Source organism: Aulostomus chinensis, chromosome 9 (genome assembly GCF_037954235.1).
Source record: "Aulostomus chinensis isolate RoL2024-O1b breed Wild chromosome 9, RoL_Achi_v1.0, whole genome shotgun sequence".
Lineage (NCBI taxonomy): Eukaryota > Metazoa > Chordata > Actinopteri > Syngnathiformes > Aulostomidae > Aulostomus > Aulostomus chinensis.
In genome coordinates this window covers 5,833,221-5,973,180 of record NC_141328.1, presented here as the reverse complement: position 1 = coordinate 5,973,180, position 139,960 = coordinate 5,833,221, and the positions used below count along the sequence as shown (strand labels likewise).

The 139,960-nt window shown below is 42.7% G+C and overlaps 11 protein-coding genes and 1 non-coding gene across 20 annotated transcripts in view; 6 read left to right on the top strand and 6 right to left on the bottom strand.

The window, feature by feature from the left end:
• dnajc5aa (DnaJ (Hsp40) homolog, subfamily C, member 5aa) overlaps positions 1-1,589 on the top strand; it is a 4,464-nt gene extending 2,875 nt beyond the window's left edge. For both annotated transcript variants that reach the window (XM_086213349.1, XM_086213350.1), the window contains exon 5: positions 1-1,589. This exon is cut by the window's left edge. The gene's annotated coding sequence lies outside the window, so the exon portion shown is untranslated.
• Positions 1,590-2,625: 1,036 nt separating this feature from the next.
• LOC147255563 (tumor protein D54-like) lies at positions 2,626-9,090 on the top strand. Of its 3 annotated transcripts, XM_086213345.1 has the most exons (9): positions 2,628-3,230; positions 4,362-4,477; positions 4,583-4,731; positions 4,996-5,043; positions 5,826-5,927; positions 6,833-6,859; positions 7,959-7,994; positions 8,094-8,142; positions 8,220-9,006. In XM_086213345.1, exons 1-9 carry the CDS (start codon positions 3,218-3,220, stop codon positions 8,295-8,297), a joined length of 618 nt encoding a protein of 205 aa, XP_086069471.1. In that variant the 5' UTR covers positions 2,628-3,217; the 3' UTR covers positions 8,298-9,006. The 3 variants fall into 3 exon arrangements, with proteins under 3 accessions (XP_086069472.1, XP_086069473.1, XP_086069471.1); XM_086213346.1 differs by lacking the exon at positions 6,833-6,859 and having other exon boundaries at positions 2,626-3,230; positions 8,220-9,009; XM_086213347.1 differs by lacking the exon at positions 8,094-8,142 and having other exon boundaries at positions 2,627-3,230; positions 8,220-9,090.
• A 322-nt stretch (positions 9,091-9,412) lies between these two features.
• Positions 9,413-9,484, bottom strand: trnae-cuc (transfer RNA glutamic acid (anticodon CUC)). Its single transcript has one exon. It is a non-coding gene; the product is annotated as a tRNA-Glu (tRNA).
• Positions 9,485-9,905: 421 nt separating this feature from the next.
• Positions 9,906-11,944, top strand: ppdpfa (pancreatic progenitor cell differentiation and proliferation factor a). Its single transcript, XM_086213348.1, has 5 exons — positions 9,906-10,083; positions 11,008-11,113; positions 11,231-11,305; positions 11,390-11,483; positions 11,569-11,944. Exons 2-5 carry the CDS (start codon positions 11,059-11,061, stop codon positions 11,699-11,701), a joined length of 357 nt encoding a protein of 118 aa, XP_086069474.1. The 5' UTR covers positions 9,906-10,083; positions 11,008-11,058; the 3' UTR covers positions 11,702-11,944.
• A 3,990-nt stretch (positions 11,945-15,934) lies between these two features.
• nol4la (nucleolar protein 4-like a) lies at positions 15,935-40,325 on the bottom strand. Of its 2 annotated transcripts, none has more exons than XM_086213343.1 (11): positions 39,983-40,325; positions 31,926-32,081; positions 28,020-28,131; positions 27,066-27,175; positions 24,753-24,894; positions 23,755-24,050; positions 23,389-23,574; positions 22,715-22,903; positions 22,504-22,623; positions 22,189-22,378; positions 15,935-20,823 (listed from the first exon to the last, which is right to left on the bottom strand). In XM_086213343.1, exons 1-11 carry the CDS (start codon positions 40,322-40,324, stop codon positions 20,606-20,608), a joined length of 2,061 nt encoding a protein of 686 aa, XP_086069469.1. In that variant the 5' UTR covers position 40,325; the 3' UTR covers positions 15,935-20,605. The 2 variants fall into 2 exon arrangements, with proteins under 2 accessions (XP_086069469.1, XP_086069470.1); XM_086213344.1 differs by lacking the exon at positions 39,983-40,325 and adding an exon at positions 39,623-39,692.
• A 15,368-nt stretch (positions 40,326-55,693) lies between these two features.
• Positions 55,694-76,252, top strand: LOC147255559 (uncharacterized). Its single transcript, XM_086213342.1, has 26 exons — positions 55,694-56,380; positions 57,505-57,640; positions 58,085-58,230; positions 58,395-58,566; positions 58,671-60,394; positions 60,486-60,639; positions 60,769-60,828; positions 61,401-61,456; positions 62,037-62,162; positions 64,355-64,423; positions 64,614-64,763; positions 64,994-65,101; positions 67,888-68,017; positions 68,244-68,357; positions 68,474-68,518; positions 68,610-68,689; positions 68,825-68,937; positions 69,592-69,775; positions 70,198-70,282; positions 70,419-70,564; positions 70,795-70,885; positions 71,199-71,347; positions 71,429-71,514; positions 72,071-72,140; positions 72,257-72,375; positions 72,809-76,252. Exons 2-26 carry the CDS (start codon positions 57,517-57,519, stop codon positions 72,957-72,959), a joined length of 4,452 nt encoding a protein of 1,483 aa, XP_086069468.1. The 5' UTR covers positions 55,694-56,380; positions 57,505-57,516; the 3' UTR covers positions 72,960-76,252.
• A 4,129-nt stretch (positions 76,253-80,381) lies between these two features.
• On the bottom strand, positions 80,382-92,715 carry LOC147255558 (uncharacterized). Its single transcript, XM_086213341.1, has 9 exons — positions 91,855-92,715; positions 90,252-90,476; positions 89,457-89,615; positions 87,200-87,271; positions 85,742-86,884; positions 85,530-85,637; positions 83,849-83,898; positions 82,573-83,767; positions 80,382-81,532 (listed from the first exon to the last, which is right to left on the bottom strand). The coding sequence occupies exons 1-9, from the start codon at positions 92,500-92,502 to the stop codon at positions 81,377-81,379; spliced, it is 3,756 nt and encodes a 1,251-aa protein (XP_086069467.1). The 5' UTR covers positions 92,503-92,715; the 3' UTR covers positions 80,382-81,376.
• Positions 92,716-93,879: 1,164 nt separating this feature from the next.
• On the top strand, positions 93,880-104,036 carry LOC147255557 (oxysterol-binding protein-related protein 2-like). The gene is made up of 14 exons (XM_086213340.1): positions 93,880-93,961; positions 94,265-94,401; positions 94,491-94,602; positions 95,492-95,567; positions 96,035-96,169; positions 96,258-96,355; positions 97,412-97,594; positions 97,873-97,980; positions 98,068-98,157; positions 98,264-98,390; positions 99,943-100,062; positions 100,988-101,111; positions 101,550-101,640; positions 101,895-104,036. The coding sequence occupies exons 2-14, from the start codon at positions 94,365-94,367 to the stop codon at positions 101,995-101,997; spliced, it is 1,404 nt and encodes a 467-aa protein (XP_086069466.1). The 5' UTR covers positions 93,880-93,961; positions 94,265-94,364; the 3' UTR covers positions 101,998-104,036.
• A 490-nt stretch (positions 104,037-104,526) lies between these two features.
• LOC147255556 (proteasomal ubiquitin receptor ADRM1-B-like) lies at positions 104,527-110,823 on the top strand. Of its 3 annotated transcripts, none has more exons than XM_086213338.1 (10): positions 104,527-104,719; positions 105,331-105,551; positions 105,625-105,741; positions 106,485-106,608; positions 106,891-106,977; positions 107,083-107,188; positions 107,365-107,606; positions 109,222-109,379; positions 109,825-109,927; positions 110,496-110,823. In XM_086213338.1, exons 1-10 carry the CDS (start codon positions 104,572-104,574, stop codon positions 110,597-110,599), a joined length of 1,410 nt encoding a protein of 469 aa, XP_086069464.1. In that variant the 5' UTR covers positions 104,527-104,571; the 3' UTR covers positions 110,600-110,823. The 3 variants fall into 3 exon arrangements, with proteins under 3 accessions (XP_086069464.1, XP_086069463.1, XP_086069465.1); XM_086213337.1 differs by having other exon boundaries at positions 104,528-104,719; positions 105,328-105,551; XM_086213339.1 differs by lacking the exon at positions 104,527-104,719 and adding an exon at positions 104,767-105,065 and having other exon boundaries at positions 105,328-105,551.
• A 205-nt stretch (positions 110,824-111,028) lies between these two features.
• On the bottom strand, positions 111,029-118,903 carry cables2a (Cdk5 and Abl enzyme substrate 2a). Its single transcript, XM_086213336.1, has 9 exons — positions 118,362-118,903; positions 118,053-118,145; positions 116,211-116,288; positions 115,951-116,050; positions 115,680-115,848; positions 115,162-115,259; positions 114,801-114,907; positions 114,013-114,217; positions 111,029-112,674 (listed from the first exon to the last, which is right to left on the bottom strand). The coding sequence occupies exons 1-9, from the start codon at positions 118,901-118,903 to the stop codon at positions 112,534-112,536; spliced, it is 1,533 nt and encodes a 510-aa protein (XP_086069462.1). The 3' UTR covers positions 111,029-112,533.
• A 2,665-nt stretch (positions 118,904-121,568) lies between these two features.
• xkr7a (XK related 7a) lies at positions 121,569-128,154 on the bottom strand. 2 transcript variants are annotated; one of them, XM_086212569.1, is made up of 4 exons: positions 127,999-128,154; positions 126,715-127,222; positions 124,312-124,511; positions 121,569-124,117 (listed from the first exon to the last, which is right to left on the bottom strand). In XM_086212569.1, exons 2-4 carry the CDS (start codon positions 126,984-126,986, stop codon positions 123,162-123,164), a joined length of 1,428 nt encoding a protein of 475 aa, XP_086068695.1. In that variant the 5' UTR covers positions 126,987-127,222; positions 127,999-128,154; the 3' UTR covers positions 121,569-123,161. The 2 variants fall into 2 exon arrangements, with proteins under 2 accessions (XP_086068695.1, XP_086068694.1); XM_086212568.1 differs by lacking the exon at positions 127,999-128,154 and having other exon boundaries at positions 126,715-127,403.
• A 389-nt stretch (positions 128,155-128,543) lies between these two features.
• rap1aa (RAP1A, member of RAS oncogene family a) lies at positions 128,544-139,545 on the bottom strand. Of its 2 annotated transcripts, none has more exons than XM_086213334.1 (9): positions 139,422-139,545; positions 137,872-138,032; positions 135,102-135,189; positions 134,501-134,569; positions 134,354-134,410; positions 134,136-134,276; positions 131,627-131,770; positions 131,235-131,353; positions 128,544-129,268 (listed from the first exon to the last, which is right to left on the bottom strand). In XM_086213334.1, exons 3-8 carry the CDS (start codon positions 135,156-135,158, stop codon positions 131,264-131,266), a joined length of 558 nt encoding a protein of 185 aa, XP_086069460.1. In that variant the 5' UTR covers positions 135,159-135,189; positions 137,872-138,032; positions 139,422-139,545; the 3' UTR covers positions 128,544-129,268; positions 131,235-131,263. The 2 variants fall into 2 exon arrangements, with proteins under 2 accessions (XP_086069460.1, XP_086069461.1); XM_086213335.1 differs by lacking the exon at positions 139,422-139,545 and adding an exon at positions 139,264-139,413.
• Between the last annotated feature and the right edge of the window lie 415 nt (positions 139,546-139,960).

The following is a 139,960-nucleotide window of genomic DNA, read 5'->3' as shown; positions in this document are numbered from 1 at the left end:
CGCCACCCGCACTCAGCTTTAGTTCAGTCTATCCTCGCAAGATATGCTTCTGACTACCTTCCTTGAATTTCCTGCATCAGTGCACAGGTTGTCATGACAATTAATTTCAAGTTAACTTAATAGCTGCTTCATAATTTTTTGGATTACATCTCTAACATGATTTGTTGTCATCTTAGTAGTTGTTGTTTTTTTGTATTATTTTCAACCACATCTGACAAGAATCTTTGTTTCATTTTTGTTGTTTTGTTTTTTTTTGCATATCAGCTGTCACATCTGATTTATTAAACTCAGATTCATAAGTTAGAAGCATATGAGCTTTTAAGAGAATCTCAAAGTTCCAAGTTGAATATTAACATAAACAATTTAGTATTTCATTGGCGGCGGAAATGTATTTTTAATTTTTTCTAGTTTTGTAAAGCATCTCAGATAAAATGAATAATAAGATAAGTTGCTGCTTTTTATTTTGCTTTTTTTTTTTAAAAAAAAAAACACCATAAAGGTGAAAATAATTTATTTGACATCTGTTTGAGAGTGAAAGCATCTATTTTTGTTGACTTATTGATCTTGTGCTATGTGAAGCCAAGGAGCACCAGGTACTAATCTCTGATCAGAGCTGTTAGGAGTAGAGGTAAGAGGTCTGGTTCAGAGGACGACATGTTTTTAATGCTGAGTTATTAAATTAATATGAAAAACAACGTGTTCCACTCCTCTTAGCTATTTAAAACAAAGCTGACTTCAGAATATTCACTTCAGGAGCAGCGTGGAATACGATAACCATCTTGTTTTTAGTCCTTGTGTTTAGAGAACTCTTGACATTTTTGTCCGATGCTGTGATCGTTTATCATTGTTGTGTGAACCCTCGTAGAGTAAGAAGCTCGTCAGGCATATCATCCGTGAGCCAGCGCCACAGGCAGCTCTGAGAAACTACTTTTCATACTATTGAATTTGCGTATGCATTGCCACATATTTGCAGATCGCCATAAATTGCCACGATCATCTTCACCACTTTGTCAGTTTCATAAATGCTAATAATGTGTTTCAATGGTTTACAACCGGTGAGCTCCTGTCGCCCACCTTCTGCTATTAACGGTATGGATGTTGACCTCTGTGGCCCGTGTATGATGTTTCCTGTAACCCTTGATGAACCATAGATGTACCTGTCATGGCTTTTTCATTCTGATACTGAAAATGCTACTGTACATGTTCTAAGTTGAATGCACTGTGTTTAAAAAAAAAAACTAAAAAAAAACTATAATGGATCGATGATCAGGAAATGACTCCACATAAAGACAACATACTAAATAGTGTAACTATAGTGACATGGTTAAATGATGCATTTTTGGCGTTTTATTTATTTCATACTCTGTCATGTTTCAGATGATGATTAACTATAATTTTAATTGGTATGGTGTTGTAATGTAACCATTGAATCGTGCAAGGGGAAGGGTTAATGGTTAAGGTCACTTGTACATACACTTGGTCTATATAAAGTATAAACCTTAACATTTATGTTGTAGCATGGTAATTGTGTGTCTGGAAGAAAACAAGTGGATCATTGATCGGATTTGTTGTTGAATAAATGTTCCTGAACATTTTGCCTTATTAACTTATTTCATGTTTCAGCGCATGTTGCATGTAATTAAAAAGATATTAAGTTTTTAGATTAAATTAGAGTCAACTTTATCGTCATTACATAGGTATAATCAAGTGCAGTTTAAACCCTGGTGCTGGAAATACATCTGCTACTAATCATAGATGGAACTCAACCAAGTACATTTACTCAGTTACAGCAGGAATGATGTACTTCACTTGAGTATTGAATTCTCATGCCACTTAACAAGAACTGACACATTTTACTTTTAATGTTACTGCAGTTAACTGACATATTTAGCGAATTTAGCTGAAGATACAAAATGTGAACACGTGCTAATGAATGTATGTAAATGAATGTCTTAATGATTGTGAAGAGTTCAAGTTAAGCCCCTTTTGATAATCAACATCTTGTGGTTTCTCACAAATGAGGAGCCACTGCTTCTGAATTTAATTGACATGACAGCGCTCTCATTCATGAGGTCGTGTTTCACCAGCAGATGGAGACATTTTGTCTATCCAAGCAACCTCTGTCCATAACAATAACTGACAATCGCTGAACTGGAACACATGTAAACATTTTGGATCATTTTCAAGTGCGGCCATGGTTGTTTTGCTGTATTTTGACAACCAGCTGCACCGTTGGATTCTCTCACCACAGGCCCACTCAAATTTGTATGACTAGAATATCTGGTCATACTAAAAACATCCTCACATTTAGACTTAGACTTAGACCTTCTTTATTTGTCATTTGGATTTTCGTCTCAAATGAAATTTCAGTTCAATGGCTCAGGCATGGTAGACCACCACAAGTTTGAATTTGCCTTTTTTTATTTCTTTTTTATTTCTTTTTTTTTTTACAAGTACAATGTTATTTTCAGAGGTGAAAAGTACATTTACTTACTTACAAGTGCTGTAAAATTAAGACCTTTGATTTATTTGGCTTGGAATTTAAATTTTATGTCATTTCATGGGCAATCAGTGTGTGTGTGTGTGTGTGTGTGTGTGTGTGTGTGTGTGTTTGTGTGTGTATGTGTGTCCGTGTGTTTAAATCTACAAGAATTAATGTTGTGAAGGAATATGGCACTTAGCATTAACTAAAAATTCTACATTGACAAAATATCCAAGGAGTGCGCCCCCAGAGGGCAGGCAGTGTCCTCCTTGTAGAATTTATTATGAACCAGCAGGTAACACGTGGCACGGAATATATAGGTAGAAATACATTGTGGGTTTGTTTGGGTTTTTTTTGCGTGTAAATTGTGTTGTTTTTTTGTTATTTATACGTACACTTTTACACTGTTAAACCAATAAGTCACGTTTTACAAAACCTACTTAAAGAGTTTTTTTTAATTTTATTTTAAAGAAATACATGCAAATTCGTCTAATATTGTGCCACCTGTGGATTGGTTGATTTTGGTAGCTCTCCTGTGTGTGTGTGTGTGTGTGTGTGTGTGTGTGTGTGTGTGTGTGTGTGTGTGTGTGTGCGCGCGCGCGCGTGTGTGAATAACAGCCTTAGTGATCCTGCCTCCTACTAGTTTCCTAGTTTAGCTGATTGGATGGAAGCACTCGACATCAACTAGCTTCGTCTAAACATACTGAGGTGAAAGCAGCAGCAGGTGCAGCAACAATGAGTCGAGCAGGTAAGAACCAGTCGTTATTTTATTGGTAATACAAACGAACATGTGGTCGGTTTTAGTCTGCGTTTGATGTTTTTGTTTTTCTTTTCTTTTTTTATAGCGAGTTTCCTCTCCGGTTTAGCTAGCTTTAGCTCTGTGTGCAACAGGTTAGCCGTTAGCCAATTAGCCCCTGCTAGCCTGGCACGTTGCTTCTGGCGTAGTTCAGCACTGAGGACAGCTCCGGATGGGTTGTTCACTTTTCTACTACAACATTTATGATATAAGAAGCAAAGCTGCTGGACTTGTTCGGTAATTGCTTACCTTCATAAATTATGGTACAAATGTACAAACATTGCCTCAAAAGCCTTTTCCTAGTTTGCTAAATCCGTAACTGTAAAATACCCATAATGTGTCTGTACGTATAATCCTGCTGTTTATCTTAAACTATTGCTCTCTGTGAAATATGTATATTTAGGTTATGCAGGGATATTACATCGATTTTAAACTTTATTACTGTCTGTATATTAAACTATTTTTTTCTCACTTTATTTCATCTGACCAGTACAGTAAGATAGGGTGAACATTCAGGAATACTTTGTTCTTTAAATCCCCCACCCACACACCAACATAACAAATTAAAATTAAGTTAGCACAAAAAAAGAAAAAAAAAGATATGATGTATTCCTTCCATCTTAGAACGTGGTTAATAATGATAAAGGAGTAAGTAAAAGAACAATTTTCACGATATGACGAAATGTCATGACAGGACATAATTTGAAATGCAAAAATCTTAATTTATTCTGTAATATTCACAACATTTGGCAGTAGCAATATATGTGGTAATGGGAAAATGGCATAACGCAGTGTAGTGCCATCATTCCAGCTGTTTAAGCTTTCACGGATCTAAATAAAGTAAGACTAAATCCGGCTCATCGTCCAACAGTATCCAGTAAGTTTCCTAAAGAGGACAAAAACTGCATAGGAATTTGCTTCACAAATGAAAAATGCACACAAACAACAAACCCTGCATAAACATATGGAACGCTTTTTCTTACACTGGTACGATATTAAAAATCTGAAAAATTCTTATCATAGGGTTCATTTGTAATGATACATCAGCTATCTAATAGTTGTGTGACATTTTGTCTTTGAAAGGTTTTAGTGGGACGTCATCGCCCATGAGTTTCTCCTCCAGCACAGCAGGGAATGGATGCCCACCCACAGATCTAACAGAGGAGGACAAGGAGAATCTGAGGGTTGAACTTGCAAAGGTGATGCCCTTTTTGTTATTATTCTCCATGTTCTACATGGTCCACCTGTTCGTCTCTACTGAATCATCGTCACTGAGTCATTTTGCTGTTTTTCCCGCCACATAGATGGAGGATGAAATTCAGACTTTGCGGCAGGTGGTTTTGGCCAAAGAGAAATATGCAGCAGACATCCGCAGACAGCTGGGTATGAGCCCTCTCAGTAACATCAAGCAGAACCTTTCCAAAGGCTGGCATGAAGTCCAGACCTCATCTCCGTAAGTACAATTGCACCCTTATCATGTGAGTAAACTGGATTTGCAGCTTACTGTTTCACCTGACATTTGTCATGTTAATTTGTTGTTGAGTGTCTTGCATGCAGCTTCTTACCTTGTGTACCTCTCTGCTGGCAGCACATTTGCCATGCATTGTTTGACGTGGTTATATAACTTTGGGAAGCTCCCTAATAAGTGACGACTGTCACGGTCTCTCTCTTAAGAAGGACTGATGATCTCTCAACATGTTCACGTCTCTCTCTTCAGATATATCACGGCCTCGGCCACTTTGGAAGACTTAAGCAACTCCAACGTGTAAGTGTCAATGACAAACTCTACTCTATGTTTATTGATGCGGGGGTTTCCTAGGGTTGTTTTTTTTTTTTTAGCTGCTCACATGCGAACGATCCCTTCTAAGAAACAAGTGATGGGATTTTGTGGGTCAAATAGGATCGGGGCCCTGTTAATAGCCTTACAGCCTGAATTAGTACAAGGAGCAGTGGTATTAAGGAGCAGCAGTGAGAGAGAGGGGGAGATCTCCTGCTGCCAGATGGACCTCAGCCACTGACGCAAGTTTGCCTGTTGTTGCTGTCATGTTTTCTTTGTGCTCAGTCTTTGACTGAGATGTGGACTCGAGTCACTTGGACTTGTGTTTGCTCACGTTACTGTAATAAATGGCTTAAATGGCTTGGGCTTGGAAGTTAAAGAGTTGAGGCATGATGACTCAAATGACTTGTTGGAGTTGGTCAGTTGAGAACTTGACTTGACGTAACTTGTTGCTTTGCTTCAGATTCAGACCAAATAACCAGGAACTTCTGTTAGCAGACCAAATGACTAAGGACTCACCTGAGACTATACCAAAGGACTAAGAACTCACATAAGACATGGACCAAATGTCTAGAGACTTGCTTGTGACAGACCGCATGACTGCAGACTTTCTTGAGACTAGGACGAAAGAGTAGGGACTTGCTTGAGACTTAGACAAAATGACAAGAGACGTGTAAGAATTGGACCAAATGATCAGGTACTTGTTCTAGATTTGGTCCAAATGACCTGAGTAAAACATTTTGACTTCATGTAACTGCTTCTACCCGTAGGTACATAAGAACTCGGGAGGGCCTCTCCCATGCGGGCCACGTTACATCCTCAGCATTCTCCAATGTGGGCGTGGCCATCACCAGGAGACTGGCAGAGATGAGGTAAGCTCCGTCCTCTAAACATTTAACAAGAAAAAGAGTTTTTCTATTTTATTATCTCAAATTTGGCAAATTTTGATGACTCATATTTTTACCTTTTTATATGGACTAGAGTCATGAATAACAATAAAACAATTGAAATAACAATAACCGCTTGTGTGAAAACACCAGAAAAAAGATTACAGCTCACAAGATGCAAGTAAGAAAAGCTGATTTTGCCAAACTTATCCAGGTTTGAAATAAGGAAAATTTTTGGAAATGCTGCCATGAAAATTTGCCCAGAGATGAAAGGTCCACAGGGAGTTATTTCTACACCACATAGTCGATGGATTGGATGGACAGTTGGACATTGATGACAATTGTTATTTTGACATTTTAAGAGGTCCTTCATTTATATGGTGGACGCCCCCTCCGATTAAGCTATAACTTATTTTATTATAGTTTTCTCGTAGTGAGTCCTCAAATCAAAATTGTAATTAGTCCAACATGTTAATCTTAGACGGTGAACATTGTGAGTGCGTGTATATACATTGTCACTTTGCATGTTAGCATGCTGGCATCAGGGGTTTACCTCCTAACGCTGGCAACATGGCTACAGTGTTTTTAACTTGACAAGTGATACTCAACAAAAATGGTTTTTTTTAATAATCATATGAATACAGTGACCACATCCCTTTGATGGAAAAATGGCTGTAACAAGTTTGCACCGAGAGAATATTTTGTGTCCATCACCTTGAGTGTCATGGCCCCCTGTCTCATGTTGAGCCAGTAAGCAACCATAATCCAATCACTCTGGTACATCTGGACTTCAGCAGCAGTAGCCGATAAGTCTGTTGTTGTCATCCATGTGGAGACACAGTGTGACTTTATTTGTGTCTGTTTTTACCTCCACGCTGCAATCCCAACAGAGCTCTGCCTCTTCCAAGCCCACCACGGTAAGACTTGGTTAGAAATGATCTCTGGGACGCTGAAGTGTGTCTGTGCTCTGTTGTATGAACATAGTAACATGTGCAGCCCATACAGGTCACATGAATGTAATCTCTACTGATGCAGGATATCTTACATGTTTTGACTGAAGTTTAAACAACAATATGAATATTAAACTGTTCTAAACTATGGCCAGGATACTAACAGTCACTGTTTCTGGTATCAAGTCTTTGTTTTTTGCTAAGCTAAATGTCAAATACCTGTGGCAGACATGCTGCATGGTGGTGCAGTGGTCAGCACTGTCGCCTCACAGCAAGAAGGTCCCGGGTTCGAGTCCCGGCTCGGTCACGGGATCTTTCTGTATGGAGTCTGCATGTTCTCTCCAGGTACTCCGGCTTCCTCCCACAGTCCAAAGACATGCAACTTCGGGACGAGGCTAATTGGATTCTCTAAATTGACCGTAGGTGTGAATGTGAGTGTGAATGGTTGTTCGTCTCTATATGTTGGACTGGCGACCTGTCCAGGGTGAACCCCGCCTCTCACCCGTAGCCGCTGGGATAGGCTCCAGCCCCCTGCGACCCTTAATAGGAATAAGCGTAAGACAATGGATGGATGGATGGATGTTGCAGACATATAAATCAACAAACTCCCCTCCAGAAAGCAAGTCAAATGAACTTTTGCCTTAAAGTGTTAGTGTTGCCAAAAAATGTAACTTGCCTTTCAAATACTCACAGTTTGTTGTCCTAATCCCACAAACAGTTTTTTTCTCCCTCCTGCTTTACTTTTTATTGACTCAAGAAGTGAGGAAACATAAACCATGCAGTATATTATTAGCCTGAATCAAATGGAGACAACAGCAAGAGTCCAAAACCTCAGCCGCATCATCTGGAATAATCCACATCCTCTTTATCCAGCCATATGCTAAGTAATCCATCAACACTTTGACTTGAGTTAAAAAAAAAAAAAAAAAGTAGAGCACTTCCTGTTGGAGTGAGTCATTGTGAGCACTTGACAGGCAAATGACACTTTTTGGGTGAGGAAATGCTGGAGGTTTTGTCACATTTAATGCTTAAATATCCTTTCTCTTTTCCATGTTTAATTTTGAAGCACCCTGAGTCACACCATTAGTGTACCAACTATGAGGTAAAACATCTCCTTTATTTAGTGCTCAATGCTGTATTAATTATTGCACTTAGTCACCATGGCTACAAAAAAAAATTAAACATCATTGAACCTCCCCAGACACTCCTCTACATTCAAGTCTTTTGAAGACATGGTTGACAATGTGAAGGTGAGTTTGCGAAAAGAGGAAGCTCACAGAAGCGCTCTCATGTGAATGTTGATCTCTTGTGTGTGTGAATCTCACAGGAGAAGGTGACTGGCAGCTTGGCGAATAATGGCAACACGTCCGGGTTTGAGAAAAGATCCTCACGCCACAGGACATGAGATGGACCCTCTCAGCTTCACCCAGTTATTTATATTTCAAACCTTGTAAAGTGCAGAATGTCTTTTGTTCCCTTGTCTGTGTGAATTTGTCCACTGTTCTTTCTAACTTGTGTATTAATACCGTATGGATAATAGTGTGTATGTATTTATGATGTCAAAACACTCTTAATACATGATGCCACTGCATGATGCATACATGTAATTTAAGAGTTTGACATGTGAGTGCATAAAACCATCTTGACAATTCATTGGCATTAATTGTGACATTTGAAAAACAAGATGACAAAGTATTTTTGTACTTTAAGTTTTTTCAATTAAAGTCAATTGAATGCTTTGTGGTCATTTGCGTGTATAATTTTGAAAGTAACCTGAAGTTATGTAGGTTTTTGGTTTTTCAAGTTTCATTCTGTGTGAGCCAGGCTACCACTGGTGACCTTTGGGTGGCGCTATAGGGGCTAAAATGAGTGAACCTGTCCCTGCACTGCTGGTGTTTTGGAGGGAATAAACACTGTGATGTTGAAGCTCCTGTTAAATTTGCAGAGACCTCAGTGTTGGATGGGAAGGAACAAAGAAAAGATACATCCAAATCTGTGCTCTTGCTGTACAAAGCCAAGCATGCAGGTTTATAATGCACACACAGATTTTTAAACTGCACAGTTTTTCTTCTGTGCCTCCATGTATATCCAAACGCACTGTATATTTTACATACACATGAATTTGTAAACCAAAATTTTAAATTCAGATTAGATTAACAATTTTGTTGTCACTATGTGGCGGAAGAACAACAAAATGCAGTTTTGTATCCAACCCAAGTAAAAAACAAAACAAAACTGGAGTCCTGAGTGTAATTTATGTGTGACTGAAAGTATTTGACAGAAATACGTATGTTCTATGGGAGTATGTAGAGATGAAGTTATGTATACAGAAGTTATTTGTTTTGTTTTGGGGTTTTTTTTAACATGGGAAATACTTAAAATGTGGTTGTAATAACAATACAGATTACATAGTTTCTTACAGGATATTTTATTAAACGTTCAATTTACAGAAGGGGCTCATTACAAAACGATATCCCTCCTCGTCATGGACCTTTCTGTTACAACAAAATCAAAAACAAGTTCCCTGACCGGGAATCGAACCCGGGCCGCGGCGGTGAGAGCGCCGAATCCTAACCACTAGACCACCAGGGAAAGACACTTACACATGTGCTAATTAACATCATAAAGCTATTATTTGATAATTGGCGTCAAACCCAATAATGTCTTACACTCATGACACCCCACCTGAACTTCAATACTGATCCATTTTCTTCACAAGAGCAAATATGTTCTTTTCTCTAGAGTGTCATTAAAAGTTACCATCGACCGTCTTAAACTCAATCGTCCTGCTGCCTGATGGGAGTCTTTCTAAAACTTCAAACTGTTTCCGAGATCGCTGGCTCGGAGCGATTATCATAAGTCTTCTGCGTGTTGAATTAAGTCCCCCCTCCAAAGCCTCTTGGTATCTGGTGTCACTGAGTTCCTGTCGACCTGCTGGAATGAACAGCACGTTGTGAGTCACAGTCTCCGCCCAGTATCTCTCCAGCACACGCCGGGCCCTGTGTCCGAAGCTTTAAAAGCTGACCTCCACCGACCCTCAGTCAGTGACAGCCGCCGTGCGATGACCGAGAGGGGCAACAACATCGTTTAGCCACAAATGGGCCATCGGAACAACTAGCACTTCTTCTACATTCAGCCATCCGCACCTTCCAGCCGCAACCGGTGCTAACAGCAGCATCCTCCTTTGAAAGGTATGCAAAAAAGAAATAATAAATATTATCAAATTGTCTTTTTCAAAATGTGATTCAAAACAATATTTTTGGAAACCTGTTACATGCACAAGTTTATGCAACTTCTTCAAGGTCACCCATGGAAACAGGCTGACATATATTTTAAATTACACGAGTTTTATTACCTTTCCGTACTGGTCTTGTTAATTGGTTCGTGTCTATTTGGGTGCTCCATGAAATCCTCAAAGCCATCTGCTCCGAGCCTGCCTGGTGTTACGCTTTACAGCCTTCAGCTGCTTCTCAGGCTTCAGGCTGTTAACTTTTATCACTGCAATGCATTTTTAGTATTTATCATTTCACGAGTATCAATAAATATATATCTGTATGGTCAAGTGTTGTAATGTATATGTTAACCTGTTAAAACATTCAAAAGTGCTTATAATTTTATTATTTTTGGCAGCAAATGTGGATATCGCTACCTATAATTTCCTATTTGAACACGGTTGTGCTTTGATGTCTACAAACATGTCAAACTCAGCACACGGAGAAAATATGAGAACATTATAACAAGTGGTTGCATGGGGGCCAAAATCTCTAGTTGCACCCCGGCTTGCGTGGTCACGCAAACAGCTCGTGAGCCATGTGCCTCAAGTGAGCTCTGCTGGACATGTGGACTCCTGCACACGATGGGGTTTTGAGAGTTGGGAAACCCGATTCTCAGAAGGAGCTGCCATTTTTATCACTCTGCTGAAAAAGCTCGAAGACCGGAATGAAGTACAGAGGGCATGAATGTTTCCTTCAAATAAGTCCTGTGGCTTCTTAGAGTAGTGGTAGCCTGGATGCTGGGAGAGTGTGATTCTGTAACAGGAATTTAAATAACAGACAGGAAATGGAGTGACGATGATCATTTTATTTCCAGACTAATAGTGTGTGTTTCTCCCTCAGGTTACCATTTCTCATCTTTTGAGCGGTGTTACACCGAAGGTCGGGAAAAAAATGGCAGCAATTCCATCAAGTGGCTCCCTCATCGCCACCCATGATTACTATAGAAGTGAGTCCAAGGCCACTGCGCGTTTATGTTGCATCGCTCAGCCTCTGATCTTGGTAACGTGACCTCTGTGGAAGCCTGTTTTGTCTTTCAATGAAAGGGAATCTATCTCCTCTGCAGGGCGCCTCGGGTCCACTTCCAGCAACAGCTCCTGTGGCAGCGCTGAGTATGGAGAGGTCATTCCACACCACCCAGGTAAAATAAATGCCAAGGTTATGTTTTGAGAACTCGACACACCAAGCAGATCTCCTGTGTAAAATATAATATTGGCTTCCTCAGGACTCCCAAGACAAGATTCTGGTCACTGGTGGACTTCTTTTTTCTTTGCAAAACAGAACCATCCCGGCATGCAGAACGGTTCTGAATACCAAAAGTGAGCTTCCTGCACAACGAACAAGTGTTAATCAGTTGTTTACGTTTGTTCCACAAGTAAAAATCCCACAATTCCATGTTTTCAGGAACGGAACCTACACAGTGACCAATGGTCAGGTGACCTGCATCGCCAGGGAAATGGTTCTGAACAGACAACTCAGCGAAAACAGCGACAGCGGAAAGTCCGAAACCTCAACCCCTCCACCAACTGCCTCCTAGACGCCCTCCCCTCACCTTCCTGCCTCCCCTCGCTCCTCCTCACCCTCAACTTGCCATCCAGAGCAGTGATGGAGATGTTGATGGTGTTTTTTGTCCTTTAGTAAATAGTTTGCTTTTCCTTTTTGCCTGTGTAAAGTTTATTTGTTCTTTGACCAAAAATACTTGAGTATATAAAAAGTTTTTACATTTATTTCTTGTTGTGACTTTCAGCTACTAATAAAAAAAAACCGCTGAATGCAGTCAGCTCTTCCTGTGAGTGGCTTTTTATTGAATGTCTCCTCTCCGTGAGCTGTTTTACAACTTGAAGGAACACATGTAGGTTACTGATTAAACTGGCGTAAGCTGTTCAGCTCTGGTATGATTAGCAACGATTTATTCCCTTGTTAATTCAGCTTGCATAAGACCTCACCTGAGTTTGAATGTAGGTCAACAACGTCTGGAAAACACAAAGTAATGATGGGGAATCAAGGAACTTTTCGCCTTTCTCCGTAATAACAACATGGCGTAAAGATGATGCGGCCCGCTTGCTACGATCACTGTACTTGTACTGGAAATGCATTCATTAATACTGAAGCAGGTTCCAGTTTTCACAGCAAAGAGAGTAAGACAGGGTCCATTCATGAAATGGGATGTCAGGGAAAAACCTGGAAAAGCCATTAAATCCCAAGGCTTGGTTTGGAAAGATAAATTACACCGTACACTGTTTGAAAGTCGTTGAATTTTGCTGCACAAACATCTGCATATTAGAACTGAAGGTGTTCAGACTGAGGAAAATTTGTATGTCACTTCTGTACTTTAGCTATGTTGAACCAAACCGTGCTGGCTTGTCTTTAACTGTCGTTAATACACAATTTAGTACGTTTTGCCACTGGATTTCAGTTTCTTTCCTGTCCAAACAGATGTTCCAGTAAACATTTTTCCCAAACGCGTGGAAAAGTTATGGAAACGTTTTGGTCAAAACACTTGAAAACAACATGTTTTGTTTGTTTTTAATTATTATCAGGATTCCTTGATAGGACAACGTGTTGTGTTTGAGTGTTTTGGAGTTTCCACTCAGTTTAAAGACATAAAGTTCACTCCACTATTTTTTTTTTTAATCAAATATTACACCCAAGGACAGAGACTTGTACCTCTGGCTGAACTGCGTGTAGAACTCAGGATCATTTTGGACCTTGAATGTGACGCCTGAGATGACGTGTTTGGGAACTGTAACTGGGGGTTCAATAGCTGCGCTGATTCCTTGAACATATTGGGAACATTTTGCTACGTGCGCTATGACCAGACAGAATGAAGTCTGGCTACCCTCCATCTCCTCAGTAAGTTCATCTGTTCGAACATGAAAGTCAAACAGCTCCAGTGCTGTAAGTGGTGAATTTACAGCCACATACTAGGACAAGTATTTTGGCACTGAAAGGAGCTCACGCATGTTCCTTGTATGTAGACCTTCACCCATATGCATGACCTCCCCTGCCTGCTGTCCTCAGCTGCATGGTCCCTGGCAACTCATCGAGAGTTCCTGGGGTCTAAATTTGTACGGTGATTCATTTTGGCTGAGTGTAAGCACCGTTTCACCTCTCTGACACGGGAGTCTCCTGTCGTGCGAGGGTTTATTTCTCGTGAGAGCATTAAGGCCTCCTGTAGCAACGGAAGGATGAATCAAGAACATAGAACCATATCTAAAGCAAACTGCATCACCATAAAATTCCTAGATAGACAGGAAAACAAACGCATTCTAGTGAGTGAGGCTTTTTGTAGAGACGCACAGAACACGTTAGGGTTAATGACCAAGTTCAGTTGATGTTTGTCATGCCTGTCAGAGGCTGCCAGAACAAGATATGATTCATGTTTGCAGACCTTCACCCTTTAACAACGATCCTTGCTACCTGTGTTCCAAAGCTGCTCTATTCCTGGCAACTTATCGGAGAGACCTGCTGGCTAAATCTGTCCCGTGATCCCGTCCTAGAACAAACACCCTGTCAGTCTCCCTTCATGCAGGAGGGTTTCTGTTTTCTCTCCCCCCCCCCCCCCCCCCCCCCCGCTGTGAGGCCAGTCACATTTTCTCTGAGCAAAGGTGACAGACCGCAATGAGACGCAAATATTTACATGAAAGCAACACAGCTATAACCACCATGAAATCTCTGGTTTGATGGAAAAACAGACACACGTGGACACATGAGACTTCAAAACCCTGTAGGATCGTCTTTTTTTTTGTGTCTTTTTTTTGTTTAGCAGAACGTGAGCTATTAAACAGTGTTTCAGGTCTTTTCAGGTGAAGAGTTCATGCTGTCTGTGGGGTTTTGAGTTTCATCAAGTTTGTTTGTTTGATCAGCAGCACCAGTCAAGAGCGTGAACTGGTGAGATCATTCGTCCACGTTGCTGAGAGATGTCCAGGGTCAGCACAAAAGGTTGTAACTGTTCCCACGAACCGTCGTTCCTTCAGTTGAAAAAAAAAAATAAAAAGGAAAAAAATATAAGAATGAAAATGAAACTGATAACAAAACTGCTTACATCTGATCCCTTAGCTACATTTAACCCATAACTGAAATGAACACTCTCGTATTCCTACTTTCATTAAAATATTCAAACACTTTATATATTATTGACACATTATTTTTAAAAGGAGCTTGTAGAATAAAACACATGAATCCACCCAGTAGTTTGTTAGATAAATAAAAGCGACTCTACTATCACCATCATTAAAATGCTACTGACAGATGAGCTGTTAGGATAAAATGATTAAACAAACTTGTTCTGTATTGAATACTTTTACTTTTTAAAGTTACACTTTGCTAATAATACATGCTTACATGCTAAGCTTTTTAAAAACATCGTATGTTGGTACTTTACAGAAGCATTACTACTTTTACTGCAGTAAATGTACCTCCTACATCCACTTCTAGTTCATAGAAATGACGTTTTATTTCATTTAGTTTGGCTCATTATATTTCTTTCCAATGACCACTTTGTCTGATATGTGAATGAAAGGAATTATTAAGGTCAGTGTGCATTAGTTTTCACTGAGTGCAACATTGACTATGTTGAAGTAGAACTGAATGTGACCGCGCCTGCAGAAACAGCTGTGAATCTTGTCTGACCTACATTAGCAGATCCAATAATGTCACCGCTCCTCTTCCAGCGCGAAATCAAAAACCAATGAAAAGTGGTTAGACTCAACGAGACGAGACCAGAGGCCAGACATCATCAGAACTCTGGGTTTGAGTGCTAGTGTTCGTGTTGACCCACTAAGTAAAATACGTATTAATCATGGTAAATGTTGGGATGGCTTAGGAAGAGTCTACTTGCGCATCTACGTCTCGTGAGTCTCTGGGAAAAAAACTTTTTTATGCCTCTTAACTGGCCTCAGCTGCAGATCAGACATTTTTTCCAGGTTGTAGTCCGTCCCATTCTGGTTAGTGCGATCAGGGAAGTGCCTGTAATTTGACTGAAATGTCCACTGAGACTTTAGAATGAACTGAAATGTCTTTGGGGGTCAAAGGTCACTGTCACCCCGCATGAATTTGTCACCTCTGAAATAACTTTCAAGAATTTCTCAAAATTTGCCACAAAAGTCAAGTGGGACTCAGGGATGAAGTGAAAAATATATCTCAAGAATGCCTTGCAGAAATGTCTTCAGATAAAGTAAAACCATCCATGACCTGAATAAATTTGGGGGTCAAAGGTCAAGGTCACTCTGACAAGCGCACGTTGCAGAAGTTTACAGCCGAGATGCAGTCTCTCCAGGTTTTAACTTTTAAGTGCAAATTTTTATGGGAGATTTTTTTTTGTTGTTGTTCTTGCTAACTTTGTACCATTTAAAGGAATTAAACAGACTTTAACTGATGAATTTGAATAAAAACAAGTAAAAAAAAATGAGGCGTTTGTGAAACTTTTCACCACTTTTCAGGTGTGTCCAAACATATTATCGGTTTTGCCTGTTGATTTATTGAAGGCAATTCTCACTGCAAACACCTTGCATGATGATTAATATGTAGTACATTCTGTCTACAGTTACTGTGCAGCACTGAATTGGGACACAGCATCAGCCTTACCATGAAATTGCCTTTAATATCCGTGTGTGTTCCTCTGCAACAGCGCTATCGACTCTACTTTCTGGAACACTGCTGCTCTCTTGTGGCCAAACACCTTCACTCATGTTCAGTAAAAATGTTCTTGCCTCTGCAGGCGGGAGGTGAAAAAAAAAGGCAACAGGAAGCAAGGTGTGACTTTGATAGCTCATCGCACTATTTTATTCAATTACTGACATCTCAGGAGAGGAGGAGAGCCTTTCAACTCTGCTGTTGGTAAACCACTGTTGTTGTTGTTGTTGCTGTTGTTGTTGTCATTTTTTCTTTTATTTCATAGCGTTGATGCAACACTGAAAAAGCGCTATTTCCAAACAAACACAGGTCCCTCATTAGTGATATGTAAGAGGCAGAAAGAATCTCACCTGGACAGTTTTGCATGAAACATACAAATGAAACAGGTTCAACCTTTTCTTTTGTCTTTTTGTAGTTTCACATATAATAATAAATATCCATACCTATAAACACTCCAAAAAAATCAAAATATTAAGTCACAGGTACTGGAAAAAGCTCCACTTTTAAATCACAATGATAAATGTACAAAACAATAGACATCTCATATAAATGTTAATGGTTTTTGTAAGAGATTTCTATCTCATTTCAGAAGAAATCAGCGGCAAAAACTAAACTCGGAGATTCAGTATTTCCTGAGGTTTATGGGTTCCCCTTAAAAGGCCAGGAGAGGGGAATGGCTTTTATGTTACCAAGGAGATATAACAACATGTCAAAGTGTACCTTTCAGGGTACCTGTTGGGTTAAGGACAAGAAGTTTCCCCCGACAACACAGCCAGGGTATTAAAATAATCTGAGCACTTACTGTAGTATAATAAATGTACCTACACGCCGCCGCTCTCCTTCTAGGCCACAATAGTATTTTAAAACAGCTGATCGTATTTATCCTTAATAAATATTTATTGGTCCACTTTGAGAAGTTGTGAAGCTCCCTTTTACTAACTTGCCAAATGCAGGAAGCCACCACAACACCCAGTCGACCACAACCAGTTGTCACGGCACACTCTGACCATGTGACCGAGTAGTCAAAGCAGTCGCGTCTGCACTTGATGCAATGACACAACAAAAGAAAGAACAAAAAAACGTTTCTGGGCAGATGAGTCGAGATCAAGGTTGTAGGTGCGGGAAAACAAAAATATCTTGAATAAAATGCAAAAAGAAATGTATTCTGAAAAACTGTACATGTAAACATCACACTTTCACTGAGTCCAAAACCAGAGGGGAAAATACAAAGCTTCACACAGGAATACAGTACAACCCCCTGCACAGAGCTACAGTCTCTTATCAGTGCAGGAGAGGCAACAATCGAAATCATATAAATAACAATAGAAGTAATACAGACCACCACCAAATGATAAGTTAAAACAGGCAAGGGCTTAAACCACTTTGATTTTTTTTAAACAGTGCTGTACCCACAGAAAAAGAAAGGTTTAAAACATCTTTTATCACTCTTTGTACAGCTATACAGTACATTTATCTGACCACTTTAGCAATCCACAAGCTACCAGGGCATTTTAATCAACACCAATAGATTACATTGTCCAGTCAATACAAAGAGAAAATCCATTGGGCATTATTTAAAAAAATAAATAAATAAAAATAGCATGACAACATGGCGTGTTGATCACAGTAACTCCAGCATACACCTAAAATGTTGCTCAGCATTGACAAATCAGCAAGCAAATGTTTGGGGTGGTTATGGGGGCGCGATCATTGAGAGGCTCTGCGGGAAGGTGTTGGCGACCGTAACGAATGAGACGAGGAAGACCGGACTCCCTTGCACATCTACCATTATCTGAACCCAGATGGACGTCGCACAATGATGAGTTCTGTGTGCTCTAGCTCGTGTCTACCTTAAAGCAGGTTCAGAGCTGCTTCTATGGAGGCCTGGAGTGGCAAAACTGACGCAGAGGGAAAAAAAAACAAACATACAGGGATTCTTTTTGTTGTTGTTGTTGTTGTTGTTGATGTTTTGTGGCCACAAGATATAACTTCTTTCCTCAATTTAATTAATTTATGGCCACAAAATATAATTCCAATTTTATTAAAAAATAAAAAATTAAATGTGTGGCCACAAGAAGCTATATCTCATGGCCACGAATTAATTAAATTCAGGGACAACATTATGTCTTGTGGCCTTAAAATTAAATTGAGTGAATAAATTACACATCATGATCTCAAAATGATTAAACTACGTAAACGGGTTATATCATGTGACTTAATAATATTGAGGGAACAAAATATCTTATGACCTCAAAATAACTCAATGGGGGGGTTATGTCTAGTAGCCAAGAACTGATTCAATTGATTCAATTGGGGGAACAAGTAATATCATGGCCTCAACTAAGCTGAGGGAACAAGTAGTGGCCCCCAAATAACTAAATTAAAGGAACAAGTTATATCTCAGAACCTCAAAATAATCATATTAAGGAAGCAAGTCTTCACTTGTAGCCATGAATTAAGTAAAATAAGAGAACAAGCGATATCTTGTAGCCACAAAAAAAAAAATCTCTCTACTAACATCTTTTTCTCTCTTAGGCGGCTCCAGGGTTCCAAGTTATACTGTCGCTGTTTTGACCGCAGCTGATGTTCCAGATGAGGTAAAGACACACTCACATATCACTGTGTTATGTTACCTTAATCCTGAGCTATAAAGTGCTTCCAAACTTGCAATAGATAATAGAATTTACACTTGCAATGTGAATGTAATGCAGCCCAATCCTGGCGTGGTAACAACATGTAAATCCAGCTCTGGACCGGCCTGTTGGTGGAGATGTGTGAGAGATAAATAGCGGACGGATCTGTGATAAATACAGAACTTTCTCTGTGTAAACTTTGAGACAAATCAATAAGGTGCAAGCCGTGTTGGCTGCTTGAAGAGTCATTGTTTGGAATGTGTCGACAGACTGAATTAAATCTTCACAGATACACAACAGAAAATCTTAACACTGGCATCAACCAAAAAAAAAAGAATAAAAACACCAAACACACACACACACACACACACACACACACACACACACATACATACATACACATGACTGTGTTTGTGCTGAGTGACTCACCATCTAAAGTGTGAGACTGTGCTCCAGATCTGGTTTGAGTACTCTGTGTGCCCTCAGATCACACACACACACACACACACACACACACACACACACACACACACACACACACACACACACACACACACACACGCACACACACACACACGCGCGCGCGCACAGCAACACACACCATCGCAGAAAGCTGGGAGAGTAAACTGTGATGCGTTTACATCTTTTTCAAAGATTGTCTCTTGCTTCAAACAGTGTGTATTTGATGTTGATGAAGAATTCAGAGATGAAGAGAGTAACAGCTGAGGTCAGAGGGGAAAAAGGGGACAGGGGAGTTTGTTTTGTCCGTGGCGAGCAAGTGAGCGAGCGAGTGAGCAGCCCACGCACTCGTCCAGTAAAGCCATATGGATGTTTAGGGTCGCCTCAAATAAGTCGCATTCATTTTGTCAGTAATGGATGCGCGTGAGCTCAGTGTGACCCTAGAAAAGCCGAGAATACTCACAGAACAATTCCTTCACAAAATCACTTTCAAGTTAGAAAATAAAAAACACGTGCAACATTAAGTCTCATTTTTCTGCCAGGTCCTGCTTACTGTTGTCACTACAGATGTCTGATCCCCACACATGAAAGTGCCTCGGTTATGAGGTTCGAGATAAAGATCAGTGTCCACAACAAACAACAACATTGACATTGGCTACAACGCTGCATGGGATATCATCTCTTTTTACAGCTCCACAAGTTTGGGACAGGAGAGGATGGTGGTGAAACACTCCCTTCTTAAAACACCTCAGCAAGTCTGACACATTACAGTAAGTACACCGTTACTGATTATCGTCAATATTGCACCTTTTTCCACTTTTCCAGTAGCGCTGGTTAAAAACCAGCAGTCTAAACAATATATTAATCTCCTCTTTTTTTTTTCCCTGACAGGTGTCTGTGACCTCAATTTGCATACCCAGGCTTCTTAAAAGCCTCTTTCCTTTTAAGTAATGAGAAATTGTCTGTGATAAATATATTCATAATAAAATAACAGAAAAAGTCAGGTCGGATGATGCCTACGAATCTGGAAACCACTCCAGCTGAATCGAGGTAAAGTTTTGACCATGAGACTTGACAGATTTCGGTCACAAATTCAAGTGGAAAATGTTATTTCCCTTTTTTTTTTTTTTTTTTTTGCGTATATGTAACTCAGCACATCCTACAGTAGCTGTTGAGGTCAACAGGTCAGTGGCAGGTGATTTAGCAGCGATTTATCTTCCAGAGACTAATGCACCAAATTTCCCAGCAAAAAAAGGAAACATTAAGAAATCGAGTGTCTGTCTGGAGCCAATCAAATAACGCCACTGTAGAGGATAGGGTACATCCAGTAATGACACCAATCCGATGTAGCTAATTTAACTCCTCTTGTACTTCGCTATGTTTAAATACACTATCAGATTATTTTACTCACATAGATCATCGCTTCCTGAGACGAATGGAGGTTGACGTGGTAAAATGAACCGACTGATGAATGGCTACAGATAACAGAGCACTCAGGTCAATGTGAACCAAATGCATAAATAAACATTTTTCAGCCTGTGATATGTTCTGGCCCTTCCAAATGTGTAACTGCGTGGGATTGAGTAAAGGTAGCGTACCTACAGGACCCACTGCAGAATCACTCATTGTGTATTGGTTTCCAAGTCCGGCCGATTATGTGTGACTGAGAGTGAGAGAGACGGACAGGCTAGGAGAGGATCTTGGCACGGTTTGGCTCAGTTCTGCTGCAGGATCAGATTTTCCAGCTCGTCTGCTGAGCGGAGCAGAAAGGCTGCGGACTCCCGGTAGCCTGCAATGAGCTGCCTCACCGCTGTGACCTCCGGAGGGCTGAGCTGGGCTGAAGCTCCCCCGCCGCCACCTCCCTGGCCGTGACTGTTGGAGCTGGAGGAGGAGGAGTTTGGACAGATGGACTTCATACTCAGATCTGTTGGACCTGCAGACAGAATCATGACACATAAAGAAAATGTTGTGTCAGGATGTGACCTTAATCTCAGAATTGTCATTGCACATTATGGATAAATTTTTAAAAAAAATGCTGACAAGGAAAGATTCTTCTTTTACTAACATTACTTTTATTATTGTTGGCCTTGGTTAGCACTGCTAAGGAGGGTATGTCTTCTGTCTGTCTGCTTGTCTTTCAGCAAGAGTCCACATAGCTGCACACAATACTGCAAAAAATCTGAACTGATTGATCAGTTTAGTGTCGTATCAAGCTCTGTGTGACAGCTGACGTTTGATAAAATGATCAGAGTCCTATAATCCATTAAATACACCTTCCTCGTCCCTGACTCCAATCTTTAAGATCAGATCAGGACATCCCTAAATAGAAGAGTGGGCCCCTCTGGCTTGTTTTTGTTCTGATGCATATTCACGGATGAAGATTTGGAGCAAAATAAACCGACCAAAAAATAAAAAAGCTACTATGGGTGGTTGGGTGTGTGCAGCATGGATGTCTACTTTCTAGAAAATATAGAGAGTGTGGGACAAAAAAAAGTACTGTGACAAAAGAAGTGTGTGTGTGTGTGTGTGTGTGTGTGTGTGTGTGTGTGTGTGTGTGTGTGTGTGTTTGTGTGTGAGACAGTGAAGCAGAGGTACAATCAATCAGCAATTAAAAGGCACCATGAGAGAGAGCTTTAAGTTAGAGTCAGACTCCTGGCAATTATCAGACTGTAATCAATAAAGCATAAATAAAGACAATTAACAAAAAAAGCATCCATTCTTGGTAGGCAGGTTGGTTTTGGACTGTTAATCTGTATTTTTTGGATGAGGGGCGAGGTGGATTGGTTCTCAAAAGGGATCGGGTAAGTGTGGGTTTGTAAACCCTGAACTACATATCACAACTAAATACTTCATACAACTAAATACTAGTGAGGTAGAATTTTTCTTCCACCCCCCTTCCATGGCAACATAATTTTGACCCGATGATGATTAGGATGCCAGAGGAAAGGTCAGGAGATCAAGAAAGAAATTAAATTTTCCAAGTTAGGTTCTGAGGCAGATGTCGAGATATAGTTTGGAAAGGACATGTCAGAATATCATTGAATTTCTGAACTAAAGTTTGAGATGTTTCAATGGTCAACAACAAACCAAATACCATCTCTCCAGCTGCACATCCAGAGATGATTATAGCCCATCGGACTCACTGGGTTATTATTTCTTCACAGCTATGTGTCACATTCTATAAATGTATTTTCAGTGCTGTAGGGACCTTCTATAGGGGAAGAGAAGATTCAGAATACCCAAAATATCGGTTTCCAGACGCATAATTTGGTTGATGGGCTCCTTTAAAGCGTCTCACCATTTGTTTGTACAGCAGCAGCGTTCTGCTGGTTGCTGCTGGTGGTCCCATATCCCCGTAGGTTATAATTGAGGCCTCCGTTGGTGTAGAGCTGGTCTTGGGCGAATGCCGCACTAGAAATGGAGAAGCCTGACGGGGCCACGGCAGCAGGATCTCTAGAGTTGGGCTTGTCAGCAGAGGTGGGTTCATCCTACAAAGAGTTTAATGTTAAATCTTTACAGTGCACAGTTGGACTTAAATGACGCATAACCATCCCAGCACACTCCCAAACCCCTGCAGGCCAGATTCACAAGCACCTCCTGCCAAGACATTTACCGTCGCTTGGTAGACATCAAGTCGCATCCTCTTGGCAGCATTTCGGGTTTCGCTCTCGCAGGCAGCAGCGAGGATGTTCTCAGCCATGGCAGAAGTGAGGTGAGGAGGTGTTGGTCGTATCTGGCAGCAAGGGCATTGTTGCATGTTAGGAATGTGAAACACGTCATATATATATTTGAAAGACAACATCACAGCCGAGGGCGCTGTGTACCTCAAAACCGCTTTTTTTCATGCGGCGACAGGATTTGAGGTAGGTGCGGATGCGCTTGCGTGAGCGCTCCTGGAACTCTGGGAACTGGCGGCTACACGACTCGATGATGGCCTGGATCTTCTCCTTGGGCTGTTTGGAGATGGGCACCATGCGGTCCAGATTCTCATCCACGAACAGACGCACAAACATCTGACAGAGACGGAGAGAGGGGGAGGGGAGAGAAGGGATGTAGAGCAGAAAAAAGGAGTGGGGGGTGTAGGGCAGCAAGAGAGACAGAGGGAGGGAGAGAGAGAGAGAGAGAGAGGGGTGTGAGAGTTGAAAACAAAAGAGAGGAGAGCGAAGGCAGGCGATGGGGGAGCACAAGAGGTAGAGTGGAAGAGGAGAGGATAAAGAGGGAGGGGGAGGTTATGAAAGGCAATGAAAATGGAGTCGTTGCTTCATACGCAGGACAATATTTCTTCACTGCAGTGATTTGTTTTGAGCTGGATGGAACTTTTCACAGGCAGAGTAGTTGCAACCTTGTTGTGTTAACTTTGTATATATATGTATGTGTGTATATATATCTATATATATATATATATGTGTACACATATTATGTGTTATAGGTAAAGTATATTAAGATTACATTTAATGAGATCTATAAAGCAACATTCTGTAATTAATTTGAGACTTACATTGAAGGCTTTAAGTCTCTCAGGGTCCATTCCCTCAGCATCATTGATCTTATCACTGTCATCATGGTCATCGTGATCGTCGTCATCGTCGTCAATGATCTGTGCCCGACTAGAGGTCAAGTCCTCGGCACTCATGCTCAGTTCAGTTTTCACAGAGTCATAACTTCCTGAGCTGTACGGAGGGGACTACAAACACACACACACACACACACACACACACACACACACAAACACACACACACACACACACACGCGCGCGCGCGCACACACACACACACACACACACACATCAATCACACATACAAACTCCTTCTCCTGTCAAGTAATAGTATTGTGTTGTTGAGGTTCTGATAGACCAGGTCCTACCTTGTTGGTGTACTCTGTTTTGATGGGGTACTTTCTGTTGGGGTCTGCGGGGTAAGAGTTTGGCGGTGAGCTCCCCACAGGCAGCAGTCTGTCGCTCAGATTGACTGGCTGATGATCCTCTGAGGGGGAGGACGAGGACAAGGTGGTGCTGAAGTCCAAGGGAGCGCTCAAACCATTCTCTGCCACCTCCCCATAAGCGGCCCCGCCATCTGGGGGGTTCCCACCCACCGCCAGCACCTCTGGGGAGGTCATGGCCGGCAGCCTGTTGGCACTGCTGCTCTCTGAGGAGTCGTCGTCTGGCGGAGGGGAAGGAACGGGAGGAGACGTAGACAGTGATGAGTTGTGAGCATGTTTGTTAGTGTTCATATTTAGTTTTGTCTTGTGGGGGGGCGGGGGGGGGGGCTTCCTGTCTTCTTGTGCTTTCTTATTGTTAAGGAGGTGAGTATTGGGGTCAACTGTCAAGATAAATAATAGTTTGTGTAGAAATCTATGGATTTAACACCAGAGATGGAAATGAGGATGAGGAGGGGGTTGGGGGGCTTCATGGTGCCTGAGAATGACAGGTTACTTTACTGTGATGCTTCCTTCATGTGTCGTGTGTGTCGTGTGTGTGTGTGTGTGTGTGTGTGTGTGTGTGTGTGTGTGTCTTTGGTGGAGGATTTCTCCCTTTCAACCATTTGTCCTAAATTCAATCTTTTTCACAGTGGCGCCTTGTGTAAGGGTTAACATCGGCCTTTGTCCTACTTCTCTAAGCCCTGGACCCTGAGAGAGCGGGGTGCACGCCGGATTGGGGCTGCACTGGTGTCCCACCCACTGTAAGAGTGGATTTATTTGGATTAGTCTGCTAAGAGCGAGGCAAGCTGTTTCCTACATAAAACCAATCCTCCGTATTCATATAATGAGTTTACTTAAAAATTCCACTCATCAATAACATTAAAGGAGCAAGTACAAATCAACAGTCATGCAGACGTCCATCATAGTTAGTAGAACAGTCTCACCGTCTTCTTCTTTGATGGCGGCATTTGGGTTCCCGACTCTCTCTCCATTAGGGGGACTCGGCTCAGGCACTGGGGGCGGCTCCACTGTGACCCATGTGGGCTCGGCGCTGTTCATGTCCTCGCTGCTCACCGAACTGTCATCCTGAAGGGAGACATTGTCGGGGGGGGGGGGGGGCGACGACGACTGTGAGACAACGAAAGAAGGCTGGACGAGCAGGCGGAGTGAATGTCTGAGTGTTGGGAGGGAGAAACTTTTGACAGCAACGTCTCTTTTATCCCTCCGGGAGAAGAATAAAGAGGTGGTGCTTGTGTCTCTTTCTTTCAGCTTGGACACTTTTCTAGCTTTAACCAAGTTTGACAGCCGAATGAAAAGGAAATACAGGAGCTTCCCTGTTAAGTAATATATTTCTTGGAGCGGTACTATTTTTAGCGAGAGACCCTAAACGCTTACTGTAGCGTAACACAAACATGAGTAAAGCATGGGGGGGGGGGGGCAAGGATTAGCAGAGGAGGCCACAGAATAATCTAAGAGAGTGTCCTGAGCTTTGTCTTCCCTCCTAACAGACAGCATCACATTTCTGACCAACGCTGAGCATCATGGCGTCACCCAGGCTGATTTACTTTGTGACCTGACCTGCGTGAATGATGTCATGTGTCAGCTGGCGTCTCATTCTGCATTTACAGAAGGGGAGAACCATGTGATGGAATCAGAGCAGAATTACATCCCATGCTACCCCCCCCCCCCCCCACACACACACACACACACAAATAGGCCTAAACTCCTGGGAATATGCATACGTCTCTTTGTAAGGGCCGACCAAAATGCTTAGTGACAGCTCTATTAGACAGCAAGTGAGCCATGTAGCATTAAAGAGAGAGAGAGAGAGAAGAGCAGGAGTGGGAGAGCATCTAATTACACCATTACTGAATAGTTAGAAATGTAGCATCATTAATGGTTTTGCTTGAGGACAATATATAACTGATAGAAGCCTTTTCTTTCAAAATGGAGCCCCAGCCTCCACTCAGATATTTGAAAAATAGAATAAGTGGCATTATGAATTCTCAGAATAATAATACATGTTCAGAAGACAGTTTTCATGGTTGGTTAACAGAAAAAAATCTGTAAAATGATTTTCCTACTTGGCCTCTCAGTATGGAATGTGCCGTTGTGATTTCCATCTTGTTTGTTCACTTCCTCGTTCAATAAAGTTAGAATAAATGAATCAGTTGTTGATTTGCAGCTTTTCTTCATCATTCATGATACTAAAGTGAACTGTTGTACGGTTGTCCGTTCTGTTTGGCTGACTGATATTTTACAGTCAAACTTTATCAGGAAAACAATTGCTAGTTGCAGCGATGTTTTGTGCTTTTTGTCTGACTGGGTCTATATTCCCAAACCATATATGCATAACAGAGTGTATGATATTTGCTCAGCTATGTGCCAGAGAGAAATGCATGGTGTGTTTGCACTGGAACGATTATCAAACTTCAGCAAAACAACGTGCAAGCAGTAGAGAAGTGACAGCTGCAACCCACTAGATACACATTTATGGATTTAGTCATGATCTGCGTTTGTCAACACAACATGTCTGCTGCATTTTAAACCAACTGCTGCTTCCAGTTGTCCTATGAAACGATGCAGATACACCGAACAAATCACTACAAGTCTCTACAAACCACCTTGGTGATGGTTGGTGATTAAATTATTGGCCTGCTCATTTGGCTCACAGATGCGACCGACAGTTGAAGCATTTGTTAATTTGTACTCACCCCCGAATCACAGTCTGGGTCATTGTTCCGGATAATCCCAATTATGCGTGAGTGAGGTCTACATTATCATCATCAAGTACCGCTCCCTGCACTTTAGTGTCAGCGGTTTCTGAGTGTTTCTGTCACAGCTCTGCGTGGGAGTGGTCTCACGCATGACGTCACGGAGGCTCTACTAATCCCTGTTTCACAGTGGGCTCCTCCTCCCAGCAGGGGTACCACGCTGCCTGTTTAATATTGAATTAAAAGTTGAGATCTTACTCTCCCACACAAAGCCTTTCTCTCTCTTTCTCTCCCCTCAGCCTTGAGGAGACTTGAAGGGAAATAACCAGAGGATTTGTGTAGTCGATAGAAATTCAATTACATTGAATCTTTAGTGCCAGATTTCCTGATTAATTGCTCACAACACCGTTGCGAATCACACACACACACACACACACACACACACACACACACACACACGCACGCACACACACACACACACGCACACACACACACACACACACTCATACACAAATCACTGCACATGTGAAGAGACACACTTACCCTCTCAGTAGCTGTCATGCACTGCAGTTTCATTTGTTTCAGGTAGGTGGCAGTAAGGGGCATGTTGTAGTCAATGAGGTCAGGGACCAGGGAGGTGGGTCTGTCATTTTCTGACAAATAAAAAAAGCACAAGAGTGACTTAAGATAAAAAGAAAATATCTATCAATACCGTGATGAGATGTGTCACAGAAAAAAAGCAGGTGAATAACATTATAACTGATAAACAGTCTGTCACATATTTCGTAACGTAAGAGTAGAACCCAAGTAGGAATAAGATACAACTCAAGTAATCAATGGATGAATTGGCAATTAATAACTTGAGAAATCCTTTCACGCAAAAAACGTCAAATGTCTGCTCCCGTCTCAGAAATCTGAGATGATGAGCATTTTTAACTGTCTCCTAACTGATAAAAATACATTTTTGCACCCCTTGTTCAAATATAAACAGCACAAGTTCTTCTCCAACACCTGAAGTCAAACAATGTGGCTGAGAGCTGTCTGCAGTCTCCGTAAGCGGCCACTAGAGGGACTCTGTGATCCTTTTACCCAGAGATGTGGTCCTCTTGAGTCTTTGTTACATCATGTTGCTGATGGATATACACATATGTTTTATTAATGAGGGCTTGATTCAAAAACTCTTCAAAGTACAAACACCTAAGATTGAATAACCTCACATTTAGAGTCTGAAGGGATAATGGACGAACCACTGATTCACAAAATGAACACAGCTTTCTCGTATGATAAAACAAAACAAAAATATCATACAAATCCCATGATGAAATTATTTCTCACAGCGATACAGTCGGTGGCGGCTGACTGACAGAGCATCTCAGCATGCATCTCAACATTGTAATTAAGTCTCCTCCATGTCAGTCTATCAAAAGATCTGAAATAGCAGATCAGTTAATGATGTCCCCAGAATGAGCGAGCCATCCACAGGTTATGTGCCATTACCTTTGAACTCTGCAGTGCTGGGGTTGATGTGCATCCTCTTCTGACACTCTCCACAGCTCATTAGGAACCGAGTCACCGCCTCTCTGGGCAGGAAGGCATAGGTCTCAGCTATCTGTGCCGGGGGAGTGAGCAGAGGAGAGTGTTACGGAAAAAAAAAAAAAAAAAAGGCAGCAAATACAGCTGAACTGGAAATGTGTGCAGGTGTGTTTTGCTGTGTGTTTCTGTGCATGTGTGAAAGTTTGGGGTCAGTGATCATGTGTTATCTCAGTGCGGCATGAGGAGGAATCCTCCCTCCGGGCGATATCTCTTGTGCCTTCAGATGGCCTATTTCCAGCTCCAGCCCTCCACATATTTCTGCTTTGACACCTTAAAACACAAGAGGTGCTCCTCATCCTCTCCTTCCTCCTCCCATTCTCAGGTGCAGCTGACTCATATCTACACCTTGCTGTCATGCTCGGACTCCCTCCTCTGTTTGTATCCAGTGCTATGCCACCCTCCCTTCCTCACCCCCTCTGGCGTTTCCCTGTAAAATGCGACCTTCACGAGACCATGGAGAGGCAGCAGGGGTGCCCACCCCCACCACTGCCACAGCTCCCCATCCACTTTGCCCTCCCCACCCCACCCCTCATGGCCCCTTGAGGCAGCTGAGAGGGAAAGGCCACCCAGAGGAGCGTGCACCTCCCAGAAGGCCACAGTGACAGTTCCATATTATGCCCTGCCCCAGTGATGCTGCCTCCTCAAAAGGGTACACTCTATGAGACGTGACAGGACCTCTCTACAGGGCAGGGGCACAAGGAGAAATTGGCTGTATTATTTTTTTCAATCCTCAGGGGGGAGAGAGGGAGGGAGGGAGAGAAGACAGGCAGTGTACCAAAGTCCCGCAAACCCCCAGACATGCTCTGATCACAGATGCATCCCCAAAGCAGCACACAAAGCCCCACATTTCATCCTGAGCCTCTCGGTTCAGGCTCCACATCGGACCAGCGACCACACCTCGGTTTGCAGCTTGTGTGCTGCCTTTGTTCCAACAATCATGTGATGCATTTGAGCACCAGAAGTACTTTATGTTCCTGGTAAAGGTGGGGTTGTGTTCCCTTGGTAACTCCTGGTGATAAAAAGATATGTTGCCAGTGCAAGGATGTACAGTATGGTGTCTTTTATCAAAAAAAGAATCTTGGTGCGTGAGGTTTTCCCATGCCTTTAGTCAGGGCTATTCCAAGTTTACTGCCAACGAAAGAATATTTGGCTTCATTCATGAAACATTCTTACACAATGTGAGGCTTTTTGCACCTCACTTTAGCGTTACAGGCATGAAGCAAAGCCTGAAGGGTTTTTGTAAGTCCTTACATTTACTATGTACCTCTTGCAGCACACAAGTCTTTGCCAGCGCAGGTGACTCCGGTTATAAAAGAGGTACGCAACGAATGTCAGGAGCAAGGCGATTGCTTCCTCTCTGTAAGGAGAAATTGAAGTTGAAAAAAAAAATCATATGGTGTGTAAGAGCAATTTTTTGGATAAGAATGTAGCATGAATGAGGCCCGTTGACCTACCTTGGCCTTCTGTTTTCACATCAAATATTTCTACTAGGATTTTTTCAACAACGTCTTGGCTGTCAAGCTGTGACAATTTTCACTCAAATGAAAAGGAGACTCTACTGCACAGTGAAATTTGCAAACCCCCTTTACTTCCTTTATTGGCTGCAATGTTTCAACCTTGAATGTCTCAAGTGGGAAGAGATCCATTTGAAAAAAAAAGCAGGCTACATACACAGACCAACCAGATCTCAGAACTATCCATCCATCCATTTTGTATTCCACTTATCTGTTGAGGGTGTTGGTAGGGGGCTGGAGCCTCTACCAGCTGACATTGGGTGAGAAGCGGGGTTCACCCTGGATGGGTTGCCAGTCTGTCGCAGGGCCATCAGGAGCAATTAGGGGTTCAGTAACTTGCTCAAGGACACTTCGACACAGTCACCGGGGGAAGTTAGGAGTGAACCAGCGACCCTTTGGTTGCTTAACGGCCATGCTACCTCTGAGCCATAGTGGCCTTATCTCAGAACTACATTTAAAAAAAAATTAACACTGTATAAAATGCAACAACTGTTAAAATTACAAGGCGACACTAAGGTTAAAAACACCAGTAGAAAATAGATCCTTTTTTAGTCGCGTATGTTTCAATATAATTAAGTTCTGATTGGGTCTAGGCACACTCAACAGTTAAAGTTTGAAAAAGAATGTAGCTTGGGAGGCGGCCTGGTGGTGCAGTGGTCAGCACTGTCGCCTCACAGCAAGAAGGTTCCGGGTTTGAGGTCCAGCACAAGCACGGGATCTTTCTATGTGGAGTCTGTATGTTCTCCCTGTTCCTGTGTGGGTTCTCTCTGGTACTCCAGCTTCCTCCCACAGTCCAAAGACATCAAGAGAGGACGAGGTTAATTGGATAGTCTAAATTGCCCGTAGGCGTGACTGTGAGTGGGAATGGTTGTCTGTCTATATGTGTTGGCCCTGTGATGGACTGGTGACCTGTCCAGGGTGAACCCTGCCTCTCGCCCAAAGGGTGCTGGGATAGGCTCCAGCCCCCCACCCCCCACCCTGCAACCCTTAACAGGATAAGCAGAAGAAAATGGATGGCTGGATGGATGGATGGGAGTCAAACTGGCCTCGAACACCTGTCTGCCTGTCTGGTAATTGTCATTTTTACTCATCACATGCCACCACCACAAACTGCAATCTCTAGAGGTTGTGGTCATTGAATGTATTTTTGTGTAATCACCTTGATATCTAAATCCTACCATCAGAAGAGGCCATTATACACAAGGCCGCTATGCTAACACAAGACTAGCTGGACGTATGGATGCGCACACAAAATCGCTCACAAAATCGCTCCCATTTAAAGAACTTCCACTTTACCTGGATGACGTTTCGAGCAACATGCTCTTTCTTGAAATGTCAAGCAGGTAAATTCAAAGTCTATTAATGTGGACGTGGAGCTATTTGCTAACATATTTTCTTATCTGGCACATATCCTATGTACACCTTCCTGGATGTGCATGTCATGTTTGTAGTTGTAACCCGAGACTCAAAAGCCACACTAACACATCTCTGAACATGTTCTTCACCACTGTGGTGCCTTCTTGGGATGAATGCTAAAATGCTAATTTGCTTACAGTCATCCCAAAGCAGGATATTACAAAGGTACAGTGATACATGTCTTATGTTAGCATGATAACATTTGCCAGCTACCACCAAACAGGAAGTATAACTGATGGCGAATGTGATGATGATTATCTGTATGTAATCCTAAACCAAAGAATTGGACAAGTATATGGCCTTTCAAAGACCAACACAAAGACGAGCACATTTGAGGGAACACTTTTTAGAGTACCTTACAGCACAGCAGTATTGTTGTTTCATACCTCCATTATTGAGTGTGTGTCTTAGCCACATTTCAAAGCAATTCATCCAGCAGTTGACATGTTTCACTGAAAAGCACAAGTGCTGACCTGTTGAAGGAGCTAAAGCAAAAGTCACTCTGAGCAACGTCAATATCTGCAAAAAAACAAAACAAAAAAACAACAAAAAAACCATGATGTGATATTTTTATGGTCTGCATTTCCATGCTGCTAAACCTGTTTTGGAGCATAGTGTCAGAGATACTATTGTTCAAAGCATTCGCTAATTTCAGTGTTTAGACAATCACTCCTTTCCTCTACCAGGTTTTTTTTGTTTTTGTTTTTTAAATTCAGTACCAATGTGGGGTTGGATGAGCATTATTCCCCTTTGTTGCGTTGATGCTCTTCACACCGGTAACAAGAGAAGTGCCAGTGGTGACAGAATGAATACGAACGCTGCTCATATTGACACAAAACAAAGAGCAGCACCATTGAAATACCTGGCTGGAAAAACTCACCGCTTTATAGGTCTTCTTTTGGCCTGCATGTTTGGGTGCTCGTCCCGGGTCAGCACCCATCTCCACGTGCATGGCATAGATGATGTCAAAGAAGTCTTCGACCACAGCTACACGCTTCAGGGAGGAGTTGTCCTGGGCGGAATTCCCATCTGAACACTGAAACACAGATAGACATGGAAGTTTAATCTAGTGTCCCGTCTCTGCTTTACACAGGTGAAGATGCGTATCTCTGACACTATGGCTGCGGATGACGAGTCCTGCAGCTATGTGACGTGAGCAGGATGAATCTTTAAGGCGCTTGAGTCCATCTGGTTGTCTTGTCTTCACCAGCACTACACGAACAGACAGCTTTTAGATTTATTCCAGGTTGAGAGGCCGGCGAGCGTAACCTCTTCTCTGCAACGTTTAAAAATAACAACACTGACACTGTACAAGACCAACAGTCCCTCCTACCACCACCTCTGGCAGCTATCCTGCCTCCCGTTCCGCTGACCCTGTCGCCATAGAAACTACCACTGATTTCTCTCGGGCAGGTGTGCTGGGCAAAGGGTCATGTGACAAACCATAGAAGTGGGATCGCCAGGACAACGGCTTCCATCCACAGCACCACATGGGGCTTTCCTTCCCCAGCTTTCTACCTCCATGGTTTTCTCAAAGTAACTCCTTCATAGCCTCATTCCCTCCGTACAAACACTCCGCCTTTTCCACCAGATGTTATCGCTGCTTTTCTGATATTTTAACATGAAGTGGCCCAGCCAGCATAAAATGGAACAAATGCATTTGGCCATTTAATTTGTTTTTTTTTTGACACCTCATCCAAACAGATATGAGACAGGCACTGACATTTTCTGGAGATTGAGTTCTAGGTGTGGAGTGATCTTTTCTTGTCTGAGTGAGAGGAGGGTCCCGAGTTCAAAAAGTTGTCCCCTGGCATTGAGGAACCACACTTTCCCTCCCCTCCCTCCTTGACATTTCTGCGCTGTTCCCGGGATCTGACATTTCATTTTCTCATTTTGCTCCGACTGCATCCTCTCTCCTACCTCCGTCTCTTCATCCACTACCTCCATCCCGTCTTTCTCTCCCCCCCTCTCCCCAGCCCTCCCCCTTCTTCTTCTCTCTCCTTGCTCCTGCTCTCCCAAGTGCGAGGTAATGATCGTTGCCATGGCAACTAAAACCAGCTCACAGAGCGGGTTTGTTTTAATCCGGCCCTCTCTCTCTCTCTGTCTCTCCCTCTCTCTCTAGCTACTCTCCCCTGTCAGCATGGGCTACATGTAATGATAATAAATGAAATAATAGTGATCCTCCACCTCATCATCACAGCTGTAATCTATCGAGGTATCATCATCATTCCCCTGGTGACATCACCACCACCGCTGCTGCTGCTGCTGCTGCCGCCGCTGCCGCTGCTGCTGCTGCTGCTGCTCGGGACAATGGTGTCAGGTCCATTCACACTGGATTTAGATAATCTCATACAACTGTGGGGTGTGCATTGCACCCACACCACTGCTGCATCCTCCACTGAATTCAACCAAAATATTGATGGATGGATCCAGCACTGGATCCTGAGCTTTGAGCGCGTTCACTGCTTGTGGAACAGCAAAAAACACAAATAAACTGTAACCCAGACTAGGGGATTGTGCTATAGTCCAGCATCTAAATCCAGTATTTACAATATTCTTGTGTACAACTGTAAATCAAGTAAGAAAATTCAACCCAGACGGGGTGTTTTTTCATCAGCAACCACATCAGTCCTCCTACATGAAGGCCTTCTTGGGCCCCCTGCACGGTTGCCAAATAAGCCCTTTAGTTTCTAAACACGAGTCAATAGAGAGTTAAACATTCACCTCTCAACACAACGTGCATTGATAGTGTGTGTTTGTGTGCGCTCTGTGTGTTCAGGTACAGTACATGTCTAGCGGGCAGAGCTCGTAGCTGAAGCCTCTCAGAGGAAAACAGCTGTTGAATGGTGCTGTAGATATTTGGTCTCATCAGCAGCATGCCGTTTTAAAGAGCAAAGGAGACATGTCAGCATCCCTAATCGGCAACAACACATCATGAGCACAGCACTGCAACACTCTTCTTCCTACCCTCGCTCCTTTTCTCCTTCTCTCTTTCTTTCTAATCCCGTAGGACTTTGCTCTCCCCAGCCACTGTACAACCAGCCCCCATCCCCGGCGTGCGCTCCCTGTCCCGCAACAAACCGCTCTGTTGCTAGGAGACTGGAGGGGTTGAGTCTGCTGCCCCCACCCCCCGCTGGCAGACACACACACACACACACACACACACACACACACACACACACACACACACACACACACACTGTAGCAGAGTCGCTGATGGGGAGAGAGGAGCAGTCCTGCACACAGGCAGGTCAGGAGGAGGAGGTAGGGGGGTTCACGGGAAGCAGCTGGGTCACAAAGACAGGCCGGCAGAGATAGAGGAGATGCATCAGACGAGAAATTAGCTCCACCGGGGGAACACATAAACACTGGTGTGACAAAAAGACATCAAACATTCAGTGCTGAACTTAACTTTTAAAGTCAAACAAAGCTGAAACATGTGGAATCTGCATTTTATTTTGTAAAGCGAGGGCTCAATAAGTAGCTTACATCGTGCGGCAGTGATGTGTGCCGGGCTGAGCAACTTTCTGTGTGTGTGTGTGTGTGTGTGTGTGTGTGCATGCGCGCACGTACGTACGTGCGTGTGTGTGTGTATTAAAGCTAGCTGATATAGGATTTTTGGGGATGAAACTAATATTGAAATTGGTATCCTTTTATTTTTTTCTCCCACAAAAACTGTAGCAGGAAGCTGGTTTTTACAGTAGGTAAATAAATGTATCACTCCTCTACTGGACAAGCATTCAAAACATTTATTTCTAGACTTCAATTTGCTGATCATTTATCACCTGACATACATGGATACCAATATATCTGAGCTAATATAGGTCAGTGTGTGTGCGTGTGTGTATATGTGTGTGTGTGTGTGTGTGTGTGTGTGTGTGTGTGTGTGTGTGTGTGTGTGTGTGCGCGCAGCCAGAAAGGAGGAAGTAAAGACGGCTGTGTCAACAGTACTCATGACTCAGATTATCTCACTGCAGATGTGACAACAGGTCATCTTTTAAAGCTGCATCTCCCCTCTGTAAATCTATCAACCTGCTAATGGACATGTAAATGGGACAACCCTTGCATCTTCTGTTCTTCTTTGTGTGTGTGTGTGTGTGTGTGTGTGTGTGTGTGTGTGTGTGTGTGTGTGTGTGTGTGTGTGTGTGTGTGTGCGTGTGTGTGTGTTTGTGTGTGTGCGTGTGCACCAAGAGGTAGAAGATTAAGGTGCATAAGACAGAAAAAAGGCATAAAAGAGACATTATTGCCCCGATCCTTTTTTTTTTACAACCCCCTTCAATTTCTTGGGCCCGCCATCTTTTCACCATCATCCTCTCCTTTCTACTTCAATTCATAAAGCCCCGTCATTAAATCCACATTAGGTGGACCGAGCTCTAACCCTCTGTCCAACGTCTGTGTGTTTCTCTCTCTGCTGCCCCCATGATGAACACTATTTGATAGAGTGTGTGACATTCCCAATATCCCACCAAGCCGGAGACACAGACAGTCCCACCGGACTGGAGACCGGCACTGTTGACGTTCCAGTCTCTGAGTCAAAATGGTATGTAAATGACTCGCACATACATCAGCAATACACAGAGTCCATTTCGCCATTTTTCGAGCTATTATCACACTGTCCCAGTTCGTTAAATGTTGGCCTTGGAAAGGTATTAAAAATGACAGTAGCGCAGTGGTAGGAGGATTATTGCCATCTTAAAGACTGTGTGTGTGTGTCTGTGTATGTGCATTTGTGTGTGTGTGTGTGTGTGTGTGTGTGTGTGTGTGTGTGTGTGTGTGTGTGTGTGTGTGTGTGTGTGTGTGTGTGTGTGTGTGTGTGTAGCTGAACTCAGACTATCTCCCACACAGGGGGGAGGCCCCCAGGCCAGTTAAAAATGGTGTTAATTTCTCCTCCTATGGGAAAGCAAAGAACGGTCTCTCCATGGCAACAGAGAGGGTGCTGAAGGGAGGAAACATGGAGCATGCTATCAGCGACCCCCTCTTTGTACAAGCAAACGTACATGCACAAAGTACCACATATATCCAGCCTGTATTTCACCAGCCAATTACAGTAAGAAGAGTAACATGTGAAATGACCAAACAATGGACTCATTTCTGTTTCAATCTCAGTTTAGGTTCGATTTAACAAAGAGGTGCCTCCAACCCTCGGCCAGACACATTTACACCTTCGCACACTCCCAAACTAATGAAACCCAACCCACGGGTGAGTTCGGACATTAGAAAGCTTTCGTGACGTAAGAATAACCAGGTGATTCTGGTTGAGGCTGAGGAACATTTGCTGTTTTGAACCCATGAGAGTGAACACATGTGTCCCTCTAACAAGTGCTGCCAGAGAGGGATGAAACAAAAACACCGGACAAAAGCACTGCACATTCAAAATGAAAAAAAAAAATAGCATTAATGCAAATGTTGTTGAATAATAGGGCCAGTATTCTTTTGACTCTGTGGCCCCTCCACAAAAGAAGGGCTCTCAGGGGAAATGTGGCCTAATTAATCAGATAATAATTATGATGTTCCTCCTCCTGTCTGATGCTGAGGTGCAAACATTTAGGGTTCCTTCCTTCTTAAGATGGATTATAAGCATCTTACTTCCACCTGTGAAGGGGAGAGTGATGTCCCAACAAAGGCCTTTATTTTCTAAATTGATTAAATTTGTTATCCTGAAAACTGTTTCATTGACTCCTGTCCTGTCACTAGAATGAATGGGACCTCAGGGTATGCAGCTAACTAGTATTTTTATTATAAAATTAATCACCAATTTTTGGGATTAAAATATCAGAAATTACCAACAAATATCCGAATTCATTTCCCAAAGCTGATAAAGTTGGTGTCTTCAGTTGTAATATTTTGTCCCATTAGTAGTCCGAACCCACAGATACTAAAGTTACCACCATATTTGACAAAAAAAAGAAAGAAAATTCCCTCATTTGAGAAAGTGAAACCAGGAAATATTTGATATTTCTGAATAGAAGTTATAACCAATATTGTCAGTTTATTTTGTGTCTAATTGACAGATTTTTCTCAACTCTGAAACATATTTGTAGCCTGTCTGATGTGCTCAACCATCCCAAAATAAGGCCCTCGTCCTTTAAGTTGTTTTTGAACTGATTTGCATTTTGGCTAGAAGAGCATGTCCACCAAAACCTGCTTACGAGACATGAACAGAGATATTTACAGATTTCAGTTGGCATGGCAACAAAAAGCAACAGCTCACAATATTTCAAAAATTTCAGTACAATGCTTATGTGCTGTAAAGGGAAATGCACAGTTCTTCTGAGACTGGCTGCACCCTGCTTTCATGGTGTGCAATTCTGTAGTGCATCTCCGTGTCTGTTTCTGGTCCTATCCCCCTCCTCCTCTGTAGCATCCTCTAATCAGGACATAATGAGAGCTAAACGAGGTTGCATCTCCACACTGAGGGCTGCTGGGAGAGTTCGGAGTTGTGCAAAAAAAGAGGGCGAGACAACACGGGCACAGAGGACAGCGATGGACAGAAAACACTGATGACATTGAGTCAGTGCATTGCTGTTCTCTCCTACTGTGCCCTGCCTTTCTGTCCCGTCACACACTGAAGCCGCCTTGTATATGCTTCCTCGACACATAGAAGAGACCTTCTCTGTCTGCACATCAGCCACCATCCGTCCCTGCCCCCACCCAGCCTCTCGTCATTTAGCCCCATGCCTGCCCCCATACAGAAACTTGGCACACTCTGGGAGCAGCTGCAGCGGGGCTTCCAATGCTCCGGCTCCAGAGACACGCCCCCGGCCCTGCAGCCGTACAACGAGGCGATGACCATTGTGTGTACATGTTAGTACGTCTGCTCGTGTGTGCGTCAGTTTTCCACTGGCCCAGGACATCCTATTTATAAAGCTAACAAATGCAAGCAGAATATTACAAAAAAGGATTCTTACACACTAACAGTCATATGCATTTGTGGATTTGTTGCTTCTGACTCATCATTAGGAGCAGCTTGTGTTAGCTAATGTTTTGTTTGTTGTTTAATTTTCCCAAGTGGAGCTGAGTCAGGGGGAGGTTTCCCCCTGCCTTACAATATTAGCTACAAAGTGTGTGCACTGCTCCCAAATAAACAGCACGATTCAACATGAGTTTCTCTCTCAAATGGACCTTACAAAGAAATCTGGCTGACCCGAAGAATGTCATATTGATAAATGCATCAGAGAGAAGAATTTATATCAGAGGAAAGTCACCTAGCAAGATCATCAACAACACTTTTTCAGGCACCATCTGCACCTGCAGAGAGAGATCACACCTGCCCTCCTGCCTGGAGGGAAACATAATATTGAGTGGAGATTAGAGGAGTTTTGTAAAGGCAGTTGGCCTACATCTAAATTGTACATTCACACAGGTGTAGCACCTGTGGAGGGATCAGCGCTATTCAACCAAAATCAAAGGATTCAATCAGGATTTAATCTGTGCCAATATCTACTCTGGTTTGTTAAGAGAATGTGTTTGTGAGGTCTGGAGAGACTGTCCCAGCAGGGCGGGTGGGGGGAGATTATTCCCTGAAGGCGCTTATTTAAAATGGTGGTTGTCTCTTTACTGGCACAGCGGGCCCAAGCACCATACAGAGATGTGGTCGCGCGCGCGCGCACACACACACACACACACACACACACACACACACACACACAAACGGTCACACAAAGAAAGCCGGGGCACTGCTGACAGTTCATCATGTTCATCTTGGCAAATTTTTTTTTTTTTAATTAAAATGCGTGCTTTTGCCCCTCGCAGGACTATAACATCCCGATGTGCAGTTTGGTGACCCGAGCGAAGACATCGCTGCATCCCATCATACAGAGACATGTAGAAGTGAAGTCTGGCCACTAACTGAGGGCGTATGTCGCGATCAGTCCCGAGCAGACCCTTTTGTTTCCGCCACAGCCCCTCACGTGGTCAGCAATTACGCACAGCTTCCCTTCATCAAATGTGCTACTCAATTGTAAAATGTTTCTTTAAAGTCTTAAATTGGCTTTTATGGTTTAGAGGGGAATATAGCTACACAATGAAATGCGGCAGAAGCAGATCCTGGACTACACAGGTGTTGCCAGAGCAACGAGTGCCTGCGAGCCGAGCCGCATCCTTCCCAGGACAATGAAAAGTGGGGTGCAAACACTCCGACTGGCTGTATATTCTCTGATATAGTCAGACATTGGGGAAACACATATCTGCTCTGTCAAACGACGACACGCATGTTGCAACCGCACGGACACGATGCGTGTGGCGCGGGTTTAGATGGGACACCGAGGGCGCGTGTCGTCTGATGAATCGCGGTCAATCAGCCCCGCCGAGCCTCGCAGCAGCAGGTGAATCTGACATCTTCCAAGTTAATAGCCTGCACTCCCCGAGGAGGCACGCCGGAGGACCCTGACATACCCGAACCACCAGCGTGCCATTGCATCCACACACGCGCGCGAGCACATACATGCACACGCGTGCGCGCACGCACACACACACATCGTCGCCACACTGGGGTACACGAGACCTGAACAGCACGGTTCTAACAAAATGTTGTCCAGTCAATTCTGCCGTGGTCTCCCTCCCGCTGACAGGACCCACCTCACTGTCGACATGCATAACATGCCTCGGCTACCTTTCACCATCGCGATTGCCAGGAGGCACCGGCGTTGCTATGGCAGCAAGGGATGAGAGTAGGGCTGTTCTAGTTGGGATGTGGACAAAGTGAAGCTTTATATGAGAGGATGAGGACGAGCCGGGACGACTACACATTACAAGTTGTCATTTTATTCGTGCGACGGGTGCGTGTGTGCAGCCTGATATAATGACAACTTAAAGGCGGTAACGGGACATCTCATGCGCGTGTACATACACGCTCTCTCTCTCTCTCTCTCTCACACACACACACACACACACACACACACACACACACACACACACACACACACACACACACTTTACCGTTGACTTGACCGGGACATATAGCACGGGTTTCCCTGGAGCTCCTTTCTTGTTGTGCTCTCCTAGGACGTTGGTCCCGACCTGGAATCCTTTAGACTTCACCCAAAATTTGAATTTGGCGTTGATGTGGCTGTTGTCGACATAAACGCCATCCGACTCGTCGTTCTGCAACAGTGTCTGCATGATTTTGTTATATTTTCGCCGGGTGACGGTCTTTGTTTTACCGGAGTCTCCATAAGTCCGGAGACACCAGTCCTGAAATTCACTGAACATCTCCGCCTCCAACACGACCGGACTTCGGCTCCTTTTGGGCGCATCCACGCACGCCTTTTTCGTTGCCATCGCTCCCCCTCTCCCTCTCTCTCTCTCTCTCTCCCCTCTTCTCTCTCTCTCTCTTCTTCTCTCTCTCTTTCCGTCTCTGTCTGTATCAAATAGCCCCAGCTAATAAAGAACAGACTTGAATGGGTTGGTTTTCCTCCTCTGCTCCCCGCTGTCCCGCGTCAAGGTGGCTTGGTTCAGGTTTTGGGACGGTACCTCCCCGTGGTTCCCTCAGCAGAAGTGAGCCGGACAGAAGCACACCTGTTTGCAGAGGAGCTGTGCTGTCCCGAACCGCAGCGGTGAAAAATGTCACTTCCTCAAATCATCCGCTGAGGAGCAGTGAGGGGGGCTGTCCTATGCTGAGCGGGTATCTCCCACCTGTGCGTAAAACGCTTTCCACTACAGGAAAAAAAAAAAAAGAAAAGAAAAAAAAGACCACAGTCCTCGCTAAACAACAAAGAACACAGACAAAAGCGAGGAAACAAACGTCGCTCTCAGTTCCTATCGACCTACTTTCTAACAGCCAACACTATTTTCGGATGCGGGGTGCTCAACCCTGAGAAGAAGATGCTCACAATCCGCTCCGATGTGGCCGCATGTCCGATCTACATGCGCCACCTGGGATTGTTTCTGCTGCTCACACCTGTTTGAGTGGGATATGTGCTCGCATTATCCGCTCCGTCTCTCCCGCAACAACCTCATATCTGCATCACACTGCTGAATGACTTTTGAGTCCAAGCCTTGCGGTTCACGTTGCCCAGTCGCAGAGAGAAAATGTCCGATTTGAAGACGTGCAGGCGAAACCATTTTAAGAAAATTCCAGAATACATAATTTAGAAACAACTTTGAGGATCTACATTCAGGTTGGTTATAGACACTCACCAGGCAAACATCCCCTTCAAACATCAAAATATTCAAAAGGCAAAATCCACATACAGTGATTTCATGAAAGCTCATACTTTCCTGCGTTATCGCGCCCTTAGAAGATGCTGCAACTCCGCTGCAGAAGTGTAAATTTGGTCTAAAGAGGATGTCTCTCTTGAGAGGTTTCATTGAAGGTGATTTAAATTCTCAACATCTGGCCTTGAGAAAACATAAAAGCAAGAAGTATGTTTATTATTTCTGTTAAGTCACTTTTATCTATTGAGCTGTAAAAACACTGATGTGAGAAAGAGAACCCCAAAACTACACCCAATCAGGATGGTTATTTGCCTTCTGGGGGTCTTGTGTGTGTAGTTTTGTGCCTGTGTGTGCAGCCAGTGTGTGACTCCTCCTGGCCTGTGCATTATAGGCCCATGCTGGCTGTGGTGACTGCTCCTGTTGCCATGACAGCAGCGCAGCAGTGTCTCCGGCCGTGCGGAGGGTGAGTGGGATGCCCCGTCCTCATGTCTCCATCCTGACTCAGACAACGGAACGCTGGACAAGAAGCCCCACCCCGACTCAATGATGAACACTCCATCAACAGCTCGTCAAATACAGCACAACTGAAGGTGTGTGTGTGTGTGTGTGTGTGTGTGTGTGTGTGTGTGTGTGTGTCTGTCTGTCTGTCTGTGTGTGTCTGTGTGTGTGTGTGTGGCGGATGGTCGAGGCCTTTGTAAGCTGTTTCATTCCATTTCATCATTTGGTTTTGTGTTGTCTTCTCTCAGGACTGGCCTGCATGCAGGATGAGCTCCAGGGCTCCACATCCCTCAGGGGAGGAAACATCTCAACACAGCTTTTATTTTGTAAGGACTCTTTGGTTTGTTGTTTTACAAACTCCTTTCACATGTGGAAAGATGCAAGCATGTAGCTGTAAATATATTTTAGTGGTGGGGGTACATTTACATGGCTTTCACTCAGATTTGAGGAACTGAAGAGGTCGTCTATGACTTCAGAACGCGCCAGCTAACTCTTTTAATCTGCAATAACGACTCAAAAGTTATTCTGTTGCGTTGAGGCATTAGTTGATGTATAACACACACTGATTCTTTTGTGTAGGAAGTTTTCACTACAGAGCACACATACTGTTATTTGTACTGCCAAAGTCAACAAGAAAGCTACTTCTGTTCATGTTGCAGGAAGAAAATCAATGCAGGTAATAATCTAAAAAAAGGGCGAGATTAAAGATGAAACTATAATTTGAATGATTTTGCTTGTCATAAAGAAGCTGGGGTCTATCAGAGAGGCTGCAGCTGATCATCAAGTCTCGAAAACACAATAATAGTTCCTGGCTGAGTGCAATGACAAGCCCATCGGTCCAGTCTGGCTTAAACCTGCAGAGAAAGCTACTATGACAGAAGCTCACCATCTACAAGCCGCACCAATGGTAGGAAATAATATACATGTCTCCTAATAGGACACCTCCCACCTCGGTTGGAAGTGATTTTAGTTTCTAGTTCAGTTTTGACTTTACTGTGGTTTGATGGATAAATCCCTGATAAACTGGTTGGGAATTTACGTCGCCAGCTCCGCAGAGAACCCAGACTGACAGTTCAGCACCATGATGGAGAGAAGTGTTGCCAGATCCCATGAGTGTGTGTCAAGAGAGTCTTTCTGCCACTGCCCCAAAGACGACGACAACAACAACAAAACTGCTAATGTTGTCAACATCTGTCTATTGCCTGCAACAGGAACAGCTTTAAATGGCACTAAAGTGACTCTACAGCAGACTTTTTTTTTTTCCAGCTCTGGATTTGATTGCCACATGTGTGAAGACAAAAGTCTGGATGAACATGGCAGTTTGTTGCTTCTGATCTATGCAAGGAACAAATGGAACTCAGCTTTAAACAGTAACTTACATATCTTGGACCTAATGAACGCTGGGCTCCTCCACTCGCATCATCCATGACTCGCCTTTCGTCATACTGGCTACAGAATCAGCCCTTCTGTCTCCAGTCAGTCTAACTTTACTCAGTCAGCACTGAGTTTGAACAACAGACTGGAGCAAAAGATAGAAAATGCTGTTTTCTATGATAACAAAGAGTAAAGAGGCTCAAGAGATTAAAGTCTGGTGCCTTTTTGACAACGCCCTCTGTGACTTGTACTGGGAATGTGATCATGCTTTTTTTCAGCAGATGAATGAAATCAATGGAGGCATTTTTTTTTTCAAAGCAAGTTTAGGTTTAAATAAACTACGCGCTGTGGTACAGTGGATTAATGAAAAACGTGTCTTGATCGAGGTTTATGTCCGCCTGATTTGTCTGGTTTAATGTTTGGGGTGAGAGTCTGAGCTCAAGATGACCTCTCCCTTCAGGGTGCAGACACAGAACCCCCCACCAGTCTCCTGGAGGGGCGGGGCAGAGGAGAGACCATTAAGTCACAGATACAGGAAATTAATCTTCACTGCATTTTATTGGTTTTTACCTGTTTCTACTGGCAACTACACTACCATCTGTTCTGGCTCTAGCGGTGGTTCTAACCCTGATGGCTGGTATCCTCCTGACCCCTGACCTCTCATATCTCTTATGACCTAATGATCGTGGGATGTCAACTGTGGTTTCCCGTCTTGGATTTGTCTCAATGTAAGGTTGTTGTTTTGGTTTTTTTACACATACAAATCTAGTTACAGTTTAGCAATTAAGCTGGAAAACATCCATCCATCCATCCATCCATCCATCCATCCATCCATTTTCTACCTCTTATCCTGTTAAGGGTCGCGGGGGGGCTGGAGCCTATCCCAGCAGCCTTCGGGCGAGAGGCGGGTTCACCCTGGACAGGTTGCCAGTCCATCTCAGGGCCAACACATAGAGACAGACAACCATTCACACTCACAGTCACACCTACGGTCAATTTAGAGTATCAATCAGCCTCGTCCCCTCTTGATGTCTTTGGACAGTGGGAGGAAGCTGGAGTACCAGAGAGAACCCACACAGGAACAGGGAGAACATGGAGACTCACACAGAAAGATCCCGTGCCGGAGCTGGGTATATACATAAATACATATACATATACATATACATATATATACATATACATAATAAAAACATACATAAAATACATAACAAAAATTGATATCAGATTATATGTGTGTGTATGTGTGTGTGTGTGTGTGTGTGTGTGTGTGTGTGTGTGTGTGTGTGTGTGTGTGTGTGTGTGTGTGTGTGTGTGTGTGTGTGTGTGGAATTACTTCAACCAGTAAATGGCCTAAATATGTCCTCCCTCACTGGACAAAACACACGCCCAGGACAATTAGCTCTGCTGTAACCCACAGATACAGATCATCTGGAAGCACCATCGTCATCTGTGTGGTTCAGCTGTCGGACCTGTAGGCAGGGTCACGGCTCCTCACTCCTAATGAGGCAAAACTGCTCTAATTACTCTCACAATCCCCCACTGAGAGCTTTCCTTTCACCACGAGGTGCACAACTCCTGTCCTGGAGGGCCACAGCAAGGGCTGTCTCACACTGGGCTACGCCACATTCAAAAATAAAACCCCTGCCTTAAATACACAGATGACAGCATTTTCACACCCACCTACTTATTCTTTGACCTGAACCCCACCAAACTGCAGTCTATCTCATTTGGACACCTCCCTGTCCAAACAGAGCAAGCTATGTCCCACTGATTATACATTTGTCCTTACAAAGGCCTTTGGAGGAGTTTCTGAGTTGAATTATCAGAAATAAAAGAGTCATGTTTTCACGCCCTCCTTGGGGATTTAGGTTAGGATATCTTGACCTCTGATTTATTTATTTAACAAGTTTGTAATCTCTCATGTCTCTTGATGTCATGGTGATGTTATACTGTTATAATCCTTCAAAACAAAAGCAATACAATGATGCTAAAAGGTTTTATATTTAGAGTCACATTCAAGTGTATCAAAACAAGTATTCTTATTATTGTCAGTATTTTAATTTTAAGTAAAATACTGTATAAATACTCAAAAGTGTTGTAAATGGGCTTATTTGACTGTATTACAATGTGGTTGATATTAATGTTCTGAACTTTTTAGAACTTGAATTTATTATTTTAATTTAATAATCCAGTTATTTCTTAAAATACATCTTACATAGACCTCTTTTTTCAAATAAATTGATCTTTTTTTTCTTAACTTTCTAGACTTCCTTAACTTTGATGCTTCTTTGTTAACATTTGAAAACTGAAATATAAATACATCCAAAACATATTGATTAAGTGTATTTTCAACCGTTACATCTCATCATTGAATGCAAATGTTGATCATTTTATGTTGGGATATACACATAATGCCAAGTGGCTTAATACAAAATGCATGTGTTTTATATCAAACAAATAACCTGCAGATTAACTTGTGTACTTGTAGAAAAGAAAAGCTAATGCATAAAATACTGTTATGCACGTATACAATCAGCGGTGCCTACCAAGTGCTCTGCTGTGGGGTATTTATACTGCAGATCTGGTTGTAAGAACAATTGTGGAGTATTTGTAGTGTAAACAAACATCTTGTGGTGTAAAACCTTAAACAGAGCTTCAGGGGCAGACGCACATAGAGGAAGGCCGTACGGTAAACTGAGCGGCGAGTGTTGAGTAGCGTGAGCGGCAGAGATGCTGACGGGGGGAGTGATGGTGAATCAGCCTCAGTTAGGGTGACAAGTTTACCCTGCCCGGTCCAGTGTTGATCTCAGAGCGTGATAAAATCTGAGTGACAATCTGACAACTACTGCCTCCTGATGGTGGAGTTGAAAACTGCACCTCCTTTGTGTCCCATCCTGAACCGGACCATCCTACACAAGACCGACTACATGCATGTTCAGTATGGGAAGACAGACATTTTAGATTGAGGTATTTCTATCATAATGTGTAGCCTCTTATTTAAAGGGTTTGCGCAACATGAGAATTGAAAAAAAAAATTCCACTTATCCTCAATATGACTTTCAGTTTGGACATGATCAGCTGCTGCATATTGCTTCCTCTCCAGTTTAATAAATAGTGATTTTAGTGTGTGGAACATTTAGCGTTGACTGAAGACTCAACAGGAATCTCTTTCCAAATAGTCTTGGCCGGATTTCAAATCTGAATATTTCTTCATTTCAAAGTAACTCCAGTGAATATTGTCCTCTGTGATTATCTTGTTACCAGAACATGGTCTCTTGGAAGAGATACTGATTTTTAGAAAGCCTTTAATGTGAGTTAGCAATGTTTTCCATCCATACTGATTGGAGTCACGCCAAAAAGGAATCTTCATGGCTCGGAACCAAAAGGGTTGTCTGATAAAATGTCTTTTTCTTGTCTAGTATTTCATCTAACCTTTAACAGAATTATGGTCATCTTCATCTAGTGATGTTTGATGTGGGATGAAATGCAGCAGTGTGAAGGAGAAAGGGAGCATGCTGACTGCATATTTAGTGTCTTTTATATCAACTCTGTCTTTGTCTGCTCAGTCAGCCACAACACGGACCAGCCAGAAGCTGGATTTCTAGTTTGGCAGGGTGAGGGGCTGCAGTGTCGACGTGAACGCACACTGACAGCCTTATGGGACCATGAGGCACGGACACTGGGAGGCAGAGAGCTGTGGGTCAGGGCCCGGGGTGGCTACAGGCCATCGGGACAGCACAGCCAAGAGGCAGCCAGGAGACGACAGAATGGGCACAGTCACCATGGAAACACAAACGGCCCAGCAAATCATGGCAACTGGTAACTAAGTAACAGGAAATAACGGACCGTAGAGGGCGATGAGTCTGGATAATCATGACGAGAGGGGGTAGCAGAGAGAGAGAGAGAGGAGAAGGACACCGATGTGGGGTTAAGGGCCATGGTTCAGACCTCTCTCCACCAAAGTGGGAGCTCATTGCTGACCCACGTGCACTGGATTGTCAGTGGATTAGTGTCAGCAGGAGCTGGAGAGGCAGCCTCCACCTCCACCCTGTGTGTCGACGAGCTCAAGGGGAGGGGAAAAGAGCTGAGTGCAGCCATTAAACTGCTCTCGTGTGTGTGTGTGTGTGTGTGTGTGTGTGTGTGTGTGTGTGTGTGAGTGTGTTCAACCACAGTATTGAGATGCATTTAAAGGTCATTTTTTGTTTTACAGATGCTCTCATCTCCAGGTATCCCACTTTATTGGGACAGCATAGATTTTGACCCGATATAGAGATGACGTTGATTGTCAAGCCAGTGAAGGACAGACACTCTTCTAAAATCTTTGTAGATTTTTCTTACCAAATAGCTGTGAAGAAGGAACAGGAAGGCTGTCATGATGGGGTTTGATGTCAGTCAAACTGCACACATGTAGGTCAAGGCAGGTTCACCTGTTACTGTCTTTGGGGCCTACGTTACACCAAGTGGGGAAAGTTGTGACTAACAAGAAAGTCAAAGGCTATGCAGACAGGTGGAATAAGATGGAAACCACAAAGAGAAAATGCTGCTGTGACAGCAGGGTGAAGCCAGATGAAGGCAGCTCTAAGAAAGCCCCCCTCCTCCACCACATCCTCGGTTATTTTTCAGTTTCACACGGTGGGGGATTATGATGTGAAGTCACAGTCCAAAGTTAAAGTTGGATTGAGATGATATCGAAACTTCTCCCTCACAGCCTTGGTTGTGTCCCACATGGACTGCAGGAACCCCACCCCCCCAACACACACGCACACACACACACACACACACACACGTGTGCGCACACACACACGCACAGACTGCTTTTTCTAGGGATCTGGTCACCATATGAGAAAAAGCACTGCCACAGCTAATGACAACGGCAATCAGTACTGAAAAACATTCCACACAGCATTGATATATGCACGGTTTGCTTGCTAATTTGTATGTCGCTTCGAAACAAAACTGTCTGCTAAAAGAAACTAGAGGATCGTAGAATTGGTGTAGTTTAACTGGGCTAAGTGAGCTAAAATACACGTAAAAGGTAACTCTTCATCTCTCTCTAGTGCCTGGAATATGAGCCTTTTCTTTTTTTTTTTAAATAAATAAATAAAACAAGCATATAGCAAAAGTACAAGAGGGACAAAATCAAACTGTTCAAGGCTAAAAGTTCAAGGCTGTTCAAGGCTTACATCACACATGAAGATGATAAAATAGCAGTTCTACATTGACCAGATATCAGGGCTTTTGCAGAATGGTAGAATCTTCTGCATTCCTGCCCTGCTATTAGTAGATAGCTATTTCATAACTGATGATTTGATGATAAAAGATTGTGTGACCCCAGTTCACCCAAATCAATTAAAACTTGGCAATCGGCTGCCTGCTTAGTTTAGAGAGTGAAATGGGAATGATTTTGATGGTTGGTTATATACGCCGCCTTTAATGACCAGCTAGGCTGTTGTGTGAGGTAAACTGCCACTGTCAGGTCAAGTCGAGTCAGTTTTATCTGTATAGCGCCAAATCACAACAAACGTTATCTCATGACACTTTAGAAGTAGAGCAGGTCCAATGAATTCACACCCAACAATTCTCCATGTAATACATTGATGAATGTCCTTAGAAATATCGCTCGACAATGTGTGAGCATATGTGTGTGTTTAGGGGTCTGCCCGTACTCGTGAGTTACTGAATGTAATGACATTATAGTGTGCTGTGCATGTGTGGCCCAACTGGATAGAGGAAGCTACTCAGGAAGTGGAGCTGCTGTGTGTATGTGTGTGTGTGAGAGAGAGAGAGAGAGAGAGAGAGAGAGAGAGAGAGAGAGAGAGAGAGAGAGAGAGAGAGAGAGAGAGAGAGGCAACAGTCTCCAAAACCACCTGCTCCCAGGAAAACATTAGGTCTTTTTTGGAACATGAACCACTGTTGATAGTTGTAATCACTCAGAAGTTGATGGAGTATAGAAGGTTCATTTTCTCTGAACCAAAAGCACATAGTGTCCACTCTATACTTTGATGTTCATACAGGCCGAGGATCTTATCTGGTGAGCTTTAGAGATGCTGGTAGACATCACATAGTTTTCCTGGACTGAGTCTGGCTCGCTCTTCCTCAGTTTCCTGTTTGATAAATCAACCGTCAAACAGACGTGAGAGTGGGGTCGTTCTCCTCATTTAACTCTTGGCAGAAAAGCAAATAAATATTTCTCAAAATATCACACTACGTCTGACAACTTATTTCGTCGGTGAGATCAATATTACCATGGGATCCTTCATGAACATCATTTTTTCCCTCTTGTTATGACAGATTTCCATATTTTCAGTTTTCTCTGTACCGCATCCAGTGTTTTGTGAGACTCATTACAAAGGTGATGTCATACAGTATTCACATGTTCATTTAGCTGTCTGTGTTCACAATTATTTTTAATTTGGTCTGGAAAATTACTGAAGAATTAATATTTCAATATCCAAGACAAAATGCTAAGTAACTGTCAATTTAACATTTAATTGAGACACAATAAAAGCATTAAATAATTTAAAACAAACAAAAATGTGAATGATACTTCTACTTTTTTTTAATCGGACAATTAAAATAAAGAAAATGTGAGAATAGGGAGCAGACAGACTGGCTGACATGAGCAAGGTGTTAAACCATTCAAGATCAGAGCGATCTAAATCAGGAAAATAATGCTCAGATTTTAAAATAGATTTTGCTCTGTAGACTGATGTTTAATCATTGTTTTGGTAGCTAATCTCTGGGAAGTTAGACCACCCTCTGTGGTGAAAAGTTTGAAATGTTGCACCTCTGTCCCGCGTAACTCCTGAGTGTTGCTGTAATGGTGAGTTAACAGAACTTGGGATCCACATCTATGTCACTGACGCAAGTTTAACCACTAGAGGTCAGTCAAGGGTAAGTTCATTATGTAAAGCCTGGTCTTAAACATGCAACATTAACAAAGAGGCGACGATTTACATATTTAGTGGGGTGCTGCTGCTCATACAGTCATTGTGTTGTCAAGTTGACAGTTGCTATGGCCCTCCAAAACCTTTCAAACAAAAAGCCTCCAGGAAATACTGAGAATATTTTGTCCCAAACAAACAATCAATTATCTACCACTACCAACTAGTATCTTCTATTAAGGTTACAAAATATTACCCAGGTAAAACTAACATGGTATAATTGAACAGCCCTGCAATAAATTCTGTACCCTTTATCATTATTGCAGCACAGTTAAATTGTACGGAGAGGTTTACTGTTTGGCTTTACTGCTTCAGTTTTTAGTGTAGCTAATAACTTAGCAAACAAGAAGTGTTTTCAGGGTAAATACTCATACGCATATACATTATTTCATCTAGCAGAGCCGAAAACAAAACAGAAATGTGATTCAGCCTGAACCCTCCTGTCCTTAACACTCTGCTGTGGTCTGAGGGCTTCGAGGGGCCCAGAGGAAGCTCACACAAAGGAAAGTGGTACGTGTGACCCCCGGTGGCCTAACCAGCATTCATAACTAAAGCTTTATCTCTGACACAACATCTGCTTATTAAACTGGCAGGCATGAACAAGCGGGGACCCATTTTGCAAGTCAAGTGATGAGTACATTCATATGATCAGAACCGCTACCCAAACGTGACTTTTACCTGCTGTGGCTAGCTCATTTGCATGTAGCTAACACAAATGATCGACCACTTCCTCTAACAAGCGCAGGATCTGTCAGAGCCACCTGCGCTTGTGTCGTTGATCATGTCAATACTACTCAGCTTTGACGGCTGAAATTGGCTCACAGTGAAGAGGCACAAACACTCCCTGTCGCCCAAACACTCCACAGCTCTTTTTCTCCCGTCCTGATTGGCTGTGACATGCTTATAGTGGCCCCCCGCAACTGCTCTGACATCCACTACGCCGTGGCAGTGTGACACATCTGATTGCACCTGTCAGGCTCTGTCCTCTAAGCTTTATCCCCTAAACGTTCCCACTGACCTTTGGCTCACTTTTCTTCTCCTTTTGAAGGCTCGTTTCACTTGTTGTTCCTTCGAATCTGGCAGAAGAGAAAGAGAGAAGAAAGAGGTCTTGTTCAGATCTCTTTTAAGCTTCAAAACCACGCATATATCGCTTACATATTGATATGTAATGATTTTTATAGCAATTGTTTGCATGCAATAGTTCAGTCGTTCTGCCAGTATTGATCCTTTATTTACAAAACAGCAAGAACTGCAGTAAGTCACTTCAGCTTTCTTTCCTGTCCATCCTTGAAAGATCTGTCTTACTGTACATGATAACTATCCGAACTCCAAACTCCAACGGTGGGTTTGAAAGAGTCACCAAAATGACACCATTCCTCACATTTAGAAGCTGTAAAATGTACACATCGTCGTATTTTCACATATTTATCAGTTGCTGATGAAATCATGTGCAGCACACGCTTCCATCAGCTGAACAAAAAAAAAACTCAAAGTAAAATTGTCTTATTTCATCAACATCTTTTATCTCACACTCCTCTCTGCAACTGGAAAGCTCTCAAACAAAACCAATAATCACATTACAATCTTTAAGTGAAAATTTGGATAAACCACTTACGGCAGCATGCCAGATCTGGCACGTGATTTGTTTTCTTTATAATGAATTACATGACAGGGCGGCACGGTGGTGCGGTGGTTGGCACTCTTGCCTCAAAGCAAGAAGGTTCGAGCTCCGGCTCCAGCTCGGGATCCTTCTGTGTGGAGTCTGCATGTTCTCCCTGTTCCTGTGTGGGTTCTCTCTGGTACTCCACCTTCCTCCCACAGTCCAAAGACATCAAGAGGGGACGAGGCTGATTGATACTCTAAATTGACCGTAGGTGTGGCTGTGAGTGTGAATGGTTGTCTGTCTCTATGTGTTGGCCCTGTGATGGACTGGTGAACCGTCCAGGGTGAACCCCGCCTCTCGCCTGAAGGCTGCTGGGATAGGCTCCAGCCCCCCCGCGACTCTTAACAGGATAAGTGGTAGAAAATGGATGGATGGAATTACATGACTACTTGGCTCTAAAAGCAGTGTCTTCCAGCCTTCTATTTTGAATCGTTCTGATTCACTCTCACTGCTCTCAGTGTTGTTTCCAGGTATTAAACCCAAAGAACACTGTTTCCCATTCATAACAACTTAATAGGTAATGATTTCTCAGTGTACTGTTTATAGCTTGTCTGTAATGACAATAAATTCCCAATAATCAGTTACTACAAGTGTAAAATCAGATCTTACCCAATTGTGCTGAGTTTGAAATTACTGTAGAAAAGAGAATATATCCACCCAAAGCAGTTCTGAAACATTAAAAATAAAATGCAACTTAGAGATTCATTAAAATTCTTTTGGTGTCAAAGACGTATCAAAGCTCAATAACCATTCCAAATATTAGATGCTCACTAATCATTATTTTTGTGTCATTGCTGATAGCTTTACAGCCACACAGCATTAATTTTTGCATTTATAAAATGTAACACATTGCAAAAGCAAGTAAAACCTTTGAATTTGCAAAACAACTTTTGGATTTGCAAACAAAACTTTCCTGCCACTGCATTTTCTGCTATTCAGTAAAATCACAACTTCATTGTGTCCAGCAACAAATTTCAAAATGATGCGCTTTAAAATTGACAAACCTAATCCCCATCTTCCTCCTACTTGCTATTCTTTTTTAAATTAAATATGAATCATAAAGCAGTAAAGACTGGTCACTCGACTTATCACACTTGGCTGCACAATATATTTGAAACATATTTTTTCAGTTTTTGATCCAATTTTTAAGGCAGGTGGAACAGAGAGCGTCAGAATAAATTAGTGAATGAATATCAACTTCAAACATCCACTCATCCATTGTCTTCCGCTTATTCCTACATTAAGGATCGCCGGGGGGGGGGGGGGTGTTGGAGCCTATCCCTGCATCAACGGGCGAGAGGTGGGGTTCACCCTGGACAGGTCGCCAGGGCCAACATACAAAGACAAACAACCATTCACACCTACAGTCAATTTAGAGTATCAATCAGCCTCGTCCCCTCTTGATGTCTTTGGACTGTGGGAGGAAGCTGAAGTACCAGAGAGAACCCACACAGGAACAGGGAGAACATGGAGACTCCACACAGAGAGATCCTGTGCCCGAGCCGGGACTCGAACCTGAACTGACTCGAACTCGAACCTGAAACCTTCTTGCTGTGAAGCAACAGTGCTGACCACTGCACCACCGTGCAGCCCAACTTCAAACAATCAACACTAAAATTCGAGTGCTGCATGCGTTGAGGTGCACCACCTGCGGTAAATCATTTATGAAAATGGTTAAACTACATCAGTCTCAGCGTAATCTAATGGCAAACTGAGGAGTGGGCAACAGAGGAACCACCCTAGGAAGAGCTGTTAAATGTGACTCCAAATGTAATTATTCTTACCATTTAACAGCTTTAGCAAGTGCTCCCCCAATGTAGCCTTTGTCATTTAAGCTTTCAGGCAGAGGGCTTTATGGCAGTTTTCTCTTCTTTTGTGAGCATCTTGACTCCGGAATTCTTCAGCTTGACCTCTTAAAGCAACACTTGATAAACCTAAACTAAAGGACACTTTAGTTACTGCTCTCGTCTAAATTTTTATAACATAATTGCACATTCTCTGATAAACTACCACCAACCACCTGAAGAAAAGTGAATATCCACTGCTTCCCTTTTTAAAAAAAAAAAAAAAAATTCCATCCAATTTAGTGACCCTGGTCTTTTGGAGGATGGGCTGGTGGAGAGAGGTGGTCAGGCACACAAAGCTTACCCTGACCCCTGTGACACCGCTGTGGGCCACGGTTCTATACTTGATGGTGCTGCAGAAGCCTAGAGTCATTGGCGTAATGACATCATGAGAAGACATTCAGGAACAATCTGCTGTCTTGCGTATTAAAGCAATATTTCACATCAAGGCGGGTAATCTACGATATCATTCCATAAATACTGAACATCACATCCCGAGAGAACACGCTGCCTTTCTGTTCTGTTTCTTACCATCCACTCACATTTGTTCTAAGACTGAGCCTGGACATAAATCAGAGACAAACATTAACCCCCTGGACCTCCTAAGCACTGTTATCTCTGGAGCACACGTGTAAAAAAAGTACTCTAAATCTTTTCAGTTGTGTAAACCAGCACCACTACAAAATATATAGTCATACTGAAACATATTCCACCCAGGTATATTTTAGCAGTCTTACTTGTTTTTTGGGGTTTTTTTTTGTCATCCACATACATTTGTAGGCAGGGGGAGCCATGGGTTGAAAAACTCACCCTGTGATTTAGCAACACACTCACACAGTACAACACTGTTGGACATGAAATGGATAAAACCTAAGATATCATTCTTATGACACGAATTTATCTTAATATTCAAAACATGGCATCTACAATCTCCACAATGCAACTCAACCCCTGACAGGTGAGGAGATTCAGGTCCAAGACACCTGCGTAGTCTGGGTCGATCACACTCCGAGGCCTTGTTGAGGAGGTGGTCTTAGCTTGGCTGCAAACACACAAATATGAACGTTGTGCCAGAGGAACTCTGCAGATTTGGATTAATAGCTCCTGCAACTATGTGTGCTTTGCTTTTTTGGTTGTGACTGATGATACAGACTGTAACATCTTTAGCGTACCTAAACATTGTAGAAAATAATAAAAGGAACAGAGAAAACACTAAACCAGCTTTCTACATATGTTTAATTTGGACTTCTTTAAAAACAAAACATACGGGGGGGACCACAAATTGACAATCTCATCTACTAATTCTGACTGGCGCAACTCAACTACAGGTCTGCTCAAACTAATGCTGGCCTAAGTGACAACAATGAAATCAACTTCATGTGAAAGAGAGGCAAAACTTGCAACTCGTCAATATTTAAAAAGAAGAAGTTTTCAGAAACAGTCTGGAACCCAACTATCAGACACGGCAGTAGTGGAGCATCTCCTTCCCCACTAATGTGTTTACATCCACTTAAGCACCCTGTTGAGGTTTTTGGTCCAAAATCTAATAGTAGCCACCACAGAAACCCTCCTGGTTTGAGAAACCTGAGCATGCAACCAGCACTCCATGATATAGAGGCATATAAAAAGCTGGCCATTCACTATATGAGATACTGATATTAGTGGCTGTGGTTAAAAACATTCATATTGGACGCTACTTGCTGTTTGTTGTGATCACAAAGTACTTACCTGGTTATTATGTCCATAAATATCTTAACCAGGTTTGGGTCAAAATGTGGACGATTTAACTCAACTCAGGTAACTTAAGTTATTTGTATTCCTACATTTAAACCCAATGACTTTCTATGGCAAAAATTGTGCAGGGGTTTGTCAACTTTAAGCTAATGTTTGTTTTTTAAGAAAAGGAGTCGCGTTTTACTACACTTTAGTTTAACCTTCCTGTTTAGCCTAGCTAGTCTGACATGGATGCAGTGTAATGGCTTCTCCTAAGTCCCGTCTGTTCCACAAAATGGCCTAAATAGGCGCCATAATGACTGCCCTACGAATATAATTTGACATGTTTTTGGTGGGCAGTTGTGCAAAATTTTTCTGCCACTTCCTGTGATGGGATAGTAGCAAATGAGAGTCAAGGCGTCCCCTCCAGGACGCCATTAAACGTTTACTACTGCGACTAAATGGCTAGCTTGGGACAAGCCTGGAATGACCTGATTATGTAACTAGCCGCCATTACTTCCGATTTTTCAAGGTTCAAAAATCCATCTTGAATTTAGTTGTACGTTGAGTCAAACTATTGAGTTTTGTGTTATCTTGCATTTAGATTACCATTATCATGTCAACGAAAACTTGCCAAGTGTTACTCCTAATTAGCTTCGGGCTGGACAGTCGCGAGGCTGCTTAGTTTAGGATGAACAACCGACTTATATACACTAAAATTTGACATCGTTTCAATGTTTCACTTTAGGTATCTGCGACGATTGTGTTTGGCGTGTAATTTAACATTTCGCCATTATGGCGAAGTTGACCGTTGTGACACCAACGCAAACCTCTAGTAGGTTCCACTAGGAACCACATCGGTGTAGTTGCCTCATATATCGGCCCAATGACAACCGCCGTGATTTACTTTACGTTTAACAGTAAGTCATTAAATTATGCTAACAGTTAATAGATAAGGGTGTGAAGGCCAGGCTTGTAGCCGGTCTTCCATCAAGAAGGCAGCCCACTACAGCACAACCTCCAGTGTGTGTCGTCCAATGGAACACCACCGGGTAACGCGTACGTCACAAGGGCCGGGTCGGTCGACTGTGCTGTGGGACGAAGCTGAGTAGAGAATCATCTACATTTATCAGGGAACGGCGTGGTAAGTGAGCTATTACAAATCCCATATATCAAAAGAGCCACTTGAAACATAACGCGACTTCCCGTATCTGCTGGTTACGCATACAACGCATAGACATGTTGCTACAATACTTATTGTCCCGGGTTGTTTTAAATCCAACCTTCTGCAGGCTCACAACACAAAGACCCGGCACATACAAACACAAAGCGAAGTCAGCAGGCAGGAGAACGAGTTGGGGAGGTTAGGTCTTCCCACGAATGATCGCCGGTGGTTTTGATCAGTTTGGTTTTGCCGGGCGCTGTACTAACGTGCATGTGCGCAGAGACCCTGCTGTCATTACACGGACATGGTGTTTTAACCACTCTCTTCCTCTACAACTACGGATTCGTATGAAAGCAGGTTTTAACTACTGCTCCATGCAGGGAATAACACGTAATAATCTTTTCAGTAGAGGTGAACATGCCGCTTAAGGTTGTAGATACTGTGTCATGCGCTTATTGCATAGAATTTATGCTGTTTAAGTGTAAAAAAAAAAAAAAAAGCCTTCGTAAAAGTTCGTTTGCTTGTCAGTGAAAGTTCTGTACCGGATACATTCGCGGCAAAAAATGGACAACGCGAGATTTCATTGACTTCTTCTATACATTGAGAAAGGGGAGGAGGAAGAGCAGCGTGGCTTCGGTGGCATGCAGCACTGAGCTCGGTGTTTTAACATGCTCTTATGAAGGATACAATCCAAAGGCAACGAAAACGGAGCTGTCTGGTTCCCCTATTTTTGACAGAGCCTTTATCCCCCTCACTCAGACAAACAATAGGGGATTAAACCCAGTCACAGGCCCGATTTTACCTCCCACCACCACCAAGTGGGTTGTCAAGGGGAAGGGTTCCACACTAGCTTTGGCAGTAGTTAAGACTGCTTGCTAACATTATAAAAATGAATTAGAGGGACAGCAATACCAGTCATACGTGCTATGAGCTTTTAATCATTCCAGCTAAGGCAATTTTGTATGAATTACATTGTAATACTGAAGGGAAATGAAAAGCAAAGTGAGGGAAATGCACAAATTCAGCCCATAAACATAGAAAAGCCGCAACAATGTTTCAGTTACTTAATTATCAAAACAGTTTTTGATTTTTTTTCTTTCCAGCAGAATTGCAAGATGTCAGGTACAGTGGTTGTGCCTCCCAGCACCGTCCATCATAAAATCACCCGTTTTCAGTTGATGAAGTGGCTTAACACCCACCTGAAGACAGCCTTCAAAGATGTGCGGGAGATTGGTTCAGGTGATTCATCAGTACAAGCGAGTCTAATGGCACCTTATTCACAGACGTTTCTCAGCCAAGTTTACGCAGTAGTTAGCATCGTCACAGTTTTCCTCGAGCAAAAGATAATGGGATTTTTACATTGGGATTTTGGATTATTGCGGCGTATAAACTCTGTGGTAAACAAAATGATTTATGATACTTCCACATTTTGTCCAGTAAGATCATCTTAAGAAATTATCACAACTTTTATGATTATAGAAAGCTAACGTCAGGCTATGGTCTACACCACGGATGTACACTTCAGCATGATGACATTAAATGTGCGCAGTGCCGTCTGTGGTCCTGTTTAGATACGTGTTTAGTACATAAAAGACACAGGGCTTGATTAGCTCTTGTGTCTCCATTTACTTTTTACACGGATTCAGACATCGATTCCTGAACAGCTCTGATATGATCCTGCAGGTGCATGCTACTGTCAGCTCATGGACTGGATTGTTCCAGGCTCACTTGACATTACCAAAGTGAAGTTTGATGCACGAGCTGAAGATGACTACAAGCACAACTTCAGTCTACTCCAAGAGGCCTTCAACAAGAATCAAATCACAAAGGTATTTTTTATTACAAGTCAAATATTAAAGTTTCCAGCTTTATTTTTCTAATCTCGAATATTATGGTGAACAGTTGGTCATATAGTATAGTATTGTATTGCATTGTGTTTAATCTTTCAGTGTGAAAACTGATTTGTACACATGATCGTGTCTTCTCGATATAGATCATTCCAGTTGGTGATCTCATGAAAGGGAGTTTCAAATGGAACTTTGAGTTCTTGAAGTGGTTTAAAGCTTTCTATACAGAAAATGTGATAAGCAAAGAATACGACCCTGTGAAAGCTCGCGACAGCCATGACATCAACCCTTTGCTGGTGTCGCCCAAACCACAGAAAGGTAACTAAACATTTTATTTTATTGTGAGTGTAAAAGAAGGCAATAATTTGTTTTGGTCCCTCGATTTACAGTCATTGTATTTTTTTTTTTCTTTTATTTGACAGAAAGATCTAAGGACTTCGACACCGAAGATACTGTGACCAATAAATATTTTTACACTGAAACCTGGAAGGAGGCTTATGACTGGGCGGAAAGAAGTTCTCATGGAAAGAACTATACCTACTGCAGAATTTGTAGGAGAACCCTGGCCACATCTCACAAAGGCATCCATGACCTCAAGCGACATATGGAAACAAGCAGTCACATCAACAAGGCCAAAACCTCCAAGGGAGTTGGCCCGCCAAGTCCTGAGCCGCTATCCTGTAGCAATCTAGCCATCAGGTTCATTCACAAACACTGCTACCCTGACTCTAGTGATGGGCAGCAGGTGTCAAGACATTTTGCACGCTGGAAGCTGGGGTCACAGTACCCCGAGTCAATTACATCTGTTTGCCAACATACCCCTTACTGCGTATACATTTATGGGGGAGTATCACTGGGGGAGGATGACATTGTCTCTGTGGTCCTTGTTGGGTTTTTTGATGTGGAAGCTTCTGGACACTGCATCCGATTTCTGGATGCTCTTCCGTCTCCAGCAGACGATGAAGGGGAGAAAAGTGCAGCAGCAGTGGTGGAGACTTTGGAGAAATTTGGGCTTCCAACACGTAATCTTGCTGCAGTTTATTATGACAGTAAAGTTGCACCCGTAGAGCAGATCAGCTCACAGCTCAGGGAGCTCAACTCAAATCTTATAGCCTTAGGAGGGCTATACACCATAGCTGATGCTGCTTGCCATGCTGCAGTTAAGAAGCTCTCCAATTGTGCTCAAGAGCTGATGGTAGACATCCACAGCCACTACATCTCCTCCTCTAGCAATAATGATAACCTCAAGGCTCTGTTTGACCTCAAAATCCCTGAGGATAGTTCACCAATTCATCTCAACACCAGCTGCCTTACTTATTGTGAGCTAGTCACCAAAATCTTGGAAATGTGGTCAGATCTCACATTGTACTTCAGCTCTTGTGACAAGGAGGATGACAAAGTCAAGTTGATCTGCTCGGAGCTACAAGATCCCAAAGTTAGGGCAACGTTTATGTTCCTGGAGCAGGCCCTCAAGCCCCTTTACAAATTCCAAAAACATATGCAGATGAATGAGGAAGCTGCTCAGTCTGATTTGCTGCTCATTCTAGAAGGAGCCAGTAGCCTGCTGAGCACATACACCTCATATTTCCTTCATCCTCAAGCTGCTGCTCGCTTCCTCAAAGAGCGCGATGCCCAAATCCTTCAGAACAAGAACTTCCATCTATCGAGCCCTGAACTCAGTTTGGGCGGGAAAGCTGTAGAGGACTTCCTGAACAAATCTAATACTGCGGAGGCACTGCCACAGTTACAAGAGGAGGGGTTGTCATTTTACATCGCTCTCACAGGAAGCATAGCAGAAGCGCTGCCTCTAAGTGACACAGTGCTAAGGAGCATGGCTCACCTGCTGGAGCCCCAGAACAGGCTGAAAGTGGCAGGGAAGACAGTGGGGGAACTTGCGACCAAACTGGGAGTCTGCAGCTCCCCTGAGGAGGTCAAGGAACTCATCAGTGAGTTTGTGGAGTATCAGCTGGCTGAAGAACGAGATGGTGAGGAGGGAGAAAAGGACACTGCACCCATGGTTTCCCTGGAGCAACACTGGAGCTGCATACTGAAAGAGACCAAGCCTACCTCAATGTTCAGAAAGCTTGTTCTTACAGTGCTGTGTCTCCCCTGTCCTCCACTTGATGCTCAGATGGTTTTTACTCAGGTATACAAACAGAAAGGACATTCTTTTGTCCATCTTTGTACTTGATTGTTGTGTTTAATTAATTCCTTACATGCTACACTTCCTGTCTAAGGCCCTGGACAATGGCGGTGATGCGTTGTATTCTGAGAGTAAAGACTTAATGGAAAGCGAGTGTGACATCACATCAGACAGCACTTTCTTTGACAGCACCAGCAACAAGGACTCGCCAGTCCGGAATAGCAGTATTAACAAAAATGGTTCACCAGGTATTGAATTTACATCAAACTGCATTTAATATTCTAAAAAAAACAACAACAAAAAAATCACCCTTTTTTAATTATGGTTTGAATGTAAGAGTTTTAAGTTTCACCTGTTGTGTTCTATGTTAATTGCAGAACTGAATGGCCTTGGTGTGAGAGTGAAACCATGTAGAGTCCACCTTACAAAACTAAACGGTAAGAAAAAAATGGATTTTAATGGAAGGAATAAACATCTTTTTTTAGTAGCTTGAAATTGAATCTTGAATATTGTTAGACATTTTCTGAAATGAAAAAAACAGAGAACGTGGGGTATTTAAAGTGCTGAATCACTGTTAACTCTGCTCAGTAACTCAGAAGGGAGCCAGCATCATGTGAGAGGGTCACAATGCCCTGTTATAAAGCCTACCAAGACCTTGTTGAAGATATTTCTGATGAAAAGTGATTGTGACTGAAGTTTATCTTTTTGGAAAAGGGGACAAAATGGCCAAGAAGAGCCCTAAAGTGCTCTCCTTTATGACCTTGATGTTTGCTTTTGCAGATGAAGCTGATAGTTTGTTACATCTCTAATACCTTCACAATGAATCAGTGCTTTTAAGACAGCAGAGACCATAAAGTTTTAATGTAAAGAATCATGTCTTTGAAATATTTTTTGAGGTACATCAGGTCTGAGATCCCATCATCCTCCAGATTTTCATGTGTAGTATTAGGATTACAACATGTCATCAATACTTACTCACAGTACGATGCATTGTTGTTTCCTTCCAAAGAACAAAAAACTGAGCTTGACGATATACTTGGAGAGAACGGCCAGTCGTGGAAAGTGGTAACAACTTTTCTTTTCTTCTGCTTCTGAATGTACTGCACCTACGCGGAAAAGAAATTACCGTGAATCCTCATTTCTTAAATGCTTCCTCTTACTAACAATTTCTTTGGATTTGCCACATTCTTTTTCCGGCCAACATGATGGCTGCTCTGAGGAGGTGCAGTTTCACATGATGGTGTGTTTTTGGTATGCATTAGGGTTGGGTGATTGGAAAAATCACAGAATTTGACAAGTCCGTTGCTGTTCATTTGCAGACTCTATGGGTGTCATTTTATTTCACTAATTTCATTGGTCTTCTCCAGAATTCAACAAACCTATAAAGCACAATTCAAAGAGTACACAACTCGGAACTGGCAGTGGAAGTTCTCTCTCTTCAGTGATTGCATTCGCTAAAAAGGGAGTGCTGGAACTTCCCTGCTGCCTCCAGGTCATCTACACACATCTGTGTGCGTAGATCTGCAGTCACCGGTTGTTGGGCTTACGGTAGCCTGTCAGAAAGTGTTAACATATCGCCCAACCCTAGTGTAGATTTGCACTTGCATGATTTTTGAGTGTGTAATGGGAGTGTGTTGTCTCTCAGGGGACCATTAGGGGAGGTTTTGACTGGGAGAGCAGCTTGCGCCAGAAGCCACAGGCCCGCACAGTGTTTCAGGCTGGTGTTAACACCTGGTCCAGTCCTGTATGTGTTGATAAGGACGGAGAGGTGGTAGGTATACTCAAGTATACTACCAGAATACCCCTGGGCCGCGACACGCCTCTTACCCTCTGAAATTCAGGCATGATTTTAAAAAAAGAAGAAAAAAAAGTGGTTAAGCATAAAAGATGTGAGCATCCTGCGCAGTGCTAAACAAGATTACAACTCAGGATTGTGAAATGTGGAATGAAATGTAGCTAGGTTTACCTTTAACAAAATTCTTGATATACATAAAGGGATATTTCAGCCTGTGTAAGGTGGTCATCCATAGTGGGGGTTTTACCTTCAGTAGATATCTGCAACCCTGATGTATAGAGTCCACAGTTGCGACAGCTCACTTGCAGGGGTAAATGTCTTTATCTTATCTCAAACAAGATAAGCAGTTGACAATAGATGAGTGGTAAACACCCTCCTAAGAAAAAAAAAAAAAGCTATATTTGTTTAAATAGATGCTACATTTTGACATTTTTTGACATTTTTACTTCAGCTGTCAGATGTTCCTTTCTTCTGTCGGATCAGCTATTTAAATGGAAAGCGCTGCCGCAGAGTAATGCAGTTCCCAGTGTGTGTAGCACACAAGGAAGCATTGTGGTTGAAGAGCCTAAGAGAAACGCTGCCAGAGAATATTTTACAAATACAGCACGCATGTACATGAATATTAATAATTTTTGCGTGATTATTTGGTGGATAAAAACATACAAAGCCACTGTGCACTGAAATGACTCCTACTATGAGTGACCTCTTTGAAAAAAAAAATCTGAAATACTGGTTTAAAACAAACCGTATAAAAGATTACTGTCATGTTTGCGATTTATTTAAGTTTCCTTGTTGAGTGTCTGACTTCTAGTAGCATTATGGAAACGTTCTTAGGTGAGCAGGTCCCTGTTTAGCTGTGAAGAGATGTGGAGTCTAGCTAATAGCTGAACACTACTCCAGTGATTTTTACTGGTGGCTGCACACCCAATTAGACCTCAGGGATGCACACACTGCGTTTGGATTCTTATTAACAAGAAACTCCTCGCATGTATAATACCACAGCCCAAAATATTTAGAATAAGAGCTGTCACTGGAACACCTCAAGGGAGACATCAGAGCATCTGAGCATGTGCTCTACCTACACTGACTTTGGTTCAGCCACCGCTCTCCTCAGAGCAGCCGTCCTGTCAGCACTATACCTCCTGAGGAGATGAAATTGATTCATTTCCCTGTTTTTCCCACAATAGGGGAAATATGCTTCAAGTGAACCTGTAAAGCTCACAGCAAATCTGGTGGTCTCAATCAGCCATCAGAGATACTATTAATACGTTCATAACAAAGTAACAGCTGGAGATTTGTGTCATTTCAGCAGTTGCCTGTGGAGCTTGTGCTTCATGATTCTTGCCAGGGAAAAGAATCGAAGGATTGAGGGTGTTGCATGCTGTAGAACTCTTAAGAGAATGATTGTGTGACAATGTAAGGGGGGAAAAAAAAGCTTGCTTTCAATTTTATTTGTATAGCGCCAAATCACAACAAAAGTTATCTCAGGACACTTTACAAGTAGAGCAGATACCACACTAGTACCACACTCCTTCAAAGAATTCACACCCAACAATTCTCCATGAGCAAACCTTCCTTTCCTTGTCTCAAAGCACAGAAATTAAAAAAGGCCAATTAATTACACAAACTACTCTCAGGCTGACTTGATTGTTACATTTGATTAAATGGAAGCATGTCATTTTTACAATGCCGGTGAGTGATGGATGTTCAATGTCGGTCTTTTAATTCGCAGTTTAACACATGAAACATGGAGATCACCGAGCTGTCGGGATCCACCTCCACCTCCAAACTCTCCCTCTCTTCAGATTTTTCATTCACCCTGCTCACCTAGTGCCTCTTCAAATTAGAAATAAAGCATCAATGGAATAACTTTTCATCCAAAGCATTTTGCTGGCTCCTTTAATTGAAACCTGCTTACATCTTTAATTTGGCAAACATGCTGAACGTTTTGACTTGTTCATTGAGTTCTCATGTTGATAAAATATATCATGTTGCTTTCTACCACAGTGAGGGCTCACATCTTAACACCGAAGGGCTCCTTTTTTTTGTTTTTAACAAATTCTCTCCTTGTCACCTGAGATCAAACACTAAAGATGATGATGATGCAAGTGAAGTACACACGTCGTCCTACTAAATTGCTTAAAATTTGTGTTATTTCTTTAAACAAGGTTGAAGAAGAAGAGACATCTCCATCCAGCAAACCCTCAACCAGGGGCCGACGGAAACACGCCTACCAGGTATGGCGCAGGGCAAGTAAAGGCCCACAGTACAGTTGTTCCCAAAGTCTAGTCATGAAAAATTTCATGAAAATTGTTGAAGTCAGATTATATAAATTGAACCAAATGCTTTGCGCTACTTTTACTTTACGAATGTCAAGTTTTGACTCATTCTTTATGTTTTTTTGTTGTTTTATTTTTACCTCTGCAGGATGGGAAAGGATTTGGGACAGGAGAGCTTGTGTGGGGAAAAATAAAAGGGTTTTCCTGGTGGCCTGGGATGGTGAGGCCTTGGAAAACCAAGTCATCTCCCCAGGGTTTGCGGAGAGTGGAGTGGTTCGGTGATGGGATGTTCTCAGAGGTTCGAAACATAATGATTGAATGTTTGTTTTGATAGTAAAGAAACACACCAACTCTGTGCTAGCCTGCACATCCACTACCATTCATCCTGCTAAGCTAACAAGCAGTCAGCCAGTCTCTGGCGGTCTCAGCTCCCTAAAGCACACACAGAGGAGGGAAGGGTATCTATCCACTCGTCTGGCTCTTGTTGCCGTGTGATGACTTCCACCTCAACGTTTCTTTCTTTCACAGATCTATACGGAGGGGCTGCTGCCATTTCGTGCCTTTACTAAGTGCTTCTGCAAAAATTCCTTTGCCAGCTTACCCGTCTACAAGGACGCCATCTTTGAGATCCTCGAGGTAAAAAAAATCAAAACTGCCACACATCCATTTAGGATGATATTCACTTTGCTGGATCTGTTTTCTGCTCATTATCTTTTCCTACCCATCATCCCACTACCATGTTTAACAATGTTCTGCTGTATTACTAAATACAGAATGTAGCTGTTCCCTACTTTCATTATTGATTTTACCAGTTTCATTATCTCGATTAATAGAGTTGCTGCATTTTTTTTAACTAATATATATTTTACTGATGAGTAGGGAGGGGTAGTTGAGCAATGGAATGAGGATAAAAATACTTCTTCCAGCAGTTGCACATAACTGATGGTGTTAAGTTCAATTATCCCAAATATTACATCAATTATTACAATATTATGTTATTGCGTTTTTATAAGTTGTGTCAAAGAGTTAAATGCACCTTCATCTGTGTTTCAACCAACTTACAATTTACTTCCAACTCAGTATCTTTATTCTGGTACTCTGATAGAGTAGCCCTGCACTTTTCGTAAAATAAACTTTTTTATTTTTCATTTTATCCATCTTATTGGTCATTCTTGCAGCCTCTCCATTTATCCTTTGTCTCCCAAATGTCAGCTGCTGTCTCTTTAACACCCCCCCCCCCCCAAAAAAACTTAATGTCTTCTGATTGGCCATCTTCCGGTGCCCACTGGAAAGCTCTTGAAGATTGTCATTCACAACCTTATAAGCGAGTACTAACAGTAGAAACAAAAAGAGTAACGTTATTAGTCTTTGAGCAGCACGATGTGCGGGCGCCGGAGGCAGGCTGAGCCGGTGGAGGGGGGCGTCCTGCGGCTGCAGCAGAGGACCGTATGACACCAACGTTCACACGGACGACAAAGAGACAGACAAAGCTGCCGGCAGACATTCGTTTACGGGCAGATTTTGCGATTTACAGCGTCAAAGCGCAAATGGTAGTTGCTTTATCAAGCAGGCGGATGAATGTCCGGGGACTGTTCCATACTAATACCGCGATGCGACCACCGACGGGAGCTCCGAGCTGGAGACTCGCTGCTAGCTCGCTAAACGGTCAGCGACACTCGCCCCCTGGTGCTGTTCCACTTTTAGTCCAATAAAAATGTATTTGCTCGCCCAGTTCACCACCAGCCGGGCGCGACCATCGTTATTGCCTCTCGTCCCTGTGATCAAAGCATAGAGACATCGGCGAAGGTCATCAATACTTAGACAACGACCCGCATTTCTGATGATGGTAAATAAAGAGCATCCAAACCTTCGTACTCCACGTGGAAAAGGCTAAGACGTGATTGGTTTTGACCCATCTAGGACGGTACTCATTGGACATACCTGGATATTATTTTATAAACAGAACACGTCATGGCGGATGAAGACGTCTTACTGCGGAAGAGAGGATCTATTTCTGTAGTCTGGAAATGGTTTGGTTTCTCTCCCTCAGACGTTAACCAAACTAAAGTTATCTGCAAAGTTTGCAGGGGAGTAGTTGGGACGTCTGATGGTAATACCACAAACTTGTTTAATCACCTCCAGCGAAAACATCCCAGAGAATATGCTGAAAGTGTATCTTTACGCAACGCCAGTCTCAGATCCAAACGGGTGTCCAAAAGTCTAACCTTTCGGAAGATGGACAATGAGCAAGGCAGTAAACACTCGGAGGAGGTGACCCCGCACTTCATTCTACTCAGTTTTACACTTTTGTTCTGTCTCATGGAATGTGTCAATTTTTTGTGTTGTCCAGGAAAAATACTTAAATATTCCCATATTTCCTTTAGCTCTGAATTAACCACTAGGCACTCAAAGTGAATGTTGGCAAGACCATAATGTAAGTTGAGCATTTCACCAATACAGGGATTTGTAGAGATAGTGATGTACATCTGCAGGTACAGTTGCACTGTTCCAGGGTCAGTTTGACATGATTTCAAAGCTGTAAAGAGGTGATCTCTCAAATAGCTCAGAACCAGAGACTACTCATGTTTCCAATCAGACTTCCACAGAGAGTAATCTATGAGTGTACAGCGTGTTCCCCGTCTGTCGTTCCTGTTAGATCGTGAGTGAAAATACCATGGCAGAAGATCTCGAGAAAATAGCGGGACCCCTGAAGTGGCACTGTTGTTTTGAAATGCATTTGATAACAAGTAGAAACATTCAAATCTATCTGTAATTTGGTCCACAGTTAAAAGAGCTGAGAATAACTGATTGAAATCATGGATTGTGAAGTGATTCTGTCCCATGAGATCTTCATAATTTGCGATAGATTTTAGTGCTGGGAAAAAAGCGTTTCTCAGTCATTATAATGGTTTTCCATGAAGCGTCGCAACAGCCACTACCAATAATTTGTTCCACCACTGAACCAGCATGCATCGCTTCCTGGTTTTAGACCATGTCCTGCTCCCATTAGCCGGCGTAGCTCTACCCTCCATCGCCCACGTTAAAACATGGACTTCTGAACCTTTGATCGTGCTGTAGCTCCTGGCAGCCATCCACCCAGAAGCTCCTTGAACCACATACAAACCCGCAGAACTATGTAGCATCAGGGATCATCTGTGAGGGCCCCGGTACGATCAGGATGGGATTTTGCATCACATAGTTGAGGAGTGATTGAATTCCCGTTCATCCTGATCTGCTGAGCAGTGGTGCATACATACAATGCAAAATCCAAACTGCGCATACACATGACCATTGAGTGAGGCCCTGTGCTACTTTGCGAGGAATAGTGATGCCATTGTCAACAGTTTGCAGTAATTTTCTATTTTAGTGCCTAGAAATGTTTCACCGATGCTCCAGAATTATAACACACCTGTAATTTCCAGCTGGCAGGTGAGCGCTGTGGGAAGTCTTTTCCTGAGACACAAGGGAATAAAGAAAAAGAGTTAAAACTGATGCTGAACTGGGCCTTCGAAGGATTTCTGCCCACAGGACCGGAAGGATTCACTCCTCCTGGTATGAGCACATTCTTGGGCCCGTGAAAGTAACCACCCTCCAGGACATAATTTGCTCTTCTCTAAACATTTTATTCCTGCATTCCCTTCTTGTAGAGTGAAAATACAGTACATCGTGACAGTTTTTCTCCATGAAGCTTGACAGTGTGACTGGATGATTTAAGAAATGAGCCAGAAACATTCTATCCAGAACATCACTCTTGATTTATCTTTTTCTGATCTTCCAGATTCTGTAAGTCAAGAAAATTCTGATTCTGCCCCGTCCGACTCTCAGCCCCCGGCAAAAAGGAAATACGTTTTCAAAAATAAAGCAAACACATCCTTCTTCACATACAACAGAGGTACGTACATCTTCCAAAAGACCTAATAGTAAACTCTCATGATAGTGGAAGGGGTCGCATGGATGCATTTTTAAGTTGTGGAAATTTTCTTTTTGCATGATGCTTTTAATTTACAGATTCGTTGATAGAAAATCTCAAGAAGAGAAACAGCAAAGTTGAAGGTAAGCTCTGTGTGAGATAAGTGAAGGGAATGGGAAGATCGCTCATCTACGATTTTTTCAGTCTTAATTTTTTTACCGTCTGTCATTTCAGATTACTGCTTGTCTTGTGGGACGTCTGAGATTGAGGTGCAGCACCCACTGTTTGAAGGTGGTCTTTGTCACAGATGCAAGGTAATCCAATAACCCCAGTCATCGTTCTCAGCATCACTTCATTCCAGCCCAGTTTGTGAATGTCTAACCTCCATCTGAAGCACTGCAGCCATTAACATCCCAAATGCTTCGAAACCACATTCTTGCTGTTTGCAGGAGAACTTCACAGAGACACTGTATCGCTATGATGAAGATGGCTACCAGTCTTATTGTACCGTGTGCTGTGCAGGCTTAGAGGTCATTCTTTGTGGCAATGCTAGCTGCTGCAGGTAAACACTGCTCGGGTGTCATCTCTCACGGGGATATTTAGCACTCACACACCAATCCAACCATATTTAGACTGTGCTAATACTTTGAATTATGATACACAGAACTTTATCATCCTCATCCATGTGATTATCATCGTGTAGATATTTTGCTGTCTGGCCTAGACATGAACGAACCCCTGAGGATGGCTGTGTGCTCAGCCAGAGTCGGAAACATCCGTTGTCGCTCGCTGAGAGGCTTGTTTCATCTTCATGAATATTCATATGTGTTCATTCATAAGTGCAACATATTTCAAAGGCAGGCATCATCAGACTCACCTACCAGCCCACAGTGGTAAATCTCTGGTGTGTACAGTGAGGGGGTGGATGAACCATCACGCTAACCACCAAGTGCTGCTTGGTACAAAAAACACCTGCACAACTATAACAGCCCTGCAGCTTTTAAGTTTTACAGTGAATTTTTCCATAGGACAGGCTGAATGCGATGGAAATATCTCATGCACAAAAAAGGCCCCGATTCAGTCCAAAAAAAAACAAAAAAACAAGTAGAGATGATGACTGTTGTTGCTCCATTGGTGTACCTAATGTGCACATGCACTCCATGAGTGTGTACTTTTTGATTTTCTCTCTAATTTGTGTGTTTTCTGTCCCTTCCAGGTGTTTCTGTAAGGACTGTCTGGAAATCCTGGTTGGACCTGGGACATTTGACAAGATGAAAGATGTTGATCCCTGGAGCTGCTACATTTGCAACCCATCCCAGTGTGACGGAAACCTCAAACTCAGACCTGACTGGAGTGTTAAGGTTCAAGACTTCTTTGCCAACAATAGTGCCATGGCGTTTGTAAGTTCACTTTCTGGTCTCAGATAAAACATTATTTCAAAGCCAGTAGGCAAGTGAATTCACAGTTTCTCACAGATACTCACCAAATTTGAATCCAGTTGACAGTACACCCACCAAAAGTGAGGTGCGGTGGATGAATATTTGGCATGCTGACATTAGCGTTTAGCTCAACAGCACCGCTGCGTCAGAGTTGCGTGTGTGACTACTAGTCTTGTTCTTGTTTACATCACAATTACATCAACACACGTAGATTTAGAGAAGCTACAAGTCAGTGAATCTTTGCTTCTGTCTTGAATGATCTTTTACTTTTGTTATGCAAGAAGTTTTCAAAAGTAACTGAGGCTACCCGCATTAATTGCAGTGAACAGGAAAACCATCGAGTAGTATTTGTGATGTATTTTGAAGTATTTTTTTCCCTGCAGGAGCCTCACAGAGTTTACCCGTCCATCCCTGCTGATCTTCGCAGACCAATCAAGGTGCTCTCGCTCTTCGATGGTATCGCAACAGGTGCGTTTATTGTGTTGTTTCACAGCTTCTGTAAACAATATACTAAAAAGTTATTTAATAGTTGACATTATAGAAGGTGTAAATCAGTTGATCCCCCCCCCCCCCCATAACTTGCTTTGAATCATCATCATGACAGGATACCTGGTGCTCAAAGACTTGGGCTTCAAGATCGAGCGCTACATTGCCTCAGAGATCTGTGAGGATTCGGTTGCAGTGGGAATGATCAAGCATGAGGGAAAGATAGAATACGTAAACGATGTTCGCACCATCACAAGGAAACATGTAAGTGTGAGCTGATGAAAGATTTCTCATTGTGTTTTATCTTCAGTTCAGGTAAGAATTCCTCCCACTGCTGAGAAATTCACATCATACCACCTGAGCTCAGCTTTTAGCTTTGGAGTTCTTTATTCTGTTGTGGTTTGTTGCATGTGTTTCCTTGAATCTGACTAATTTCTGTGAATCTGTTTAAGAATACGAGCTCAACTGAAAATGTGTGTATTTCTGTGTTGCAGCTGGCTGAATGGGGTCCATTCGACCTTCTGATTGGAGGCAGTCCGTGTAACGACCTGTCCATGGTCAATCCCCTCCGAAAAGGATTATTTGGTACGCTGCCCCCCCCACCCCAACTACAGTAGTGCTTTTTTGTCTTTGTACTTAAGTACAACTTAATTTGGTTGACCGATCTCTTCCAAAAAAGAAACATAACACATGAAAAATAAGAAAAGCAAAGACTTGCAGTGCTTGGAAACAGCAGCACATCATGCTAATAGAATAAAACTCCAGTCGAAAGTAGTTTTGAAGCTGTGTGTACTGAATTGTTGATGAGGGGAAATATTGGAGAATATCTGGTATTGCAGCCTTGCTCTACTCAGTTTCTCTCCCTCTTACTAAGTCTCTCCACGGTTGTGTCCTGCAGAGGGCACCGGAAGGCTCTTCTTTGAGTTCTACCGTATTTTAACCATGCTGAAGCCAAAGGAGGACGACGACCGTCCGTTCTTCTGGTTGTTCGAGAATGTGGTTTTCATGGCTGCCAACGACAAATCGGACATCTGCAGGTTCCTTGAGGTGACGCTGTGTTATTATTGATGAAAGTGTACCATCAAGCCAGCAGCTTTTAGCACTCATTATATGTCTTCTCCTTTGCAGTGTAATCCGATTCTCATAGATGCAGTGAAAGTCAGTCCCGCTCACAGAGCTCGCTACTTTTGGGGAAACCTCCCTGGCATGAACAGGTTTGAACGTCATCATTAGTCATATATAAGAGGAAAAAACTGTCCAAAGACTTGATCGTCATGCTTCAATGCTCCAGGTGTCAGCAGTGTCACACAGACGCTATCCAAATCACTTCCTACGTATTGGAAGTTGTGACTACAGGATCATTGACTCCTGTCATCAATTTATTTGTCTTTGAAAATGATAAACGGCACAGCTCCCTCACATAGTCTGGACACAACTAAGTAATAGTTTTAATCTTTTGTTTTACACGCAATTTTATGATGTTCGCAACTAGCTGGTGAACTTAATAGCCAAATATCTCCCTCAGGCATTGATAGAGAATCACACAGAGCTTAAAGAGAGTAAACATTGGGTTTACATCCATCAGGCGGACTGCATCACAACTCTAAATGAATGATAATATTGCTCTGTTACTGCTGGATATGTAAATAAGCAGCTGTTTTACTATATTAACTTAAAAAAAAGTCATGTCAGTGTTAAATTCTCAGTTTGTCTCTGCTGGTTCCAAGACCCAAAAAATGAAGTAAAGTAACTGTCTGCTTTCCTCTTAAGACCCCTCGCAACAGCTCTAGATGACAAAGTGGCTCTCCAGGACTGTCTGGAAGTTGGACGCACAGCAAAGGTTAGACACACTTGTCGGCCATATTGTCAAATGATGTTTAGTTTGCAGTAAGGTGATGAACAACTGAAGTGGCTAAAGTTTGCTCCAATAAAAGCAACTGTTATTTCTTTCTGTAGTTTGACAAAGTCCGCACCATCACAACAAAGTCTAACTCCATAAGACAGGGGAAGATGGGCCCACTACCCGTCTCCATGAATGGCAAGGAGGACTACCTGTGGTGCACTGAAATGGAACAGTAAGCTTTTTCGGATTTAACACCCTCATGTAGACATATACTTTACATACAGTAATCTCTCATAATCTCAGATTCAAGATTTAGATGTTAAAGAAATAAAACAATAGATTGCACGGCTCCAACAATGCGAAAAAGTTCTTTTGTGAGACATCAAGCTCGAGTAACCAGGATGAATGAATAAACCTAAACGTCCAGTAGATTTACAAGGAAATTAAAAACTTTGATGCAAAAGCGTACACAGTTCCAGCCCTGTGGTGAGCTGAACCAGTCATCGTGTTATACCAGGTTACCGTAGTAACACATCTGGGGGATTTTACAAGTGTAGCAAAAGTTTCCTGCAGCTTAAATGTACGTAAACCAAAAAGGGTTTGATATTTCATTATCAGGTGATCGTATGTGATATGTTTTTTTCTTCATGTTCAATGTGTTTTAGGATCTTTGGCTTCCCTAAACACTACACGGATGTCAACAACATGGGCCGGATGCAAAGACAGAAAGTTCTGGGTCGCTCCTGGAGTGTCCCTGTCATCCGTCACCTCTTCGCACCACTGAAGGATTATTTTGAATGTGAATCGCAGCAGTGAGTTCATACTCGAGCAGCAGCGTTTAACCTGCAGGTTTATCCTGCTCGGCATCACTATGTAGTTCAAGCTCTGCTGTCTTCTTCTCCCCCCCCCCCCTTTTTTTTTTAAAGATGTAATTTAGTATTTTACCTTTTTACTCTCAATTCCTCCATGATCCAAAATCACCAGCAGGCACCGACACTTGATGTTCTCCTCGTCATGGAGGAGGTTCCCTTTGATAAACAACTGTGCTGTGATCAAGTTTGAACATTAAGTACACGGGCCTGTATCAGCAAGCAAGATCAGCGCCATCTTTGGGCTGGTCGGGACACCTTTGATAAGACGAGGCATAGTTGAGCTGACTGGCAGCCAATGAATGGCTGCATAGTGAATGCTCACGCCACAGTGCACGTGGACAGTGAGCTCAGTGAATTCTGTGTGTTCCAAGCATCAGTAACGAGTGTCTGACGTCTGCAGAGCTTTTTAAATCACTTCAACTCATCGTTTGGTTTAGTCAGTCACGCCACTGACTGGAGAAGTCACCGTACACATCCTGCTCGTTGGATTAACTCTGGATTTACCTAGAAACAGAACTTCAAACGAATTATTACATCGTCCCGTATCAGCTGGGTGTTTAAATAGTTAGGCTTTACTCAAACAAGTTACAAAGAAAATCCAACAAGATGTGTTGGTGTTTCAGCTGGTTTGTGCTGCCCTCAAGTGGTTGAACCCTCATCATGATGAGTTTTATTTGTTTACATCAAGCCTCATTCTCACCTTCTGTACTTTACTTCTTAATAACTTTTAGTTCCATCGCGGATTGTTCATCTCTCGAGAAATTGATTAAAAAAACATCACCAGAGTGAACTATTGATCATGTAGGAAATGCTGACACTGACAGTTAATTTGTACCGTATTAGCTGTCATTCCTAATGTTTTAAAGCTATTTTAAACTATTTTATGACTAAATGTCTTGCTAGCCAGCTTCATGCAGCCGGTTATCCAGGACCAGCAGTGTTAAGGTTCCGTAAAGCCAAGAAACCCAGAGAGAGCAGTCGAACTTGCTTCTTGATACAGACCCCAGGTCTCTACCTCAACACTGATTTATCAGTTAAAACTCTGCAGTTACACTTTTTTTTATCACTTATTTAATTTATGAATATGAAAAAAATCATACGTTTGTCTCCTTTCTACATTATCTGTTTCATATTGTTTTATATTCTTACAAGGGATTTTAAATCTGTTCGAATCATGTTGCTTGTAGCCGTGTTGAATTCTTTTTACCTGTGAAAAGTTTGAGGAAATGATTAGACTAGTCTATTTTTTACTCCGCTTTTAAATACATTTATACCTAAATGACGTCATCTCACGATGGTGCTCTGCTGAACCGGTCCAACATTACCTCACTGGTTTTGCAATTGTGCTGCAATGTATCTGTTTCAAGGGCTGTTATTTATACATCACCAAAAATACTTGTGTGACAAACTTGTGTGACAAACTTGTGTGACAAACTTGTGTGAAGTCTGATTATTTCAACTGTCTGAACTATGACTGTGAGGAAGCATCAGGACTGTGCATTTCCAATACAATACAGCAGAAGTCTGACTTCACCTTGATGTGCATCATCACGCTGAAGAGACGCCCCTTTAATGTCTGTACAGTGGTTTTGCGTGTTTGATCCACGTTGATTACGGAACAAAAACAGCCAAATATTCCTCGTGTGGCTGTGAGCATGAAGACGCACGGCTTTGCTGAAATTAGCGACGCATCAATTACTTTTTTCCTCGACACAATCTTAAGACCCAGATACCTGCTGATACACAGCGCTGATCCGACTCAGAAACTACCTTTGTATGTCATGTTGAACAACTGCTAACCCTGAATGAATGTTAAATGGTGTCATTGTTGTATGACCCTGCAAAATACTGACCCCTCACTGATATTTTGCTGCTTCAGTACTGCTGACTAACGTCACATATCAACCAATTCTTCTTTGTATGGAGTCACACCAGAACTTCCTGTGTAGGGCACTGACTCTTTAACAGCAGCAAAGAAGAAGTGGTTTGTTTGTACCATTAGTCCAAGCTAACGGGGAAGCAGCATGTCAGAGCTAATAAATTCAGTGTTATCTGATCAGCGCGTAGACCTGCACGCTCACTGATACTGAGGGCACATTCTCAGTCTCAGAGGAATCACCCACACTAATATTGGAATCAGTCTTTCTGGCTGCTTTAGGTTTGAAAGTGCAACCTAAAGAAGGAGATTGTTTAATTTTTCGGTTCAGCTTGACTTAAGTCTTCTAATGTTGCTCATTTGACTGACTTATTAAAACAATAAAATAATCAGATCTTACTCAGTTTGAGAAGATAAAAGTGAAACCATGACACAGACATTGTGTGACATGGGTGGCTGTCACAGACGGACAAGAACAGAAGCGCCATGTTTACAGTAGTCAAAGTTTATGCAAAACCACTGATATGCTGTTTTTATCAAGATTTGTTTTTTTAATGCCAGCATTTGTACTCGGTCAGTACTGTTCAGGTTTTTGCTAAAAACTAATTTTGTATATTATTGGAACATTTTACTGAAAGTTGTGTCTTTGGTGGTGATGCTGTTGTTCATCACACACTCACAGTTAATGTACTACGAGTGTTTCCTTCAGATGTGATGACCCAAACCGACATTCGTTACCTCACCCAGACGCCACCCAGCTGACCACCAGCGCCGTCAGATGTTGACAGTTGGTTGAATGTAGGTTGTGATGTCAGCTGATCAAAATTCAATGTTGTATTCATGCTGAGTCATTTTAAATTGGGTGGTTCACTAAAATCCAACATCTTACAAACAAGTTCACATATTTAAGTGAAATGTTGACGTTGATTTTTTTTTGTTGGTTTAAGTTAACAATTCACATTCAACCAATGTTGCATTTTTGTCAGCAACCTGATTTTCATTTTCACTTAAAGTCTGATGTCTAAACGGAGGTCTGGTGTCAGCTGGGCAGATTGTTTGGAACTTCTCGATGGTGCTATGCTAACGGTGCTAACCTGTGTGTACAGTTCAGTTCTTGTTTGGTTTGTTTGATTTGATTTGATTTTTTTAAATTGTCACTATTTTTAACTCTGTCCTTAATCGGCACCATCTGAAAATGAACTTTTCTCGTAGGCTGCGGTGATGCCATTTGCTTAAAAGTGCATTTGTTTTGTATGAAATGAAAAACGTGATTTAGTGAAATATTAGTGGAATGTTTAGACCATTTCCTTAGTGAGAACTATGAATGGCAAATCAAAAAAAAGTGAATAAAAGCATTAGTTGGATGGAGAGCTTGTTTTAAAGTGTTTTTTCCGGCGTGTGGGATTTTTATTTAATTACTTTTATTAACACGTCATGTCTTGACTAAATGAATTCCTTTTAGAACTAAAACCCAAATTGGCATTTCTTGACTGCTAAACTATTGCTATGGAATCTCAGAAATTTCATCATGGAAAGCCTTCTGATTCAGAATCATCTTTTTGTTTGCTGCATCTGGAGCTCTTCAGGGCCAAAACATCAGCTAATGGAAGTATAAAAATCAACCCAATATAAATTAAAAATTGTTTATTTACTCAGTAACACACCTGCTAAGGTTTGAGAGATTCCAAATGCAGGTGCAGCAAAATATTAAAATATCAATACTGGCTGACATGTTAGTTAAAGAATGGTGGACCTGCATCTGGATGAGTGACATCCGAGAAAATTTGTTGCGTCGCTAGAATCTGACCTGTAGATTCAAGTTTCAGGTTAAAAAAAAAACAAAAAAACATCTGGCGTTCATTAAGAAGTTGTTCATTTTTTGAAACTTGACTGTTTTGGCAATAAGAGCAACATCTCATCACAAAACAAGCACAAGAGGCAGTCATGTGTTGCAAAATGAAATGCCAGACATCCGTTTCCGACTGAGAACAGGAAGAAAGTGGGCTAACAGACCAGGTTTGGGGGTCCATCGTGTCCATAGCGGCCTTGAGAAGCACCTATGACTCGTCACTTTGGGGGTATCCTATTGTACTGTGGAACAAAGGAGAAATATTCCCCCATATGTTATCATGGTCCACTTTAAAAGTCCCAGTGCAGTAATGTTTCGTGTTCTCCTCGCTCGTACAGTTGAGATCCAGGAACATCTCCAGCTCTTCCAGCGTAACTTGACTTTCTCAGGCTTCGTCTGTAGAGCCGATGCCTTGAGGAGTGACGTGTCATTGGGATTCTGATGCCACTTCCCAGGGTTTCAGCCTCCGTTCCATCTGAGATGGAGTTGGACTCTGGTTGGTCGGCTGTACTTCCACTTTAGTCACTCCAGGCACTTCCTTTCCCTCCTGAACCAGTCGCATCACCTCGGCGAAGGAAAGCTGCTTTGCTTCCAACGTCTCATTTTTTGTACGATCAGAGTCGGAAGTTGTTCTCTGGTTCTGCTGTTCCACTCCGGGGTCCACCTGGGTCACAAGAGAGGATCCAGAGCTCCGCTGTTTGTATCTGGTCTGGTCTATGGGTTCAACGAACCTGGTGAGGAGGGTTGAAGTCGCTTTGAAAAAGTCTGAGGGCAAGAAGTCACTGCAGCACAACACTTTTATTCGCATTTACACAGACAAACACACACGTCTAATAAAGGATTCAGTCAGTTTTGTTTATTTACTAACTGCACCCATGAAGGATCAACTTTGGAGGTGATCAGATCAAACTGTAGATCCTGGATCCTGAAACCTGCAGGTATTGGCAGTATGTTTCTCTCATGGTGGAAGCATGCGCTCTCAGTGCTTTCTAGTGGAGACTTGGAACATCCTGCTGGGAGGACGCGAGGGGTACTAATTTGATAAGGAGAAACTTTTCCAGATTTGATTTGTGATTGAATTAGAACCCGACTGACTTCAGCATTGTTCCAGAGGATGGAGCCTGACAGAAAAAGACAGGAAGAAGAAATGAAATCATCCTCCTCCTACTGAATGTTTTGTTTCATTCTGGCGCCAGGAAGCACATGGAGAACAGCCTACACATTTTACTCATCACTTTAACAGGCGATTTTTATACCCAAGATAACGCAGCACAGCAAGGAGATAAAGTAGCGTCTGGAGCCGGCTCTCCCACACACCCTAACCCATGACTACAAGGTCGCTGGGCTCTTTAGGTTGTCTCAGAGTTTCTACCACAGAACGTGAGCTTCAGGACAGATGGGTGTGAAACTGACGATGTTGTTGCTCCAGTCTCCTGAACCACATGAGGGTTTTTTTTTGTTTTTGTTTTGTTTATTTCAGACACAATAGGCCCTAAAATAAAATGTTACTGTCATGATGTCTCAATGAAACCGGTGAGGTGTAAATATCAACCTCATCTACGTTCGCAGGAGACTACACACGTGATTTCTTTTATGAAAAGCAAGAGTCAAATCAAACATCGAAATTCACAGTCACACTTTATCATAATTTTTTTTTTTTTGGATGTTCCATTTCTGGACCAAACTGAATGAGAGTTGAAGCAGAAAATAATGTGATATCCTCTGTTAGTCGGATACAGAAAAAAAAAAAAACCAACAACTCCAATTTACTAAATCATGGTTGATTATGAGGCTTCCGGTTCACCATGGAAACCAATTCCATGACTGGATATAATGTGTCAAAGAGATGAAAAATACTCCATGTTTCCCACTAGAAAATTCATAGTGAGCAGATGTTCTTTCACAATCAAATTCTATTAAGAAAGCCTGAGATCAGAATTTGTCTGTTAGGCTTTAAAATCTCCTCCCTTTCTTTGTTTGACCCCCTTTTAACAACCTTGGGACAAATTTAATCGGTGCAGGTTCAGTCCAGTCAGAGTTCCTGCAAGTTTAAACAGATTTTTTTGCAACTAATCTTGAATATTCGTTTAAAGAAGAAACTAAAACCTTTCTAAAATCTGATTTGTGAAAGGTTAGTAGATGAGGACAGACAGAGGAATATTTTGAAAAAAAAATGGTGCTTTGGCCTACAAACTTGATGAAGAAAAAGAAGACGCGAAACACTAATTTATATTAAAAAAATCAAAATTATTACAGTAATATTTTGTACTGGTTGGGTGACAGTGAATATGTGTAATTACAGTACTTAGGTGCATACTGAGACACAGCTATTTGCAAACCTTTTAAGCGCATTTTTCCACTTTTGTACATAAACAACTCCAGTTTATTATTATATTATTATACTTTAACGAATAAGTTTAGGACCAAAAAAAAATAAGCAAAATATATTTAGTGATCATTACATCAAACTATAACCAACATTTCCCCACTTAAGGGTTATGTACAGTTCTCAAGTGAACATATTCTTAGTAAATTGTTATTTCAATTCATACCTGTTATAAAAAAAGAGTTTCATATCAAGGAGTTTGCTTTCTTCCCTGCTGCTGTTTAAAGCCCGAAGACCGTCCTGAAACCTCCGATCGGCCTCGAAGTTGTACGAGTCGAACCTCATGAAAACAGACTCCATCTCTTCATGGGTTTGCGTCTCCAATTTCACCAACAATCATTTGCAAAACGCTTATTAAAACACTTCCGGCATTGGTTTTATTTGGAATCAACAAACACCGGTAAAGAGTTCCCACGGCTGGGTGATGGAGTAGAGTTGTGCGTGTAGTTCCCCCTGCGGCCGGAGGTGGTACTGCAACACTACGTTCTCCGTCGTTTATTTAATTCTTCCTAACACCATGACATGACAGCGCCACGTATATTCAACTACTAGCAGCAAAAGTTGATCCTCATGTGCAGTTTCTAATTTTGTCAGAACCCAGAGCCCTGAGAGGAGAGAATGAATAGTAATCCTATAATAACGGCAGTATAGTAGATGATGTAAACATCAACGCCATTCGCGTGATTGATTTTATGAAAGTACACCAGAAAAAGTCAAACAATGAAGACTAAATACTTGTAAAGTAAAGGTGAGGAGGAATCATACTCCTGACAGGAGTTCTTATCCCATTAACAGCTCAGCAGTTACTTTCCTTTCTTAACATGTGATGCAACAGTCTTTTTGTAAAGCTGGTGATTAGAGGTGGGGGACCAGAGTCACATGACCCGTCTCAGGTCAGACCCAAGCTGCAGTTATGATGCCTTAAGACTCGTTTGGCTGTCATGATAAAAGCCCTGAAGTTGACTTTGTACATTTTAATTACATTTCTTTGGATATCCAAAGGATCTGCATAGGGTCAGAGGTCAACACGAGAGGCAACAAGCGTGGAAGGGTCTCGTCAAGGATTGCTTCGACGATAAGTCAGAACAGAACAAAGGCTCCATCTAAAGAATCAGTTCGACGACATCCTGTTGTCAACTCAAAGAAAAATGTGTAATTTTAGGAAAACCTATCAGCTGATCAAACGCTGGCAACAAAGCTGCTGAGAGTAAATTTTGACGATTTGAATAAACCGGTGATTGGAAAGTCAAGGAAATGTCAAGATCACATTTTGTCAGATGTAAGAAGTTTATTCAATAAAGCATCGGGTCGTTCTCTACAAAACAACATAAAGATCATATAAAATTCATTCGTAACATATCTAAGTGCAAAGGTCTGTTTGGAGTTTTAAAATCGACTGACATTCGTCAAACTACAACACCTCCGCCTCTTTCATCTTAGGAGAAGTTTAACCATTTCAATAATCAGTCGCCACCCACAACAGCTACAGGAGGTTGAAAACCCTGTGATTTACCAAAAACTGAGGACAAATTTACATTTCAGGGATTTTTCAGGGATCATCAGGAGCTTGCAGGTTTTTTTCCATTCGTGAAAGTAAATGAGGTCTCGAAATTTGATGCGAACACTTCTGACAGGTTCAACTTATACGCCTTCTGTCTGGATAAAAGTGTTGTTTCGACACCTTCTGGAGTCTTTTGGGACATTATTTTCCTCCAGGAAGTAACGTATTGCATCATCATGGCTCATTAACAAAGGAAAGCAGACCATTTTTCCTTCTGGAGTCACTGAGCACAGTTTCCTATGGCATCAAAAAAGAAAGGTTTTGGAAACTGGGGGAAACTACAATTTTCTGAAAGTCAGCAGCAGCTGCGTGACCAGCGTCTGACAGGAAACAGCTCCAAGCAGCTTAACCGCCTCCAAGTCAGCATGTCTCAGTATCAATCAGCTGATTTTTTTTGATTTTTTTTTTGGAGCTGCTGGTTTGACATATTCAGTGAAAGATGTTTGTTTTGGACCAGAAAGACACATTAAACCATTTAAATGACTTTAATTCCAATTAAAAATGGAGGTGTTTTATAACTTTCTTCTGCCACTGTAACTGAAATTAAAATCATGCAACAAAAAAAAAAGAGTGAAACTGCACCAAGAGAAAATAAAACACAGTTCTCCTAAACATCCCCCACACACAGTCTAACACCTCACTGTCGTTTACATTTTTCGAGTGTTCTCAGCTGTCTGTACCATCCGACCTCACTCACAGTTGGAGTCTGCAGCCGCGCTCGCCACGGGCGAGCATCTGTGCCGCAGTAGTTTGCTCTGGTTTGACGTTTGTCTCAGGGAGGAACGAGATGGACGAGCAAAGCAGAAGGTCAATGAGCTGCCGGAGCTGCAGTCATAGTTTCCATCCTGGTCGGAGAGACACCAGATACAAACACTTGTAATTATAATTTTGCTGACATTTGTTGAAGCACATTAAGGCATGAAGCTGTTTTCATTTCCACACAAAAAAGATTCTAGTGTGAAATCAGTGTACTTCTTTAATACTAAAAAGAGAGCATGCTCTTAATTTGTTTTTATCCACTTATCAGAGATACACACTGCAAAATAATACCTATGGGTCTTTGCCTTATGCAGAAAAGTATATGGAAAGTATATTTCTGATTATATTTGTACTTTAAGTATATGTATATGTACTTGGGGAAAATTTAATAAAGTTGTCTTGTCTTTCTAATCATTATGATACAGATACTGTCCTCGTTTTGTGGCTGTTTCAACTTTCAACATCCAGCAATCAACATTTTCAGCCTTATGAAAAGTCAAAGCACAGAGGTTTATAGTATTACAGTACAGTTTACAGTAGTTTATAGTATTTGCAGTATGGCATGAGACTTAAAGGGTGACCTGATAGCCACTTGGCTCCAGGGTGCAAATGCTCAAAGCATCAAGTTCCTTGTTTGATTCTAGGCTGCCAAGTTAGCATGAACTCAAAGCAGTTGGTGCTGACAGATAGGTTGTCCACTCCTTTACAAAAATTAGAGGTGGATTTCTAAGAAAGTATCCAGACTGAACACATGAACTCATAAATGTTCATAAAGTTGAAAATCTGGCCTCTTTATTAGGTACCCCTGTTCAACAGCCTCTAATCACGTGGCTGACTGACTGCAGCTGGTGGCCAACTGGCAACTGAGCTTTTCTACTGTCAGCAGGATAACTGGCTGTGTCAAGGTCATGTTGTGGATTGGTTTCTTGAGTGTCACATTGAATTTTACTCTGTAACACATTTCAGTCCAAAAGAGAACATTTGGGATGTGGTAGAACAAGAGATTCCCATCATGGAACAAAGAATTTAGGAAGTTCTGAAGGCACATAAACCCACTACCAGCGAGGAGCACTTAGTAAGTGGTTTGTGTATTCCAGCAATGTTGTCATCTTAGATAATCTCTCACCTCTGTTGTGACGGTACTCAGGCTTTGTCTGGTGCTGTGGTTCAGGCTGCCCACCTTCTCCTCCCTCTGAACCCGACTGGTCTCCTCTCTGTGCTTCATGAATCTTTGGTTCACGATCCTGGTCACGCTGTCGTTCCTGTGCAGCGGGACGGTTGGAGGCCTTGTTGGAACACGCTCCACGTTCTTTAGGCAGCTCTTGGTCTTCTGGCCTGACCCCTGGACTGGTTTCTCTGCCCGGCCACTCACCCTGCGGAGGAACTCTGTGACCAAACCGCCTGCAGATTTATTGGGGGGCTTCGTGCTCCGACCTGAAAGCTCACTGTTTGCAGAGGTGTGGTTCTGTCCCGCAGCTGCTCTGTGGCTTGTTTGGCGGGTCCATGCAAGGCCAGAGTGGCTTTGGTGAGACAGATTCCACAGTCGGTCTCTTGAGGTGGATGACGATGTGGAGCTCAAATTGGTGGACGAAGGGACAGAGGATGCACCAGATGCAGAGTGACTTCGGTACAATTTTGGTGAGGAGGCGGGAGGTCTGGGCCTCTCCATTCTGCCTGCAAGTCTGTCCAGGGAGGTGGAGATGTGGCGAGTGCGGGGAGACACCAAAGAGGAGTTCAGGACCCGGGAAGGACTGTTTCTTACAGACACCGGCCCTTGCGCCCCATCAGTCTGCAGACCAACACTTACCATCTGTGGCTTCATGTGAGTCTGAGTACCTGAGGAGGCCACATCCACGCACCGCCCCAGGAATCTGGCCCTGGTCACCTGTGAACTGCTGTTAACGTTCTGCCTCCAGCTGGCCGTCATTTCCTTCATGTCATCACTCAAGTTAGCAGATGAGCCCAGACAGAATGTAGAAAAGGAGGTCGGCGGCGTGCACCAGGGAGACTGTGTGCTCACAGACTCTCTGTCTATGTCAGGGCGTTGCTCGGCCTGAGCCAGCTGGACTCTGCGGGTTGACGGGGGGCTGTAGTATATTCGGAGGGCTGACTTCTCTGGGGCAGTGTTGCTTCTTTCCATCAACATCTGCTCCAAGTCAAGATCTGCGAAGCTAAGCGGCATGATCAGATGGTCCCACGTCTTAACAGGGTCCTCCCGGTCCAGCTGGGCTGCCTCCTGGCTCAGATAGCACCAGCTTTTCCTCCTGGGGCCTTGAGGTGGAAACTGTCGCTTTGGTCTCTTCCCTGCTGAGCTGCACATTCTGTGAACACATCAATGACACACAAGTCGCAACCTTAGTGACCTCCAGAACGAGCTGTGAATGTCTGTAAAAACCACCGACCTGTCAGCGTCAGGGTGTCGTTCATCGTGAAAGAGTCTGCTGACAGCGCTCTGAGAAAAGAGGGGAAAACCACAGTTAGACAAATAAAAGTAAGTGAATTAGAGGATTTAGCAGTGTAGCTTAGCAACATGGCCCTAGCACTCTCAGCTATCTCAGCTAGGGATGCATGATAATATCAGCACATACTGGCGAGTTTATACTGGTTCATACTGGTGAGCAATATTCATATAAGCCAATTTTTACCATGATAAAACAATGTGTTAAATATATGATGTATGGGCTTTTCTGAATGGAGATTAAAAAAAAAAAAGATACTTAAAAAAAAATCACAACATTTACATGTGTTTTCTAGTACTTATTTACATCGCAAAATGCTACAATCTGGTAAACACAGGCCCTATTCACCTCTGCTAATTGACATGTCATAGCAGGGGAAACACAGCTGTATTTCTAAAAATATCACTGAGGTTTTGTGTGTCACAGCTACTCAAGTGAGCCAGCGTGCACAATATCAGAGCAGAGGCCACCTAAATGGAACGCGGCCATCGTGAATTAATTTAATCTGTGTTTACCCTGCAGTGACTGGATAAAATGGCTGCCGAGAAAAAGGGCTGATAGCTAAATATCAGCACATCAGCATTAAAGAGCTTTTGATGTCCAGAAGTAAAAGCTAATTGGCCACTCAATGGCAACATTGGTGGACATCATTCTACGCCATTTTGGACTGATGTCTGCCAAAAGCACATTTGCCCTCTTGGGCTTCTATAGATTTTGGTTAGCATGCCAATGTTTGCATTTAGCTCAAAGGACTGTTTGTGATGCATTGCATCTGTTAGCATTGCTGTAAGCCACTGTTCCTCAACCACTGAGCCAGGACCGCAAAATGCAAGGAAATCGATGCTCACTTTTAACAATGGAAATGATTTTTTTTTTTATAAAGTACACTATGAAACTAACAATATGATGGAAAGTATATGTTCAAATCTGTATATATACAGTTCATAAAAATATTATCAGTTCTGTGCAATCCATTTTCTAACAATGTCTTCAGTATTAGAAGATTGGTTTGCCAGTCGCTGTGGGAGATAATGGAAAAATTCTTGAAGCGCTCACTCATTAAATTTTGAAGAACCTTGTTGTGGAAATGGTTGAGAACCCCTGTTGTAGACAGGCAGTTTTATCTTAGCAAACTAAATGTGCCTCTGAGGGAAGGAGGGATTACAGTTTAGTCAGTGGGGGAAAGAGAAAAAGCAACCATTAGAGGAATAAATCTGGTTGTTGCCAAGCAGATCTTGAGTCATGCTGTGCAAAGCACACACCAACAATCCATGGCAACAACTCAAATAATACATTACTTTTTTATCTAATGTTAAAATTGCATTTTCATGAATTAAAGCAGGTAAGAACCATTAATAAAGGTACTTCAAGATTGAAGTATTAACGTTCATGGAGGTTGAGAGGATCTGTTAATGTGCTGTCATGAAGCAGACACTGCATGAACAAGCCTGTCCTGTTTGGCTGTAGTCACTGCAAGAGATTAGCCTAAATACTCTGGCATGCGTCTTTTCATGATGCCTGTTGAACTGGAGGATGTGAGGCCAGAGATGCAGCTCGTCAGAAGGACTTCCCGCTGTATCACACAGCAGGTGACACATGCCTGATGGGTAAACACCATCCTTACCTCAGGTACTTGGCCCTGTGTGGCCTTGCTGTCAATCTGCTCATCCAGAAGCTCTGCACTGAGGTTTTGCAACAAATTCTTCAAGACAGTTGTGGTTTTATCTTTACTCTGAAACAAAAAAAAAAAATCAACATACGCCAGTGATTTAGGTTATATCACAAAAACATACAGAATTTATCAAGTTTATTTGAAATATTTTAATTTAGTTGTACCTCTTTTCCTTCTGGCCCTTTAGTTTGACACCACTGATGGAGGATCCACAGAATCTGCAGGCAAATATGCATTTTTGGGTCCCTGCAACTTTGGTCCCATTGGAAGGATGGCCCCTGTGTCATTTGTTTTGCCTTCTCCCTGACTTCTGCACTATGGAGATCTTCAACACACTCCTTCTCACTTGATGACTCTTTGACATCATGACTATCCTGACCTGCCTGTCCTCCGGAGAGAGGGGAGAATGAATCCCAAACATCCTTGTGGAGGGAGAGTTTGCCTGTTAGAAGCATCTCCATCCTCCCAATAAAAGCCAGCAGCATGGCCTGCAGCAGCTCCAGTGCCTCATTTAAAGGGCCTGGGAGGAGTATCATGTGTGCTTTACCCTTTGAGTCCACATCTGTTGGAGAGATAAAAGCACAGGAAGGAGATGAGCTATGGTTGCTTTGCGGTGGCGTTGTCAGGAGCTGGATGGTTGAACTCAAAAAGCAGGAGTGATCTCTGAGAGCTACCAGAGTTTTAAAGTCATTCAGAGTCATTCCTTTGTTTCCACCATCATTTTTATTGTTGCTGTCACTCTCATGACCGTCTGATGGGTCCCACTCACCACCCACAGGACCTTCTCGAGTGATGTGACAAGCAGGATTCAGCCCATCGCAAGAAGTCTCCTCTCCAGCTGCTTTTTTGTCCTGACTCTGCTCATGAAGCGTGCGTCCCATTTTCAAACTTTGCTTCCTTTGCTTCTTTTCCTTTCTTTCCTTTGTCAACATTGAAGGTGACGCTTCTTGATTCTCTTGTTCTTCCTCTTCAGCTCCTCCTCCACCTATTTTCTCTCTCAGGTCGCTCATTTCTGCTCTCAGTCCACGGTTCTCCACTTCCAGTTCCACGATGCGGCGGCTCAGGAGCATGGCCTCCTCCTCTACCAGTTTCAAGTGAACTTTGACCTCTGCCTCCCTGTTGTGGGCGGTGTTTTGCTTGCCCTCAGGTAACGGGAGAGTGTCAATGTCGCCATAAGCTGCGTGGTATTTGGCCAGCCGCTCATGCATGCCCTCACTCTCTGATACCAGCTTGGCAAGCTTCTTGCACATGAGCGCTAATTCTTCTTTGGCAAAGTGGAGTTGGCACTTGAGATCAGCATTGTCATCCTTTGGTAAACACACAACAATGACCATCACATCACAAAGGCTACATGATGAACAAGTACAATGCAAAATGCAACTTCCAGTGAGCCCCTGAGTTGACACGAGCAAAAAAAAAAGAAAAGCAATATGAGAACTTTTCACCAGATAGTTTCTGTCTCTGGTGACCACGAGAAAATGTCTGCTGAGCACCTGCTGAGGTGCTGAACTAAAATTGATTTTTATTTTTTGTCCACATCTCTTTTGGAGTTCCATAAATACCACATAAATGCAGCCACACTTGAACAGGACAGACATAAATAAAAAATGAATGAATCAAACCTCAATCTGCTGTGAGAGTCTCTTCTCAGCTTTACTGGCTGTCGATCTGAAGCTTTTCTTCTTCAAAGAGCTCTGAGGAATAAAAATCATTCATCAAAAATGTGGCTGCAAATACACCACTGATGAGTACAGGTGGACAGTAATTAAGTGTCTATTGGAACTAATATTGTACTTAATTAACTATTCTTTGCTTGATTACTTTATCGCAGATGTTCCTTTCACTATTTTGTGATAAATACTAGCAATATTGAACTATATGAATAAATATTAATGAACGATGCCAACTTTTGTGAGAATACACCTACCTGCATCGAGCCAGTCAAGAAAATAGATACCCCTCTGTTTTGTGTAGGAAACCGAGACTCACAGAGCCCAGCTGACAGCTAGTTAGCTTAGCACCATGCATGGGAGGGGATTGGAAGTGTTAGCATACCTCTGCCAATTTTCTCCAAAGTGGTCTTTGGCCTAAATAATAGAAGTAGGGTTGTGTATCACATTTGCTGTGGAATAATTCAAAATTATGAAATAACATATTTTTGAATCTGAGAAACAGTTGGACCTACTTTCCTAACTGGATAAAGGGTACACAAACCAAAGCTTTGACAAATAGAGAAGAGTGACTGGGACCGCGAATGATGGCCGACTTTGTAAGAAAGGATGAGGATGTTTACGTCTGGACAAACCAAGATCCTGAAACGTATCTCTTTTCACCAGATACACTCTGAGGAGGAACTACAAGCTTTGCAAGCTGAACAGGCAAGATGCAAGTATGCTAACCTTCCAATCTATTCATTTATTATTACTAGACTATTTATTTTGCTACACTAACTAGCAATCAGCTGTTCTCTGTAGGTCTAAGCACTCTACTACATGCACACAGGAATGAAGGTTTGTGTATCTTCATGTCTGGCTCTCAGAAGGATAGCTAATAAGTGCATTTTCCAAAAAGTTGGTGTGTTCCTTTAAACAGCCATGAGAGCCCTCTTCTCACGTTACACTTGCAACTAAAGCAAATATCTCAAGAGTATTTCCCAAAATACTGAGCTAGTCCTTTGAATAGGGGTCATTTAATACATTCATCACACTCTTGTGTCGGCTATGAAAACACTGAGTCACTTGATCCGAGCCTTTCTCACCTCTGTGCGCATCCAAGTTCCACGTGAATGTGGTTCATTTCAAAGTCTGAGCATGAGAGGAATGTAAGCATCTGTCCACAAGCATTGTCTTACTTCCAGACACACGACAGAGGTAATAATAGTCATCTTGACATTGAGAGTAGGTTTCAGCCTTTTTTGTTCAAGGTCAGAGGCCAAGAAGATGTAACTCGCAATTGCCAATTTTCATACATGGGAATGAGTAGGAACTTTTTGGAGTTCTTAATCATGCAGTTTCATTCAAGACTTTGTTATTGTGCTGCTAATTGTGACCTGGTTGAACTGTGCTATTATTCAAGCCTCACAACAAGGTCACAGAGGGTCCAGCTGCAGTGTGACTGACTGTCATTTCTGTCCTCTTTCTCATATTCTAGACAGTGTTCTGTGCTCCTAGATGAGGTAATCTAAGTGGATTTCCCTGTTGGGATCAAAGGGACTAGCAGCTGTCTCAGATGAAGCGACCAGACTTAGCCTGTGCCAAAGCACAGAATCCTGGATTAAACTGGCCACGTGTCATCAGAGTCTACAATCAGCGTTACGGAGTAAAACAAGAATAAAAGAAAAATGAAAATTCCTTTGCTGTGAGAGTGTGGGAGACTACAAGCACCTTCGCTGATGGTTGTAGGTCAGTATGTCGGCATGGCAACACCTGCCTTTTCAAAAGCCAGAATACACACTGATCCAGATTTAGCTGAGCTTAATAGAAACAGAAAGAGAGAAAGCCGGAGGCTATTTTTGTAATCTCTCACTTATTTGCACCCTCTCTCCCTTTTCTATGTCCTCTGAGCTGAGGATGTCAGCTGTGCCTAGAGTTCAGCCTTCGGCATACCAGGCCGCTGCACCCCGCCCAGGCACCAGGCAGCTGCTGGCCGTGCCCTCCGCTCGTATCACTGAGCCCCACCAGGGTCGTGTGTCATATGACATCAGAGGGATGAGGGGGACAGCTGGCAGGGATGGGTGCAGCTGTGAGGGGTAACACGGAGAAGATTCCTGACGAGTGGGATGAAACTTCATGGAGTGTTTTGGTGGCAGCAGTTTACGGTGCTGTCAAGATTTAGGCTTCATAGGAAGACCGAAAAATACAAAGAACAATAATGTCCCACCTCTCTGTTTTTCTCCACCTCCACCTGCAGAACCTGCTTGGCCACTTCCAGCTCTTGTGTCTTCTCTCGAAGCACCTCGTTTTCCCATTCTAACTGGGAATTCTTTTTCTGCACAGCTTCCAGCTCATTGTACAGCCGCAGGGACACACTCTTTGCAACCTGTAAACAGAGCCAACAACAGGTTTTTGAAGGAGCTGCAATAAAATCTTTTGACCCAGTTTTTATATTCACAAGCTCTCGTTTATCCAGCACGTCGTTTTGACTTTACATGGATATGCATGCAACAGGAATCCACCATATGAGTGGGTGAATGCAGGGTGGGGGTGGGGGTTTAGTGAGGCTGATGGGAATCCTACACCAGGCACAGCGTGGCGGCCGCTACCGCAGAGCTTCGTTTAAACAGAGATTGACGTGCCGCAGTTCTGATGAAATTACAGGCTTCTACGTGACTTACTCACAGAGGCCACCTCACCATTTAATTACACAATGGTTTGACAAAAGTAAAAACAGGATGCATGATGAAAACATTAAGATCTCGTTACATTTTTGTGGTGCAGCCAAACAGCAGGAGCGCTTTACTGCGCAGCTCACAGTCATGACTCAGTGCGCTGTCAGGTGATTCATTGTGTATTCAAGGAAAACAACATTTCAGTCAATGAAATAAGAAATTGTGTTGACGTTTGTTACGGGAATGGTGGTGATTCAGTCAAAAGTCAGTTGTCGGAGGAGGATTTACAGTTTGTTGGTGATGAGTGAGTTTGCGAGCACACAAAGAGGAATGAGCAGACTTCTGACCTTGATGTCATGCTCCAGGGTCCTGACCAGTTCCCCGTCCACCTGTCCGGTCTGAGCCACCCGGATACTGCGACGCTCAGCCTTACGGAGGCGGTACTGGAGGATGCGGCACGTCTTATTGGCCTGCTCCAACTGTAGCCGCAGCTCCTGCAGCTGATACACCTCCTCCTCTTGGAACATGTCACGCATCTCCAGCATCTCACAGCGCAGCTCCTCAACCTCATCCTGGAACCCACAAGTGAAACTGATCAGTCAGGACATTTGGTTAAAATCTGTTTCATTCCAAGGCAGCAGCCTCTTGGATGCTACCACCAGTCTATCAACTGATCCGTCTGTCTTTGGTCGGTCATCCACCAAGGATGTTTTTCGTGATGTTTGTCTGTTTAATTGTCTGTCAAGCACGATTACGCGAGACTATGACACAGATTTACATTAAACATGCTGGAGGGGCAAAGAAGAACCCAACAAAGTTTGACCCAGTTCAGTCATAACTCATGACAATGCACAAGAAAAGACACGTTTTGTTTAAAAAAAAAAAAAAATTTCCCCATAGAACAGGAAACTGGTGTAACTGGACTCTACTTGGTCAGATCTTTTCCAAACTTCACACATTTGATAAGAGTCCTGGCTTGAGGACATCTAAAAGCTGGATTGACATCTTAGTGCCAACTAGTAGTTACAGGAAGTAACTCTCATATGACAAACATAATGTTACATATGTTTATATATATATATATATATATATATATATATATATATATATATATATATATATATATATATTTCCTGTCTTCCCCGCAGTTAATTTCATTGTTTCTGTAAGCAGCGACACTTGGAGTGGGAGGGAGAAAAATCTTCTGTTGCTTCACTTTGCTTATTAGATGAGGTGTTTTTGCCTCTTAAACACTGGCAATTTGCCTTAAAATTAGGTTGCATAATTTTATTCTTACGTGTAGTTTATTTTCAACTTTTAAATGCATTTGCTTGGACAGTTTCAAAGTCAAGTTCATATGTGTGATTCAACTTTTCCGGTAGTTAAGAAAATAAACATAAATACAGATAAACTGTGAATAACTGGATGCATAATTTTAGAGCTGGCACCCAAATGTTATGATATTGACTTGGCAGATAACTACATGTGTAGTCCCAGCTAGTTGTTAGCATGAGCTATTTATAATGTAAGTAATATACACCAAACCTTGAAAGGTGATGCAAGATTACTCTTATTACAGCCCAAAGAAGTTTCCTGATTTGAAATCTGCATTTCCCTCAGAATTACATCAATAAAAATGGTAACTTCTAGTTTATCTTCTTCAGTTTTATTGTAAAGGTGACGTGAAAAAAACAATTAATGCACTGACTTTTGACTTGTGACAGCAGCTTCACCTCCTTTGTGCTGCTGCTGCCACTAATGAAGACTGACACGAAGAGAAAATCGGATCTAATGTTCAAGGTCTCCAACTGGGACTCATGTGTTCCTGAAGCTCTCATAAAGACCGAAAACATAAACTAACATACAGAAATTAATCAAATGTGACAGCGACCGTGGAGATAAAACTAAGATCGAACCTTTAATTAGACTTCATTAATTTAAACGACTTACTTTTAAATACTCGTTCTCTGATCTCAAGTCTTCCATCTCCCTGACAAGATCCTCGGTTGTCTCTTCCATCATGAGATCTATAAATGCCCCTGAGGAGTTGAAGGACGAGAGGCTCCCTCCAGCAGCATCTGGAAGAAGAGCGCACGGTTCTTCCTCGGCTTTTACGCACAGTTTGCCGCCGTCTTTCCCCTCACTGTCCGGCCTCTCATAAGCTCTCCCGTCTGACCAGCTTAATTCATTCTCGCTGCTTGGAGTGTCTGGTTTGTTTCCCTCTGAGGGGCAATCGGATATTTCCGAGCTGCTGTCAGAGGAGGAGAGTTTCCCAGATGGACAGCCTGAATCTTTACTCAAGTCTTCGGAAGCGTTGCTGGCATCGGAGAGTTTCCTTTGCGCACCGGGGCTCCTTCTGCACTCTGGGACCACACTTTGATACACTTTCCCCGGACGCTTTCCTTGCAGTTCCACTGTTTTCACCTCCTCGCCAGAGTCGGAGTGACCTGTTGGTGACTCACGGGGATGAGGGAAACTTCGGGCATCTGCAGGGATCGGTTCTTTCTTCTTCCTCTGGACGGTTCCCTGCTGGTGCGCCCGTGGTTGCTTCTGAATCCCGGTGAGCGCATCCAGAGCGCCCTTGTCTCCTCTGTTCATCTTGACTTTTGTACTGAACACTTCTGTTTTAAATGTTTTTGGGGTTTTGTTTTGTTTTGTTTTGTTTTTGTTTTAGTTCGGGTCGATCATGATGTTTTCATATTGTTTAAAGTCCTGAATGTCCGACTGAATGGCTGCAGTGAATCTGATCCGATCGGCAGCTCTTTATCCTGAGGATTGAAACCTTGCCATGAAGCACGCAGAGATGCAAACAGGCAGCGGCCACTACTGTCTCTTGACGTAAGTAAAAATGACTTCCTGTCTTTGTTTTCAAAATAAAATAAAGGGCCAAAACCACTGACATCGAGATGCTCATGAATATATGTCTATTATATTGTATTGTGTTGTGTTTGTGTAAAATTATTGAAATAGTTTTACATGAAAAAGGATTAAGCAAGTAAATAACAGCAAAGTGCAAGCACAACTATACAAAAGAACCTTCAGGATGGCAGTGGAAAGTATGTAGGGGTATTTTTTACTGAAGTACAGAACTTAAGTGCAAAGTCCAGCTATTTCTACTTTACTTGTGTGTTTGCATTTAATGGGATTTTTGTGCCTTTTTGAAATTTATCTCAGCCCATTAATTACTTTAATGATTTTTTTTTTGCATAAAACACTCCAAATCTGATAAAGATGACCTTATACTTTCATAGTCCTTCACCATCAAAGTAGATAATCAGAGGAGCAACACTTTCACCTGAGCCTTAGAGGTCAATAGTTCTTGGGTTGAAGATTTCCAAGCACTGAAATACAAAAAAAAAAAAAACATTGTGTAAAATGAATATGAAAGGAGGCGGCACAGTGGTTCAGTGGTCAGCACTGTTGCCTCACAGCAAGAAGGTTGCGGATTTGAGTCCCGGCTCCGGCACAGGATCTTTCTGTGTGGAGTCTCATGTTCTCCCTGTGCCTGCATGGGTTCTCTCTGGTACTCCAGCTTCCTCCCACAGTCCAAAGACATCAAGAGGGGACGAGGCTGATTGATACTCTAAATTGACCGTAGGTGTGACTGTGAGTGTGAACGGTTGTCCCCCCCCCCCCCCCCAACCCTGAACAGGAAAAGTGGTAGAAGATGGATGGATGTTTTAGGTGAACCACTGAATTTTAAGGGCATTATTATTAGTGTATATGGTATTTTACAAACTTAATAGTGTTAGCTATTACGCCATTGAAAACCTTTGTTCATAATAACGTACAAAACTACATATTGATTAAGCCAAAATTGGAGGAGCCACTTCAATCCAACGTGTGGTAAAGCACTTTTCATGTTCCCACTTGTTTTTGTGTTGTCAAGAGCTGCTGGACCGCTCATCCTTTAGCTTGCGTTCCACGACTGGGCCTTGATTGGCTAACGTACCTGTCAATCATAATGTCCTTGCCGCCCACTTCCGCCCAGCTTCAGCGGCTGAAATCCCTTCGATTGTTTATGTTGCCAGATCAGTAATCTGACCTTAATTCACAGGTATATCTAATTTAAGTGCTTTAAATCTTCACGTCACGCTCTGTGTAGCCAGTTGTTTGTTAGTGACGGTGTTGGTAACGTTAGCTAATCTCTGCTGCACTCTCCAACAAATGTTTTAACTAAGGAGCAGCGTTGCTAATGGCTAGCAAATTAGCAAGTCCGATCGCTAACTGTTAGCCGAGGCTCTTTGGGAGATCCGTGCTGCTGAATGCAAGCTAGGAAGCTGTTATTTCTCATTCGTTTGGCTTCAACCGCCGCCGCCTGCTACCTGCTCGCGGTGACAAGGTGTGTGTTCTGTTGCAGGTGGTGTGTTTGGATGTCTGTGGTGCTCGGAGAGGCTGCAGCGACAGGCCGGTGCTGGAAACATGACTTCTGAGTAGCGCAGTTACTTTCTCTGCTCAGTATGAACAGCGAAGAGGAGTTTTACGACGCCGAGACAGGTGAGACGACCCGAATACTCTTGCTTTTTGTGCTCAAATTAAGGAGGACAGTCTAACCCTAACCTTCTTTCGTTTCTTTCCCTCCTCAGGTCTTGAGTCTGATGATTCCTGCGAGGTCAGTTTTAAGGATGCCCTGGTGTTTGATAGCAAGCAGGTGACCGATGGTTCCGCTGCACAGGAGAACGGAGTGTGGGAGCGCAGGTGAGGATGCAGAGGTTGTTTGGCATGAATATATATGCATGTATGTGAGCACATGGGTGTTAATATGAGGAGGGTCCCATCATGCACAGTTTTTATAATATTTGCTGGTAAACACCTCCACTGCAGAATGTTTCGAGGTGCATCTTCTCACTTCCATGAATGGGGCTGGCCTTTCCCTTTTTATTTATTTGTCCTTATATGTCAGAGATATTTTCACCTGTGCTTTTCTTTATTGTTAATATTTTACCATTAGTTACTATTAGTTGCTGACTAAATTATTGAATGGCTCCACAGTATGATATACATTACAATACATAGGTCACAATACGGTTTTATCACTTTCTACTGCAATGTGACACAATGTCATTGCTGTAACATACACAATTGAATGAAAACTTAAGGATAAATTCGAAAATACCATTTGCTGCATACATCAGGGTAGTCTGAAATTAAAAAATCTATGGAGAAATTGAGTATCAACTGTGTCATTAAAAAAATTAAGTATATTAGAACAATTGCAAAGGTGTAACTACCACACTGTGACTGAATCCAGTAAGTTTAGCTGCCATTTCATCGAATTGGAAAAAAAAAGGACAGTGTATGTCTGACTGAGGAGCAACAACCTGAACATAGCTGCTGTAACATACATGGCTCACACTGTGAGTTTATGATGATTTGTTGCATCGCAATATTGACACTAGGAGCTGGAATGTCCGTACAGTGGCGTGAAAAAAATGTTAGTTAAATATTGCCTCATCACTTTTAATTGGAAGACTCTCATGATAAACATCTGGATTTTAATGTTGTATTGGTTGTGTCATTATGTGCTGCCATCATTTTTGTTCACTAAGATGTGTTGTGGATCTGACGTGGTCTAAATGTCTCCCAGGAAAACACTGCCTGCTGAAATGATCTCCAGAAATAATTTCAGTGTGTGGAGTATACTGAAGAAATGCATCGGCATGGTGAGTCCCACCTAATTCCTAACCAAAGCTCAGATTCTGTGCAGCTTCTCCCTCATTCATCATCTGAGGTTCTAATATCAGATGAGGTACATACAAACTGTAGTCTCACTCTGGGCCACTGTGACAAATTTTGTTTGAATAATTGATGGCTTAAATGTTTCATCTTTAATTTTACTGCTGCAATATGAGTCATGACAGAAGGCTTGGCTGTTTTTTTCTGCTCAACTGGCTATAATTGGTTTGGGAAATGAACCAAAATAGATCAGAGTAACATCTGAATATGGTAGACACACAACACATGTTTCTGTCACTGCTGCACTTTCAAAGCCGGCTGTGTGTTACTGTTCAGTAAAAGCAATGTGATACAGGAGCTGTATGAGCAAATATTCAGTTTTGAGTCACACTTCATCTGATATAAAAATTTGCGGACTACGTAATTTATCCGAAGTTTTGTTTTGAATCTGCAGGAGCTGTCCAAAATAGCAATGCCGGTTGTGTTCAATGAGCCACTGAGCTTTCTCCAGAGAATTTCGGAGTACATGGAACATACTCACCTCATCCACAAAGCCTGCAGTTTGTCTGACTCCATAGACCGCATGCAGGTAGCGTGAACAAGCGGTGATTGTGTCAGATTTCTTTCAGATCTGTGTCAGCATTACTCCACTTCATCTCAACTTTCTTTGTGTCCAGGTTGTTGCTGCGTTTGCTGTTTCAGCTGTAGCATCTCAATGGGAAAGGACTGGAAAGCCATTTAATCCATTACTGGGGGAGACATATGAACTCACAAGGTACCACAGAAGGCCGTCGCCTCCCTATGTTTAAACTGCTTAATTGTGTAGAGACTGAGTGCATTTTAGACCCACCTACATTGGAGGGGATAACAATCCATTGACTCTGCAGTAAGTGAAGATCTAATTGTCAAACCTGTCTGCTAGCAAAAAAAAAAGTTAAATGCTTAAAAGCTGCTGTGTGCTGGTATGCACTTCCAGCGGGAAGAGGACCTCAAAATGAAGATTTTACAAGCTGCTGAGCAGAAAAGGTGATCCTTTAAGAGAAAGTATGGCAGATACCTGCATAAATATGACACAGTATGACAACTGTTTGACTCTGATCAATGTCACAACATAGTCAAATTTTAGTTCAAGACAGGATGCAGGAATGGGTCACAGTCCACACTACGACAACAAGTGCCAATGGAGGTTTACACATCACAAGATCACTCACCACAAGTCCCTGTTGAGGCACTGGTCTCCAAACAGAGTTTTGTTGCATGCAAAAATTAATGTACCGAAACACAGATAATCAGTCCCCCTCCCCCACCAAAAAAGGATTAAAAAAACAGGTGAATGGAATGGATTGGAATCTTGTATGCAAGTGCTAAAATTTATATCATCTTTCCAAAGGTGTTAACTGTTTTCAGCTGGTAACCTCTGGGTGGAATGCTCATACAGAAACGACAGTTCCCATTCTCGTAGAGGTGCCCCTCTCGAAGGTGTCCCCTCATGTGGTGTCTCATTGACTCTTTTGGCTGAAGCTTGTCCTCGATTTGAAATCTGGCGTGTGCTTTGAAGTATTGGCAATCAGCCTGGTGCTACTTTCAGTAGAGCTTTTACACCTGAATGGAACAAAAGCTCTTTATGAATGCGGTCCAATTAGCTTGCTAATAACATATTATAATATATCAGTTGACTACAGGCCTGTAGTGTTCAGTGTTTCAGCCCCCGGTTGTTTGTCATGGGTTCTGACTGTTTCCCTCTCCAGTGTGTGTGGTTTTCAGATGATGTGTTTGACTCTGTCTATTAGAGATGATAAAACTGTTCACTTATGTGAGTTTCATTTCAAAGAGAGGACGACGGCTACAGATTGATCTCGGAGCAGGTGAGCCACCACCCGCCTGTCAGTGCCTTCCACGCTCAGTCCCTGAAACAAGAGTTCGAGTTTCATGGCTCCATTTACCCAAAACTCAAGTTCTGGGGCAAAAGTGTAGAGGCTGAGCCCAAAGGCACCATGACACTGGAGTTACTAAAGTGAGTAATTGTGTTTGTGTGTCTGGAGAGAGTTCTGCATGCTCTCGCTCATTGGATTTATTGTATTATAAGCTGCATTTGATTGCTTTAAGAATGTGTTTGATCTCTCTGCATGTGGTTATGCTTTGAATGTTCTCTCTGCTGCACAAAGATGAGTGATTCTGTGAATGCTTTGTTTGCTTTCTTGCTCGATCAGATATTTCTGCGCCTCGTCCTCAGACCGGCGAACACTCACGAGAGCTAAATGAAAATCTTAAGATGCTGTGAATTTCTTGCAGACATAAAGAGGCATACACATGGACAAACCCAATGTGCTGCGTGCATAACATCATCTTAGGGAAACTTTGGATTGAGCAGTACGGGACAGTGGAAATAGTAAATCACAGGTATAATTACAAACCATTCATTGTGATATTTAAAGCGCTCACATCACCGATTATTGATTGACATTTATTTTGCATTTAATTGATCAGCACGGGAGATAAGTGTGTGTTGAACTTCAAACCGTGCGGCATGTTTGGGAAAGAGCTGCACAAAGTAGAAGGTCATATCCAGGATAAAAGGTAAGAATGCAGCGCTGTTTGCAGCGGTGGCTGTGAAGATCTCCTTTAGTCCCATTGTGTTTCATTTTGTCATCAATTGAGCAGCATGTCTTTACTGTTGAACCAGTAAGAAGAAGCAGCGTGTTATTTATGGCAAGTGGACGGAGTGCATGTACAGCGTGGACCCCAAGGTTTATGAAGCACACAAGAAGTTGGATAAGAAGACAGGAGGGGAGTCGAAGAAACTGAAGCAGGTGAGTCGGTGATGTTGCTTGAACGAACCATCTTTAATGGTTTTGCTTTAATCAAGCGTCTCAGCATTGATCCTAATATTCTATGTGGATACAGATTCAAAGCATCAAAAGCTACTCATGTATTTTTTTTTCTTCCCAACAGCTGAAAAAAGGTCTTTTTGATTGTTTATTGTCAGGGAATTCGATAAAACAATTCAGCCACGACCTGCCAAGTGATTAGAACAGTCTTCGTCTCCAATTAAACCCAGATTACCTGCAAAAGTCCATCTTTTTTGATATCATCCATCCTTTCACCATTTTTTAAGATACCCTGCTAACAATCAGAGAGACACACGCACACACCAGTGAACACAAACTCAGAATAAGAAACCCTGCGGTGTCAGAACAGAAAATTATTCATGAATTTTCCTCCTCCGCCGACACGTCCAGGACGAGACTTACTGAGTTACCCTCTGCTACTTAAAGAACTCTTTGAGTCAGTAAACACAGCACATGACAGCAGGGGTGGCTCTACACCACAGCTTCTACTCCAACTCTGACACATGCTCTGTACATATTAGGAAACGGCCACAATTATTGTCAACAACATGGGAGATGTGGTTTCCTATGATGTCAACAAAAAAAAGAGAAAATAAAACTTAAACATAAAGCTCGGATTTACACTTTGGTTTGATCTACCTATGTTTCCCGACACAACAGAGCTTAACAGTTAGGCTACGTCAAACTTAATGCAGATGATCAAACCCAACCAAACTGCATTCAGAAAACTTTTGTTTTTCTTCAAGAGGTGACAAGACCGTATAATTTGACATTGTGTTTTCAATGCTTCGACATCATTTTAATGTTTTTTGTGTGTTTGGTTGTTTTGTTGCTTTTTTATTGCCATAAAATAGCACAGCAAAATGTAAGTTGGAAGTTTCTGTGATGCAGGCACAGGTCGTGGACACACACACCACTTTCATTAACCTAGAGAAATACGTCTCCTGTTTCAGGAGATTATAATGATGATAACTGAGTGTGAAATTTCAGATTTTTCACTTTTGTCTTTAGATGTAATCAGTCGAAGAGAAAATGTCATGCATCTAAGATTTTTTTCTGCCCCCCACCACCCCACCCTCGATATCTTTTCTGTGACACTTGATAAATCCAGGCTCTGATCTAGACGACCTGCTGCCCACAGTTGTTGTCACGTTTGTCTTTGACATGTTTCATTTGTCTTTTACATGAAGTAACAGTGAATTTTCTCTCAAACGGTATCTTTTCTTTCACGATAACGTGCAGTGGCGTTAGTAGCAGGTAAGGTAAAAGTGTATTTGGTATCTGTAGTGTGCTACGGCTGTTGTCTAGTTGGAGTTATGTTCAAAGTGTAGTGTATGATTAGATCATTGCCAGCACTACTCCATAATGTCTTGCAATGACATGCATTGTTGCTTGTTGAAGTTGTGGCAACTAGTTCTGTGAACACCTGTTTGCATACGGACTGTAACTGTACATAGTCTGAGGCCGAGCTGGCGCTTACACGCCTGATGATGTCATGTGTTTGTGTGTGTAGGAACACAGTTGTGAAGAGGAAGAGTTGGATGAGATGCCAGAAGTTCAAGAGACTGTGACTGTGATACCAGGAAGTGCCTTACTGTGGAGGATAACGCCACGGCCCGCTCACTCAGCACAGGTCAGTATCGCTGCTGTCCTCGTGAAGTGATTTGGTGTCCGTACACACTTGCTGGCTCTGATCGACTGACTTGGCACGTTAGCTCAGCACGGCACGTGTTAGCATCTCATTACAAAACAACCTGCTTGACATCACGTCTACGACGCGTGTCTCAAGTCCTTGGCTGCTTTTACATGGACAGCAATATTCTGATATTAACCTAGTTAAGGGAGCATTCTGAGTAATGCTGCCTTCGATTTACCTCAGAACCCAGAGGTTGTTACTAGGAGTGATGTCACACCAGAGTTGACAGGGTTGTAGTTGAAATATCCAACCAGGAACTCATAAATTCTGTCTTCCGGCTTCAAGACACGTCGATTTAATCAGGATTTTGTAACAAACCTAAGGTGAGGAAGGTTGCAGTTAAAGTAAGTAATAATCCTTTTAAGACGTGTTATTTAAGTGCAGTGTAGATGGGAAACTTCCTTTGCTCTGCATTTTACAGTCTGTGAAGTAACTGAAAAAATGGATTTTATGTCTTTAATTTTCAACAATAGAATGCCCCTCAAAGCAAAGAGGAAATGTGAAGATGAAGAGGAAAAGTCAAGTTCAAACAGGGTTGCTGGAGAGAGTGAGCCAACCATATTGTCAAACAGCACAAGTACAAATCCACCTCCGCTCTTGTCAGATGGAGCTAGAAATCCAAGTCCAGTGTTTAATTCATCATTTTATTAAGTACTTGATTATCAGGGCGGATCGGCCCTTTAAAGCAGAAATGAGGATCAATCAGTACATCAGTTTACATTTTTGAAACACGTGACCGTTCCAAAAGTTGTCAAACACAGAAGGATTCATCAGCAACTTGTCGTCTGCAAACTGAAACCTGCATTTCAGCAAGCAGAGATTTGAGTCGTTACCATCCCCTGCTGTGTTTCCTCCTGTGTAGATGTATAACTTCACTAGCTTTGCCATGACACTAAACGAGCTGGAGCCCGGCATGGAGCGACTACTGGCGCCGACAGACTGCCGGCTGAGGCCCGACATCAGAGCCATGGAGAATGGAGACATAGGTAACGCAGACTTCTCACACATCCAGGCTAAATCTGAGATGCCTACGATAGTTTGCTCATCGATATATTTCAAGATAAGTCATCCATGATTCATTGTGATATTTGCGTTACTGAGGAAGGGAATGATCTCTACAAAACAGGAACTGTGTATTTTTATGTGATATGTTAAAGTATCTGACGACTGAGGTGAAAATGCTGTCCATGCAGGTGCATCATCTTAGCGTAGAGCCTCTTGAACACACAGGTATGATACAGTTGCCAAAATATTGGACAACCTGGCAGCAGGTAACTGAATGAAAGTATCAATAATTGAGGCCAGTGACAGGAGAATGTATCGTGCTGTATTGCAGTATTGAGATTTTGTTCCCATCCCTCCATCATCAGGACGCTCATGGGATTCTCTCATTTCTTCTTCATTCATGATTTTGTGTTTTACAGATGGTGCAAGCACAGAGAAAGAACGCCTGGAGGAGAAACAGAGGGCTGCACGCAGAGAGCGATCTAAGGATGACGAGGAGTGGTCCACCAGGTAGGTGTTGGGGTGTGTGTGTGCGCGCCTCAGGGTTGTCGTTATCTCTTTCTGAAAAAATCCTCTCATCACCCAGTAAAATTATAAGTGGCGTTAACATAAAATGCATCATTCTGCAGAGCCAAGTAAGGTTCACCTCCACGTATTTGCCTATTCTATTTATTAATGATGTAACAACTCCCACTAAGCCAGTTCAACACAGAACAAGTTCAGACAAGCTCCTGCAGGACTGACTGGTTCTTGTGTGTCTTCAGGTGGTTCCAGCTGGGTACGAACCCTCATACAGGAGCGGAGGACTGGCTCTACACAGGCGGATACTTTGACAGGAATTACACTGACTGTCCCAACATCTATTGACACAAGAGGTGCTGCTCAGCATGAAAACCTCTTTTCTGATAGGATTCACTTATATTTCTCCAAGATTTGTGTCTTTTCGTGACGTTCTGGACACTCACGGTACCGTTTCTGTCTTTGAATAGATATGAATTAAAATGTTATCCAGCAGTTTTATCATTTAATTGACTGTGAATGTTGTCCACAGGAGGAGCTGAGGAGAATTTTTTTAGTTTACTTACCGTAGATGCTGATAACACATCGACCATCTTCACCCTTTTTCATTACGATGGTAGCCCATGTGTGTGTTACACTCCTGTTGAGGGCTTTAAACTCATCACCTTTCATCTCCAGAGTGATGCTCGGACTTCTAGAACAGAGGTTCTCAAACCGTTTTGTCTCCTCGACCTCCGCCCAGTTGACATTTGTAGAGGTTTTTCCTAACGGGGGACCCTCATCTCCAGAGACATGTTGACGGTCAGATGCTTGTCAGAAGTAACCAAACACAATAAATCTGTTCCGTCATCACCGATTTATCTTGAGACATCAATTAATGATTGGATGATTTCGTCATCCTACTTTTATATATTTTTTAAATATCATATTTTAACCTTTTCTAACTGTCCAGTAAAAATCCCTTTTCTTCCTGTTTTTTTTAACAAAAAAAAAATTGTAATTTTTTTTTGTTGATCATCAAGTTACCCAAAGTTACATAATGATAGGCCTGAAAATGAGCAAGAACTTATTTATAAGATTAGCAAAACAATACCTAAAAATTGTCATTAAGTCATTTAGATATCAGATATTTCCTAGAAAATTTGCAAGAAATTCAACTGTATTTCTAATTATTAGCGTCATATATTTAAAGGTCATTGGCGATAACTCAGATTTTCTTGTGTTAAAATGCTCGTGACAGACATCGAGGGGCATTTAAATAGCATTTAAACAAACGTGATATTGAACCACCCTGGCCCTGGAACCCCACATTGAGAACCCCTGTTCTAGAGGACATATTTACAGTTTTATTTCAGGTACTCACCCGCAATGTTGCATGTAGACTCACCACACACTTCTGTCAAGTTGCATTCAAATATCAGGGGTTATTAAACACATCTGCTACTTTTCTGAAATCTGTTTTGACAATAGATGTTTATTTTAATCCCTCACAAGCATTTTTTTTCTCCTGTGAATAGAGATATGCAGTAGAAATGGAAGCTGCTTATAACCATGTTTACTTGCACAGTAACAGACATCGTTGCTACATTATTATTGTTATTCGCTGTAACATAGATTCTGTGTGGAATATTTGGTGTACGCATGGCCACCGAGCTGATAATTTACAGAAGTTAAAGCCATAAAATGTCTTCTGCACTGAGAAAAATACTGTAAATGTATTCATATAGAACTTTACAGCAAAGGGATACAGAGCATTTTGGTTTCAAGAGAAAGCTGTGACTATTATTATCATTATCATTATTGTTATCCGCCTTTTTACACACGAACCATTGAGTCAAATTCGAGTCATTTCTCCACCAGCCAAAGCCGTGTTTTCACCCAGTTTCAGCAAATAACCCTGTTGACGTCATAAACCTATGCAAACGGATCCATCCAGTCTGCCCTCCTGAAATGTGAACAGTACTTTAAAACACTGAATTCCTCTCATGCTAGTAGCCAATGCGTGATGACGCACTGCAGAGTCACCAGTAAATGAATGTTGTGTGCTGATGGTTTATTCAGAGTAGAGGAGTTTCTTTTTTGTTTGTGAGCACTAACATTGCATAAAACTGCACAATTGAACCCTCACTGTCCTATGCACATGTTGTATCGTGAAATCTCCGACACGTTCGCCCGGCTGCTCTCTGAATTCAAAGCACTTTCGACGACGGCGGGACAGATAGGCTGGTTTCTTCTGATCTCATACTCTCCACCCTCCTGTCATCAAGTCTAGACTCCGTTTGAAAATGTTTACATTGTATGTTCAGTCTTTTCTTCCCTCTTCATAACATACAGTACACTTCCATATGCAAATGAGGCATATTTAAGTAATAAATTATGGACTATTAAAATGAGCAGACGTGTCGTGAGTGATTTCCTTTCTCCACATCACGAAGCTGTCGTCAAATCACACCAAAGCACAATATTTGTTGAATGCTTAGATACTGAAATAAAAATAAACTGATTGTTGTGGTGCTGCAGCTACGTTCTACCGACACATTATACTCGGGTTTGTGACAACATCTTTATAAAAGGGTTTTCAATGAAAATGAGAATAATGATGTAAAAATTTAAGATTCCCATTCCCAGGTCTTATTGTCATGCAAACCTCAAAACAATCGCAGTTAGATTTTTTTTTTTTACAAAACCATGCAGCCCAATTGCTAAGCTATAACTCATAACTGATAAACAGTTATTTATTTCTACAGCCCTTCACCAGACGATTCCACAGTTATAAGATCTCCTTCAGCGTGCACCTCTGTGGCTTGTTATAACTGATCATCTTACATTCAGATAAGCAAAAAATGATTTATAAATCTTGATAACCAAATTGGAAGCCAGTCATTGTGATGTGTGAGCGGCCGAGTGCGATCTCTACCGAACATGCGCGTATTTAAAGCCCGCAGTATTGACACACGGCTCGGCCAATCAGATCGAGGCACCGGCGCCTGTCAACCAATCACATTCATCTTGCCTCAGTTTGACCCGTGGTTCCTCTGCACTGCTACCGCCCGATCATTTAGGAAGAAATGTAAGTAAAATGTCTTATTCTTTTACGGTTATTCAGGTTGTTCTGAGGGAAACCTGTGTGTGTTTGATCCGTGTGTGGGACGCGAAAAAGCGCCGATGTGTCGTGACCTCAGTGAGTTGAAAACAAGCTACTGGCTGCGGGATGCAGAGTCATCCGGACCAGTAGCGCTGCTATTATGGGAGCCCTGGGATGAGCCTCCCCTCCTGATGTCGGTTTCATTTCTTTAATTCTGTTTTTAGATATTAATACGTTGACAAGAAACGTGTCCATAGTTCATTTTTTTTCCAAATCAGTGACTTTTTTCGAATATTCAAAGGTGTGCATCATCGGAGCCCGCATCAGGCTGGTACCTGTCATTATAACTGCTCTCATGTCAGGCACATGATCATGTAAACAACCTGCTCAGATTCCATGTTTGTTTGTTTGTTTTTTTGTGAGGATTCCCATTAGCTGCTGCGTCACAGTAGCTATTATTCCTGGGGAAGATTTCAATACAATGAACGTAGTGATAGTAGAAGAATACAAGTCAACACCATTCACCAAAATTCAAAAACAAAACACAAACAATTGATTGACCCTATACACAAGCTCTTCCTCTGTCCCCGCAGCAGCTGTCCTCATCATGGCCTCTGGAGCTTTGTTCCCCAGCATGGTGTCTGGGTCCCGCGGCTCCTCCAGCAAGTATCTGGTGGAGTTTCGGGCTGGTAAGATGACTATGAAGGGCAGCACGGTGACCCCTGACAAGCGCAAAGGTCAGGTCTACATCCAGCAGACGGACGACTCCCTGATCCACTTCTGCTGGAAGGATCGCACCACTGGGAACGTGGATGATGTAGGTGACGCCGCCTGTAGCTGTGATACTGGCCGGTGCGTTTGACGTTAACCGTTATCATGTCTGTGTGTAGGACCTGATCATCTTCCCTGACGACTGCGAGTTCAAGCGGGTGAACCAGTGCACCACTGGACGGGTGTACGTCCTGAAGTTCAAAGCTGGTTCCAAAAGGCTGTTCTTCTGGATGCAGGTTTGCTTCCACATGTCCGCTAATATGATACATTCACTTCAAGCATCCTGACCTGCGCTTGCTGGTGATCTAAACTAGACAAGTAGTGCTGTCTGCTTATACACCATGATTGACAGACGTAAGAAAACATCTTTATTTGATAGACATCCTCACAGAAGTTACAACATCGTCATTTAAATGTGTTTTTGATGAAATTAGAATAATGATGTAAATATTAACATTTAGCCTGATGACTCATCTGTCTCGTCATTCTGAAACCTGACACTTGAGCTTTTCCGACTGCTGCCTGCGCTGTGGTGCGACTATCACTTCCAGCTTCCACTTGGTGGCAGAATATAACACACACTTAGATATTGTGTCATCATCCATCACGTGAGGACAATATAGTTTAATTTTGATGTAAATTAAACGGTTGTTACTTCCTGTAACCACAGGGTGACACAGCGACTAATCTGGCCATGTTTGGCGAAAGTCAGCCTCCTACTTTTTGTGTAATTCTGCAGAAAAACTAAATAAAAGAAGATAATAATGACTGACAATAACTAAAACATAGAATAAGCACCCGAGAGTCTGATCATTTGCTATCTTTCTAATTCATCTTAACTTTGAATGACACCATTGTTTTGAACTGAGTCAGTTATCCTCTAAATGAATGCAGTTTACCCTGTTAGTTATGTAACTGAGAAGTCACTAACTGAGAGCTTAACCGATCCTGACTACATTTTCTTTTGGTGTGACTTCAGGAGCCCAAATCTGACAAGGATGAGGAATATTGCCGTAAGGTGAATGAGTATCTCAACAACCCGCCCATGCCTGGCGCTCTGGGCAGCGGCGGCAGTGGAGGTCACGACCTTTCCACTCTCGGAGGTAAAACATGCTCGAGTGTTGATTTTTCACTTGAGATTTTATTTCTTCTTCCAGAATTGATGATTTTTTTTCCCATTTGAATTGAGAATATTTGCTGACAGCCCTGTGACAGTCAGATTTTGCTAATACTCTGATCTGTGATGAGCAGAATAGCTGCGCCTTTTGTTTACTCTCACATTTAGTTTGAGGTGCAACTCTGTTTCATCGGCTGTGCTAAAACATCTGAATTTATGACTGTTATTGTCCTGCTACCTGCTACCTGTTCTCTGTGTTCATGTAAAGGGGAGGGTGGTCTGCAAAGCCTTCTGGGTAACATGAGCCACAACCAGCTCATGCAGCTCATCGGACCCACTGGACTCGGGGGGATCGGTACGTAGCATTAGCACGTGCCCCAGTTGCCAAGCTGAGAAGAATATTTAAAGGCAGTTGCAGGATCTCGGTTGAATGATGTAATTTTTTTTTTCTGAATACCAGGTGGGCTGGGTGCACTTGCCGGTCCTGGATTAGCCAACCTCCTGGGTAGCAGCAGTAGCAGCAGCAGCACCAGCAGTGTTCCTGCAGCCAGCAACTCCTCCACCAGGTATCAGGTCCAGCGTTTGCTGGTGGAATCTTTCTTTACGAGTAAATTTGCAAAACAGGACAATGCACTGCTCTCAGGAATTGTGTGGAGGTAGCAGAGTTGAAAAATGAGAAAAAGAGCCAATATGTCTGAGAACGACTAAGGACCCCACAGAACAACATCCCCTCTCCTCTCAGCCCGTCCACAGCCGTCACCCCGACCTCCACCTCTGCTGCCAGTCGGCTTGGCTCCTCCCAGGTCCCCACCACGCCCATCACCCCCTCCGCCACTTCGGCTGCCTCGCCGACAGCCACCACCTCCACCACCCCTGCTGTGTCGTCTCTGGCAGCGGCGGCAGCCAACCCCACACAGCCCATCCAGCTGAGAGACCTGCAGAGCATCCTGGCCACCATGAACGTGCCCGCCAGCGGTCAGGGAGGTGAGAAACGTTCCTGGGCAGACTGACAACTACCCCCCCGCACACTGAGATTAGACAAAAATTTAAATATCTACCAAAGGGGAAATGCATAATTAAGCTTAATAATTACTGTAATTTACACTGATTATACAGCAAATAATTGGCATTATGAACACAGTAGTCTCTGAAAGATCATGTAATTCTGGCGTAATAGTTTCAGTGTGTTGCAGAAGCAGAAAGTGCAAACACCACAGTCTGTTGCTGCTGGGATCAGAGCTTGCTGTGCTGAACGTAGATTCTTCCTCACTCTCTGGATATCATCCACCAGTCGCACCCTGAACAAAGCTTCAGAGTCAGTGTCCTCTTCACCCGTCTTTGTTACCTCAGTGGTGAATTGACGGTTGGTTCAATGATGGAAAAGTTCCTGTAAAGTGTGTTAAGATGGTCCATTGGGCAACACTGTACCGCTTGTAGATAAAGGGAAATATTGCATGTTGCAATGGTAGCTTTTTAGCTGAAATACTGCCACTTGAAGGTTATGTAATGAAGAAATTGTACCAGGGAACGTTGTTTACTCACATGAATTCAGCTGATTATGAAAGTGAATGAAGAATATACTCAGCACAAAATGGCCAAGTTAAAAGAACACAGCAACTTCCTGGGAAGTAATCATCTTTCCCATTCTTCCTAGAGCCAGATTATAGGGAGCTGAGAACAACAGAGACCAGCTGACCGCTAGTTAGCTTAGCACAGTGAATGGTAGTGGGTGGTAAGCATTAGCATCCCTCCATCATAAGTCATTGGATAAATTTTTCTTCAAAATGATTGTGTAATATTAGAGTTGTGCGTAACATTCACCATGAAACAGCTTCTTTTTTTTTTTTTTTTTTAAGTATTGTGATTTTAGAATAAGACACATGCTGGAACTACTTTCCTGACTGGGCGCAGTGACTTGATGCAGTACCGTAAAAGTTTTCCTAACAAAACATAAGGTTCATTGACATCTAAAAGAGCGGCTGTTACTAGTAATCACTGACTTTGTGAGAGAGGAAGAGGATGATGAATCCAGCACAACTCAAGATCCCGAACCTGATCTATTTGATGAATATTGACGGAGGTATGCTAACCATTCCCACCCACTACTAGTCAGTGTGCTAAGCTAACTAGCAGTCAGCCGGTCTCTGCGGCGCTCCACTCCCACAGGGAAGAGAAACTGATCCATCTTCTTGTCCGGATGATGGAAGATAAGTTTATTTTCCAAAGGTTTGGCATGTCCCTTAACATCTAAATAGTCAAGAAAGTAGAATCTTCCTGGGGAGTTCACTCACTGAAATGAGTGAATATTTGACTGACATTCAGCAACAAGCACAAGTCCAAAACTGATCGATGAAGACACCTATCAGTTAACAAGTTTCATATCATATCGATATAAAAACTGATAATGTGTCAGTGGGGAGCTAAAAAAAACAACAACAGCAAAAAAAAAGTCAGCCCTAAACCACCTGCACTCGAATATTCAGGTAATTATAAGGAAAACTTACCAGCCTTACTTCTTGTAGGTTCCTCTTGACCATATAATTATACTGTAAAGTAGAGGTCACCGTGTGTATTCAGTGGTTGGGTTTGTCACCTGCAGTGGACCTCGCCAGCGTGCTAACCCCGGAGGTCATGGCGCCCATCTTGGCCAACCCTGAGGTGCAGCAACGGCTGATGCCATATCTGCCCACCGGAGAGTCACTGCTTCAGAGCACGGAGGAGCTCCACAACACACTCAGCTCGCCCCAGTTTCAGCAGGTAGTACACCCACGTGTTATCTCAGTACGATATTTCCAAAACTAGAAGAACATTAGCATAGTTATTGGAGTTTGTACTTATAAACAGTGTGGAATGTTTCCTTTGCTACTCAAATAAAGCCTGCGACAGTGAGAACATGTAGCTTTTTAGTTTAATTTAGTATCATTCAAAACATTTAAATCCGACATCAGTTCCCTAACCAAATCAGTCTGTGGTGTCGTAACTTGCGTAGCAGCTTCAAGCTGAACGTCTGATAAACACCCAAATAATTCTTGGCTCTCATTTCCAGCCTGACATTGAACATCAAGCAGTCCATCAGCACAAAAATGACATCTGAAGAGCAGTTTGTGCTTTTATCAGGATTCTGATTGTTCTGTTGGTATTTGGCATCTCCTTCTTCTGGTGTGGAGTGTATTTATACTCTGTATTGATTTCCTGGCTGCAGGCTATGAGCATGTTCAGCAGCGCTCTGGCGTCGGGGCAGTTGGGACCTCTGATGAACCAGTTTGGTCTACCTGCAGAAGCCGTCGATGCCGCTAACAAAGGAGGTCTGTTGTCCCCATATCACACAGATGCTTTCTACGTTTATTTTGACGACAGAAAAAACTCATGTTAACATCTGTTTCCACAGCAGATGGTAATGCATTTAGTAACCTGACTTCACTTTTCATCCGTGGTGGTTCAGTTCTTGTACTTTGAGAAATATAGTCGTTTTTTTTCCACTGCATTAACTGACAATTCCATTCAACATTCATATGGGTACATCATAGCACTGAATTATTAAAACGACCTACTACAGCACTAAAATGCTTTTATGCTCATGTTTTAGTCATAATCGTTGCATTGCTTGAAGTCATGCTGCTGCATTATGGGTAATATTACTACTTACCCTCCTCAAAAGGAGTAAAACTTCCTAGAGATTCTAAGTAATGGTATGTAAAACTATTAAAGAGTGGCTCCAGAAACCCATTCAAGTTTGAATTATCTGGCTTGGTTGCCACCAAAGTGGTGGAACTGAAGTCAGATAAGAGGTTTTTTTGTTCATTTTAAATCCTGCGCATCCGTTTTCAGCATCAGTTCAAGAAACAGAGCAAATGTTCATGTTTGTCTTTACAGATGTTGAGGCTTTCGCTAAAGCTATGGAGACGGAGACCAAGTCAGACCAGGACGGAGACACTAAAGACAAGAAGGATGACGACGAGGACATGAGTTTGGACTAACAACGCTCCAGGAGAAATTAACTTATTATTTAATGTATTTATTTAGCTGCTTTGTTACTGTTACACAAGGATAACCAAGGTAAATATTGTAGAGTAATGCAGATGCTGTGTTCATGTTTTGGCAGTATTGAGTTAAAACATATACTCTAAATAATTGAACATGTATCCTACACCTGCATGTCTCATCCTACACACCAAGGAGCAGTAAAATACTGACAACCACACTTGTTTGTGTTTATTTTCCATTCATTGTTCTTCAGGGAAAAAGTACTCTGGTGTATCTCTTTTCCAGGTGGACTGGTAGTACTCTAAGGTGCAGTGAACGGATAATATCTCTAATCCCTGTGTAGCAACATTAGCCACAAATTAAAAATGTCAGTGTTGACACAAAAAACTAAATCAGAGCAAAAATGTACCAGCCCACATTGGACTAAGATTCATTAGCTGTGTGCTTTGATACATCATAAACATGTAAATCAGTACTAAAACAGGTTATTTAGTGAAATCTCCAAGCTTAAACTTTTTGCTATTAAATTCAAAAAATTTTGGTGAAGGTGACGATAGAAAAATAGACCCCAGGTTTAAAAATACTGCAGTTATTCTGTATACGAGACAAATTATCCCCCGTAACACCCTGTAGAGGTGCCAGTGTCTTAGAGATCATAAATAATCACCAAAAACAGCAACATTGGTTTTTCAACATGTGAAAATATATTTCAAGACACAAAGTTCACAGTATGAAAACACTGATTTTTCACCAGTTCGACACCAACGTTCAGACATTTTTATGCTGTCACACAAATATATATTTGGATTTATTTTTCCCTAACACACAATTCACCACTTCGGCTACACAATTAATGAACTGCCCCGGTCAACAACTTCAACGTTTAATTAATGATCTCTACAGCGAAGAAATGTCAAGGCTAAAGACCACTCGCGATACATGGTTAACCACTTCACTCCCACTGTAGTTTCAGGCACTTTGATCATATTTCTGTATTTCCAAATCCGAGGAGTTACGATGCAGCACTTACTGCTGTTAGGTTCACACCATTTGGTACTTTAGAACGACGGTTAGCGTCTCCCCCTCTGTTAAAGCACTACAATCAACGACCCTCCACTGGTGGCGATTCTAACGACGGCTACAGTGTTGACGTCTCTTTGGGTTTATGAGCTGTTCAAAGATATGAAAAAGTAAAATTCCTGAGAAATTAAATTATGTACCAGAAGACTGAGGAATAAAATTTCAGTGCATCTTTACAGAATGTATCCCTGGGTAATGAAACATAAACACATTTACTATAAATATGTCACCTGTGCTTACAAGTGAGCACACTGGTTAAACTGGACGATCGCTCTGTTTAAGAACAGGATAAATATACGAATGTGGCTGGAGTATATTAGCTTCAGTACAAATATCTCGATGAGTCTGGTGAACACACATAAATAAAAAGGCCACTTCCATTTACAGACTATAAAAACTGTTTCCGTCAATCGATATTTCAGTGTAATGGTCCAAACTACATCAAAGTCACAGTGGGTGTGAATAAGACCACTTCTATAATTACTATACAGTAAGTCTAGTCATAAAAAGGTGCAGGTGACGAGTTTCAAACAGACATCACAGTTCAGAATACCATAAAATCAAACCACAGGAAACCAAAGTAAAAGCACATGAACGTGCTCGTCTTACATCTCTAACGTAGAGCTCATGACAGGATCAACATCAGAACGTCACACTTACAAACTCTTGGAGGACATTCAGATAGACACAAGATATCAAGTGTAAACTAGTAACTCTTTACAAACCCCGACAGCCAAAATAAATAAAACCAGAGGGATTTGTTTCAAACACCCGAGCTTATAAACTGGCTTCTCCACCACTGGTTCACACACCTGCTGATGCTAGAAATGAAGCCGGTGGTCGTCGCCTATCCCTGCTGCACCAGCCTGCGGTAGTGTGGCATGACCTTGCTCTCAGGGAGGTAAAGTCCCATCTCCAAGGCAACCAGCACTGGGAACTCCAGAGGAATCAACTCCCTTCTGCTTATTCTGAAACGTTCCTCCAGCTTCTGCTCGTCCGTGGGGGTTGGGGTGGGGGAAAGAAAGAGGAGTGGATGTTAGACACATACATATGAGCGGACCTGTGAGATGACCACTGCTGGATGATGTCATCGTTTCATTTGAGCTCCTTTCTGTGGGTTTTTGTCTTCATACTCTATGTTACATACTGAAGCACAATAATGTTAAAAACAAAAAAGGTGTGAAGCTCATGAAGACTTGTGATATACAAGCAGCATTCAAACAGGTAGTTTACATAAGCAGATGATGCTAATAGGCTGAAGCAAGAATTATGAAGCCAAATACATGTCAGGGAACTCATGATGCCTCATGTTTTATTCCAAAATATTGCCTGTCATTGCCTGAATACTTTATTGTGAAACATCCTCACAACTTATTGTTTCCATCTTATTACCCCAGATTTTGCAGTTCTGCAGGAAGGACTTTTGAGAACCATCAATATGGAATGAAGACAATTTGCTTTCCCATCTTTGGAACTAGGTCATTTCCTCGACTTCAGCTGCTTGATTCTAGGATAAATGTCAGGCCAGGTCTTGATTAAATCACCAACGTAACTGCTTCTCTTCCACAGTCCAAGATTAAGATGGGTCTGTGAGCATTACAGAGCTCAGTCAGGGGTTTGGAGAAATGTCATTGTTGTCGTTCGAATTTACCACCTGCAGCCACCAGCAGCAGGAACACTACAGGGCTCTGTATGTATATTTTAGACAAGAGGCACAACACCAGTCACTGCTTTAAATATTTATAGTAACAGATAATCAGTAAGAACGGGATCTCATTTCATTCATGAACTTCCGGTTTCAGAGGTTTATCCAGAAAGATGATCTATCTATCTATCTATCTATCTATCTATCTATCTATCTGTATAGAGAGAGAGAGAGAGCAAAATCATTTTTAAAAGAAAGTTTAAAAAAGTTTTTTTGAAAAAGTTAAATACTGACATCAACCTCTTAAGATGGAAAAACTCAAACTCGAATAAAACCTATGGACTCAGATGGATAGTTTTCCAAGTTAAAAAGTAGAATGTGTTCACAAAATGATGTGGCATTTCTTTGGGAGTGAGATATGGCCCAACTGATCCGATTTGAACGATCAAAGTTAAATTTTACTTTCAGTCAAAAGCAGATGAATTGGATGAGCTGCTGGTGTCAGGTCCACATCAACCAGTGTAAATAATAAACTTCACTTCAGTTTTTACTTCCAACCCTGAACAATATGGGTGCTTCAAGGGTTAATGTTTGGTACATAAGCTACAGTGTGATTTGCATGTTCTCCCTGCTTGTATGAGCACTGCCATTTGAGAGCGTTTCCGTGGAAACTTCACTCACATCAATCAGCTGTTTGACTTCTGGCTTCCGTAAATCGCTGCTGATCTTTGCAGCCAGCAGCACACAAGCTGCTGCCACCAGCTTCCTGTTCTGCTTGTTGAGGCGACCCTGCAGCACCAGCTTCTCGAAGTAAACAAACGCCATCGCTATGGTGACTGGCTGGAGGCCACACTCCTCGCTCACGGCTCGCATCTCCCTCTTCAAGCTGAAAGAGTGCAGTGTGTGACAAGTTTGAACCAGATTTAAAAAGACACCAGGAGGCACAACAAGGTTTGACTTCCAAAAAGCTCTTAAATCCAAACGTTGGACTCCCTGCGGTGGCAGAGCTCTCTGGGTTCAGCTTGATTCTAACCTGAGAATGTTTTCAAAATAAGACAAACTGAAGCAAACAGATGCACATCCAGAAAATGTATGGAACCCTTTTAAAACTAATCTTCATGTTTCTACCTGCTGCATGACTGATAATCCTCTTTCTGTGAGTAGTAAAAATGAAAATATCCACATTTTATTCCCTGATTTTTTTTCTAAGATAAGAAATTGGTGTCAAGTCTTCAGTAAAATGGAGGACATGTCTTCAATCTGTTGGCATTTCCTGAATTTGACCCTCAATGAAAGTGTGATTTTTCATGTGATTTCACATTTCTTGTAGTCCTGTTTGCTACAAGCCAGAGTATGTAGAAATAAACTCCTTTTAATTTAAGTCAGAACAAATATGCCACTTTTCCTTCACTTATTCAGTATATTAACAGAAGGTTTTTGAGGCAGATGGGACTTGAGTGTGTCAGCACCTTCTTATCTTGCTCAGCGTTAGCTTGATGTGAGGAAACTTCTCCCTGAAAATCTCGTTCATGTCCTTCTTCAGGTCGGATGGTTTTACATACTCGATGACAGTCGTCTGCAGAGTCAGAGAAACAAACCAGCACATCCATACTTGAACATTATGGCTCAAGTAAAGAGCTTTACAAAGGATTATGCCATGCATAGTCACAGTCTTGTGATCCTGTCACAATAAAGTCATGTGAACTGGACACAACAGATGTAGTTCACACTCAGCGAGCTGTACGTTGCTTTATCGACTGCTTAAGTACCAGTACATTTTCTCCATGTAAAGACGAATGGCAATGGCATGACACATGAACAAACACTCACCACGTATGATGCAAATATAAGAACCCGCTTGTGCCTCCCGCAGGGCCACTGAGGGTCACTGAGCAGGTTGGGGTCATACTCTGCTACCTCCTCAATGTCTGAAAAACACACAAACAGGAAGTATAAGACTGCCAAACAACGAGGTGTGAATCCTACATTTAATACTTCTTAACACCTTTTGGACTGATCTTTGGACAAGCTATGTTTTTCTCACTGAAGCATTGCCGGGAGATATAGAGGTAAACAGCATAGATGTAGCTTCATGTAGGAATACTGTTGTTTTACATCTAAGGTTTGCCAACAGGTTTAAACCAGCAGAAATGTGGACACTGTTGCAGAGGATCTCGGCTCATTTTGACCAAAATAAATCAAAAGATGCATCACTGAAGCTGGATCAAACGTTTGTTCAAAAATGGACACAGATTCGTTTTAAGACTAATAAAAGATATTTAGTGCATTTTCATGAACGTGCAGACACCCTGGTCTGAGATCAGTTCAGCGGCAGGTGTGTTACATACATGGGTCTTGTGCCACGGTGCTGTTCAGACGAGCAGGGGTGAAGTTCCTCTGCCCGTTGCCACGGAAACGTGATGGAGGGGTCTGAGCAGTGCAGTTCTCCAGCGCGCCACCACTCTTCTGTCTCACCAAGGCGTTGGTGGGATAAAGGAACTGAGCATAAGACACCGTCTGAGGAGGGAAAAAAAAACAAAAACCAAGCAAATGTATCACAGCGATGCTGATGCGTGACTGAATATCTGAGGTTACTAAATAGACATCTGACATATTTACTTTGCCGTAATCGCCAAGCTCCACTCCTTCCAGGGAGGGGAGCAGGTCAGCAGCCACCACAGAGGACAGCCTTTGTCTCTGAGCCTCCAGCTTAGGATCGCTGTTCAGAAAGAACCACATGTATGTCATTTTAACCGCAGGCCACCGCTGCCATTTTCCTGAGAATGATGTGGATCACACAGGAGGATGATGAAACATAAAAGCGGGAGGGTGGCGTGGGGTGGGGGCACTCTCTGCTTGAGATGGTGCTTTCTTTGTACCTGAGGTGAGCAATCTCTCCATAGGGCAGCACTGAGAAAGCAGCGTATAGCGACCGCTTGGCACAAATCAGCATGATCCTGCAGGACACAGCAAGTACAGGCAGACAAAACAGATGGTGTGTCAGTCCACTAGCAGCTACTGTCACTGCCATGCTACGCTACAGCTACACCAGCCTCAGAGCCACTTCGCCTGTTACACTCCCAAAGATACACAGCTACCTACAACAATTAAAAGCTCAAAGCAGCAGGAGGGAAATCTACAGCCGCCATCACACTAACATCAGAGTCACAGAGATGAGCAAACAAAACCGCTACATTGGTTTGGTTAGCAGTGACTGATTGAGGTATCTCCAGAATCCTCAAAAAAAAAAGAAAAAAGATTAACCAGTCCAGTAGCACATTACTTTGCGAGACAATTAAAATTTTAGACGGTAACATCAATGTGTAACTACAAGATAGTGTTTCATGTCATACAACTAAGGTTTTCGCAATGTTTTCAAGGTATAATGTGCTTTTGCTTATTTTAGGTACTGAAGAAAATGCAACCGGGCAGAGAATCTCACCTGTGCCTGAACATCTTTCTTCAGTGACCATTATATTAAAATAAGAGTGGAGCAGCAATGAGCCTGTAAACCTGGAAGGAAGTTAACTCTCCAAGCAATCCTCATAGCAACTTTGACCATAAACAGAAATGCAACCTGAGATGCATTTCCCTTTTTTACACTGCAGATATTTATCAGAACGGTTAGGTGACTTTTTGGGGATTCTGTGACTTCCTTCTGTTCAGAGTTACGTTTCATTAAATCATCATCAGCATCTAAAAAAAAAAAAAAAAAATGCCGATCTCTGTGACTTGAATGTGATGAGAAGCACAAACTGGGGCTAAGAGTGTGACGAGCTGAAGCTGCACACAAGCAACCACCAACCTCAGTCAGCAATCAATAAAACTCACATTTTCTAACACAACAATAAGTCACAACCTGTAAACACAACGCTTCTTCTTCTTCATCTTTTTTTTTTTTTGGTTGCATCTAATTAAACTGCACAAACACCAGAGAGCTCAGCTCACAAAGCAACATTAACATACAGTCCGCCGTCTCTGTTGTGATGTTCAGCAGTGAACAGCCAGATCAGACCTTGAGGGAGAGATATCACATCTCTCACATAGTGCAACACACAAATACACACTATTCGTTTTCATAGTTACATAATCCAGGGAAGTTTCCTTTGACACAATAAAGAACGTTAACTGTAAATGCCTGGAACTGAAAGAGAAAGCCTGACCTAGTGATTCACACACACCAGCAGAAAACACCTTTATGGTTGTGAATATGAAGTTGGTGGAGAAATGGAAAATAAAACAAAAAATAAAAAGTGGGATTGCACATTATAACAAGGAAGAGAGAAAGTATAATATGGTTTTGTCAGTGTTTACAGACAATCCTAATACAATGCCACACTTGTTTTCTACCTCTAACTCTTCTAACTCTGGCTATGCGATAGTCCAGTGGTGTGTTGCTTCAGGGGGTTACATGATGTCTACATGAGGGGCAAAAATAGGGTCTTCTGTCACTTCACTTCTTTAGACTCTTGCTAAGCGTCCAAGCATGATTAAATTCACTTTCACAGCAGCTGTTATTATTTCTCTGCCTCTGCAAGCCTGAATTAAGTTGCTGTGCTAGAGATAAGCAGCTTATTACAATGCTAGAGGGAGGAGTTTACCACAGCTAATGAATGTCTGATTCTGAGAACAAAATAAAACGCTCTTTGTTTCTGTACATTTCTCTCGTAGGAGGAGCCACACATGTATATCTGTGTGTGTAAAAGCATTCGAGGACTCACCTACTCCCCCTGGTATCATACTGCCTCATACTCTTGATAAAGTGGACTTTCTTTGGTACCTTGGGTCCAGGAGAACCAGACACATTCCTCAGCCTGAGTAGAAACAGAAGACAATGAATGCTGAATCAAGCAAGCAGAGGACTATGAAATGATAATGGTGGCTGAGTGGTCCTCTTATCAAACATCCGAAACTCATAAATGACAACATTAAGTAGAACTGTAGACCGGGTTTAAAACAACACACACACCATCATACCCGGTGGTTACCAGTATAAAGGCTCCTTGAGGAGGTGCAACTAATATACTGACCTCGGCCACGTATCCAGGGAATTACCGGCCGGCACTGGGCTCAGTGCGGAGGTTGACCTGACACGGGCGCAGGGCGGGTGAGCGGTGGGTAGAGTAGACAGAGGGGTACCAGGGGGAAGCGTCTCTGCCGTACTGCCACCCTCCAAAAATACCTCGTTGGCCCCCACGCCACTAACTCCAGCAGGTCCAGGAGACCTTGCCAAAGAAGGCCGAGTGGGACTGACCACACATGGAACACTGGAGCAGGAAGAGATACTACCGGTGGCAGCGGGTTCCGTTACCTGCCCGACCGGTCCTTGGCTGTCCGTCGGCGGAGGTGAGACGGCAGCGTCGCCTTCCCTGAGCTCTTCGGCGGCTTTTCGGTGCGTATTTCCATCGCTATACGGACCCTGGGGTCGTCCGTCGAGGGAGATATTACTGAGGAACAAGAGAGCCGCCTGTCTTCGTCTGGAGTCTCTCGCTTTGCGTCGCTGCTCTCGGTGTGTCTTCGCCGGTTTACTGCTACTGCCGGCGGTCTGGATGCCGCATGCCGCGGTCGCCATTCTAGTTTGAAAGCTCTCTGAAGTAGGCGGAGGGTAGCCTAAAGAGGTACCCCTGACATGGCCACGCCCTTCTGCGTCATGATTGGCTGTTAAAGTTCTTATGCAAAATAATCATGAAAATACTCGTAGTTAATTGGATAAAATACACATCATGCGGATTAATTCACAACACTCGTACTTGATTGGATGTGAATAAATAGTGGGCGGTGTCTTGAAAACAAAGGAAACATTCAACGTCACCTACCTCAATTTGTTAGCTATTCTGTAATTTACTTTGTGCACAAATGACATAAACTGCTTTGTACATTTTTCTCCATATGTTGAAACTTAAACAGATAAAAACATTTTTTTCTCTCTGCCACTTTGGAAGTGAAATCATAGAGTTAAAGCTGAAGACACGGAAGAAATAACACTTGGCGGTCCTACAGACTAGAGAGGGGAAAAGTAATGCTGAGGTAACTTTGTTACTTTACGTTTGAATATTTGTCAGCTATCTACACTTATATATATATGTATATATTTTAACTTTTATCCAAAAAAACGTATTCTTTCACACACACTAGTGGACACACTTACCAAACCATGTGGGAACCTTGGAAAATGCCATATGTTAAATATCTGCATATAAGTGGAGTTGCAGCTACTTTGGTTGCGGTGAACAAATGTCAGTGTTCCATTCATCCATTCGTTTTCTACACCACTTATCCGATGGGGGGGCTGGAGCCTATCCCAGCTGGCATTGGGTGAGAGGCAGGGACCAACAATCCATAAATGTGATGTATATTATAATTCACATCATATTGGGATTTCTGCTTTTTTGTTTTCAGTCCCTGACTGTGCTGCTATCAGCATCATAAATGGTGACATCAATCTTCTGTTCCACAAATAATGTCCATTTGTTTGAGTAAAACGATTTCTCTGCACAACATCTCTGCAGTGACTGAACATGCTCTCATCGCAGGGCCGTTTCCTTCAGAGAAATGCAACTGTGAGATCAGAGACAAACGGCAAACAACTCTGCTGCTAAATACAACAGCAGGGTTAATGGGACCGTTTGCACTGGATTTTACTTTCACCCCCCCCCCCCCACTGACTTGCAAATATGAAGCCCTATTCTGTTCTACAGAAACAGAAGTGTGAAAGCTTTTCTGTCTCCCGAGTGACCGATAGAATGGACTAAAAAGCATCACAATTGTAACGGCAGTCAGAGTGCCTTTTATTTATCTATCTATTGGGTTTGTATGAAGACATGCAGAGAGGTTCACATTTGTAGGCCTCATTTCTGATGTACTGGATGTAATTCTGAAACAAGTACAAAGGCCAGGGTGTTAAAATTTGATGCACAAACACCTCAAAGTCGCGCTGTTGCCAGAAGAAAAAGTTCAAAGTTGCCATCGCTGTTTTGTTGGTGAAAATGTCTTTAATGATGAAACTGAGTGTAATCAAATATTCCCTGTCGCAGCCTGAACGCTGAGATTAAAGTCAGTTTGTATTAATGAGTTGAGTGCAAGCTGCGATGGTTGGGTGGGTGCTGTGAAAGCCCCCTTAAAGGGTCCGCACATGGGGTCCTGTACTGGAGAGAAGACAGTACAATTTACCGATGGCAGTTTATTCCAGGTTTTTTTGTATGTCATGGGACAAAAGTTGTCTGATGTCACAAAAATCTCCCTGATTTAAGTCTCAGAGTTCTCACTTTGAAAGCTAAAAACGTGGCCCGTCGAGGCTGCGGGACTCTCAAATTACTTAAGATCAGCAGTATGGAGGCTTTTTATGTTGTTGTTTTTTTTTTTCATTTTTGAAAATTGGACACTGTTCACTTCAATTGTTTTGGAAACCACTGCGAAGGGTTTTCCTGTCTCCACGTTTCCCACATTCTGTATTATAAACTGCATGTCTCACTCCTGGGTGAGGGATCCCTCCTCTGTCGCTCACCCCGAGGTTTCTCTAAGTTTTCCCCTGTTATAAAGGTTTTCTATGGAGTTTCTCCTCAGTCGATGGGAGGGTCTAAGGGCAGAGGATGTTGTTATGATGCCATGTGAAGCCCTTTGAGACAAACTGTTTGTGAAAATGGGCTATACAAATAAAATTGCCTTGCCTTGCCTTGTTAAACCCCAGAAGTGTTTTGCAATTTAATAAATTTTACCTTCCATCTGCATGAGGGTGAGGAGATATGGACAGAATTTTTCATTTACGGGTGAACTATCCCTTTAAACCATGATGTTCTGGCCCCCAACCTCGAGCCCCATGGTAAAGCAGAATGTGAAAGCTGCAGATTCTTGAGCAGCTTCCTTCTCTTGTTCTAACTAGATGAGTGGGTTTTCACATCATGTTTGTGTATATCTTTGTGTTCTTGTCCATCCATCCATTTTCCTCGCAGACAGACAACCATTCACACTCACAGTCACACCTACGGTCAATTTAGAGTATCAATCAGCCTCGTCCCCTCTTGATGTCTGTGAGAGGAAGCTGGAGTACCAGAGAGAACCCACGCAGGAACAGGGAGAACATGGAGACTCCACACAGAAAGATCCCATGCTCAAGCCGGGGCTCAAGCCCAGAACCTTCTTGCTGTGAGGCGACAGTGCTGACCACTGCACCACCCTGCCGCCTTTTTACTGATCTGCCTGTGTGGAAAAAAAGGCACTAACCCAGCACATGTCAGGTAAACACATTGCTCTTTATTTAAGCAACAACAACATAATGAAATTGTCTTCACCTTCTTGTTCATCATTTGTTTTTCTTGCTCTGAACAGCAACAGTCTGGTATGACCAGTTTAAGGCGTTTTGATTCTAGCTTTGTGTCTGAGGTACGGTCTCGTCCAACTCCTGTCACAACAAGCTCATTTTACCGTACACTGCCTGGTAATTACACGATGGACTTGTTTAGCACCATAATCACCGTAAAAAAGTCTCTCTGGCTTTGTTACAGCGACAGAGGTGGTAACAGTGTTCAGTAGGTGACTGATTTATTTCAGTGTCGGCTGCAAAAACGAGCTGACTGGACAGTGTTTACAACAAAACTGTCATATCTCAGTAACACAATTTCAAACTAACTTGAATGGCAGGAGTTTGTCAACCACACACATGCTGGTATGTGAGCACACACACACTCCAACTCACACACACACACACATACACACACACACGCGCGCGGTTCAGATATTTCCTTCTTGTGACTAATTTATAGAAAAAACAACCCTGATGAAAGAAACATGCCTTTACCATCATTAATATCAAAGCTATTCTGGTAGGAGTCGTCTAGAGGCTGCAGCTAAAACTTCATCACTCGACAAAAGATGGATACAGTACAGAATGGATTACAGACAGCGCGGTCTCGCTGTTACTTCATCTTCATTGTACAGTTTAATTTACATGGAAATTTGTCGAACCTGTTACCTTGACTGTGAAAGACTGATGCAGTATGGAAATGCAAGTGTCCTGTCAGCAGAATACATCCTGCGAATGCAGCGGAAATCATAACGTCTGTTCTGTACGATACACATTTTCTCCATGAATGTGCATCTCATTGGAATAATAATGACGACATGGCCTGAAAATAATAGATTTCTTCTTTTCCTTTTCTAGCTCAGCTCAAAGAACAATGATAGTACCACAGGAATGTTGTATATCCCACTAACAGCATGGAAACGCTCAAAGCCTTGTCACAAATAAACACATTGTGTACTGTTTTTACATTCAACTCACAATTTAAACTGCTCTTCAAAACAGCATCAGCAGAGACTCCTTCAACATGAGTGAGCAGCTACGGGAAAAGATGAGGATCAGTGTTATATTTATTGTTGACTGTGTGTGTGTGTGTGTGTGTGTGTGTGTGTGTGTGTGTGTGTGTGTGTGTGTGTGTACAATTTCCCGTCCTGACTCACTCCACTACATCTAGTTGTAGCTGCCATAAGTAATCATACATGTTGAAGGCTCGTCTCTGTCGCCACCTCCACTGAGGAGGACTCCCTGCCTCTGATTAATAATGGTGCAGCTTCACTTAGCCGCCTGTGCTTCTCTGTAGGTTCGCCGGATAGCGAGCTTTGCTGCTCCCGCACCACACCCTGACCTGAGAAATGATACAGAAACCTAAATATGCTCCACAACACAGTAGCCTGGGTAACTCAGCTTTGTCTCCACTGCCTGACAGTACAGAGAGCAACCAGGGCCGCCTGGAGCTCAGCCAGAGTCATCCACCTGTCTGTCTCTGACAGGGTTTCCACACAGCAGTGGGCGGAGTCTCAGCAACTTCAGCACATCACACAGTGGTTTCATACTCCATCACTTCTTTGGGTGTGCCAAGACAGCGGTACTGAATTCTTGGTGTGACCGGGGCAGCACTTTCCAGCACCAAGATGGTTTTGCGCAGCCGGCGGTCGATGTAGTGAGCGTCCCAGGCCGGGTACTTCTTCCTAGGCAGGTCTATTCGGATGACAGGCCCCTCTGTCCTGGGTGTGAGGTGGGACACCGGCACCTGAGCTCCCCGAGGTGGTCGCACCTGAAACACATCTCCGTCTATGCCAGGCCCCTGCTCTCTGTCTGACCCTTTAGTTCTCTGTAGGGTCCTGGGAGGGCTGCTCACCAGGTCAGGTGGAAGGCTGGAAGCTGGGGAGACCAGCGCCTCCACAGCCACCTCCTTCTCCACCATGTAACCCCAACCTGATACTGGGCCGTCAGGGTGCAGGAGACAGTAATACACAAACATGAAGAATGTGCCCAGAGCGTAGCTGCTGGCCACCACACACACCATGATGACAGCGTAGAAGTCTGAGGTACGGGGGCCACGGTACAGGTACCAGGCGGTGGTGAGAGCCACATTCTCAATGAACACAGTCAAGCTGTAGATGAGCATCCTGCAGCGAGTGCGCCCCTCCCTCACGTTGAACCAGCAGAAGACGTACACGATGCCCACCATCATGTTATAGATGATCTCCTCCCATTTGGACATGCAGAAGTCTGTTTCACCTTGAATGATCCAAAATGTCATGATGCACCAGTGGGTCACGATGAAGATGCCGAAGTAAAGCTGGAACACGGAGGCGAACAGGGCGAAGGCCAGTGTGCGCGCTCCGATGGTGAACAGGTGCCACAGGATCTGGATTATGACAGCCTTGTAGCTCATAGTTAGCTTATCGTCTCTCGAGTCCCTCAAGACCTTCTGATAGGAGGCGATCATCCAGGCGAGGGATATGAGCGAGGCAGAAGCTGAAAGGCCTGAGGAGGCAGAGAGATGAGGCAGGAGACGTTAGACGGGATGAAGAATGGCTCCGAGGTCTTCACATTTAGCACAGCAAGATACTCGTCCCCCCGACTGAGGACATCGCCGCGCTCTGTGTGGGCGCCAGACATGTAATTTATTTTTGACGTGTTGATGAGTGCTGGTGATTGGTCATTTTTGGGACACTCACCCTGCAGCGGCAGCACCAGACTGGCCTGGATCATGATGGAGAGCTGCAGCACCAGCTGAGGGGCGCTCTTCAGGAAAGACTCCAGCAGGCGCAGGATGCTGATATCAGCGCTCTCAAACATCATGCGCCAGTAGAAGTGACGACGCTCAGGGTCCCGGTGCCAGCGGCTTTGCACGCCCAAATACAGGGCGTGGACGTACCTGTGAGTGAGGTAAAGAAAAAGTGAAGACAAACACAATGTGGCATCAAATTTGATGTGAGATTGAACAGAATTTCATGTCTTTGCGCTGATCTTCAAAAACTTGTAAGACATCAAACACAGACTCTCAGAAGTCACAACTCATTATTCCAAACTCTGGGAGCTGTCAGTAGTTCTTGCCAAAATGCTGGTTTCTTACTCCTCCGGGATTTAGATTAGACTGAAACTGAACTAAGCAGCTCTGTGGTTTTAATTTTAGTACAGACATCAGAGGGGAGAATGTAGAGCTTGTCGGCAGCCGCTCTTCAAATGAAAGAAGTCAGAGGGCGACGGAATAGCAAAACATGGGCGCACGAAGAGGGAAAAGAAATAAAATGCTCTCAATCCTGACTCCAGATTGAAGGTTAGGAAGAAAACGCAGCCAATTCCTTGTTGAACTCCTGAGCTTTGCAGATTCGCGGTCCCACCCCCGTCTTCTATCATGACCTTGTGTCACTAACACGCAGTGTTTAGTAGACACAAACCACCCCGTATTAACATATTTCAGCTCAAATGTGTTTTCTCTAAAGATACGAGGTGGCAGTTCTTGGTGCTATGCAAGCATAGAACGCATAAATCATCACCTTTATTGTTAAAGCGTGTGCGTTTGAAGACGGCTGGTGGTTACCAAGGAGGAGTGGAGCTATAAACGTCTAATTGCCTCAGGGAGACGCATCACAAGAGCCTCGTGTCAACAAGCCCGCTGAACCACGAGGGAGTTTGTGTAACCCTCTCTTGTTCTGCTTCCTGCTACACAAAGTGTGCCTTGGGATGTAACACGCGAGGAAAAATAGAGCACACGTGTGTAGTAATGAGGGTGAAAGACACACTGGAGGACGCGGTGTCATTGCACGCTCCCCAGACTGGATCACATCCAGTGTGCGCTGACATCTGAATTCCACAAGCGCCTGAATTGATCCCGGTTCACCTGACTGACTGCGTATCGGTGACGGATCCTTCCTGAGTTAACAGCTGAGGGTAAAACACAGCAGTAATCCTCTTAATGTTCAGACATGCTGGTTTGACAGCAGCAGTAATGAACGGAGCCCACACAACAGCTTTAATGGCATTACCGGTAATTCTGTTTCCGCTACGGTGTTTTAATGTGCACCTGAAAACCAACACCATAGAGGAAATAACTAATCAATATATACATATACCACCCCACTGGGCTGCCCTGAAGGAGGGAGGAGGAGAGAAAACCACAGAGAGAGAGAGAGGGAGAGAGAGCGAGAGCGAGAGAGAGACACAGAGAGAGAGATTACATGCAGGTCTCCAGGTAGAATCCAAACAACTGGTTTCTATCTGGTTTCATCACTTCTACAACACCCCACATATCACCAGTAGGTATCACGTTCAGTCTAACCCTCCTCCCACCACGGTGCAGATGAATGCCTCCTCCTGGCTGGCAGCAGTTCAAGCCTGTCACAACCCATCAGGGCACTCAAAGCTTGATCACTGCCTTCCCTTCTGACTGAGCAGCTGACCTACAGACCTACTGGCATCCATGTGGGGGGGGGGGGGGGGAGAGAAAGTGTACACTGGGTTGTTTTAGTCTCCCAGGATGCAGGATGCCAGTTTGTGTTCAGCTGAGAGACTTAAAATAACAGTGGGTAGATTTAAGGATATGGATTTTACAGACATGAGAGCAAAAGCCTCCAGCTAAATACTGAAAATACACTCGACAGTGACAAGAGATGCGAGAACACACACACACACACACACACAATCACACGCACACATATGGCTGCAAATAGGAAGCAACTCTCGTGACATTTATGACTGTTCATCTTTTCCAATTGTGTGGATGCTTCTTGCCCTATAGACAAAGAGATTTTTTTTTTAAAGATTCTCCATATAAGGCGATTGGTGTGGATGAGTTGATGATTTTCCCGGGAGATGATTGACCTAGAAGCCCGACAGGGGGGTGGGGGTGGGTGGAGTCTATTTCTGCTTTCAAAGCCGAGAGAAACGTCAAACAATACAAGAAGACATGTTGGCATTCTGGGCACAGTCCTCTCTGAAATATTTCATATGCTGAACTTTGTAGGATGCACGCACGCACGCACGCACGCACACACACACACACACACACACACACACACACACAAAGGGAGAATATGTGTAGCGTCCCCTCCTCTGTTCACATTTGGGTGCAGACTCACCTCCAGACCTGTGCCAGCTGAAAGATGTGAATGATGGCTTGGAAGAGCCACATGAAGGCTCTGCAGCAGCCCCGGGCTCCTCCCCCGGTGGCCGGCCTGGGCAGCACCCCGGCCGCGGCAGTGCGGCCAGCGCCCTGCTCGCCGCTGTCCTTGGTGCTGAAGTCGCTCCCTGCTCCCGAAGCCGCCACCACGGCGGCCGCGGCCGTGCCGCTCTCCGTGGTGTCCGAGAAATCGTAAGCAAACCATCGGAAGCTCAACACTTGCACGACCATGGACGGGACTATCACAAAGACCAGAGTCAGTGCAAAGCACCAGTAGTCCCTCCTTAGGTAGTAGTCCGCGGCCAGCCACAGGTCTGAGGCCCCGTCCGAGAAGAAGACCAAAAGGGCGCACAGCGTCCAGCAGCAGTCCGGGAGGGAGTAGCGCTGCTCGGCAGGGCGGCGCTGCGGAGGCCGCGGGTCCGACCTGGACGGACACTCGGGTGGGATTTGGTTTCGTGGAGAGACGGCTGCACCGTCAGATTTCGCAGCCATGTTTGTTGAAGGGGAGAGAGTGAGTAAGAGACGGGAAAATGATGGAAAGGGGGGGAGGGGGGGTCACGTTGCCTGTCGGTCTGTATGCATGCGTGTGTGATAGGGAGAGGGAGGGGAAAGGAGGCGGGGAGGAGGACCGGGGTCGGAGAGAGAGATGGGGAGTCACCGCCGCTCATCGATCAGTGCTGGTAACAGAACCTGGAGAAGCAGGAAGTCAAAGCGACGACACGGAAGCCGCAGCTTCCTTCCGATGCCTTTACATGCAAAACTAGCAGCGGGATTAAGTGTTATATATTCTCCTTTAGGCTTATTTCATTTATATAATTGACAATAACATGGTCTGCCTTGCTATAATTGAAAAATACCACTATTAAAACACTATCGTCCATGTTAAAAGCGAAGTATTAAAAATTCAGTTTATGTGTGAGCAAAAAATGCAAATAATTCATCAAACTTCGCTTCTATTCTCCAGATAACTGGCTTAGAAAAAACATGATTGCTCGAATGTTTTATATAATTAATTTCATCCTGTGGTTCCCAATACAAGGTTCCCTCTTAAAATAAATCAGGGGTGGGGTTCTGAAATAGAAAACTTATTTCTGCAGCACATCTGAAGGACTTCCAATTGGGCTTCAACAATTTCAGAGAAACCCTGGTAAGTGTAGTACATTGTATTTAGATCAGCTCTGGTTTATTTTTTTGTTGTTGACGTTTTTAAATGTTAAAACTGAGTAAAATGTACCATACTGACCCGTGTAGATGTCGTTAGTAGCAGAAGATGGAGACGCTCACAGTGCATTTTGATGTTATTGCTGTATGAATGGAATCCAGCCAGTGGAGGGCCAGCTAGCCTTCAACAGTCTTCGCCAGGTGTAGCTCAAGTTAAAAAGGTATTTACGGGGAAGTTTCTTAAAGATGTAACACTTGTGAAGTTTGTTCCAGCTTCAGTTAAATTGTCTCACTGTCAGTCTGAAGCAGCTGTATCAGCGTCTTCGCTCCACTTCCATCAGAGCTGTTTCACTTCAGCTTTTTGCTGCCTTTATTGTGTCGAGCTTCCTCTTCCTCAAACTCTGGCGACTTGGCTATTTAGGCTTTTATTCACTACTACTGGAAACACTCCAGCTACACTTTTAAAGGCCACAAAGTGGTTCTGTCCATCAACCTGCAGTAAATTAAATCCTATATATACATTTTTTTATATACACATTCTTAAACAAAAAAAATACACAAAACACTTTAAATGAGGAAAACAGCCCAGAAGTAATGAAAATGTACTAAAATTTAATCATTCATAAAAGCTGGAAAATCATCTGACAGGGTAACACAAGAAGCAATATTAGAGTTGGTTTAGTACAACATCTTTTCATCCAAGTCACAAATCAGAACACCACCCCCAGCCCACCCCCATCAGTCTATAAAATACTAATTTCCGTAGCTTTAATATGCAAAAATGGAAGTAGAATATATTATGGGAAATATGGAAGGCTTGCAGCTCTTAATATAAAACAAAGTCACTTAGGAGAGATGTTATCAATACACATCCTTGTAAGTAGGAGTGAGTAACGTATGAGCAATGATTCATCTCCATTGACACTGTTAGTGCAGAAATGTAAGAAGGCCCACATTTAACATGGTTTCTTTAGCCAACGTATTGTCACTATATGCCAAAGATTGGTGTTACTTTTAATAAAACATCGTAGCTCCCATAAATGGATTCAAACCCCTGGTCTCCTCTTTTACGTGTATATTTCCAAAAGGAGGACACCTCGAAGAAGAAGAAGAAGAAGAAGAAAAATAACGGTTGTCATCAGGCTGACAACACACGCACACACACACAAAAACAAAAAACAAAAAAGTGGATTTCTTTGCCGTTAAAAAGCAGAGAGGAGTATCTGGAGTTATGTGCCGTCTCCTGCCATTCTGCGAGTGGTGAAGTATCTTGTCAGCCTTTACAAAACGTTCTGGAGAGGACTTGGAATGCTGGTATGATCCACTGGGAGACAGTTAATCATCAAGAGTTTCTGCAAAAACAAAAACAAACTATGATGTCAGTGCATATCACGAGAGCCCCTCATGTTTCCAGAGAACTGTTTTAGGGATTATCAAAATGTTACCCCACCCTAAAGGTGTATTTTGTCTTTGTAGTCCTCACAAATCCGAGTCTTGAGCTCTCATATTGCTCCTGGTGAGCCACTTGGCACCTTGAACGCGACCATCCATGTCGGAGTGTTTCAGTGCCACCAAGTGCACAGACGCTCTATAAATGCAGCCCCTTTACCGTTTCATTTACTTCTGTGAGATTGATTACAACATTTTCATAGGTTTTTTTTTTTTTTTTTTAATTCTGCGGGAGTCTCAAAATGTTTACTGTCTTACCATCAAACGATTCGCCAGCAGTTGATCACTTGAACTAATTGGCATGAAAAATGCTGTGCAAATGAGGTTCATTGAATATGTCCTTATCAGTACCTGATGCAATGCAAATTTAACCCCCAATGTTTGAGCCATCCTGGATTGATCTGGTTCACGTTAAGTCACTGGCAACATTAAACACCTCAGTCTGTCTGCGCGACAAGTCTGATCAAGTTCATCAGCGATTTTAAGAAATTCTTTGTTTCCCTAACATGGACATCAGGCCAGCAATTGAACTGCTTCGTCAATGGAATTGCTCTGCTAATATAAAACTTGACGCTGAGTCAGGCTGCCACATATTGGGGGTGACGGGATGACATCACGACTCCATGCCAGCGAGCTCAGACAAGCCTCCACAGGACGGCGGTGTGTGACGGAAAACGTAGGGAAAAACAGCACGTGAGTCTTACCACACGTTTACAGTGCCAAAGGCAGGGATGCACGAAAACAGTGGTCATCATCAGTAGAGAGCAGGTGATGAGGAACGCAACAGTCAATGTGGGATTGATTCATTTCTTTCTTTCTTTTTTTTTTTTTTTTTTAGGTGTTTTGGATATGAAGACAAATCTGTCCTTTTGAAATCCACAAAGTTAACGTATTCTCAACATGTATGAAATGTGAAGATCATTACATTTTTTTAGAACAAAAAAAAAAAAAACGGATACCATACGTATGTAAACACCAAAATAAGTTGTAAAATCTCGACATATCAGATATGGACAAAAGACATCCAATATCGTAGAACTCTACCCAAAGATACAAGATGACACATTCCACACAGGAACGCCCAATGAATAAATGTGAATGTTCACCCGTGAGTTAAAAAAAAATACTCATATTGCATATTATTTACAGTGTTTATGTCCCTTTGATACAGATCTAATGAAGCCCAGTGAAATCAGGGGATTTTTCTATCTAGGAGTATTTGAATATTGGTAATCCATCACTGGGAAATTAGTCCCTGGAGGCCGATTCCTCTATAAATGTGCAAGCTGAAATGTTCCCTTTTAACCTAAAAACCACCGAACATAAGAGCACTACGCCGTGCTTCGAGAAACTGTCACTGGCTAATTTAAATCTTGAGAAAACTTTTTTTTTAATTTGGTAAAAGACCCAGAAGATCCAGACCTTATGTTCTATGTACAGTTACAGCTCTTAAACAGCAGATGGAGTCAGTGCTTCTGATAAAAGGCTCAAACTGTCCACTAAACTGTAAAGGTGACGTTTTTTTTTAGCACAATCAGGTTGTTTTTTTTTTAGTCGGCGTTGAACACAAAAGCGACCCTCCTTTTAGTTTTAAAAAGAGGACTGAGCGAACAATTGGCAGCTCAAGGCCAAAAGACAATCACGGGCCTGTAATTTACACAATTTCCCTCACAAATGAATTGCTTTTAAATGTACAGAAACGCTATATGAGTCATCACTGCTTCATCAATGAGGCGTTTAGCACCACTGAATGTTTTCCTTGGTGCTGCAACAGTGTACTCTTATCTGCTGTCAAATGTGGTGAGATTACTTAATTACTGTAACAGACATCTAAACATTGGAATAAAAGTGGTTTCGGCTCCCACTCACCTGGCCCGGGGCTTCTGTGGGAGGGCGTTTTAAAGCAGTGTGCAACCAGACTTCTTTTTTGTCTTCTTCTTTTCCATCGGCGTTTTTCTGTTGATCTGTCGCACCAGATCATAGAAAATCTGAAACAAAGGCTTCATTAGTTTGCTTCAGCAGAGCTTCTTATTTTGTGGTGTTGCTGTTTCATCATAAAACGGACACAGACGTTACCCACGAAATAAGGAAGACTTGCATCACTCGGCATAGAGAGACGTTATCTAATCAATGAGGGAGGATAACTTTTGGACGATAATTCCTTTCTATTTAAGAGCGCAGAGAAATTCGAGTTTCACATGGTTTCTTTTTTTTAATGATGTAAGACGCCCGTGTCTCCAGGCGCTGTCACACTAACGTACCTCATTTACGTTTATCTTTGATTTTGCTGACGTCTCTAAAAAGGCACAGTTGTTCCATTGGCGGGCCAAGTTCTGACCCTGCTCCTTCCCAACCACACGCTCGTCCTCCAGGTCACACTTGTTTCCCACCAGGATCATGGGAACCTGATCGATTAGTAGCAAAGACAAGAACTTGTTCAGAGCAGCATCCTAATTAAACAAGTTTAATTTTCACATGACCAAAAATAAAAAAAATCTATTTGTCTACAAATGAATGGACCTCCCCTGTGCATGGTACATTTGATCTTAAAGCCATAATTCACCTAAAAAAAAGTGTACTTTTCTCTTTAAATAGCCGTCCTGCAGTCGGGAAGATTTTCCCCCTCCTGCGCCATTTCTTTGACAGAGCCAGCCAAATATATTCAGCTTCAAGCTAAAGGTGACTTGCGGCTAAAAAGCCCCCCCACCCCAAAAACAACAATGTCAGTTTACAAATTGTCGAGCAGATCATCCATAATGATGGTCTTCTTTATCCAGTTGTATGCTTAATAATTCCAGGAACACTTTGCTTTGAGTGAAAAACTCAAGCCTTTTCGTCTTCACATTTGTGCAGAAATGCGAGTGTGTTAAAGTTACTTTTTTTTTTAAGCTCAATTACAGTGTCTGCTGATTACTGAGCGCGCTGGATTTTCAAAAAAAAAAAAGTGGGATTATATCAAAAGGTGCAGTTACAAGTTTATAAACAGAGATTTACAGGGCAATTTGTTTCTGTTTTGTTGCTACAGCTCTTGTAAAACATCAGTTGTCATGAGCTTTAAGCTAAAAGTCTGTGGCTGGATCTGGATCCTTCTGGAGACGCAGAGAAGAGATGCAGGAGGGGAACCACATGTTCGTGAGCTCGAGACATGCTCACGAGCACTCGGAGCAAAATGCAGTTTTTGGGTGGAGTAGAGCTTTAAATAGTGTTTGCCAACAAGAGCAGCACTTGTGTCGTGTTCATTATTAATGCCTCCATTTGGACCCCCTTTGAAAGCGAGATGGTGCATCTCAGGGGGCTATCCTAGTAAACTGGAACTGAAATAATACTCAATTACTTTGTTCTGGTGAGATCAATATTTAAGAGTGCTATTGACCACGTGTAAGCTAGTCAGAACAAAAGCCTACTTGTGTTTTTAATGCTGTGAAATATTAATATTGATTATTTTAAAAAAAAAAGCTTTTCTGACAAGATGAAAAACTCATAAAAACCAATCCTACAACTACTCATCCATGGTCATCACTGGCCATCTCTGCCACCACGGCTCAGCAGACCCTGCTCAGCTACCGCAGGCCTGCTCTGTGCACATGAAGGCGATTTCACCAAATCCACTCCCTCTCCTCAAAAAAACAAAAAACTATGAAGGTCAACAAATATTTGATTTAGAGAACAATTTCTTGGATGGCTGTCAGCTGTGCAGTTGGCGCAGAGTTCTGCAGGGATGAGTGGCTTAATTTTTAGTTTGCCAAATCATTTCGATATTAAATCGCATTTTCTACATAGTTTGGAGGTATCCACGACTGCTGTGGCTCAAGGCAGAACTCACCTGTCCAACTGCAGAAGCTTCATCGTTTGTCTCAAGTCTGCTACCCTCATGCAGATTCATCTGGCTGTTTCATTATGCTGGCACGTGAATCCAATTTAAAAGGAAATTCATCAATAGACGCGGCTATCAGGGCATGAATCATGAACCTCATGTAGGAATGTCTTTTTTTTTTTTTCCCTTCCTCTTATGAAAATGAATTACAAAACACTCATGCATGAGGCCTAATGAAGTTGTTATATATAGAAGATACTAACTCTTCTCAACAAGCCAAGTGAGACATTAATCATGACACGGAGACCAATTAAGCGGGCTCCTATAAATAAATAAGACACACTCAGCATGCTGTATATGCCCTCGCTAAATGAAGAGGTGAAGACGCGGAGACCCAAAGTGTCAGTTAGCATCTAACAGCAGCTCTGACATTTCCACTCTGTCACAAAGTTCCTGCCCCCCTTCGCTCTGTCCTCCCTCCCACAGCGAGCGCTCTAACGAGGCAGCGGTGAGCCTGAGAAGTTGCACCGGCAGACTGTACAGAGGCACACCGAAAGGTTATCGCTGCAGAGAAACTCTTCAGAGACCCAGGAGGAGCCTCACAGCATTACATGGCTGACTGATACACAGATCAACAGCGTCAATTATAACCCCGCATCACCAAATCGGCCGAGTCTCAGTAAAACACAGTGAGGAAGATGCAGAGTTCTCACAGGGTAAAAACCGACACACACACACACACACAAAATTAGGTTCAGCTGGTATATCTAACTGATCTGAATTCTTATTCTGTACAATGAATTAATTTGACTGATTAAGACAGCATTTCAATGTGATGGTTCAATGTTGCCACATTTCACGCGTATTGTGAAAACTAAAATAAAAAGTACTAACACTTTTACTTGATTATAAATCCATAATGGGTCATAAAGGCTGGGACTGTGTGTCAAACTTACGTCCTCAGTGTCCTTTACTCGCAGGATCTGCTCCCGGAGGTCCTGTAGGTCGTTAAATGTTGACTGTGCTGTAATGGAGTAAACCAAAGCAAAACCCTGGCCGTTCTTCATGTACAGGTCCCTCATAGCCGTGAACTGTTCCTACAGAGCGAGAACAGACAGACATCAGCAGCCTGTTTGGACAGACACCTTCCAAGTCTGCTTCTGACTTGACTTACTGTTCCAGCCGTGTCCAGAATTTCAAGCATACACTGCTGCCCATCGACCTCGACTTGCTGCAGGAGAGCAACCAAACAAGTAGATTTATACAAGAAAAGGGGATGTAACAGTCCATTGACAATCAGGAATTGCTTTTCTGTGCTTACTTTTCTGTAGGAGTCTTCTATTGTGGGGTCATACTTCTCCACAAAAATGCCTTGCACAAATTGGACTGTCTGGAGGAGACAAATTAACGCAAGAATACATCAGCAAGGTGCTACATTACTGATGAAAACCTGACAGACTTCAACACCACAGAGCAGAGGCAGTGAAGATAGAGCAAAACATGGACGGTATCATTTGATCAAAGTCTATGTTCCAAAATAAATAAACCCTTAAGTATTTTAATATTGAGATTATAACTGCAAATAAAAGGCAATTGTTTTTAACAGTAGAACACAAATATTGCAGAAATGGGGACTGCTTGTTATCCGTTTTAGTAACACTTTCATTTTGAAAACCATGATGAACAAATGTTTGTGCACATTATTCTTGATACCTTAACAAGTAGACTCATGATGCCTTTTACAAATAGCAATATTCTACACAATAATCCCAGTACAACTTTTCCCACCAAATCATGCACAACTCCCCAATGGCAATTTCAATACATATACTTCTGGGTGAAAAGAACAGGACTTTACGTACTCAAATACACATCATAGCTTTACAATAAATTTGCATCTCATGGCAGCAGCCATCCCTCACCAGTGCAGATTTTCCCACACCTCCGGACCCCAGCACGACTAGCTTGTACTCGCGCATGGTGGGCTACTTCACAGGACAGCACAAGGGTCTGTGAAGAGATGAAAGACAGAGGGTGAGTTTGAAGAGTGTTGTGTCATTTTCAGCAGAAGGAAAAAAAGAGAGGGAAAAAAACAACAACAACATCAACATAATCAACAACTCACTGATGTTCATGCTGTTGCAACCCAAGACTTACTGCAGCTGAAGTTACTGTCTGAGCATCGACAGAACTGAAGCCATTGACTAAGCTGAACAGTGTGAACACCCTGTCAGTAGAGTATCTCCAACAATGAAAAACAGCTGACATCAGCAGACGAAAATGTTATTCCTCTGCCAAAAAAAATTAGCTTGTTCCCACCCACTACCATGGGACTTCTGTTGTCATGATGATAGGGGTGTTGCCTCTTAGAAATTCAAGAGGAGCTGAAGGGAACCCTAGACTGGTTTCTTTACGCCGTCCAGTGTTTCAGCTGAGAGTAGCACTGCTATCAAAGAGCAATAACGCTCTTATATAACGAAGACTTGACAAAATTTGACCCTCAGATGCACTGTGAAGCAGTGGACTCAGTGGACCCTGTAACAGATCCTGAAAATGGGATAGCAGTAGTCAGCCGGTGCCACAAATAACTAATCTCATTACAATACGGAGGAGAAAGGCCACGGATGATGACCCTTCAGCAGCTCCATCAGCCTGACACAGTTTAGACACAGCCCTTGGCCTAGAAATCACTGGCAGCCAGGAGAACTAGTAGAAGCATGAAAATTATCTGCAGGAAGAAAACCAGCTTTCCTATCCGGGGGTCAGTGAGTCTGTGCCATCGCCGCTCCTGTTTTTAATAACTGTATGTGTAGCACGATAAAAGACGCACTTACAGCCACAATTAGTGATTTGTTGCATTGAGAGTGTGAATGCTCGGGGAGTGGGGGGAATCATGTGCTACTCATGAAAATAGACATTGTTGGGAGTATTTCAAAGAAAACTGAAGTGCATCTGCCTCATTCCCTGCCTGCCTACAACAACAGAGGGAGAGCTGCCTGAATGCAGATGACAGGTGATTCTCATCTTGCGCTACAAAATTAAAAATGATTTTAAAACAGTGTCTAGGGCAGCCAGTAGTCAGTGGTGGTCACTAGCTCACAAAGTCACGTACTGTACATCTTGAGTTCAAGATCTCCCCGTGCTTGTTTTCATTTATAGCAGTACTCATGAATACCATGTGTGCGTGTGAGCTGAGCAATTTCGAATAAAATATCCAATTTTTATTATTTGGACTAATATTCCAATTGGGGTTTGATTCACACCATTAGAGAGAATGATTATTATCATGTTATTATTCATGTTTATATGAACAAAAAAATTATATGTTTTAACTCAAATACTGAAAAGATAATGGTGTGAGTTTTGCAGGGATCTGTGACAAACACGTGCTTACTTAAGTCTGCAGAACACCATTTACAGGCTGATATGTCTCTGCTGTGCTGCAATACTTCATTTAGGAAGTATTTAGATGCACAACAAGCCTTTCGCAAATATTGTACCGCCTGCAATTTGGACACTGCACGAGGCCTTATTACAATGACAAAATTTCAATATATTTTTCAGCCCTCAAAAATGTATTACTGCATTTTAATTCCTAAAATGCTGCCTGGAAAATCTTGAATATGTAAATATTTTCCATTTCACAAGTTTAACTGCTTGACACAAGACGTTTCCTCTTCATGATAAAGTCCATTCAGACTGTTTGTGGACTGGAGGCTTCAAATTTCCACTTTATATTTGTATATACTGACCCTTGGACCAGGATTGTCTTCCTGACTACTTGTGATATCGCGTATCATACTCATAAGACCGCCTCTTAAAATCATATCTTTAATATGCGCTGAGAAAATTTATACTTTTATAGTTACGGGATGTATGAACAGTCCTCTAGTAGCAACCTCTTCAATACAGCACAGCTCAAACATTCAACTAAAGGAACAAGAAGAAAAGCACAATCAAATATTAGTCTAAATTGCAAATACTACATTCATATGATATACAAATGTCAAAGAGGGGGTGATGCACAATGACGTCTCATTTAATAACCTCTCTGAATTTACTAATCACACTAGGTCTGTGGGATCTTTGTCAAATGTTGAGAGAAACAATACAAAAACCACTCTGTCACACTCAACCAGCATTTGCAATTCTAACTACGACGCATGAAGCACCACCAGAAGCCCACAGCGAGAGACAGGCACACGAGGCTCTCTACAAAGGGCCATTGTAATGACCCTCCTCTACTCAAGTGCACCATACAAACGGAAAATGGAGATCAGAGGGTGCAAGCATGACCACGGCACTGAACTCATTACCAGGGCGAAGTGCACCCTGGGATCACAGCAACATGAAGCTGATATATTTATTATTCTAAAAATATGCATGAAGGGAAATCATGTATATACATTCACTCCGGTTCAAAACACTTCCCTCAAAGCCTTGACATCAGATAACAAACGTGAACCTTCCTCTGATTAGATATGAGCCTGATCTTGCATATTTTCAAGTATCAAACACTCGGGCTGGCAACCTTCACCAACCACACTTGTGAATTTTTGCTAGCTCTGCTGATCAGTCTCTGATTGTTGAGCGGCTGCAATGCTAAAGGCAATTTATTGTGCAATGACAAAAAGTTTCATTTGCATAAAAACCTGTGTAGTGTGTGCACGCTTTAAAAACAGAACAACCTACTATGTACACGGCTGCTGCAGCAGTTGACAACTCCCTCTACATCTGGGGAGGAGGGGAGGTCTGGGGAGCCTCAGGTACACTGATGTCAGTGGGCAGGTGTTGAAGGTCGGTTGAGAGCCAGTAAGCTTGGCTACACCAAACTGTTGAAACTGAAACTGGCCCTGAAATAAAATGACATTGAAATACTGCAGTTCAGAGGAGAATTACAGCTCAAAATAAAACAAGAACCAATCATTAGAGAATACAGTGCAGTGCATGTCTCTTTAGAAAAGATGGCGACGTGCCAAAATGAATAATACATTAAATCAGCCAATTGATCAATTTAATAGGCCGTGTATGTTATCACACTGTGAGTTATTATACTCATTATTTTGAATCTGTGGGTTTGTCCAGTGACAAAGTCAGGACAGCTGTCATATGTTCCATAACAAACAACTTTAAAGAACCTGTTGCTGATCAACACAGTTGGTAAAAATCTGATGGACAAAGTTACACTTCCGCAGGAGATATTTTCAGCTGAGTTCAGTTGAGGTACCTTAACGAAGAAAAACTACCCTTCAATTCTAAATCAACATACAGAAAAGTTTGTGTGCGTTGTCAGACGTTTGAATTCAGCAGAAAAGCACAAACATGCTACCAGCTGTCACCCATTTAACTGTTAAAAGTATAGCTTTCTTAATTAAATGAGTTATGTGATGGGGATATGTGAAGGAATCAACTTATTTGCTAACTTCAAGCGCAGCAGCTGTCGAGGAAGGGTGTGGCTATTAGTTTCCCACCGCAACCAACTCACTCCGCCGTGTTGAGTAATTGGCAAAGTTAATGTAAAGTTCAATTCCATCGCAAAGTTTGTTTGGTCTCAGCCCAGAGCAAACACTGGTTACATTTAATCATGACTTGACAACCCAAATGTTAGCATTCCGGGTAGCAACATTCGGGACTTTTTAGCTAACATTATCCCTGAAAAAGAAAGCAGAGCAGCACTTACGGTGTTTTTAAGAAATACTTAGATGGAAAAGAATAAAAGGTGACCACGTACTTTAAATTTAACTCTTATGTGTGAATCATGAAACTTATTTTTCACTGTACAGTGAGTTGCAGGACGACTACTAACCAAAGTGTTTGCCGAACACCGTGCTATAAGTTAGCTAGCCAGTTAGCAACAGCTGAAGTCCTTTTAAATTCAACAAAACTTTGTTTGGAGCCGTATTCCCGTTTAGCTTAAGCATAAATAACTCCCTCACTAAAGACAAATAAGACAGAGTCAAGCATAAAATCACCTGACCTATTAAACGGCGTTTGCATCGGCAACTTGATAGTTAGTCATTAGCTGACGTTAGCTACTCAATCCAACCATCTAAGTTAGCTTGTAAGCTAATCTACTTTACCCACAAGAGAGATTCCGCTACAACGGAGCCAGAAGTCGGTTCTGTGTATCATCGGAGACTCGCTACTGATTTGGGACTATTTCTGCAAGTAACGAAGCCTCACGCCGGGTAAATAGCGACCAAACTATTAAATCTACTCAGAGGCGAAGCTTCAACACTCACCGTGTTCCACTGTGTGCGTGTGTGCGTTAGATCACACTGGGTGAATCTGTGCGGAAGGGTCGGGACAGCGGCTATTGATTGGATCGGGATCAGCCAATCACAGCTTTCCAGGTTCAGGTAGAAATCTTACCTCTGACGTCCAAAAGTCCAAAAACACTGTTGTACTTCATTAAGTTTTTACCTGGTAGCCCTGCAGTGTCCAGGGAGATTTTTGTACGCATAGAGATGAAAAAACACATAAAATGTACGTCGCATAACTTGTTTGATCAACATAGTTATTTTGAGGCTACATTATGTGACTTCTTCCCCCTCGATTTAGTTATTTTGTGGCCACAAAATACAACTTGCCCCCCCCCCCAACTTTATTTTGAGGCAAGTTATATCTTGTGGCCTGTAAGTACACATATGTGTGCTTGTCTTTACAGCTTCGCCAGAGCGCCCAACTTTACATAAAATTCATATGCAAAAAAAATGTCTATCTATATGTATGTAAATATTTAACTTTTTCATAGAAAAAGAAAGCAACTGCAACTGCATTC

Excerpts from the sequence above, each read along its gene's own strand:
- LOC147255563 (XM_086213345.1), top strand. Across the intron at positions 4,732-4,995 it reads GAAGTCCAGACCTCATCTCC|ATATATCACGGCCTCGGCCA; the intron begins GTAAGTACAATT and ends CTCTCTCTTCAG. Across the intron at positions 5,044-5,825 it reads GACTTAAGCAACTCCAACGT|GTACATAAGAACTCGGGAGG; the intron begins GTAAGTGTCAAT and ends TTCTACCCGTAG.
- ppdpfa (XM_086213348.1), top strand. The coding sequence starts at position 11,059 with ATGGCAGCAATTCCATCAAGTGGCTCCCTCATCGCCACCCATGATTAC. Across the intron at positions 11,114-11,230 it reads CACCCATGATTACTATAGAA|GGCGCCTCGGGTCCACTTCC; the intron begins GTGAGTCCAAGG and ends TCTCCTCTGCAG. Across the intron at positions 11,484-11,568 it reads AACGGTTCTGAATACCAAAA|GAACGGAACCTACACAGTGA; the intron begins GTGAGCTTCCTG and ends CCATGTTTTCAG.
- nol4la (XM_086213343.1), bottom strand. The coding sequence starts at position 40,324 with ATGGCAACGAAAAAGGCGTGCGTGGATGCGCCCAAAAGGAGCCGAAGT. Across the intron at positions 27,176-28,019 it reads CAGCACTGCAGAGTTCAAAG|AAAATGACAGACCCACCTCC; the intron begins GTAATGGCACAT and ends TTTATTTGTCAG. Across the intron at positions 22,379-22,503 it reads TTGATGTCTACCAAGCGACG|GATGAACCCACCTCTGCTGA; the intron begins GTAAATGTCTTG and ends AACTCTTTGTAG.
- LOC147255559 (XM_086213342.1), top strand. The coding sequence starts at position 57,517 with ATGTCAGGTACAGTGGTTGTGCCTCCCAGCACCGTCCATCATAAAATC. Across the intron at positions 60,395-60,485 it reads CTCAGATGGTTTTTACTCAG|GCCCTGGACAATGGCGGTGA; the intron begins GTATACAAACAG and ends TTCCTGTCTAAG. Across the intron at positions 72,141-72,256 it reads AAGTTGGACGCACAGCAAAG|TTTGACAAAGTCCGCACCAT; the intron begins GTTAGACACACT and ends TTCTTTCTGTAG.
- LOC147255558 (XM_086213341.1), bottom strand. The coding sequence starts at position 92,502 with ATGAACAGAGGAGACAAGGGCGCTCTGGATGCGCTCACCGGGATTCAG. Across the intron at positions 86,885-87,199 it reads GACTCTCACAGCAGATTGAG|GATGACAATGCTGATCTCAA; the intron begins GTTTGATTCATT and ends TGTTTACCAAAG. Across the intron at positions 81,533-82,572 it reads TGAGTACCGTCACAACAGAG|GATGGAAACTATGACTGCAG; the intron begins GTGAGAGATTAT and ends CTCTCCGACCAG.
- LOC147255557 (XM_086213340.1), top strand. The coding sequence starts at position 94,365 with ATGAACAGCGAAGAGGAGTTTTACGACGCCGAGACAG. Across the intron at positions 94,603-95,491 it reads AACGGAGTGTGGGAGCGCAG|GAAAACACTGCCTGCTGAAA; the intron begins GTGAGGATGCAG and ends AATGTCTCCCAG. Across the intron at positions 98,391-99,942 it reads AGTCGAAGAAACTGAAGCAG|GAACACAGTTGTGAAGAGGA; the intron begins GTGAGTCGGTGA and ends TTGTGTGTGTAG.
- LOC147255556 (XM_086213337.1), top strand. The coding sequence starts at position 104,572 with ATGCGCGTATTTAAAGCCCGCAGTATTGACACACGGCTCGGCCAATCA. Across the intron at positions 106,978-107,082 it reads CACTGGACTCGGGGGGATCG|GTGGGCTGGGTGCACTTGCC; the intron begins GTACGTAGCATT and ends TCTGAATACCAG. Across the intron at positions 107,189-107,364 it reads GCCAGCAACTCCTCCACCAG|CCCGTCCACAGCCGTCACCC; the intron begins GTATCAGGTCCA and ends CTCTCCTCTCAG.
- cables2a (XM_086213336.1), bottom strand. The coding sequence starts at position 118,903 with ATGGCGACCGCGGCATGCGGCATCCAGACCGCCGGCAGTAGCAGTAAA. Across the intron at positions 118,146-118,361 it reads TCCCTGGATACGTGGCCGAG|GCTGAGGAATGTGTCTGGTT; the intron begins GTCAGTATATTA and ends GTTTCTACTCAG. Across the intron at positions 114,218-114,800 it reads ACGCTGAGCAAGATAAGAAG|CTTGAAGAGGGAGATGCGAG; the intron begins GTGCTGACACAC and ends GCACTCTTTCAG.
- xkr7a (XM_086212568.1), bottom strand. The coding sequence starts at position 127,247 with ATGGCTGCGAAATCTGACGGTGCAGCCGTCTCTCCACGAAACCAAATC. Across the intron at positions 124,512-126,714 it reads CAGCTGGCACAGGTCTGGAG|GTACGTCCACGCCCTGTATT; the intron begins GTGAGTCTGCAC and ends CCTCACTCACAG. Across the intron at positions 124,118-124,311 it reads TCTGGTGCTGCCGCTGCAGG|GCCTTTCAGCTTCTGCCTCG; the intron begins GTGAGTGTCCCA and ends CTGCCTCCTCAG.
- rap1aa (XM_086213334.1), bottom strand. The coding sequence starts at position 135,158 with ATGCGCGAGTACAAGCTAGTCGTGCTGGGGTCCGGAGGTGTGGGAAAA. Across the intron at positions 134,411-134,500 it reads TAGAAGACTCCTACAGAAAA|CAAGTCGAGGTCGATGGGCA; the intron begins GTAAGCACAGAA and ends GCTCTCCTGCAG. Across the intron at positions 131,354-131,626 it reads CAAAGATAAACGTAAATGAG|ATTTTCTATGATCTGGTGCG; the intron begins GTACGTTAGTGT and ends CCTTTGTTTCAG.